A 144,179-nucleotide genomic window follows, 5' to 3' on the forward strand; every position below is an offset into this window, starting at 1 on the left:
AAAAGAGGCTGGCCCAAAGTTTCCCTCCTAGGTGCCTCCGGAAGCTGGGACTGAAACCATCAAGCCACCCACTCCTGGTCCCGGATTCAGGACCTTGCTCCTTAAAATTCCGCTTTGTAGGCTGATGCCCTGACCTCTGTGAACAGTGGGACTGGGGCTCCCCCTCCCATCCCCGGGGCCGTTCAGGAGGCCCGGCACCGCCTGCAGGGCACAGCCAGGTGGGACAGAGGGGCCTTCCCATGGGCTCCACGAGCATGCCTGGAAGCAGGGCAGCTGCCTGCCGCAGGCAGGGCCGTGGCACAGGTGGTCCCATTGCTGGGTGGGGGCTCTGAGTGGAGAAAACGAACAACGGAGGCCATGGGGGAGGACGGGCTTGGAATCTAACAGCCCGAGTTCCAATCCAGGCTCTGCTCTTTTGTGTGACCCGGGACAAGTCTCTTACCTCTCTGAGCTTCAGATTCCTAATTCACAGAAGGAGGATTATAGCCACCTATTCCTTTTGGGGTCACGGTGAGGGTGACCTAACAGAATAATGGATGGACCACCCCTAGAACAGGGCCCAACACACAGTAGGGCTTCACCTTATGCTAATTTCTTTGTCTTCCTCTTTCCACCTCCCCTGATGTCTTCTGGTACAGATGGCAGAGACTGTAATTTTTAGAAAGCTGTTACTAAATAGCAAACAGGACACAAAGCACATAATCACAGAGAAGCCAAAATGGGGACATTATTGATTTAATTCTTTAATGTTAAAAAATTAAGCCTCTAAAAGAGCTTTTCAATCAAGCGTATTGTGCGGTTCCAAAGCCCCAGCAGGGCGAGCGTGGCGCCTGCTGCTCCATCCCACGTCACAAACCTGCTTCCGCTGGGCTGTTCCCAGGACAATGGTGGCGAGGAGCTCAGGAGCTCAGGAGCTCAGGAGAACCCAGCTGGGCATCTCCAGGCTCCCTGGGCCCCGCCCCCCCCCTCCCCACCCCCGGGCTCTTTCCTCCTTGCCTTCCTCAGGGTATGACAGCTGAGCTTTCTGCAGCCTTCTTGGTGCCCCGGTGTCCAGCGGAAGGCCTCAGTGTAGCTGACCTAGAAAATAAGATGATCCAAGGAATGAATGAAGGAGGGAATGAGTGTTTGCCAGGTCCTGGAGCCACAGGAGAGTTTCCTCGCCCTCCGGCTTCCTGAGCACGGGACAGGCGGGTTTGCTGAGGGTTGACGTGTTCCACGTGGGACAGAAAGGGCGGTGCCTCTCAGCCAGGCTGTGCAAACAGCAGCTGCTCTCGAGCCATGCCGCCCCAGGTGCCTCCTGATTCCTCCAGGCTGCCCTCATCTGCCTGGAGCTCTGTCTGGTCCTCAGGTGTGGGCACCCTCGGTCCCTACATTATCATTTTAGCCCCACACCCATCCCAAACTTCAGCGGTTCCCTGATGCTCACCCAGCTTCTCTCCAGGACATGCCTTCTAGCCTCTCTGTGCCGGTCGCATGTCCCACTCAGGGGCTGGTCTTCTCCAGCTAGCTGAGCTGGATGACCTTGACTTCAGTCCTGATTCCAGCACTCACTATGCACACTTAGGCTTGTTGCTTTGTCTCCCTGACCTCGGGTGAAAGAGTGTCAGAGGGGGAAGCCCGTCACCCATGGGCACACATTGGACACTGCTGAGTGACAGCCAGAACTGCAGACCCCAGGCCCCAAAGCCCCCTCGGGCTCCAGTTTCCCCGATGAGAATGTTTCTTCCCTCTCAAGTTGGAGTGTTTTCTGTCACCCCTTCTCCCTCCCCCTTGAGGCTCTGCCTCCTCTGCCTCCTTCACGAGAGAAGGATGAGCCATTTCCACGGCTGGCTTTCAGCAAATGATGAAATTTCTGGCTGCATGACCTTGGGCAAATCACTTTCTCTCTGTATTTCAGTTTCGTTTTCTATAAAATGAGGAATCCACTGGGACCCACCTCACCCCATGTCAGGTTCATTCCCCGGTTCTGGTGGTTAGGGTGTGGACATCTCTGTGGGGACCACCAGGTTCTATCTGGGCACCGTATTGGCAAGGTATGTGGTTGGCTGGTTCTTCGTGCCCACCTGGAGAATCTGGGGTCTCCCGGGGGTGGAGAGCCTGCTGGGGGACACTGGTATTAACAACGGAACAAAAACAAGGACAGAGTTCGCTCCTTCCTCCGGAAAGGGTATCCTGGGGGTGTAGGGGGATTGGCTGGAGGCAAGGCAAAAGTTGCAACTGGGCTCTGGTTGGCAGCTGGGCTGAGGAACAATTTCGTGAAGGACTCAGAATAGTGTCTATTTAAAACGTTCTCACTTCCTCCCTGGCAACCCACCCGAGTTCTTCGGCATAGAGGGCTAAACAGAAGGAGCCTCGTCACTCCTCTGGGTGGGGATAAATCGTTGCTAACATATGGAGGATGACGTCCACCTCCCCCTAAAGGTAGCTTGTCCTGTGGGAAAACGGCAATTGCTGACGATGGCCACCAGATGGCAGAATGCAGAGCAGAGCTAATCATAGTTGGGGTGGAATTTATCTGTGGGAGGGAGGCAGGAGGTGCTTGAGCTTCCAGGGATGCTCCTCCAAGCACCAAGCTGGCAGGTCCTGGCCGAGTGTGAGCTGCTCAAGGCGAGAGTGGCAGTCAGTCGTTCCTATGTCGCTAGCTTAGGCACTGGCCTCAGAGTGCACTGGGCTAGATGCTGGATTTCATGGTGCCTGACTTTTCTCTGCACCCTGTCCCCCCTCCCCCCAACTTCCATCAGATGAGAACAGAGGAGCAATTTCTCCTTGCATATGTGTGTCCTCACTGCTTGGGCCCAAAGCTGTGCCTCCTGTACTGGCAGAGACCTGCAGGCCCAGCTCCCCCTCCTTAGCCTGCCGCACTAGTGCGTCCCCGCAGGGGGGCCCAAGCAGCCACTCCCTGATCCCTGAGAAGGGGCTCTGCAGCTCTTTGGAGACCAGAGCAACGTGACTGTTTGCTTTTGTGAATTCGTCAGACGAAAGGGTAAGGCATACACCCCAACAAAGTTCGCTCCCTGCTCCATTCTCAGAATGAGGTGTCTGGAAGTGAATTAGAAGCCAATCTGACAAGGATCTTCAGTGAAAAGGTCAGAAGTGTTGCAACTCAAAACATTCCTTTCTGTTTAGTCAGGCCTGACGGCCTGGGACAAGGGCCCCCCAGCGAGAGAGGAGAACAGACACCCGTGCTCCTGGCCAGGCCAGGAAGCTGGCGAAAGCTGGCAGGGGCTTTCGCCTAGCCTCTCTGTGCCGTGGGCATTATGGCGATCACTCCTGGCTCACAGGTGAGGAGAGCGAGGCTCAGAGACTGTGTCAGTTACCTACTGCTGCAAAACAAATGACTCCAGAACTTAGCGGCTTAAAATAACAACATTTGTTATCTCATGCAATTTCTGAGGGGCTCACTTAGGTGGCTCTACCTCAGGGGCCCTCATAATGTTGCAGTTAAGATGCTGGCGAGGGCTGCAATCATCTGAATGTTTGACGGGGAGCTGGCTAGTGTGCTTTCCAGATATGGCTCCCGTGGGTGTGGTCAGGAGGCTCGGGTTCCCCCGTCCTGCAGTACTGGGGAGGTCTCCATAGGAGGCCTGAGAGTCAGTTTAATACCGCAGTTGGTTTCCACCAGGGCTGGTAATAGGATGGAGAAAGAGGGAAGCCACGTGCCTTTTTATGAACTAGCGTCAGCAACCCCATGCCCTCACTTCTGCCACACTCTATTGGTCACGCAGGGAAACTGTGATATAGGGAGGAAGGGGACTTCACAAGGACGTGCATGCCAACAGACAGGGATCACTGGGGGCCGCTTGGAGTCTGGCCGTCGCAGAGAGCTCAGGTCACGTGGTCATCAAACAGAGACGGAACTTCATCCGGGGCACCCACAGCTCCTATGGAGTGTGGGCAGTGGCCTGGGAGGGACGTTCGGACAGGCTGATGGTTCAGTGATTTAAGTTTTTTCCCACAACATTGGAAAAAATGGAAAAATGCTGATCATTATTATTTTACTTTTTTTCAGGCTATGGGGAAATGGTCACTTTTATTTGCTGTTGGTGAAAGTATGACCAAAATTTAAACTTTTCTTAAACTGTGACTCCATCTGCCTTCTAATGCTCGATTAAATATTATATTATCTATATTCTATATCCACACATGCTCAAACACAAGCTGTTATAGCAGTATCATTTATAATAGGAAAAATAGGAGAAAAATCTGAGACTGGTTAGATAAATAGTTATCATTATTGTGGAATATTAGACAGCCATGAAAAATAGCACAATCTAGTCCAAGATGTATTGTTGAGTGAATATATCGTGCCATAGAAATATATATATCTACACATAAGGATTCTGTTCTATATACATGCATATAAAACATGTAAATATATGTATTTATTTTGTTGTTTTATATAAACAATCCCCCCTATTAAATTTTTAACTGTGGCTATCCTGTTGGGGGTAGGACTTGGGGAGAAGCATTTCTACCCTACACTCTTCTGTATTGTCTAAATTGTTTCCATGTTCTTGCATAACTAAAGAACTCAATGAAAGCAACATTGATGTATGATTACTTACTCTAAAGAACTCACTGGAATTTCACTAGTTTTTCCCTTTTTTTGGGGGGGTCCAGGATCCAATCTAATACTCCCCATTGCATTTAGTCGTCACGTTTTCTTAATTTCTCACGTGTGAAAGTTCTCAGTGTTTCTCTTCCTTTTTTTGCCTTTCATAACCTTGACACTTTGGAAGAGTACTGGCCAATCCTTTTGTAGAAAGACCCTTAAAGTGAGTTTGCCTGGTGTTTTCTCACGGTTCAATTGAGGGTTTGCATTTTTGGCAGGAACAGCGTGGAAGTGAGGTGCTGCCCGTCTCACGGGCGTTGTACTGCTCACGTGGATTCGTCTCACTACCCATGAGGTTAATGTGGGCCTGCTGGGTTTCTTCACTCTGAGTTTACTCTTCTGTTTGGATTTAATAAGTGCCTTGTAGGGGAGCTACTTGGGGGTTGTGCAAATACCCTGTTTCTCATTGCACTTTCACTGGTACTCGCTTGCGACAGTTATTACCATGGAGTTGGCCTGCTGCCGATTTTCTGTTTGCATCCTTTCTTCTACATTTGTTACCTGGTGTTCTTCTGTAAGGAAGAACTGTCTCATTCCTCAGATCTGTTTGTTCCATGATGTATTTATGGCAGGATGGACAATAGAGATGTTTAAAAAATTGACTCTTTACAACGTTAGTACAAATTAAAAATCTTGAATTTTGATTTTTTTCAGAAACAAAGAACCAGTAATATTTGGTAAAATGGTTCCCAATCGTACAGGGCAAGAGAGAGCGGGGCTTTCTGGGGTGGGAGTCCAGCCTCGGGGGCCAGAGTGGAGCCTGAGCCTCCTAGCAGCACAGAGATTCTCAATTTCATGTCATAGGGGATGGACTGGCTCAGAGAGGTTGGCTCGACGAACCCTGTGGAGCTGGGGTGAGTCCCTGTCTGCCTGATGCCAAGGCTTGCTTGCTTCCCACCACCCTCCTTCAGTCAGAAGGAAGTGAGCTTGAAGGTCCCCGGGTTTCTGTGCCTGTGGAGTCTCCCAGCTGTGCTAAGTGTAACCTCATGTTCCCTTCCATGGGGCACTCAGGCTGGAGAGTGCCCGCCCCGGGGCAGCCTCCGCCGCTGTTCCACAGACGCACCCTGAGCCTCGGAGATCAGGTTGTCCTGGAAAGACCCTTTCCTCTCTTCCCCACCTGAGCACGACTCCACCTGACTGCAGTCCTCGCCTGCAGGTAATTCAGTTCCTGTGCAACACCGAGAGGTGAGAAGTCAATCATGTATGTGTATGTGTGTGAATGTGTGTGCACACATGTGCAGATGTGTGTACACGTGTGTGTGTTGCATGGTTGCTTTGGGGGCGGTGAACTGGAGCTGGACAGAACACCCTCAGAACTGGGGGTGTTTTTAAATCCCAGGGTCCCAGGAGTCGTCTCCCACTGGGCTTGTCGCTTAGATGCATCGAAAGCTCACGTCCTCTCGGGATTTCCTGGGAGACAGTTGGGGCTTGTACCTCCTGGCACCGCAGGCAAAGCCTCACTGGACCTCCCGGACTGCATCCCACTGCCGGCCCCATCGCACTGGCTCATGCATGGTCCCTGGGTCCCCCTTCTCAGCCCTTTCCCTGGGGCGCTGTCATTCTAGCAGTTATTTGACTTGTGCCCAGCACCCTAGCACACAGCAGACGACGACCACACTTCCTGTCACGAGCCAGGAAGGTGTGCCTCCACAGGTGGGAGTGGAAGCCTTGGGAAGTGTAGTCCTTCTCCAAGTTGCTCCTGGGTATTGCATGACAGTTCGCTAGGCAAATGGGGATTTACTGGAGGAAGCTCTGAGTTTTCTGAAGACACAAAGGTTACATGTTCTTGAATCTGGACTGATTTGGGGACTGCTTTTATGTCTTTAAGTGTCTATAAAGGGTTATCAGTGGAGCAGATTGTTAAACAGCAGGGCAGATGTCCTTATTAAGATATCCAAAGTTGTGACTTTTCCGAAAGTGTGTGCGGTACACACCCAGGCAGGTGAAGGGGCCGAAATAGCGCCATGATGTTCTCAAGGACGCCACAAGATGGCGCTGCTGCTGCTTCCCAGGCCCGACCACAGGGACCCGGCAAGTAGCGGCTGCAATCATTACTGTAAAAACTGCTTTGCAAGTTAGAAGTGATTGCCTAACGAAAACCCTGCTTGACTGGCCTTTGAATTCTGGCTAATTATGGAGACTTCCTCACAATGAAGACTTTTTGAGAAGATTAGGGCAAGGCTCGTCTTCTCGACTGTGTTTGCCTGAGTCTCCCCTCAGAGGAGGAGAAATGGCTGGATCCTGAAAGGTCAGCCTCTTCCCCACAACTGCCAGCAGCCTCGAGCTGTCTAGGTTGTTCTCTCCAGCTCAGTCCTGCCCAAAATGGGTTTGTCCATCCTGGCTCCTGGCTGCTTCTCCACGGATCCAACCTGTGGGCTAGCAGTTATTCCACTGAGCTGGGTCCCATTGGTGGCGCGAGGGTCTGTGCCTGCTGCTTAAGGTGTGGTGTGTAGTTGTGATGCCTCAGCCATGTGTGCATCCGTTCATGCGATGTGCATTGAGCTCTTGCTCTGTGCCAGGAGCTGGGGTTTACAACAGCAAGGAGACAGCCCGGGATTTGGGCTGGAGTTACACCTTGGGCCCCTGGCCTGCTCTGATCCAGCCTGATTCTGGCCAGCCCGTGTGCCTGGTGGGGGCTCCTTTTCCTCTGCCCCAGATTGGACCCTGGAAAAGGGCCAGTGGAGGCCCCGTGAGTGTCCCAGACTGTTGTGGAGCCCCCATGCCTCCCCGAACTGCAGGTTCTCTACACCACGTGAGCTCTGAGCATGTGCCTTGTGGAGCATTGCTCCTGAACCCTGGACCCCCTCTCCCCTACTTCTGAGTCCTGCTCTTCCAAGTTCTTGATGCTGATCCAGTCCCCTGGGGGCAGGCCTGGGGACTGAGGTGGGCAGAGGGCAGTCCCGGCCTTGGGAAGGGGCGTGGGCACATCCAGGTACCGTGACACTCCACATGGGGTCAGAGTTACACTCTGTCCCTGGCCCCCCCCCCCCGACTGTTGGCACCAAATCCTGGCTCTGCTGCCCTTTCAGCGGACTCTCCCATGCATCCTGCACCCGATGTCCCCCACCCCCAAGCTTCAATGAGATCCGTGGCCTGTGCTCAGCCTCCGCCTGCTCTCACCTGGTTCTGTTCCTTCCCCTGCCTCTTCGTTCCCATTACCCTGATGTCAGTGCGGACCAGGGGTTTACACTCGCTGCCCTTGACATTTGGACCCACAGGTTCTGACTTCTTTTCTCCTGCTGTCTTGGGTAGAGTTTGCTGCCCAAGGTCTGTCCCTGCTGATCTCCATTCCTGGCACCTGGTGGTCATCCAGGACAGCTAGCCTCTCATGTGGGGTGTGTGCATGTGTGTGGAGTGGGGGTTGGGGTGGCCACCACAGGACCTGGTAGAAACAGAGTCAAAGTGGGGCCAGGTTAGGGTGAGGGGTCCTGGTGTGGGGCCAAGCTATTCCTGACGGCTGAGCGCCAGCCCAGGGGTGCACTGGGAGCTGGGGTTGGGGGGTCCACTGCTCCCAGGGCAGCCAGAACCCCAAGTTTAGGGTGAAGCCAAGTGGGGAACCAGAGAGGGGGCTGGCCGTCAAAAGCGAGAGCAGGTGGCTTGTTGAAAGCGACACCGGGGAATTTTGTCAGATGTTTTATTGGCTGGGCAGCATCTTTTTCCTAGGACCTGCTGCTGGAGGCACAGTGGACGGTGCCAGCCGACCCCGAAGGCTGCCTGACCTGCCTGCAGGGAGCAGCAATCCAAAGCCCTTCCTCCGCACCCTGACAAGCCAGCCAGCCGTGGTCTCAGGGAGCGGCGGTCCCACTGCAGCTGCCAAACCACGACGTGGCAGCCGAGTGAGGCCCTGGCAGGGACGGCAGGGGCAGCACCGCACTGACGTGAGCCCAGGGATGACCACCAAGGACTGACAGCATGGGAAATGCCGCCAGGGCTCTGCCAAGCGAAAAGGGAGGGGTCCAGGGGCCGCTAGCTGCTGAAGGAAGGAAAATGAAGAACCACAAAGAGAGGAGGCAGGGCTTGCTCTTCACGGAGAAGTGCCACCAGCTGGCCAGGCCGCCTGGGCGAGCAGCTGCAGGCACGTTTCTGCTGAGCCCCAGCTCCGCCCTTTCAGACACTGAGTGGTGTGCGTCACTGCGAGAGGACGGGGAGTCTGCGGGGGTCCCTCGGAGTCCCACCGAGGTGGCTGATTAACCTCTGAAAGCCTCATGCTTTCTCACCTGTAACCTCTATTTAAAAAAAAAAAAGATGTTCTTGCAAGTTTGCTTGGAGGACTAACTGAGATAAACCGGTCTGGCACAGTGTCCGGCTCACAGTGAGCACCTTAATTCCAGACCTACAGTGCTCACAACCCCCAGATTTGTTTCACAAACCTTGGCCTTTCTTCCAGGCTCCAAGGTCACGCTGGCAGTCGCCTGCTGGGCCAGCTGTCCCTCCACCCACCCTGCACCGCGCCGCAAGCTCCATCTCTGAATGCACAGGTGTTCACGAAGGTGTCAGTGCCAGTAATAAATGGTAATGTCTCACATTTGTGGGGCCTTTCACAGTGTTGCCACATCTGTCGCCTTAATTTAAGCAGCGTTAAGTCGTTTCTGGGACAAAGATGAGGGTAAGTTAACTTTAAACCCAACCCACTTGTAGCACCTTTTCGATAGGCTGATTCGTTACTACCCTCGTCGCGTAGAAGAGGAACATTCAGGCAGCTGCAACGCTGCGTGTGATCGGGTTCTCTGAGAATCGGGCCCTCTGCCCCCCGCGCTGCTGTCGGTCGGTCCGTGCCCCTCGCTCAAAGCAGTGGTCTCGTCTCTGTTTCTGGGCCTCCAGTTTCCCTCGGTCCGTCCTGACGTCCACAGCGATGGCTCTAAGAGTAGAGTCATCACACTACCCCCCTGTTTAGGAAGGGATGCACGACTCAGGTGCCGGAGTCCCCTCTTTTCTGTGGTGGTGTCCCCTTCCCCCACCCCCACTCCCTCAACCAGCGTTCCAGTGTTGAATACTTCTCCTGACCAAGTGCCCCCTGGGGACAGTCCACTTCCTTTGGTGGACACCCCAGCCTCCCCACGGCCTGGCCGCCGTCGGCCTTCCCAGCAGGTGTTTCGGCACGTCCGGCCTGGCCCCCGCCTGGCACTCCTTCTCTGCCAGGGTGGACTCTGCTGGGCCTGATGGGGTCCTGGTGCATCCAGTTCATCATCAGGTTGGTTTAAGAGGCGGGGAAAGGGAGGGAGAGAGAGAGAGAAAGAAACACTGCTGTGAAAGAAACATCGCGGGGTTGCCTCTCCTAAGCGCCCTGAGTGGGGGACCCGGCCCCAACCCAGGCACGTGCCCGGACCCGGAATCAAACTGGCCACCTTTGGCTTTGCCGGACGCCGCCCAACCAACTGAGCCACACAGGTCGGGGCTATAAATACTTTTCTGAGAGATGAGCTTTTAAAAAATAACGAGGTAAGTTTAGCTTTTTTTTTTCTATTTTCAAACGAATTAATTCCTGTTATTTTAGTTATTCCTCTTGTCTGCTCTTGCTAGGATTTCTGGGCCGCGTTGGCTCCGTGTTCTGGCCCCGGCTCCAGGTGGGCCCAGCCTCCCCTGGCAACAGCGGCGCGGGAGGAACCTCTGCGCACAAGCCTCCTTCGCTCGTTGCATCCCAGAATCGGCGGCTCCGGCTCCGGCGCTCGGTTCCTCCCACCGCGCAGACCAGACGGGAGAAGAGCCAGGGCGCTCGGCGTGCGCGTGGGGTTTCACCTGGGAGCAGGCAGTCTGTCTTGCCCCCGAAATCTTGACACGACGAACTTGGTTCCACACATTTATAAAGCCTGAAATCCTCTAACTGCCCGGCTCCATTCAGATCCCTATCTGTGTCTCTCCCGGGGGAGGTTTCTGTCCCGGAATCGTGTTGGGCAGGCACCTCCTGAGGTTTCTTCTTCAGTCGTGCTGCTTCGGAATGGGGTTTGGGGTCCGAGGCAACCTTGTTCCGTGCTTGTGGGAAAATAATAGCGAGGGAACTACAAACCCTGGAGCGGTGACAGCGTACAAACGTGCAGAGATTTGCGCGGGCGAGGGCGTTCCTTGCCGCGGTGGGTGTGATGTCCAAACAGCAGAGAGGCAGTCGCGGACGCGTCAAATCCACGTGGTTATACCCATAAAAGTGAATGCTCTGTCTCCATTGAGAGAAGCCTGCATACACTAAGGTGGAAAGTTGCCACGTATATGGTTAATGAAAGTCACTAATTTTATGTAAAGTATGAACATATGATTTAATTTCAGTTAAGACATATATATAAATTCATATATATGATATATATATGTGAACCAGAAAAACCTGGAATTTATTAATAAAAATTGTGCATGTATTCTTACACATTTAAACTTCAGCCACCTTCAATGTACTCCCCATTGGATTCAGTATACCTACTGAGATGTTTTTTCCACTGCTCAGAACAGTGTTTGAAGTCCTGATTTTGATGCTTTTTAGTGCTTCTGCTGTTTTTGTTTCACTTCTTCCACGTCAACCAAAATGTTTCCCTTTGAGGACTTTTTTTCATCCCGGGTAACAAAAAAAAGTCACTCGGGGTGAAATACAGAGGTCATATCGTTTTTGGTCAAAAACTGCTGAACACTCGGCGCGGTGCGGGCAGGTGCGCCTGATAGTCACTCATCATGAAATCGGCAAACAAACACATTGACGGAGTCTCCAAAAAAGTTCACTGAAGTCTAATGCAGCCTCTTGCAATGCCAGTTGGTGCACTGGTGCAGATGGGTTCCTACAACCCCCACCTAGTGGCGGAAAGCCTGTACTACAAGGGGCCCAGTCTCCAGAAGATGATTCTGGTTTTTGGGGGCGTCCCCCTCATATACTCTTAGTGACAGAATAGAAACATTTTGAAGGAATATCCGGGCTGTACCATCAGTGAAGGGAGTTGGAGGTGTGGGAGGGGGTGGGCAGAATCACAGGAGACAAAGGACATTCTCATCTACGGCACACATTACTGAGTGTTTATTTTTCATTTATACAAACAATGTGCTACTTTTATATTCAGAAGAAAAGTTTTAAATGTTCGTCTTTTGGGATGCCATCAAAGGTATTATTGGTGGAAAATTCATTACCTTTGATACCAAAGTTACTAAACAGAAAGAAGGAAAACAATTTCGAGATAAATACATGTAACAAGTAGATTTCACAGTAGTTTAGGAATAAATGTGCATAAATAAAAAGGAATTAAAAAAAGCAGAGTTAGACGTCCAAGGACAAATTGAAAGGGCACGGGTCAGTTTTAACACCGACTGGAGCCAGCAACATAATGTGGTACGAAAATCTGGCATCTGCATCCGGTTATGCTTCTGTGGGAAAATGTTGTTTGCAAAACACTGCAAAGGAGCCACTGGGTCTCAGAATTTGTGGAGCACAGAGTCCAGCACAGATTTAGTTTTGATTTCTTCAAGCGCAGTTAGTTTCTTGGTAATTTGGCTGTCTCTTTCTGTTTGTTTGTGTCAACTTTCCTGTTAGGTTTTTACTATTAGATTCCATTGTGCTATGTTTGAAACATGTGCTTGTTTCTATGTTTGTGGATTTACGGAGGCTTTCTTTAGGGTTAACCTCTACAAATGGTCCACGGCTACTTAAAAAGAATATACTTCTCCGGAGGGCGTAGAGTTTGAAGCATCTATTTGGTCTGTATTATCAATTTTATTAATCAGGTTCTCTGTAGTCCTGCTTAGTTTTAGTTCTCTTGATTTGTCACAGGCTAAGAACTATGTCTTAAATTTTTTTTCCCTTGTATTTACAGTAGTTTTGGTATTACATATTTTGATGACATAGGCTACTTAGTTCTTGAAGGTTCGAGGTGTCCACATTTTCATTGTGGAATAAAACTTTCATTATAATTGGTCCTGTTCTTCCAATTTGATACCCTTATACTTTGAATTAAATTTTGATCTTATTATAAAGAACATTGTGTTTTCATATAACGGTGTTACTGAGATATAATTTACATGCTATGCAACCCACCCATTTAAAGCACACAGTGTGGTGAGATTTGCTGTATTCAGAATGTGTAACCCTCACCACATTCAGTTTTAGAATGTTTTCATTACTTTCCAAACAAACCCTGCTCCCTAACTAGTGGTCACTCTTCGTTTCCCCCATCCTCTGAGCCTCACGCTATCACCAGTCTACTTTCTGTCCCTGCAGATTTGCCAATTCTGGACATTTCATATGAATGGAATGATACAGATGTGGTCTTCTGTGATTGGCTTCTTCTACTTGGTATGCTTTCGAGGTTCATTCATGTTGCATCTGTGAAGGAACAGTACTTTATTCCACTTACTGCCAAACGGTATTTCAACGGGCCTTTGAGTTTGGTTTGCTTTCACTTTTGGGCTATTACAAATAATCCTGCTAGAAGAGCAGTCCCCACCCAGCCTCTTTGGCACCAGGGCCCGGTTTCATGGAAGACCATTTTTCCGAGGACCGGGGTGGGGAGATGGTCTTGGGATGATTCAGGTGCATCACAGTTCCTGTGCACTTTATTTCTATTATTACTGCATTGTAATATATAATGAAATAACTACACAGCTCACCATGATGCAGAGGCAGCGGGAACCCTGAGCTTGTGTCCCCGCAACTACACGGTCCCATGTGGGGGTGACGGGAGACGGTGACACCTGAAGGGTGTTGCTTATGGCCAGTCTGGTCCATCATCTCGTTCTGGTTCCTGTCACTGCAGAAAACCTCCTTCACAAAGAGAGGACGTTGGAAATGGCAGCAGGCTTTTTGGTGCCTTTGTGGCCATCTCATCTCAGGAAATCCCGCCTTGACTTTAGTCCAGGACGTATGGGGATTTGTGACTGTCTCAGACATACTTTCAAGGCCACTGTCATTTGCGATCTCAAGCAGTCGGTCCTCTTCTAGCACGGACCAAGTCGGTTCACCTGGCTTGTTCACAGGGTCTCGGGTCCATTCCTTCTCAGCTCGGGGGTCTTTGTGGTTGAGAAGTAAATGCTCAAACTCGTTTGAAGCTGAGACAGGTGATTGGGCACCAGCTGGGAGAGAGAAGGCCCTGGCTCAGTCTCTTCCAAAATCTCTGCTAATGTTTGGAACGTGTCAAAAATCCCGATGTTCACTCATCACCCCCATGATTCCAGTGTGGCTTCGAATGCAGCCACGTTATCTTCCGACTTGAACACAGTTGTCATTCTCCCCTGAAGTGACAGATTGAGTTCCTTGAGCTGGTTGAATACGTCACACAAGTAAGCAAGACTTGTGACCCATTCTGTGCCACTGAAATGTGCTGTCGGTGGAGACAGTTTTTCTGAAGAAACTCTGGAGTGGCTCTCGTAACGTGAAAACCGGCCAGTGACCTCCCCTTAGAAAGCCGCCCCCCTTCTGTGTGTGAGAGAGGACGTGTGTGCTCTGTGTCCATCTCCTCACAGAGCGGTGTCAACAGACGCGAGTTACGGGCATGTGCTTCAATGTGGTTGATCATTTTAATCACTTCCTGCAAAACGTCATTAGGTCCAGGTGACATTTTTCGGCTAGCCAGCATTTCTCTGTGGATGACACAGTACATAGACTCCCATTCAGAAGCGACCTCTTTGACCCGAGCAGTGAAACCAGAAAGCCGTCCAGTCATGGCAGCTGCTCTGTCCGTACACACACCGACACAAAATGACCAATTCGGTTTACCTGACCAATTCAAAGACTTGAGCCCTGGCTGGTGTGGCTCAGTGGATTGAGTGCAGACTGTGAACCAAAGGGTTCCTAGTTGGAATCCCAGTCAGGGCACTTGCCTGGGTTGTGGGCCAGGTCCCCAGTGGGGGCAACATGAGAGGCATCCACACATTGATGTTTCTCTCCCTCTCTTTCTCCCTCCCTTCCCCACTCTCTAAAAATAAAAATAAATAACATCTTTAAAACATACACACACAAAGACGTGAAAAGTTCTGCAGCTGTGGTGTTGGTTGGCAACAAAAGTGCACATACCACATCCTCCTGAAAACTATATCGCACAAACACAGTGTTCTCCCTCGTTGTCAACATCGGTAGACTCGTCATACTGCCATGACTCATCAGTGCTCTCTGACGATTGTGCCTCGATATCCTCCGCCATTTCATTAATTTGTCTAGTTATGGTTCTGGCTGAAAAAGGGCCATGTGCCACCTTTTGAACTGCAGCCTCTTCTAAAAGTTCATGACAATTGTCCTTAGCAGGAGGCAGGATCGGCTCTCCACCGACAGGAAAGGGCTGCTGAGCCTGAGCGATGCGGTCAGCCACTAAGAGTGATGCTCTCAGCGCAGATACAATTGATGAAGTGCTGGCCTTCGATACTTGCTTCTGTTTTTTGTGTTCATGTTTATTTTATTTCCTTTTGAAAAGCTCCAAAGGCTTGTCTTTTGACGCAGCCTGCTTGGTCTCTATGAGGTGAAGCAGTTTCGAAGGTTTCATGGCTTTGTTGGGTAGCTGGTCGCTGCATATTATACAAAGCCAGCTTGGAGAATGTGAATCACCCGTTGCCATGAACCCATAATTCAAGTAGGACTCTTGGTATTTTCTTTCAAATGCAGCTTTGTTTTTGTTGCCGGTCTTCCGAGTCTTCTGCTGTCTCATCAAGGGGTCTTCCCCCTTTTCAAAGAAGCTCTCCAGCAACACTTGTTTTTACTCCTTTTGGCTAGGGTTGCCCTGTGGGCTTACCAGGCCTGTGACTGAGACGTGAGCACAGTGCGGGAAAGAGGTACGGGCGGAAGCGGTAGGTAAAATATGGGCGGGCCAGGCGTGGACTAAAGTAAGTGTCGGATTCCGGCTTACAGCCTGCCCCCAGATGCGGCTGTACGATTGGAGTACATCAACGCGCTTGCCACTATAAAGCCTGCCACCAGACACAGCCTCATTGTCACTTGCCACACACTGATAGGGTTTTGATATGAGAGTGCAGGCAATTCATCTGTTATGGTCTCCGTGCAGTCACACCTCTCTGCTAATGATGACCTCTGTTTGCAGCTGCCCCCAGTGCTAGCATCACCACCTGAGCTCCACCTCCAACCATCAGGCGTTAGACTCTCATGAGGATCCCACCACCTAGGTCCCTTGCCTGTGCAGTCCACTGTAGGGTTCGCGCGCCTGTGAGAATCTAGTGCTGCCACTGATCCGACGGGAGGCAGAGCTCAGGCAGTAATGTGGGCGATGGGGAGTGCCTGTAAATACAGATGGTGCTTCCCTTGCCCACCACTCGCCCCCTGCTGTGTGGCCTGGTTCCCAACTGCCCGTGACCCTGGGGTTGGGGACCCCTAAGCTGCAGCATTCATGTACGAGTTTTTACGTGGACATGGGTTTTCATTTCTCTTGGACATATATACTTAAGAACGGAATTGCTAGGTCATACGGTAACTTCATTTTCTTTTGGTGGAGTTCATTTTTTTCCCCTTTACTTTTTGGTAAGAGCCTTCTGTTTCTGTGAATAATGGCAATCTTTTGTCGATAACGCATGTTGAGGATGGTTTTCCAGGTTGATTTCTTGGTTAAACAGGAGGTTGCCTTTTTTATGTTGAGCGACCTGCCCGTCTTTCCTGTTTGGTTTCTCTTCTGGACTTGATGTTTGAAATAACGCCTTTCCCATCCTGGAATCGAAAAATTATTTACCTACATGTCCTCATGGCGTTCTTCCGCACCCCGTGTTTATGTGTGCACCTGCGAGTGCCTGGATTCTGTTTTGGTGGTGAGGCGTGAGACAGGCATCCGGTGGAATTGTTTCCCCCAAGGGAAACCAATCTCCCCAGCAGTCCTCTGGGGAGATCCAGCGAGGCTCGTTTCCTTCCTGTTTCCTGCGTCTCTGTTGTCTGGTGGCTGCAGCTTCAGCTCATTCCTGGGTGCTCCGTCCTGCATCCGGGGACCCGAGCACCCACCCAGATGCAGACTGGTGTGCCCCAGAAGTCCACACTCCCACGGGTCTCTGCTTGGGTTACCAGGTAGGGGAACACCCTGAGGTACTTGGGGTTCATGGGGCAAGGGTCAGGGGCCCATCAGCATCCTGCTTCCTCTGCACTTGCATCAAGATGAGGTGAGGCTAGGGGTCACTTGTATTTCTTTGGGTAATTGTCAGAGGGGTTTGTCAGCACCCCACTTTTTAATTTCTTTTTGATATCAGTATTTCCCCCTGCCTCTCACCATGCTGCAGATCCCAGCATCCCCTTCTTCCCCCCACATCCTTTCTGACCTCCAGCAAGGCTCGCAGAGCCCGATAACCCCATCTCTATGCCTCAGACCACAGGAGTGCGATACTCTTTAATACAGGCGGCTGGGTGACACCCGGGGAGGGGAAGTGACGTACCCTCGGCCACACAGGAAGTATGTGGCAGAGCCGTGAATATAGTTCAGGTGCTTTAGCTCCTGTCAGAGCTAGGGCAAATGTGTGAGTGCGTTAACTCCTAAATCAAGGGTTCCTTTTACTGTGTTATACATCTTTGTGGTTATGAACACACACCCTAGAACAAGAGTGGCCGGGTCCATACCCCAGCCCTGCTGCTTGCTGGCTGCATGTACTTAAGTTACTTCTCTTTCCTGAGCCCCATGTCCTTCACTGTCAAACCAGGACAAAATAGCATTTATCTCATAGTGTTGATTGAGGATGATGGCAGAAGTGATGTGTGAGGCCCTAGTACACTGCCTGTGCATGATGTGTTAGCTGTTTTTCTGTGCTTCTGGACACAATGCACACAGTGTCATGAATGCCTGTCTTCCTCCTGCCTATTGCTATGAAGTTTTGATGGTTCAAAGAGTTCCCTAATTAAAAATTGATAGCTGTACAACTTTGAATACCCTCAAACCAACCAACCAACCACCACCACCACCACCACCACCAACAACAACAACAGCAACAGACTCTGGCTACTCCGCATGCCCATCTGGAAACATGGGGAACAAAAGATGTGTGTGGATCAGCACTGTTTCTTTGACGACAAGTTGCAAAAGCCAGGAGAACTCACGAACTGGTCCGGTCCACACCACTCCTTGCTCAGTCTGGAATGCTGAGATGGGAACTGGGTTGAACACCCTCAACCACATACTCAGGCACCTTCCCAAGTGTGTTTTCAGTCTCGATTCTAGAGAACAGAGCTTGGGCAGGAGAGTAAGTACCTGTCCAGGGGTGGGGGTGGGGTGTGGAATGAAGGTTTGTCTTTAGGGATTAGAGGTATCTCTGTTTCCTCTTTTGCACACGCTTGACTTCTTGACTCTTTAATAATCAATTCTCCAACACTGCCTATTGGCTTCCTTTCATGTATAAGTGTTCCTAAATCAGCGTGTGAACATATGCTTTCCACCTTAAAGAGCTGAATCTGTCCCGGTCCATGTTAGCATCACACTGACATTCATACAGAGTCCCTGCTTCCCACCACGGAGCCAGTCATCTCAGGGAGAAGGTGTGGACCTCACGCTACCTTACAGGGCAATCCCAAGGCAGGAATCAGGTGTCCCCCAGTTTGGCAGGAGCGGAGATTATGCAGTGGGGCCTGGAGCTGGAGGCGCCTCTTGTAAATGAGTGGGGGCTGGCATTCTCTTGCTGGTGTGTGTTGTGGCTGGATAACTTCTGATACACACCGTTAGTCCCTATGTGAAGACGCTGTAAAGAAGTGTGATGTGAGCTGGAGGCTGGAAGGACATGTGGTTGGTGCACAAATAAATAGAAAAGTTGGTAAAAAAGGAAATGAAACAAGAAAGAGTAAGACTAATAGCAAGTAGGAAGCCACGGTTCTAGCCATCAGGGTAAGGTGCTGTTTTCAAGTTGAGGCGGAGTACTTGGGTAACGAGGCTCAGGGGAAGCCTGGGTCAAAGGTGCTGACTTGGGCAGCTCTACATTTTTTTGTTTTTAAGACTTTTTAATTTATTTTTGGAGAGAGGGGAAAGGAGGGAGAAAGAAAGGGAGAGAAACATCAATGTGTGGGAGAGAAACATCGATCTGTTGCCTCTCGTAAGGGCCCTGATGGGGCAGGATCCCACAGCCCAGGCCTATGTTCCGACCAGGAATCGAACTGGTGACCCTTTGCTTTGCAGGATGGCACCCAACCAACTGAGCCACACCGGTCTGCGCAGGAAGCTTCTTTGCTTCCTTTTTTAAGACCAGAAGGGCATGGGTAGGGGTTTGATCTAGGATTAGAGCAGATTCTTAACTTGGGGTCCACAGAGGGTCTTGGATAGAATTCTGGGAGCCCTATGAACTTCAACAGGAAAATATCACATTTTCGGTTTCACCCACATCTAGTTGAAATTTGCCATTTCTTTCAGTTATCGAATGTAGGCCACAGACTGCAGTAGTGTGAGCAGTACCTGTGACTTTGTTGCCAATAAAAATCACCATTATTTTTATTTTATTTCCCATTGCAGTATTGCAGATATCTCAAACATCACCCATGCTCATCACTACCGTGAAATTATGGACGTTATTAGATCCTCTGATAGATCTCATTGTTTTATGCTTTCATAAAGAAGCTCATATATTTCTATATCACATTAAAAACATTTTGATAAGTGTTTTATTATCTTTGGTCTCCTTCCTAGTTCACTGTGTTTTATTTTATGCATTTAGAAATACCCTGAGAAGCAATGTATAGGCTTCAACAAACTGCCAAAGTGGTCCCTGGACAAAAAGGTCAAAAACGCTGGGTGAGATGGCGTGGAAGGGGACAGGTGGCTGGGGAGACTCTTACCCTCCGAGCCTAGGGGGAGGGTTTGGCCCAAAAGTGACAGGATGTTCTGGGAGATGCTAGGACCCATGTGTCTGGACTCTTGACCACTCAGTGCTACTTCAATCTGTTCTGAGTGGTCCCCAGGTTCGCCTTGGACCCCAGGGCAAAAGATGGAGCTGGAAGGACCTGGGTCCCAGGAGCTGCTGTGTCCAGGCTGGTAGACCTGGGTCTGGGAGGATGGTCTGGGGCAGGGATGCTGGTTGCCTCATTGGTCCCAGATTCTCCATCTGATCATCGGGTTGGCAGATCTGAGATGGAGTGCCAGGCTTTGCCTTGGACTGACCACATCAGCTTGGACTGGCTGTGGAACTTCTGAGCCTCAGCTTCCTCATCTGTGAATTGCCATTCATTCAACGACTAGTGATTAAGCTCCAAGCACTGAGCAGGAGAATAATACTGCTACAGCCATTCAGTGGATTAAGTGAGATGTTGTGTCTGAAAGCACTCTGAAAATGGATCTGTCATTCAAACAGTTTTTTTTAAAAAAAGTATCCATCTTTTTATGCTCCTGGGCCAAGTTGCCCTTTGAGGAGAAGAGACTTCAGTCTTTGCAAAAAGGGTGCAGCCGTGGGGGTTTGCAGCTCCATTGGGCCGACCCTTCCAATCACCCTGACAACGCAGCGTTGAGTGTCAGGGCCAGATTCCAGTGGTTTCTACCAGATGAGACCAGACTGCGGGATTCAATTAGAGCTGTCAGCCTGGCTAACAGGGTGCACGCGGTTATTTATGCACTGAAGTACCCTGACAATTAAACTCATTCAAAGTCACGATGATTGGTTACTTAAGAGGCCTGAATAATCATAAGTGAGGACCATAATTTGAAAGTACGTCGCACTGTTTGGTTTAGAAGTACAGCACAGTTTGTTGCAAGAAGGACAAAGGAAAAAAATGGTCATGCGTCCACACAAAGCATGAACGTTAAGGCATGCACGTTAAGGCATGCAGGGTGAACCCTGCTGTGGTCCAGAATGTACCCCGAGTCTTAACAATGGCTGTTCTCTTGGTAGAACAAAGCAGGTACACTGACTCTTAAGAGCTAACACAGCGCCACCTCCCCCAGGTGGAGGCCTCCTGCAGACAAGATGCTAGGCCATCAGTGAGGGCGACACCTCTGCTGGACCACGGCCCTTACATCGTCTACCTTCAAGCCACCAGCCCCACTAGATGCACAGACCACTGAATACGATGCTGAAAAGTTACGGCTCTGGAACCCGACTCCTCAAATGCCATTCTTCCATGGACTGGCCGGGTCACCCTTCGTTCACTGCTTAGCCTCTCTGAGTCTCTGTTTCTTTATCTGCAAAGATGGGGATGACGGCAACTGTCCGTACTGGGTTTTCCGGAGATTAAGTGAGAGAATGATTACCATGCATTGGCTTGGTCCCGACCTACAGTAGGAGCCAAATAAACGTTCGTTGTCATTATTGTCATTATTATCGCAGGGTTGCCGCGGGAGGAGGCCAGCTCCTTAGACCCTCCCTGGTTGTGCTGCTGTCCCCTGTCCTCTGGCACCCTGTCTTTTGCACTTGTTGGTTCCCTCTCTGTTCACGGTAAAACTGTAGCACGCCCTCTCTGGGCCCTTCAGTTCCAAAACTTGGCTTGCATCCCCCCAAGAGCAGAACAAGTGAGCCTCTGCTCATAGGGGCTCTAGGATTCTGATAGGAAAGTTTTTTAGAATCTTGGGCAAGGTCAGGAAGTGTCACCGTCTGACCTCAGTGCTTGGGAAATTAGCATGAGAGCAGTGGAGGGGGAACACTTGGCCACTTCTTAAACTGAAGGGACAGTTGTGACATGTGTGAGTGGCATGTTCTTGGGTAAATGGCTTAACCTTTCCGAGCCCAGAGCTGTTGTGGCTGAGATAGCGGTTTGCCCACCATAGACTCATTCTCCCCCGCCCACCCCGTGGGTGGTGTTGTCATTGAGAGGTGCCTGTCTAGCCAGACACTTCCTATCTCAGCTGCCTGTGCGTTGACATGGGGCCACATGACGAGTTCTCCCCAAAGGGATGTGAGTGGCAGTGACCTGTGCCACTTCCGAACTGAGGTGTTTAAGAAGCTGGTGGGACTTCCCCAGGCTTTCCTTCTGTTTCCTTTGGCTGGAAACAAAGGACTTCGAGCCCCAGGGGGATGAAGGGACCACAAAGTAGAACGTACCTGGGTCCCTATTCAACGTGCAGAAGAAAGCCATCTGTCAACCAGAAACACTTGTGTTGGACATGTGAGTGAGAAATAAATTTCTGTTGGGTAAGGAGAGTGAAACTGTTGGGTTTGTTTGTTATAGCAGCTGCTGTTGTTCTAACTAACAAAGCCGTCATAGGTACATGGTGCACTGATTCAAGTACTCCACAAACCCAGGTTGCAACTCTTCCATTCTTTGATTTCTGCATCTGTTCAATTTTAAAAACAAATGTTTATTGAGTACCTGTTCCAAGAGCTGCGGATACATGACAAGGGCCCTACTCTTATGAGGAATTTATGTTTTGTTGGAGAGAATGCAAACAAATAAATGGATAATTAAGGCAACTTCAGAGAATGTTAAGTGCTATGAAGAGAGCAAAACACAGGGTGAAGTGATAGGAATGACAATATTTTGGTCAGATGGTCAGGAAAGGCCTATTTGAGGAGGTGACGTTCGAGCTGCGGTCTGGCTGATAACAATCATCACCTTCCTCTCTTCCCACACCGGGGATGCTTCAGCCACAGCAAATTACTTGCCCTCCCAGACCGGGCACCTCGCTGCCCTATGCTACTAGGGCACCTACCTCCCAGCTCCCTTGTGGACCCAGCAGCTCCTTGTCAGCAGCCCCAGGGGGATGGGCTTCTCAGGCAGAAAGCACGCTCCCTTCGACCTGCGTGCCCGCCTCGGCCACAGCCAGCTGTGCTGTGCTCTGTCTGCTTTCTTATGCTTCAGTTTCCCCCAGCAGCCTGTGACCTCGTTCACTTGTGTTTGTATTCTAGGCTTGCACAGTGCTGGGCACACTGAGTATGTGTGGACTTAATTTGAATATAAAACCAGAAATGATTCTTTGGTTCAGTCAGGAGCCCGCATAATACATCCTGTTTTGCAAATAGCTTTTGTTTTGTCTCAGTGTCTAGAACACCAGCCCCTTTAACCGTGTGCATGTGGTGACGGAGCCAATTTCAGTCAGGGCGTGCATAAATATGCGTATTTCTCAGAGAGGCTGAATCTGTGTTTTTTTTCCCTTCCTCCCTCCCTCCCTCCTCCCTCCGTTCCCCCTCCCTCCCTCTCTCTTTTACCTGTTGGCAAAACACATCCCCTCTAGCTCCTGGTGAGCCTGACACTACCGGCTCAGGTTGATGAAACAGCTCATCAGATGCTCTCTAAGGGGGACTGTGAGGGTTTGGGTGAGGGTCAGATGAGATGAGTTTCCATCTCTGGAGGCCCAGACTTTGATCTCCCTTTGTCACGCTCTTGTCAGACTGGCAGCCAGTGATGTGTGGGTGAAGATTAGACCATATTTGAGAAATCTTCTCTGTTTATGACAAAGGTCATTTGCTTGTCATCCCTGGGGAACCTGCTGCAGGAAGGTGAAGAGCAAGGGAAGAGATCTCCTGTTTGGTGAGAAGGGCTGTCTGTGAAAGGCCCCAGGAGGCACACAAAATGTCAGCCCCTGGCCGTGGGGCAGGTCAACACTGAGGTGTAGTTTGTGCCCCAGAGCCCCCCGTGGCCCAGGTCAAGGCTACACTTTTCCCCAAACCTTGTCCTTCCTGGGCTCCTTTCCTTCCCTCTTCTTCCTTCTCTCCCTGGCAGGTTCTCCTGAGAGCACTCCCGCAATGCATCATGGGCATCCGGACCTCTGCTTCAGGCTCTGTTTCCAGGGAACTCACCCCGAGACCCCGCTCTGTGCCACGTGCCACAGCAGGCCCTCACAGCCAAGCCCCAAGGAGGGAATGCCCCACCCTGCTTCCCCGGCCACAGAGGGGACTTCAAGACTTCTCCAAGCCTCCTTGGTGGTTGGCAGCCCAATCGGCCAGAGCTTAATGTTAACTGGGCCACATCTTGCTGGTGAGTAAAGTCACTGCGTGTCAGTGAGCCAGGCTCTGCTCTGTTGGCCTCTGGGAAGCAGGGACTGGTTATCCTGACCCGCATGGCTGGTGGGGTCCACGGGCTCTGGGTTTGCTCTGAAGACCTGGTCACGTAGCTTTGTTCCCATAGGTGAGCATGTCCATCTGAAGATTTAGATTTTGGGGTGGGAGGTAGGAGGCCACACTTAGACTTCAGAGCTTGTGTTTGCACTCTGACGTCCATTTTCCCAGAGGCCTTTGTGTTTGGACATTGTCCATGCACTGGCCATTGATAAAGCCAGGACTCTGTTTCCAGTCTGTCTATGGATCCACCCCTGACTGGTGCCTGAGCAGAAACCCAGGGGGCGAAGAGGAGCGAGTGGTGGATTTTAAGCACCAAAGCCCTGCCCTGAACCCCTGGCAAATCCTATGAAGTAAATGTTGTGATTCTCATTTGATTAATGAGGAGCTTCGTTATGAGGGAACTTGGTAGGCTCAGGAAGTTTACATGCCCCAAGGACACAGCAGTGTCCGAGCTGGGATCTGGACCTTGGATCGTCTGGCTCCGAAGGTCAGCCTTTCTCGCCCACACCAGAGGCTGGCAAACGGCAGGTCCGATCCTGCTGGCTGCCTGTTTTTGTCAATGAAGTTTGATTAGAACCCAGCCGTGCTCATCATTACTTTACATTATGGCTGCTTGTGTGCCACAGCGGTAGAGCTGAGCAGGTCTGAGACCGCAGAGCTCACAAAGCCGAAACTGTTTGCTATCTGGGCTCTTACAACAAACACATACTGGCCCCTGGACTGCACTCTACTCCCGTAGAGAGGGCTCTTTTATAGTCCAGGCGCCCCAAGACCCTGAGGAGTGGAAAATGCCTGGTCTTAAAATCAGAAGATCCAGGAACAAATGCTGGCTGTCAAACCCTAGTGAAGCAAGCCATCCACCCTCTCTTTTCTTTGGTTTATTCATCTATAAAATGCAGATAAGGACAGCCACAGTATAGTTTTGTTTTGAAGATCAAATAAAGTAACAGTGATAATTAATGATTGTAGTTAAAGTTTATTGAGTGCTTACTATGTGCCACGTGTATGTGGACACACATTATTTCTTTTGACCCTGACATGTGTCTGGCACATGGTAGACATTCAGAAATCAGTGGGTATTGTTACTCCCATTTCTCAGATGAGGAAACTGAGGCTCAGAGAAGTAGAGTAACCTAGGGCTTGGCTGCCTATGACAGTGGACACAGTTGGGTTTAGGGCAGGCCTGAGGGCCAAGGGTTACGGAGCGCAATGTTCTGCTGGGAAGATCTGTGGCATTTGGGGCTGGTGTCCCACTGAACGTAGTGATGATTGCTTCCTCTCTGCTTCTCCTCCTTGGTGGACACCCCACGATTTAATCAGACCCTATTCTGTTCTTTCAGTTGCCCCTGCACTACCTGGTGACTGGAGTTGTCGCCAGACCCGTCACCATCTGGCTGGTGTGTGCCGGTAAAACAAAGACAAGCTGCCGGGAAAGGCGAGCACTCGGGAGTCATAATTATGGGAATCGCTTGTGGTTCGGGTCCGTGTGAGTGAGTCTGAGCCGCACACAAGCCCGACGGCATGTCTGAAAACTCCCTTAGCTGTGGTACTGGTTGTTTGGTCACTCAGGGAGACACGGATTGGCCACTCTGCCCGCCTTGGGCAGACAAAGCCACCTCCACCCGTCGGCTGCTCCTCACCTATGTGCCCAGTTACAGACAGAATGAATCGAGTTCCTGAAAACTGCTCAGGAATTTTATAGCTTCAACGAGGGAAGAATTTCGATTCCAGGAGGAAGGAAATAAACTGAAGTGATTGGGGCAAAGGTCATCGTCTGAGTTTGGGTTTTCCTGGAAGCCAACACTGAGGAGCAGATCGGAAAGCAAGTCCTCTGTGTGTGGGATCGGATCCCAGGAAACGCTGGTGGGAAACACTGGGGAGTGAGCCAGAGAGGGGAAGGGAAGCCGTATAGGACGTGTTCTCAAGAGGATTTCCATGTAGGCAGATGGGGGTTAATTCCACCGGGAAACTCGGGGGGTCAGAACAATACACACACTTTGGAATTACGTCCCTCAAAGGGCGAGGGAGCTGGGGCGTTGGTGCACCAATCCTGGCAGCCGCCAGCAGAGGCCCGGCACTTTCTGTTGGCTTTGCCGGCAGACCGCACACATGCAGCTTGGGGGTGCGCCTGGAAATGGGGAGGCACAGGAGACCTGGGTGGGGCACCTACACTATCCGTCACGGGCTCCGGCTCTGGAATCACACTGCCTGGGCCTGGACCTCAGGTTCTCCGTCCTCTTTGCTCTGTGACCCTGGGCAGGTCACTGAACCTCTCTCGTCTTAGCTGATGGAGAAGAAATACGATAGTGCAGAACTTCCCAGGTGACTGTGCAGATGAAAGAGACCGCATGCAGGACACTCACAGACCACCTGCCAGGAGGTGGACATTCAAGATATTTTAGCTGTTTTTACTAATAACTAGTGTACCCATTCCTCTGAGACGGAATGTGGAACTTTCAGGCATAGAAGGTGACATGGGGGAAGGGGGAGGGACCAGAAAAAGTGACCCAAGGTTGCATCTAGGAACTATGTGATATAGGATAAAATAATTAATCAATAAAGCCTTCGGGGCCAGTCCTTGCAGAAAGGGGGTGTTTTGAGAATGGCGGACAGGAAGCAGCCACGGAAGAAAGGGCACTGGAGTCAGGCTGTATATTTAACTCAAATATATTCATTTTTCCACCTAAACCATGGAGAGCTGGCAACACTCTTGTGCTGACAGGGACTGTAGTCCCGTTGCAGAACGCCATCTCATCTCCAGGATCTTCTGTGTGGCGCGGAGCCACCGTGGTAATCAGGGACAGACTTTGCAGTGGTGATTGGAGCACAGAAGCTACTCAAGAACTTCAGGGATATTAAGCTGAACTTCAAAGAAAGCCATCTGTCAGCAGCCGACAGCATGGTTTATGCAGTGTCGCTTGGGGCCGGTACAAACCTGTGGACTCTTGAGCTGTCTTTCAGCCCCGAGCTGGTTGGTAGAAGAACCTGCACGGTTGCTGATGCCCAGGCAGCTGGACTTGTGGGAGCAGCAGATTGGCCAGTGTGCTTGAGCAGCATGCCCAAGATGATAGGAACCAGCTGGGATGCAGGTCAGAACCCTGATAGCCACGGGTATCCTTGAATGAGATCTTTCTCTGTGCCAAGCCGTGTGCTAAACACTTCACAAGATTACGCCGTTTCTGTATCCCAATAGTCAAAGGCAGTGTCTCTGCCATGGCAGCCTGCCTACCCTCCTTCCACAGTGCACGATAAAAGAAGCTCCCTTCCAACCAGTGGCTTTCCCGGCAGTTAGTTCTAGGGTCTGGCCTTTCATCACCAGCCCCCAGGTGCCTTCTGAGCTGCTGGGCTGGAGATGGGGTTCTGTCCCCTCTCGGTGGGCCCTGCTCTCTTTCCCGAAGAGCAAACATGTTGCACCGGGGTGAGCATCACCGGCTCATTGTTGCTGGCAAAGCCGAGGGTGGGGGAGGGCCGTTTTGTCTCTCTGGGTCCAGCCGTGGTTAGCAGACAGCAGCCCAACGGCCAGCCAGTGTGAAACTGTGCAAATTGCCTCATAAATAACTCGTAATGCACAGGCACCAGGGAGAGGCCATAGCTCATGGATAAATGACTCCCTGCCATTTCGGGGTATTAAACCAGGGCTAATCTGGACCTCTCCGTGGGGATTCATTAGCTGCTATGGGTTTCCCGCATGCGGGCCTGCTGGGACCTGGGCCCCTCACTTGGCACTTCCCTCGGCACTGGGGTGGGGCCGTTAGGAGGGGAGAGTGAGTACCTTTAGCAAACAAACCTGGCGAGCCCTGTGGAAACAATGTGTTTTCTCTGGAGAACTCTCTGGGAGGAAGTCTCTTTGTGGGGCAGTGAAAAACGTAATAGTAATAAAGCTAACATTTATTGGGTGCTTAGTCTGTGCCAGGCACTGTACTAAGTCTTCTCACGCATTAGCTCAGGTACTTCCCATAAAAGTCCCGCTAAGTAGATACTGTTATTATTGGCCCCATTTTTATAGAGAAAGAAACCAAGGCTTGCAGAGGCTTAGCTCCTCGCTTTAGGTAATATAGCCCATATGTGGCGAGTGTATTCGTTACCTTTTGTTATGTTGTGGTAACAAACAAGCCTGAAGTCTCAGTGGTTTAAAATAATTAAGGTTTTTTTTTTTCCCCTCACTCCTACCTTAGGCTACTCATGGCTCAGCTGCCCTACTCCGTCTGTCTCTATGCCAGCACCCAGGCTGCAAGGTACCCTCATTGGGGACGTGCTATTATCGTGGCAGAAGCAAAGCAAAGCGAGAAAACTGGTAAAGTGGCTGTGGCTATTCAGGGTGATGCTCAGACTTGGCAGATATCACTTCTGCTCACATTTCATTGGCCAAAGGAGGTCACATGGCCGAGCCTTCTTTCAATGGGGTGAGGCAGTTTATGCTTCCCACAGGGAATTACGGTAATTAATAACAACAGGGAAAATTATTTCATTTTCTCATAGGGAGGGCAGAAAATGGAGAATAATAATACAGGTGACCCTTGAACAACGTAGGGGCCCGGTGCAAATCTGCGTGTGGCTTTTGACTCCTTCCAAACTACTAACAACCCATGGTTGACCGGAAGTCTTACCAATAATGCACACCGTTGAGGAACACATATTTTGTACGTTATGTGCGTTATAGACTGTATTCTTCCAATGCAGCAAGCTGGAGAAAAGTAAAATGTTGTTAAGAAAGTCATAAAGAGAAAAGTACGTTCACAGTATTTGTTGAAGAAAATTCGTGATTCAGTGGACCTGTGCAGCTGAAACCCACGTTGTTCAAGGATCAACCGCAAAATCCACACGGGCGTTTGAACCCAGGTCCCGGTGATTACTCACGCTGCGCCTTTCTTCCCTGCCTTCACGGATTTGGAGCTGGGAGACCCGAGTTCGGGCTGTGGCTCTGCACTGAGGAGCTGTGTGACTAAGGGCGAATTTCTCCCCTTCTCTGGCCCCCCAGTGTCCCCTGCTTAGTTCAATACCCCCAGAAGCCGACCCTGAGACAAAGGTTTGAATGCAGGGAGTGCATGTGGGAGGAGATTCCAGGAAGCCTTTCCTGGTGAGGACCGGGCAAGTGAGACAGGGAAAGGAAGGAAGTCAATAAAGCGTGTGTGTTCTCAAACGGGATACCCTCAGAGCCACTGGGGCACCATTCTGCTGAGAAACTGGGGGATACCCACCTGAGTTATCTCACCTGAGGGGTGAGGAAGCTGGGGTATCTGTTCCCCAACTCCCAGGCCATTGCTGGTTGAGGGCTATTTCTGGGGCATTGGGTCTCCTGGAAAAAGCCAGGAAAAGCCCCTGGGCAGAGTCACAGGTTTGCAACGAGCATCCTTGGTGAGCTGAAGCTCCCGTCTACCCAGTGACCGGTCTTGACTAGAAAGTCTTTAAGGGCTCTTCTGCTTTTTGTCACCCACGCCTGCAGTGCTGTGTGGCACTGGACCAGCGTGTCCGTATCTGGCTGAGGGTGGGAATAATAAGCACTTGCATCTCCCCGCACCCTCCTATGAAGCATCATGGCCCATGTCTTCCCTCTTTGCTCTGCAGGATGCTCTGTCTGTCCCTTGCCCTTTACAACCCTGGCTCTGCCCCAGGGTGCTGCCTGCTTGCGTGGAAGGTGCTCTTTCTCCCAAAGACCATGCTATGAATGGTCACAAGGAGGCAACATCAATGATACACTTGTTTCCCACGGCCACCTGCAAACCAGGCTCTCCCATCCTACGCAAAATGCCCTTGTTGCTTTGAAGCCCATCCACAGCACTCTGCCACCCCCTTTTCTCATCCTCCTTTAAACATCCCCCCTTCACCCCCTGCGGCCCCCTCCAAGCTCCATCCACCTAAGGCTGTCTGCCTGCCTGACTTTCCTCCCTGAGTCACCATATATTCTGCACCCAAGGTTCTTGTGCTGATGTCCTGTCTAGTTCAGGCCACCCACATCTCATCCAGGACAACTACAACAGACTCTTTAACAGGCTTCTTCTACATTACCCACCTGCCCCGACCCAATTTGTGCCTTCCTGTTCACATATACTTTGGCTAAAGCAACTTCTGTTATAAACAAGTGGGCAGAGAAATAGCAAAGCACAGTGGTTCAGAATGGGGACTCTGGAGACTGGCTGTTTGGGTTTAAATCCTGTATCTGCCACTATTAACTATGGAAATGTGGGGAAGCCACTCCCTCCCTCTGTGCCTCGGTTTCCTCATCTGCTAGATGGACCTACCCTGTAGTGTTGCTGCAATGATTAAATGAGCTAGCATCTGTAATGTGCTTAGAACACCACCTGGCACAGAGTGCGTACTGCATTTGTTAAATGAATTGAATCTGATAATGACATCTCCCCCTTACTTCAAAGCCTTTATCCCTCCCAGCCACCCACAGGGAAGCGTCTGAGCTGGCCAGCCTCCAGGGCACTGGAGGCCCTGAGTGATTGGCCTCCACCTCTCGTTTCAAAATCAACCTCTCAGAGCCTTTTCACACCACATTTTATGGCTCAGCTGTTCCATCTGTGAGTCTTGGCCCATGCTGTTCCTTCCACCTGGCATGCTGAGCCCTGCCTTTCCATGTGCCCATTTCCTACTGACCTCTCAGGGACCACCTCGAGCTTTGCCTTCCCTACGGAGCATCTGGGCCTAATCAGAGGGAGATAATTGCCTTCCTCCGGGTGGCGCCTGGGCAGTGCTCCTGTTTTAGGGCTGGGACTAGGGTAGGGGGTGCGAGGCACTTGCTTCAGGGGCTAAATTTAAGGGGGTGTCAAAAAATTCAGTAGTTCGGGTAGAGAATATTTGAAAGACTCAAAACGAATGTAATACATCTATGTTGAACAAAACATCAAATTTAAAACAAAAATGGAATCTAACCTTGCACTTGTGACTCACCCACTTGTCTCACTTTAATTCTGGTCCTGCTGGGTCTGGGCTGGCATGGCAGGGCCATGTGGAAGAGAGCCCCATTCTCCCAGCTGAGGTCATCCTAGACTGGTCTACAGCCAGCCGACCCCCACTTGTTGGAGCATCCAATCATGATCAGAAGAGCCACCTACATGACCCACGGCTGACAGCAGACACTTGTGCAAGTCCAACTGACCCACAGACCTGTGAGCATATCAATGCTTATGCTTTTCAACTTCTGTCTTTTGGGGTGGTTTGTTACACAGTGGTAGCTGACGAATACACTCCCTCTAGCCATAGAGCCTTTGAGCATGCTTTACCTCTGCCTGGTTAGATCTTTCTCCTCTGGCCTCCCCCTTTTATTTTGTCTTTAGACCTTGACATAAGTCACTGCTTCTGAGAGGTCTTCCCTTACTCCTCTAACTAGATTAGCCCTCTCACAGGCTCTCATTCTACTGTGTGACCCTCCATCTTTGCCCCTAACCCCAGTGATGATTCTGCATTTATTCAGATGACTGTCAGGTGCCAGTCTCACTTGCTGCACAGCAAGCTCCATGAGGGCAAGAACTGTGCTGTTTAGTGCTCTGTTGTATCTCAGCACACAGTAGGTGCCTGGTAAATGTGTTGGCTGAACGAATAGATGAACGAATGCTATTTTTATACAATGTTTGAGAGTGTCAGCCAAGCCCATGACTTTTCTGCTTCTTGTCCAGTGGTATAACAGGTCAAATGAACCTCTGATGCAAAGGCTAACAGGCCCCTCCTGCGGTCCCTTCCAACTCTATGCATCATAAAGAGCTCTCTGTCCTTCTTCTGAGCAGCGCTGACTGGCACAACATACACTACGACGTGAGTGGTGCCCCCTGGAGTTGGGCAGTGTATAGGCTGTGGGGCCATTGACAGCAGCCCTGCCCTGAGGGTGAAGGACAGAAGGCTGGCTAAGCCAGGGTCAAGGCAGAGCGGAGGAGGGGGATATACTTGAGGACAGAAGCACTGTAAATGGGCCACAGGGAGGTACTGGGGGCCCTATCCGGGGTCCTTAGCTCACCCTCCAAGCCTCCTCAGCCTTTCTTCTCCAGCAGCTACCCCCTCTGGCATTTGAAGTCCTGCCCCAGGCCCCACCTGTGGCGCTGGAGGCCTTGGGGGTCTCTCACTGAGCATGGGACCTGGTACCTGGTTTCCTCACGTCCTCACGCCACGATTCCTAACTCACTGTTGTTTCTCAGGGAAGACAGTGTAGGCTGGGGCAGTTGGCCTTCCAAGCTGTGCTGCCTCTTACTAATAGTATCGCTTTGAGCCAGCGACTAACCCTCTCTGTGCTTCAGTTTCCTGCCTGCAGACTGGGCTCGTGCCTGCAATGTGGGCTGTTACAGGGATCAGACTGAGTGGGGTGTGTGGCGGCACAATGGTACCTGCTATGTGGTAAGAAGGATGTCAGGGTTTTTCTCCCCCTTCAGTCTGGCCCCGAGGTGAGGCTGGCGGTGCCAGGCATCTCTGCAGGCTGGGGTCCTGTTTCTCGTGGAGGGGTGCGGTGCTGCCGCGCCTCCCCGTGAGCGCCGGTCTCTGCTGCGCGGAGGGCCTGCTCTCTGGGAGCAGTGTCCTTGGGCAGGACGCGGGTCTGCCAGTGCCACCCCCCAGACACGCCCTCCCTGCCCACCCTCTCCGAGACTCTCCCCCTGCCCTTCACTCCTTATTCAGCCTCATCAACGCTTTATTAGAAAACCCTTTCCCAGCGCTTTCTCCAAAGGTCATTATAATTATAATCACTTCACAATCATGTCCAACTTCTTAGCCCCCTGCTGAGGAGTGCGAGAGCCTTGTCCCTGGCCTAAGAGGCCCAGTTCTGTGAGGCCCGTCTGTCCCACCCCTCCCCCCAGGCTGCACCCCACCGGGGTGGTGCGCGGGGTCCGGTGGTCGGGCCATCGTGCTTGCTGGGCACCCTCAGCGACGCCTCCTCTGTGCCACCCCCCTCCGTCCTAAACCCGCTGCTCCCTGGAGCGCTCCCTGCGCGGAGGAATGTAGCTGAGGAATGCGGCCGGTGTCACATCAGTGACGGGGTGACAGTTTTTCTCCCATCCTTCTGTGATTCTCTGTAGGCGCTTCTCCTGCTGCTTCTGCCACAAGTGCTGATTGCGACGCGAGAGACGAGACAGGGCTGTTGACAGGGAGGGCCTCCCTCGGAGGCAGCGTGGAGGCGCCATCCCGGTGGCAGGGCGAGCGTGTTCTGCGCTCTCGGGGCGGCGGAGAGCCTGCCAGCATTTCACAGCGGCGCGTGGCAGACAGCACTGTGGTCTCCCGGCGCCCCGCCCCTCGAAGGGCTCTGCTCATTGTTTGGGGCTGGACTGTGTCTCCTCCAAGTTCCTTTGCTGAAGTACTGACTCCCAGGACCTCAGAAGGTGCCTGCACGTGGAGATAAGGCCTTTAAAGCGGAGATGGAGTTAAAATGTGCTTCAGGAGGATGGGCCCCAGTCCAATGCCTGGTGCGTCTTTATAAGAAGAAGCGATGAAGACACAGGCGTGCACAGAGGGAAGGCCGTGCGGAGACGCGTCCGCAAGCCAGGGAGAGGGACCTCAGAAGAAACCAAACCTGCCAACACCTTGATCTCGGACTTCTGGTGTCCACAGCTGGTCAAAAACGACTTTCTTTTGTTTAAGCTTCTCAGTCTGTGGCGCTTCCTTAGACTAATGCACCCCCCTTTGTTTATTTCCCGTGGGCAGGCGAGTCAGTGCCCTCAAAGGCTCATCCCGGCGCCAGGGGCCACCGGGTTGGGTTTTGGTTGGCGGAGAATGTTTCCAGGGGCCAGAACCCCAGGGCCCTCATTCAGGACGCCCTCTTGTGGTGGAGTGTATCAGGAGGCCCAGCAAGCGATTTCTGGCTTGTGTGGCCGGTTAGTAGTTGCTCATTAAGTATTTTCTCTGTGCAGGGCGCTGTGCCCAGCTCTTCACGAGCATTGCTTATTTCATCTTCGGAGCAACCCAGCGAGGCAGGCTCTGTTCAGAGCCCCGCTCTGTGGGGGAGGAAGTTCAAGCTCAGATAGGGTAAGTGGCCTGCCCGAGAGCACGAAGCCAGGGGGTGGCAGGGCAGGTGTTGGAACGTAGCCTCATCTGAGGCTACGGTCTCAGCTGATCAGGAGCTCTGTCATCCGAACTCCGAGGAGTCTGAGAGGGCACCCCTGTTGCCCACAAAAAGTCCTTTCAGATATCCTGTCTGTGTGACTTTGTTTTATTTAAATTTAAATTTTTAAAATTTTATTGTTCAAGTACAGTTTTCTGCCCCTTCCTCCCATCTCTCCCCCCACCCCAGCCACCCTCACCTCTCTCCCCTGATTCCATCCCCCCTACGGTTTTGTCCATGTGTCCTTTATGGCTGTTCCTGTGGCTTTGCTTTTCTTTCATGAGGCTACCTGGAGAAAGCCTCCTATTGGCTCAGATTTCCTGGTCCCTTTGCAGACCACCCCTGTTGGGGGCAGCCCAAGATGGACCCCGAGGATCTTTGCCTCCTGGTATTCAAGCCCAGATATTTCTCTGCCCTTGAGGGTGGGCAGGACCTACTGACCTAGTGACTTGCTTCTAACAAATAGAACACGGCTAGAGTGACGGTTGTGTCTTCTGATATTGGGTTATAAAAAGACTGTGCGTAGGGAGATAGACTTTAGGGTTGACAGCGTCCAGCTGTTTTTCCTAGAGTTGCACTTACTGGCCAGGCCTCTTGCATCTAGGGAAGAGGGGATTGAGTTAACCCTTATTAAGCATCCATGAAATGCTAAGCCCTTCATTTAAGTGACCTGGTTTATTTCTCACACACAACTCTGTGGAGTAGGCATTATTACCACCTATTGCATGTGTGAACAGTAAAAGGAAAAAAACCATTAAACTTGTATGCGTTAAAAATAAAAAGACTGTGGCTTGTCTTGGACACTTGCTCTCTCCTGCTTGCTCTGAGAGGAGCCTGTTACCATGTCCTGCCTTATGGAGAAATCCAGGTTCAAGGCACTGAGAGAGGCCTTCAGCCAGTGGCCAGTGAGTTGCTGAATCCTGCCAATGACCAGGTGAGCGAGCTTGGAAATGGGTCTTCCTCCACTTGAGCCTGCAGATGAGACCATGACCAGGGGATGGTGTGAGTGAAGCCTTGTGAGGGGACCTGAAAGGGGTGCCCAGCTCAGCCAGGTCTGGGTTCCTGGCACATGGGACGGTCAGATAATAAGGCTGTGTTATTTTGAGATGCGAGGTGTTAAGGTAATCTGTCATGCAGCAATAGATAACCAATCCACATGCTTTCTTTCAAACCTCCTAATGGGACTGAGGAAGCTGAAGTTTGCTTATTTTCTAAACGCCTTTTAGGTTTGAGCAACCTTTCATGGGAGTGGCCTGTGAGGGTTGCAGGGGGTCCTCTGCTTTGCCCACCAAGTCTGCCCAGAGCCAGGGGTTCAGGGTACCTGGGAAGGGAGTCAACACTGACCTTTGGTGGTGATCCGTTCTAGCCCTGGCTCCCAGCTCTCCTTCCCCCCCACATTCTGCAGCGCCTCCCCCTGGCTGTCTGTGCTGCTGACACGAGACCCATGTCTCCGTGGGGCGCCACACTGGCAGGGAGTCAGCAGCACCTAACAGAGGTAGGGGTGGAGGAGTAAACGGACCATGGGCAAGCGGCCTGAAGCAAGCCTCCCCTGAGCCCTGGGAGATGCTGGGAGTAAGAGGTGAGGCCTCAAGGGTCTGAGTGTTGGCACGTGGCCCAGCGGCCAGGGTACAGGAGCCTTCCCCATCTGTGGAAAGTGCTATGCCGGTGGCTTTAGTCCTGCAGAGCACCTCCCATACTCTGGCTCCGACACAGTGTGCTTCTAAGCCAAGGGTAGAGGCCAGTGTCAGGACCTTTGCCAGCCTTGGAAGTCTATACGGCAGACTCCACCCTGCAGCTAGAGACAGCTGAGGGAGGAGGTAGCTGAGACGACTGGGTGTAATTTCCAAGGACACCTCCAATACAGAGGCGACTTTGAGGGCTGAGAAATCCTTCAGCAGTGCAAAGACTCAGAGCAAGAGAAACACCCCAGGTGGTGGGATTGCTACTCATTTTTACTCCCAGACTGGTGTGGCCTGGAATTTTGGCAAGTATAATAATGGTTGCAAAAAACAGCTCACTGAACATTTGCTATGTACTTAGCATGCCCCAGGCCATGTGTTACTGTTTCCCATGCACTAAGACTTTTAATCCTCATAACAAGCCGACAGGGAGGGTTATTACCAGCCTCCTTTTATGGAGGCTTAGAGGGGCTTAAGTAACTTGTACGGGGCCACTGACCCAGGGAGTGAGGGAGTGTCCCAGTCAAGCCAGAATCTGGCTCCGAAGTCCATGTGTGCAGCTGCTTTGCTGCCTCCACCTGTCGCTACGAAGCCTGCGAGCTGGATTCAGTGTGTGCTGGACCCACGGGCTCTAATGAGAGCAATGCACCTACTATGTGCCGGCATCATGCAGTTCACATAGTTTGTTTCATCATTACACCTAGGCTCAGAGGAAGGTAGAAATAGCCTTACACTGCAGATGAGGAAACTGAGGCTCAGAGAGCTTGTCACTTGCTCATAGTCACTTGATAGTGAACTTGATAGTTGGGATTGAGACTCAGCCTGCTGGACACGAAAGGCCCCTCTCTTTCAGCCCCATCTTAGTGGAAACAGCGGGGAACCCACGGGGAGGTTTGGCACGGCCCCAGATCACCCGACTGATTTCAGCTGCTTTGGTGGTGTGAGATCCCAGGCAGGGCCCCCGGCATCCTGCCTGTGCTGTGGGCAGAGGGCTTCCCACGGCAGCCCTGAGGGCGCACGCCCAGCTCACTCGCCCGAGGGCTGAGCTGGCTGCCTCTCTGCTTTATTCATGTCGAGTGAGTTGAAGGTTATTGCAATGAATAATAAATGAGCTATCATAGCGGAGCCGATTATTCCGAAGTGTTACCGATGTTTGTGTTGATAAAAATGAATAAGCGGCTAAATGTTTGCCGGGAATGGAAGAGAAAAGGCATAAAGAGGAAATTCGTATGTGCCTCCGATAGTTAGAAACAACAACTCTTGAAACAGAGGCAATCAAGGAAAGGGATAAAGCAGCTTTGTGATTTGTCATGGAGGGAAAATGACAGAATCTTTCATCTTTGGCCATGTTGGCTGCAAGTGGCAGTAGATGTTGGCTTTGAACAGAGGAGATAAGAGACAAAGAGAAAAATACGGTTCAGAACAGTGAGTATGAGAGCCAAATTGTGGCCTGGCTTTTCTCGCGCAGGAGACACATCGAGGAAGGACACGATACAGCCATTTCAGGCTTCTGTGCAGAGAGACGAGAGGGTTTTGCTGGCCCCGGGTATGACAGAGGGGCTACTCCCAGGAGTGGGAACCAAGGTCAGACGCAGGAGGATTATCAGAAGCTGAGTTCCGTGGAAGGGGTCCATCACCCCCGGGGTAGCTCCTTTATACCGATGACCCTTTGCAACTTTTTTTCTTCCCCGTGCTGAGATGCATTCCCCGGTTCAATTCTTGTGAAGCCGGCCATGACATTCCTCTTTTTTTTCCTACTCAAAAATGCATACCAGCACCCAAGAGAGGGAGAGTGGGTCGGTCCGTGGTTCCCACACTGTGTCAGGATGCCATAGAGAGCACCACAGTAAACTCAGAGGGGCCCCTTGGGATATTTATTTATTTATTTAAAACAAGATTTTATTTATTTACTTTTAGAGAGAGGAGAAGGGAGGGAGAAAGAAAGGGAGAGAAACACCAGTCTGTTCCCTTTTATAAGTGCCCGGACTGGGGACCAAACCCACAACCCAGATGTATGCCTGAGCGGGAATCGAACTGGCCACCTTCTGCTTTGTGGACCATCCAACCAACTCAGCTACACTGGTCAGGGCCTCTGGGGATATTTTAAACCTTTGCAGGGAAATTTGACATCCTCTGGACATGGTGCTAACTACTAGCTCAAGGTAATTCATAGTCTCAGCTTTAGATTGTGCTCCATTCCTTTCGATGCTGTCATGTCTGTGCAAGGCTGCCTTTCAGTCAGTGCTGTGGTAACAGCCAAGTAGGGTCTGTAACTCAGTGTGGAGCAGGCAGTGAGGGTGGTGGGGTCCAATCTGCTCCCACAGTTCGAGAAGGTGAGCCCCATTACCACGTAACTGCAGTTACTTGAGAAGGAAATAAAAATGTTATTTTTCTTTCAATTGATGTGCATTATTTTTAAAAACCAACTGCTATGTTAGGTCATAAATAGTTATTAAATCATTTGGATTTAACTGCTCCATAAATATAATCATTAGGTATTTCTGTTGGCCTGGTACTTCTATGAAAAAATTATGGAGTCACTAAGGATTCTGTAGACAAAAAGTTTGGGAATGTCTGTGTTACGTATCAGTCAGATCCTAGCGGGAAACCAATGACACTCTCAAACTGGGTTATTTGAAGAGAGTCCAGGAAAAGAATGCTTTCTAAAGGTGTGGGCAGAGTCTAGAGAAATCACAAGGGATAGGCAATATTCTGGGGTTAGTAATGGGGAGGCAGGCAGGGGAGTGGAGGGAAAGGAGAGAGGGAGTGATTTCCACAGCCTGTAGGTAGAGAGAGCTGCGGGGACAGGAATTGGCAGTGGATATGAACTGTGGATCAGCACCACGGAGGGACCTGTCAAGGTCGTACATCCCACAGAACTCAACCTGTAATGGCCCGGCATAGCCACACTATGCAGGTGGTTCTCAAACTATGCCCACAGGGACCCCTGAGCTCCCTGAGCTGCTCAGATTCTTATGCCACAAAATCACATCAGAGTGGCCTTTTGCAAGCTCATCAATAATGTTCAAATCTCACGATACAACTTTCTCAATTGTAGGTTTTTTCAACTTGGATGGAGAAGAGCATCAGGTGGTAAAGGTATTGCTTCCTTATGGCCGCCGTTCTTAAGCTCTTAGGCGTGTCAGAGTCACGTGAAGAACTTGCTAGAAACAAATTATTGGGCCACGTGCTCATTGTTTTAGATTCAGCAAGTCTGGGATGGGTCCAAAAAGTTGAGCTTCTAACAAGTACCCCGGGACTGCTGATCCTGCTGGTCTAGAAGCCACACTTTGAGGACCGCTCTCCTACGGGTTCAGCAATTTTACAAATATCTGGTGTATTGTTGAAAAAGCTTCAGGCTGGGAGACAGGAGGTCTGAGTCCTTGCTACTTGCTACTCCGTCTAGCTGACAGTCTCTGGGCACGTGACCCGCTCTCTCGGGGCCTCGCTCTCCTTATCCCTAAGAGAAGGCACGTTAAACCAGGGGATCGGTGTTCATCTTTCCAATCAACTTCCCTTTCTTTGCGGTCACCACACTTGGAGAGATTATTTTCCACTTAGAAATATAATGTGTAATTAAACAACAGCCTAGTTAGCCTTTTTTTGGGCACATATCTGACTTTTTTTTGGTCTTTTTGACCCAAGAGTACAATTCTTGGGCACTAGCTCAGGGATCTTTGGGTCTATAGCCACTGAATTAAGTGCTATTTGGGGTTTCTCCTCATAGCTCAAAGAGCTGACATTCTAGGACATTTGGGACACAGTGCCAACCTGAGATGCCTTTTGGGAAGGTTCCTACGGCCGGCCTGCCGCTGTCGAGGATGTAGCTGGGGCGCCCTCACGCGTCCATGGGGAGTTTGAGCAGATGGCTTCCAAGGCCTCTTCCTTGGTTCTCAGACTGTGATTGTGGGCCCCACGGTCTCTCACAAGCCACCTCATGGGGCCCCACACCTGAGAGTTGGGGCTGGTTCTGATTCCTGGATTTCAGGGTGCCTGACCCAGGTATGTTCTCTAGTAGAGCCACTAGTTTTCCAGAATTAATGAATTCAGTGGGCTCGGATGTTTCCGGTTGGAGTTGATTTGATGTTCACCAAGCGGACTGTGTGCAGATGTGTTCCCATGTTGGCATATGTATCACCTGTGCCTCACACGTCCAGGAGGGACGGCTGCTGAAAACGGGGGCTTCTGCGGGCAGCTGCGAACCCTGCCTCTAGGGCTTGGCAACAACACCTCTATACCCACGTCGTTTCCAGCCGAGTGAACTGCTCGCTTCTGCTAGAAACACGCGTGAGCGCGATCATTTGCATACAGTGCCTGGAACAGAACTGCTACCCTTTGTTGGGGGGGGCTTGCTGTTTTGGATATCTTTGTCTCTTTGGGGACAGGTAAAAATCAAATGTGTTTGTTAATCGGACTTTCCCCTTATGCTCAGGTACATAAGGTTCTTCTCCGCGCAGGTGTTCTGTAAGCACTGACTCCCTCCCCGGCCCCGTGCGAGGTCCCGAGAGGACCCTGTTCGGGGCCCCGTCCCTCACAATTGAGCGGGGCAGCTAGTCTGTAGACAGACATTAAGGGAACACGGAAAGCTGAGTAGGGACAGATAAGGAAGAAAATGGCCTCCTCGGGGCCCTCAGGAAGGGCTGCTGTTGAGACCAGCTGAATGGCTGACTTGGAGGGAGATGCAAACAAGGTCTAGGGTAGGTCTTTCAAATGGGAAAATAAACTGATGCTTTTTTCCCCCCCTGCAAAAAGCTTTATTGTTTCCATCTGGTCCTATGCCTGGGCGAGGGCTCCAGGTGGTTAAAAGGATGTCTAGTGGTTTCAAAGAGAGGCTCAGGCAAAAGCCAGGATACAGTGGGATGTGGAGGTGCCCCTGGAAGGCCTCTGGGCTCCAAAGGCTTCTAGTTGTGCTCGGGGGTGAACCTTTTGAAGGATAACTCGCCCAGCCCAGCCTGGGTGCGGGGCCAGCCTGCAGGTGTGTCAGGTGGTGGCCCATCTTCTTGATGCGCTTCACCTGCTCATCCAGGATGTGGTTTTCCAGGAAGTCACAGAGATGAGGGTCGGGGTGGGTAGAAGCCAGGGCATGCAGACCCACAAGGGCCTGGTTCAGGTTCTTCTCCAAGGCTCTGGGGGTTCCCACGGCACCCTGAGTTTTACCCCACTCATCTTGGGAAGGCCTCAGCTTCTCCTAGACAGAATGTGGCCACTGCACTGGTTTTGCATCTTTAAGAGACATTTGGTGCACTCCCGCTTCTTCTAGGCCAACTCGTGGAAGAAGTGGCCCATGCCCTCCAGAGCCACAGGGTTGCGGTGGAAGTAGGAGGCCTGCAGATGCAGGGTGGCCGGTGCTCGACGGGGCCTCCACCTCGGTGGAATAACGCTGATGAATTGGGGAGCTCATGGTTGTTCAGCAATAAGGAGTTAAAGTCAAAAAATGGTGTGGGCTGGTCTTGGAGGCTGAGGACGGCTGAGCTGGTTCTGAAGGAGGTGACCGGAAAAGAGGCTGGAAGGTGGTCGGAGGCTGGAAGAAGGGGCATGCCAGAGTCGGTTCTGTCCAAACAGTGTTGAAGCGAGAGACAGATCTGGGGGACTGCCGAGGGCACTGCCTAAAATTGATATTCAGATGCTGGATCTTGGAAGGGTGTGGTGCTCACCAAGCCAAAGGGGGAGACTTCCCAGCAGAGGGAGCAGCAGGAGCAAACACGCAGTCTCTCTGGATGGATCAAAAGGCTGTGTGGTTGGGGACAGGTGGAAGGTGAGGTGGGTGGGAGTGGAGGTAGGAAATCAGGAAGATTAAGGCCGGACTGCAACATTATTTTTGTGCCATGCTATAGAGCAGTGGTTTGCAAACTGGAGTGTGCGTCAGAATCAGCTAGAAGGCTGTTAAAACTCAGAAGGCTGGGTGGGCCCCTCTTTGAGTTTCTGATTTCCTGGGTGGGGCCCAGCAAATTGCATTTCTAACAAGTGCCCTGGGGATGCTACTGGTCCAGGGGCCACATTTTGAGAACCACTGCTACAGAGTTTGGACCTTTGAGCAATAGAGAGTGTTTGTAAATGTTCTAAGGAGCGTGACAAAATCGGACTCGCCCATTGGAAGGAGCATTCTGACAGAAGTCACGAGGACTGTGCTGGAGTGGGCAGTTAGGGGACACGGAGGTCAGTAAGATGGTCACAGAAGTAGGCGAACAGACGATAGGTGAGGCCTGAACTCGGTGGGTATAAGGGAGTGGGCCTGCGGGAGGCGGGAGGTGGTGTTGGCCTTTCAGCCTGGACCACGGGCTCCATGTCATCAGCCTCCTGCTGGCAGCCAGCTTCGCCCCCTTTCACTGAGGCTGGTGCACCAGGTCCATCCAGGTCTGCAGAAGGGCACCGCGCTTCCGCTCAGTGACAGCACATAGATGCTATTTTTAGCCACATTCTGCAGGATGATCTATGGCCGTTTTCATTTTCTCAGCACATTTTATTCAATTTTATTAGGTCATTTGGCAAATAATTTTAATTTTCTGCTTAGATCAGAATTTCGGAAAGTAATGTACTGTTGTATTGTTAATGAGTCCCCTAATAATCTCCAGGAGAATGCAATTTGCAAATCATTCCCGAACATAACTGTCACTCAGCCGTTCTCCCTGAGAGGGCCTGGAGATTTCTGGAAGATTCCTGTACCTGGTCGGGCCTCCCACGAAGCCTCTGTGGGAAGGGAAACAGACAGGGAGTCAGAGCTCATTTTGGTGCCATGCTGTGGCTGCTGTATTCTTGTTTCCCTCCATGGGGGCTGGTTCATAATCTCAAACCGAACAGCGCCCTGGACGGCGTGCATGCAGTCCTTGTAGCAACGTGGCAGGTCAGGCGCGGAGCAGTGGTGATCTGGCAGGGGACAGAGAAGGGGAGGGCACACAGCATTTCCTGGACACTTCTTTATGCTGGACGCTGGATGAGGACACTCTTTCTACTAGTATTATTTTTAACACAAATAATACTAATTTTTAATACAAATAATATTAAAGGTTTTTTTTGTAAACTATTTGAACCATAAACAGTTCACTACTATGCTAACGGTTTAGAACTAGAGTTGGCACACTACAACCCAAGGGCCAAATCTATCCCGTAGATTGTTTTTACAAATAAAGTTTTATTGAAACACAGCCATGCCCTTTCGGTTACACATTGTCTATGACAGACTTTGCCATGACGAAGACTGGATATCCCACAAAGCTGAAAATAGTTGCTGTCTGGCCTTATAGAAGTTTGCTGATCCCTGGTTTAAAATATGGACTCTTGGGCCCTTTTCTATTTCTCTATATAGTAGGCGTGTTCATAGACCCTGTTTCATTTTGCCCATAATTGAGACTGTAGTATGTGCATTGTTCTGGGACTTGACTTTTTTTCCTCTCTTGATATGTCTTGGGGATAGTTCCACAGAAATATTATTTTACTTATATTTTGTGGCTACATAGTAACCTGTAATAAAAATACCCTGTAATTTGCTTATGCTTTCTTTTTTTTTCTGTAGCCCAGTCAAGTACCTTCACTAGTTTTTCTAAACCAACTTTATTTTGGTGTAATTTTATGTTTATGGAAGAGTTACAAAGAAAATAGAGAGGCCCTGTGTACTTGCCACCCGGTTTTCCCTCACATCACCATCTTACCGTCCCCATGGGCATGAGACATCAACACTGGCACTATTAACTAACTTTAAATTATACCAGTAATGCATTAAAAAACCTTCTTATACAAATAAAACAGCAGCCATCAGGTTGAAGTTCCCTTTGACCTTCTATCCTAATCTGTCTCTGGTATCCATCCTTCAAGGCTTCTCCGCATGTGCTCATAGTCCCTGCGAACACACAGGTTATATCGAAAGGGTAATACTGTTTTGTGGTTTAAAAATATTAATAGTATGATACCGTGCCTCTCGTTCTTCAACATTTCTTTCCTCTCTAAGGTCCTGGACATCTGTCACGGTCACGTACAAGGACGGGTCTCATGTCTTTACTGGCTGTGTTGCTTCTTCCCCATAATGTGAATACGACATAGACTGTTGAGTCATTTCCCTCTTGATGGCCATTTAGGTTGTTTCTATTTTTGCGCTGTTGTGAACAATGCTGCAATCAGCATCCTTGCACATTCAGTATATTTTTTTGCACGTGTATGATTATTTTTTCGAGGGATAGATTCCTGTAATTAGAATCGCCGGATCAATGGGCCAGTCCGTACATTTTTCAGTAGATACTACCAAATTGTCATCTGGAAAGTTTTATCATCATATATCTTCACCACAGTGTGTGAGCATGCCCTTTCCTCGTAATTGTTACCAATGACAGTTTGATTTTTTTTCCCAGGTTGAGAAATGCTATATTACGATCAGATAAATTAGACTTCAGGGTACAGAAAATTACCAGAAACCAGAGAGGGACTTGGAGAGTGATAGAAGAACCCCTTGAGAGGGCATAGCAGAGGGCGCAGTCACATTGTATCTGCATGGCTATAAAGACCAAAAGTGCAACAGCAAAACTGTGTTTACTAAAGCGAAACATGGCGCCTGCCCTGTCAGCCAGCAAAGTCCCGGGCACACACCCGAGAGAAATGTGCACATCGGTCCACCACACACCAATGGCAAAGTCAAGTATGAGTGTGTTCATAGCAGCGCTATTCCCCAATAGCCAGAAACTAGAAGACCACCCACATGCCCACCAAGCAAGAGTAGATATATGGACTAGAGAGTACTCATGCTTTGGAATCTGCGGAGCAAGGAAAAAGAACGAACTACTGTTATTTGCAATGACAGGGATGAATATCAGATGCTACGCTGAGTGAAAAAAGTCTAGCACGGAAGAGCGCATAGATAAATATTCATCAGCCCTTAAGATCTGTGCCCTTTATGTGTGTTATATCTTAATAAAAATTGTAAAAAAATACATGACAGATTATGACTTGAGCAACACTGTTAATGGCTTACAGTATGCCAGACACTGTTACCTGCTGAGCCGCAGCCCTCCCTGTGCACAGCCCTGGGCGCCTGCCGCATTCCCCTCCTGCACCGTGATTCCTTCCTGGACCTGGCTGTCTGCATGGTCGGGCTCAGACACCCAGCCCCTGCTAGTGCCGCCTCCTGGGGAGGCTCTTTACACCTGCCCATCCGGTTGTTTGTGGGGCTTCACTCCTGGTCAGTGCTTCATGGATGTCCTGTTTGCTCCTGTTTGGCCAGGAGTACTTTTTTCTTCTGTTTGAAAATCCTGCTGCCAATGCCAGCCCCAGGAGGCGGCTCCTTAGCCGTCCCTGGCTTGCACAGGCCACCTGTGGGACTTGAGCTCTTTGCTGAGGGTCCCCAACCCAGCCTACTCGTCCTACCCTCTCTGTTCTTCATCTCTGCTTCCAGACCCTCCCAGCCTAGTCTTGTTCACAAACCAGGGCAGGGTGACTATAAACACCTCCTTATGGCACTTTGCAGAGCTGCCGTCTCCGTCACAGGTTTCAGCCAAGAGCCGAGACAGTGCCTCTCATGTCCCCTACAACTTCCCCTCTAATGAGCCGCTCTGATTTAAAGGTGCTGTTTCCTGGTGCCACAAGGAAGATGAGATTTTCATCAGGGGATGTGCTTGAGCGTGATTGGTGCCAGTGAATCCACCCAGGTGTTTCTGCTGCAAAAGTGCCTGTTTGTCATTTCACACTTTGCTTGGAGCACCGACTTTGCTGCCAGAAATGATCAAATCTTTTCTTACAAAGCCACCCCTGGAACAGAAGGCTGGGGAGATGACCCACTGACAGCCCATTACTATACGAATTCAAGAATGAATCAGCGGTTCGGAGACAGGAGCTCCGTGTGCGTACAAAGCATTCGCAGGCTTCGCCATGGGGTGGGATGAGAGCCGTGGTCGTTGGCAGGTCCTTTGTTCCCGAAGCAGGTGTGCCCATGTGCCAGCTGACTGTGACAAAGTGCTAGCTGGATCCATTTGTAGGCTCGCCCAGCAGTCTCTGGACTGGCGGGCCGGGTTCCTTGTTCTTAATTGCTTTTCCTTTTATATGGAAAGAGATTAAGGAGTGGCTGATTAGCTGGTTCCCTTTGACCAGTTTCCATTTCTTCACCAACCTGCAAAAATTTTCAGTGTTTCTGGAACAAAAGCAGCAGAGGGCCCCCCTGGAGTTAACACTGGTGAATCAAGTGCCCAAGACAGAATGGTTATCGGTTATGCAGGGTACGAATTAAACCTTAAGTTTAATTCCTTAAGTTTAATGCAGGAAGCTGGCTGTGCGTAGCTGTTCCTTCTTGGGGGTGAGGTCCATGAATGACTGTCTCCAGGCAGTAGTCTCTTCCCTGTCACCAAGACACCAGGGTGCTGCATCTGGCTGGAGGACACCTGGGTTCCAGACCCAGCTTTGCTTCTTTCTAGCCTTTCAGCCTTGACAAGTTGGAGAAAGACACATTCATAGAGTGGGCACAGCTCATCTGTGGCTCCCCCCTCGCTCATCAGCTCCGCATCAGCTTTGTCTGCCCATCCCATGGCTGCGTGGGTGTTTCCGAGGCAGGAGCACTCCCTCCCTTTTGGGAGGAGCCTACGTCAATGGCCAGGAAGTCTGACTATCAAACATAAAACGGAGTCCACTCATTCCTTGGTCTGTTGGGTGTTGGCTGTATCTGTCAGCACATCTCCGGTTTCACCTTGCCCATTGCAGGAACACAGTTGTAGTGTCTTCCTGGGATGGCAACATGTTCCCAAATGATAGCCAATCAGGGCCTGCCAAGCTGGAACTTTGTCTCTGCACATTGGAGCGGGCGAAGTAAGACCTCTGCCCTGCCCTCCCCCAAACTGCCGTGGGGTGCTGTGTTGCGTGTAGGAGATGGGGAGAGTGGCCTTCTTCCCGCAGCGGTGCTGCGCTCTATTGTCTGGGTCTTAAAGAGGCACCGCCTGTGCCCAGTCTCACAGTGTCTTTGATGGGAGCATCTCCTTTGACTTCGGCCTTGATCCTTCTCTCCATGGTGCTTCTGGCCCATAATCAACCCGTCTTCCTCCATCTCTTCCGTTTGCTCCAACTAAACAGAACTCTTCCCTTTGGTCAAAACAAAGCCACTGTGCACGGGACTTGGTCAAATGGAGTCTTGGAGAGGATGGAACGCTGTCTAAGCCTCACTCACAAGAAGCAAATGAGTGCCAGCCCTGGCTTGGACTAGACACTGTGCCACTACGTAGAGCACTTACTATAGTGCTTAACATAGTAGGTACTCGGTAAGTCATAGCCAACATGGTAGCCTTAGTCCCATGTGCCAGGTCCACTGTCAGATATTCAAGATGCTGGGATATGGACAGAATGAGGGGTGGAAGGATGCCCGAATACAAGAGGTGGGCACGAGATTGGAGCAGCATGGAGGAGGGGGTGGGCTCACACTCTTGGTAGCTCCAGATTACCTTGTTCCCAGCACAAGCAGGGTGGAGCAATGGGCAAAGATCAGTTTACCATCTCCCTGTGCATATCTTCCCTCCAGAAACTATGACAATTTCCAAACCTGAGTCCAGCAAGAATGATGCTCAGAATTGGGCCAGGATCATCCCTAGAGATGAAGAGATTGGCTTCATGGAATACTGGCACTGGACCATGCCATGGGCATGGGTGTACCATTTTGGGGCTTGTTGACTCCAGGCAAGGAGGCTGATGGTCTCCTGCCCAGTTCCACTCCATCTCATTCTATCCCTGTTCACGTTCCTCTCGAAGTGCCAGGCCAAGGCTCCTAGAGGCACTGGTGCTGGGTTGGAAGGCTGTGGGCTTTTTCAGGAGGTTTCCAAGGCAGGGAGGCCAGAGGGGGTATTTGAAAGCTACACAGAGAGGAAGCAGAGCCTGTGGCTGGTAGATGGGGTGCAGAGAAGGTGGCAAGAAGTTGGCAGAATTGAGAGCAGGTTGCGCAGGGCAAGTAGTTAGCACTAAGACAGTGAGGGGGGCCAGGGTCATGTGGAAGCCTCCCTTCACGCTCTGGGCAGGGGTCTGGGTCAGCCTGAATGGTTATTGGAGCCATGTAGGGATGGGCACTTTCATTATATTCTGTGCCAATCATCTGGGTTCCATTCTGTGTGTTTCCAAAGATCTGCCGGACATCCCATATGCATATCCCATTGTACTTCAATCTTATATCCCTAAACCCCAGGAGAATTCGTTATTTCCTTCCTCACATTTCCTGTCCTGGGAATGGCATGGCCATTCACCTAGTCCCTTCCTTACCTCTTGTGATCTTTTGGTTTCTCTCCCAAATATCTTTTGAAATCTGTCTCTTTGTTCTAGTGTTTCTCCCCTGGGGCACATGCCCCACCTCCAAGATCCTGCTTCCGCTCTTTCTCTTGCAAATCTGTCTTCCCTGTGGTCACCTTTCTGTTCTCAAACCTTAAACAGGTCCCTTTCTCACCAAGAATGAATCCTTCCTTCCTTCAGGGTGATGTTCAGACATTGCCAGACTCAGGAGACCCGCTGCGAGTTGCTGGTGTATCTGACTCTATCTTTCCCACAAGCACTCCTCCTCCACATCATTGCTAAAATTTATTGAGCACTTATTATGTGTTGAGTCCTGTGCTGGGAGCTCTACATACATGCCTCACCTATACCACCTATAGGCCTGCCTCTGCTTTGACCACCACGTGGAACCACGTCCCTCCGCTCCAGCAGTGAGTCCCACCCACAACCCATGGCTCTGGAAAGCAACACATTTACACAGACTTGGTAATGGACTTCCTGGGTTTGAATACTAACTTTTCCACTTAGAAGCGGGTTACCTTGGGCATATTCTTTAACCTTTCAATGCCTCAGTTTCCTCATCTGTGTAATAGGAGTCATGATAGTTCCTACCTGGCAATCGAGCATGGTGTCATTGTGAGTTTTGAATGTGATAGTACTTGTGAAGCGCCTAGCATAGCGAGTGCAATGCCAGGCGTGACTCCGCATGCTCTTTGTACATGCTCTTCCTCTGGAAGCGCCCTGTGCCAACTGGATAGTCTGGCTCACTGCTCTTCCCTCAAGATCTTCTCCCCCTGACCGGCCCCCCACCCCAAGGCCTTGCATGACCCTCTCAGGCTGGGGGAGAGGTTCCTTCCACGTTGGTCTCAGAGTGTCCTATTCTTACCCCCAACACAGCACCTATCTTGTCGGAGTAAGTGTGGTTGTCTCGTGTCCCTGATGTTGAATTCCTAAAGGGCAGGACCCGTCCTTGGTCATCTGTGTGCCTAGGGGCCGAGCACAGGGTCTGATACAGAACAGACTCCTGGTGAGGGCTGTCCAGGCAGATCCCTGGACAGAGGAGAAATACCTTCTGTGTGAGCTGTTTCACTGAGTGGCCTGTCCTACAACCTGAGGCGTGACAACACTTAAGAGGCCTGCCACACACCTCTGACCTCCTAACAAATTTAATGTGGGTTTGAGGCTGCCTTTATCTTAGATCCCTCCCAAGCCAGAGCAGTACAGCCACATTTGCATACTGCAGCCCGTGATCCAGTTAAAAGAATAGTGGAGATAAAAGGAACCGAAAACCAGGTCTCCTGGGCAATTTCCCTGACAATGCAACAACAGAATTATCCAAGGAGTGATTGACAAATTAGAAGCACTTTGCACCTAATTTTAATGCACTTGGCTCCTGAGAGGAGGAATATGTTAAACTTAAAATTATTCACCTTGCAGTAGCTTCTGTCTTTCAAATCAAAATCAATCTTCACGTGCGGTACTAAATCTTAAGGAAACAAATTGCTTTCTATGGTACATTGCGCTCTTTAAATGGCTTTATTTGGAGGGCCAGCTGAGCAAGTTAATTTCAACGGCACAGCTGGCCGGCAATTGTGGAGTGGGCACTCTTACACGGAGTTGAAGGGAGCCTGGCCTGGTGCTCATTAACCACCCTCGGACTAAAGAAACAGTGAGAGTAATTGGCACATGCACTGGACCATGGGGTGGAAATTAAAAAGGAGTTTCAAGACCTTAGTTGGGGTGTTGACTTACAAGATTGTGAACTTGGTCCTTGGAACATCCTTTCTTAACTCCTTCTTAGTGACTCCCAAGTATGGCTGTGTTTATCTATATCGTCCCTCTTGTCAACCAACACGACAATCTATTTTGGGGAAAGGACCATATAGACTTAGTCACATGGAGGTCATCATAACTGGTAACAGTTTAAAGTATAGTTTTTAATCTCACATGGTATTTTAATATCAAAAAGAAGGTGAAGCCAAAGGAATTAGGGGGGGTTTTGGCAAGAACTGGTGAGTAGGGACTTACTGCCGTCCCCCATGGGGCTGCTGATCCTAGCGTTAAAACATTTTTAAGCTGGGAAAAAACAGATTTTCTCGTTTAATTTCCCACAGAATGCAGGAATTCTGAAATACTGTAATAGTTACTCATTCTTTGCTTAAGTGTCTTCAGTGATGAAGAACTCACTGCATTACAAGGCATCCTGTCCTATTTTTGGGGAGTTATGATAAAAAAAAATCCATGCCTGGGTTGCAGGCCATGACCCCCAGCAACCACACATTGATGTTTCTCTCTCTCTCTCTTTCTCCCTCCCTTCCCTCTCTAAAAATAAATAAATAAAATCTTTTTAAAAATCCTCCTTATTTTCAACTAAAATGGGTCTCCCTACCTGAAAATTCCAGCCATTAGCTCTCGTTCTGCATTCTAGATAGAATGTCTCCTGAAAGACAGACCTTCCTGTGTTTGAGGGTAACTCCCATGTCGCCTTCTTCATCCCCCACTTGTCATCTCCTCTCTGTGTTAAACCCTTCCTCTTCCTTCAGCTGTCTCTCTCACTGCACGTCTTCAAGCTGTCTCAGGGTCCTGGCCGCCCCACCCCCCTTTCTAAGGACATACTCCAGTTTGTTTGGGTTCCTCTTAAAATGCAGTTAATGTAATTTCTCTAAATGTAGCCTGGCTTGAGGGGAGAGTGTCTCTTATCCACAAAGCTTTGAAGCTGAGCCCGTCCATTCTGGACTTCGTCCTTAGACCTGTTAAATTTGATTTTGCCTGCCCCGTCATCCTTCTCTGCCATCCTACGTGTCTGCTTTCCCTCCCAGCAACTTGCTGTCCTCTCCTTTCCTGAGCTTTCTTCCCACCAGTCTCTTTGATGAGATATGAAAGGCCATTAAAGATAATTTTCTCGGTAGCAAGAGGTGGCGGCAGTAGCAACAGCTATTTAAAAAAATAGCTCCTTCTTTTAGAAATCATATATATTAATTTAAAAGAAACACAAACAAAATGATTATATCTCAAAATAATTTTTGTATGTCCTTTCATAACACATTTATCCAATGGGTTCACATTTTTTTTTGCTTTTTCACTTATGAATATTTCCCATATTGTTAAGCAATTATCTACAAGGCCATTTTTAAGGCCCCTTCATATGGGAGTACTACAATTTAATTAATCCCCTGTTGTTGGACATGTAGGTTGTTTTCTAAGTTTTCTTTCTTCTGACTGTGCTCATTCATGATAAAGTCCTAAAAACAGAATTGCTGAGAGCAATGGGTAGGCAAAACTTTTGATATGTTTCCAAGTATCACTTCAGAAAGACTGTAGCATTTTAATTGTACTATTTTATATTTCAAAAAGCAGAGGTTAAATGCCTAGTTTGAAACTCTTGCTTTAAATATGTATTTGTTTTTTTCACTTTAATTGTTATACAATATCTTTATTATTTTAGGTTGCCATTTTAGTAAAGTTTATTTTTAAAAATTTTTTATGTATTTTATTTTTTTAATCATTTTTAAAATTTTTGTTCAAATACAGTTGTCTAAAGTTTATTTCTTTAAAGGGAAAAAGCCTGTGGAAGCTTCAGAAAATGAACACTTAAATTACATATGTAATTTGCAATGATATGTACTTCAAACTTACACCCTAGATCCTAGGGGCTTTGAGGAAGTAACCTAAAGATGCACCTTGTCTAAGGCAGTCTAAAATATCTGGTCAATTTTACTCAAAACAGGTATTAATTTCTGTATTTATAATAGAACCAGCCTGGATAGTTTTTGGATTCTTGAGACTGGATTCTCTAGACTGGAATCTGATTCTTTTATTACTTTTGCAAAAATACAGAATAACACTGATTCCAACTAAATATAGTGGGTCCAATCTCTCAAAAAATGAATATAAGGCAATCAGACAGCTGCTGACTGCCAAAGGAACTGACACTTCTAAAATCCCACTGCAAGTTGCTAAAATGTAAATCACTTCCTCACACACACACAAAACTACAGAATTCTATGGGGAAACAAATCTTTGTTTTAGCAATAAAACTCAGATGTTTCTAAGTTCTTGTCCACCTGACCACTTATGGGTTGTATAGCAGCTGGGATTGCAGTTGGTTGCATGTAGCAGAACTTTGACTATAGTGGTTTAACCAAGCCAGAGTTGGTTTCTCTCACATAATAATGAGCCTAGAACTGGTGCAGCTGTTTGAAGAGGTTACCAGGATTCCAAACACTGATCTAACTGCTTTGTCCACCATCTTTGTTATGAAATTTTTATCCTCTGGGTTGCAAGATGTCAAAAAGATGGAGAAAAGTGAAAGCTGTGTGCAAGCTAATTATGTTCCTTTTGATTAGAAAAATAATAATCTGTTTCTATCTTACTACCTGAAACAGGGTCTACATGGTCACACCCTAGCTGCAAGGGAGTCTGGAAATATGCAATGCACTTTAAAATCAAGGTTATTAATAAGGACAAAAGGGGTGAATTGCTGGAAAAACCTTAGCTTTAGGACTTGAAGTTTTTATTTACTGGGTTTTGGTTTCAGATCTGCCACTTGCAGGCTCTGCAAATGTGAACAAGACACCTTTCCTCTTTGGCTTTAATTGTATCATCTCAATGAGGTTGGAGACAATGATTTCTGAGGGTAATAGTGTCCTGGGAGTGGTTTGTACTGACTCATGAGAACTGATGGTGTCTTCTTAGCTCTGGGTTCAGATATCATATCATTATCCTGAAATTGGCCTCAAGGGGAGTATTTACACCACAGAAACTGGCAAATGCTGTGAATCAGGACCTTCCCACTCACCTCCTCCCCAGGCAGGTTGTTAAGCATTTACCACTGTCTGAGATGCCTTTTGGTGTTAAAAGCCTCTAAAACTATCATTTCACTTCTACGAACCAAAGTTTCAAAGGGCAGTCAGACCTCACCTCAGAGGCCCTGAGCCAGCCTCATTCATTTTTTTGCTGTTTCTGTGGGCCTTTGTCATATCATCTCCTTCTCCGCTTTCTTCAGTCCTTCCTTTCTGACCTTTTCCCTTCTGCTCAGCTCTTTCCTTCAGAGACCATGTTATGAAATTTAGAAACAAATGTATTTATTATGGTTATACACCAGACTTTTGTGTTTCTGATTGTAAAATGAGATGGACATGTTTTAAAGTCTAAATATTTAATAAACAAATCTATTCCTTTCTCCTGTTATGCATAAGGTTGATTTTTACTTAAGTATAACTCTAAATCATTTTTTATTCCTAGTATTTTTTAATCACCAAAAACTATTTTTAATAATCTGCTAATCACAACTCTATTAAGTGCTCCTTCAATTCTGTTGAAAGCACAGAATTGAAAACTGTGGCTTACCAAAGGACTGGTTACCATCTCATTAGAATCATTTACTTTTTTATTGTAGATTTTTAAACTTAAACTTTTAATTTTGAGATAATTGTAGATTCACATTCAGTTTAAGAAATAATAAAGGAGGATATAGTTTAAGAATAATATAGAAGTATCATAGTACAATATCCTAACAAAGATATTGAAGTTGATTCATTTTCATGCATTTTACATTTTCAACCAAATATTTAAGATTTCATGGTTTTGGGCATGAAGGGAGGGGTATGCCTTTCACTATCGTGGTTGATAAAATTATTGGGCCCAGAGCAAATCCCAGGACCCCAGCCAGTTCCTGTTTCTCTTTAAACCTGTCCCTACCTCTTCTCTTCCTATCACTTCCACAGTTGAGTCTTTTCTTCTTTGACTAGAATAAAAAACAAACAAACAAAAAACAAAAAAATGAGGAGGGCCTAAATCTTGCTCCTCAAAAACATGGTTTTTGAACTAGTAGCACGGGCATCACTGGGGAGCTTGTTAAAAAAGCCAAATCCTGAGCTCCACCCAGCCCTACTGAATCAGAAATTGCGTTGTAATAAGCTCCCAATTGATTCACATGCACTTTAAAGTTAGAGAAGTTCTAGTGTAACAGATCGTTGGACACCTTCTAAGCCAGAAACATTCTTCCCTTGGGCCTCTCTGTAGAGGTCTACCTACAGTTCTGACCATCTCCTTGGCACAAGGAGTGCTGACTGGCTATGGGGTGGGGCACAGAGTCAGTGAACCATGAGTACCACTAATTTCCTCCTGACCTCTGTCCCATCATTGAGTCCAGGGAATATGAGGGTGAAGAATTGCCTCCTTGGGATGGATCCATATGCCACTAAGCTCAGGGTTCTCTCTCTGAAGGGGAAGGAATTGTCCTCATTGTTGCTATTTCTTTCATGACTTGATCGAGCTTTCCCAACCCCTCTCAACTGCAAACATAACAACAACAAAATAGAAAAAGAACAATGTGTCAGAGTCAATTGTCCAAACCAGGGATCCTCTGTCTAGGCCCTGCACCCCTTTCAACGCTCCCCATCAAGCTATTAGGTCAGCGGCTCCCACTCCAGGCCCAGCATCCCTGGCCAGGTGCATCGGAGATTCTGGAGTGGGACCTGGGCATCGGTAGATTTTAAAGCTCCCAGGTGATTCCCAACACGCAGCCATATTTTGGACAGAGAAACTTTTCTCAAGCTTGGCTCCACGGGCTCTCGGAATCAGAATTCCACGTGGCTCTGTTCAGAGGCTGCAATCTACGTGGAATCTAAAATATCTGGCATGAAATTTTGATCAAAGCAATTACCTATATGCTTTTCAGTGGAGGTTGTCTGAGGCGTAGCCGTCAGAGAAATTGAACTGTCAGAAACTAATATAAGAATAATAAGGGAATATTTCTTCTTCATTAGGCACCCAAGATGAATAGCAGGTAAAATAAAATTTTAAATTAAATTGAATACGTATATGGCTTTACTTTTTTGTTAAAGGACTATAACATGAATAATGAACATATTAAAAGGAGACAAACAGACCCTCAATTTCTTCCAATAATGTTAGTGTTGTATATCCTAGCTCGAGTAAAATGCATTTCATAAAACACCTACACAGCTCTGCAATGCATTATGGATGGGCTCTCTGGAGAAATCTTACACGCCTTTCAATTTTGACATAGCGATACGGTAATAATAGAGATCTTTGGCATATAGTTCTACAGGCATTTTTATAATTTTTAGCTTCACGGAGTGAAAGCCAGGGCTTACCTCACCTGGGTACTCACCGGAATTATATCAGGAGACATGGATGGGGTAGAAAGGACCTTCTCTGCTCCCCATAGTGGTGGGGCTGTAGAGTCAAAAGCTAGATGAAAATGTATTGAAATTGTATTAGTCGGGATGGAGTTTCAGCTGCTCTAAGAGGTGACTTAATAAAGACAAAGCCTATTTCTCTCTCACAGAAGAGTCGAAGATGGTGTGCCTGCTCTGTCCTTCGCTGGCACTCAGGGACTCTGGCTGCTTCAATACTTGCTGCTCCTGCGTGCCTAGGATGTCACCTCTCTCCATGTGATTTGACAGGCACCCCCTCACCCCCAACATCTGCTGTGAGAAGAGAGAAAGGAAGGGGCACAGCTTGACCCTTCCTTCTAAGACCAGGAACTGGAGGTGCACACATCACTTCTTTTCACATCCTGTTGTCCAGAATTTAACATTCTTAACCATATGACTGCATTCAGCTATCAAGGAGGCTAGAAACTGTGATATTTATTTTGGTGGCCAAATGCCCAAGTAAGAGTCTGGTAGTCAAGTACATATGTATGCCCTATGAATGAATACATTTTCCATTCACAAAATTAAAGTGATAATAGCATCCTGAGTAAAAATGATGTCAACAACATTTTTCAATCTTTAATTAGTAAAATAGCCACAAAGGGTTCTCCACTATTGACTTACACTTTCCATGGCTCCCTGAAACTTTTTGCCATTGTCCTGCAGTTTCAATGGAATCTGTGTGCATTCGTTTTTCTCTGTTGAAGGTAATAACCATATTCAGAGGCATTTTCTACTAGTGCCCAATCCTCCATCCCAATCAACGCTTTATGCCTTTCTGATTGTGTGATTTGGGCTGCCTTCATCACCCTATCTGAGTCAAGGCTCAAAAATAACTACCAATTCTCATGTAAACTTGACTCAAACTTCTCACAGCTGTAGGAGAGGCGTAGAGGAAGAAGTCCAGCCACACACACCAGAATTTTGAGTACAGGGAGGTGGCTGCCGCAGAGGGGTGGGCACATTTTAAATCCAGTTGGGAGTACCCTGGACTGTGCAGGTAGGAGGCAACCTTCAGCTCCCCTCTGGTTCCTTGCATTTTATGCATGTGTTCTGTCCACTGGACTCCAGCTGCGGGCTCAGCCTTGGTGCGGTCCTTCAACGCGGTCCCACTGAGATGGATGGGGGCGGGGAGAGGCAGCTTGAGCCCCACTCTCAGGGTCTCAGCTTCAAATCCTATGATGCTCCTATGATCCTATGATCCTGAGCTGGCCTCGCTCTTAACGTCTGAGCTCTGATAATGGCCTTGTTCCTGAGAAGCAGATCTGCCTAAAGGAAAGAGAAGAGCTCAAGTGCTGCCAGTTGCTGACTGCGTGACCCTAGGTGAGTTCAGCTGGGTAGTCTCAGTTTTCAGGGGCTAGCAGGACAGCCATAGCTGTAGGATTGCTATGTAAAAGTTGCATAGGGATGAATTCTGTTGGGAACTATGGCGGGTGGGGGGAGCTTGTCTTGGAGTTGCATTGATATGGCAAACTCTCCATTTTCAGTTTCCTTATATGCATAGCTCAGATAAAACCACTGAAGTTTTCTAAAGGTGTGTTTATTCACAGTGCCTATAAGATTAAGGAAAATTCACTTGTCTGTACCAAAGAATGAGAAAGATGGTCCTATGAAGTTAAAGCAATAGACGATCCATCAACATCACAATGTTCATCTTGGCTTTATAATGGGATGACACATGGCGATAAGTACACCACATCCATCCTACCTTCAAGAGGCCCACAGAGGCCGGAGAGCTGCAGTCGTGTGATTCTTCGGTCATGGTCGGAAGCAAACACTTCAATGATCTCAGTGTAATTTATAACTAAATCAGTTCTGACACCACCACTGCGGCTCTTCAAGGGAGTTTTTGTTAGTCGCATGCAGGAAAAAGCACATTTCACTTACTATAGAAATAATTGGCAAGACCATGTGTTTGCAGCAGGACAGAAAGGAGAAGAGGGCGGGGGGGGGGGGTGGGAGCGTGAATGCTCCCCAGCCCAGAGGGCTGGTGGGAGGATTAAATGAGATGATGTGTGTGAAATGTCTAACATCGCACATAGTAGTGGCTCAGGAAATGATACCTAGGATTAGAATTAAATTTTCAAGACCCATTCCTCACTTCATTCCCCAATTCAATATTTACTCTTGTCTCTCTTGTTGATGGAAATAGACATAGCCAGGATCCCAGATCTGACCTTCTGGGCCAGTTTTCCAGGGAAGTGTAATCTAGCTCTGCTTCTGAAGATTGGCAACGCGTATCTGAATAACACAGGCTCTGAGGAGTCCCGAGAGAAAGAAACCCATTGGCTTTTGTTTCACCCACCGCTTTCCAATCTTTCTGGACCACACATCAATCCATGATGACTTATTATTTTTTTTGTGGGACACCTGACTACAAAGTGACAATGTCCTGATCAGCAGCAGTTCATCCAGCTGGGGAATCCTAGGGAAGGAGTCGCTGCAAACTTTTTAGGAGAAAAACTAAGTTTTCTCTTCCTCATGAAACAAAGAAAGGTCACTTGATTTTGAGAGTAGCATTTTAGGACAGATGAAGTGACATAGTCTGACTTGACTGATGCTCCTAATTCCCAGCCCCAGAGGTCAAGGGGGAGGCAGGGTGGTGAGACACCAGGTTACACATTGGCCTTGACACTGCTTGGCTGTTATCCTTACATCATTCCTCACACCCGAAGACAGAGCCAAAGTTCACAGTCCCATTTCCTCAAACTCATCTTCTTTGACCTTAACAATGGCCTCAGTAGGTAAGCAGGTGTTAAGGGCTGAATGTTTGTGTGCTCTCAAAATCCATATTGTGAAGCCTTAACCTCCAGTGTAGTGGTATTCAGAAGTGGGGCTTTTGGCAAGTGACTAGACTGAGATGATGTCATCAGGGTGGGGCCCTGGTGATGGGATCGGTGCCTGTACAGGAAAAAAAAGGCAGATCTTGCTGTCTACACGTGCATGCACTAAGGAAAAGCCATGTGAACAGACAATGAGAAGATGATTGTGTACAGGCTAGGAAGAGAGCTCTTACCAGGAACTCAATGTGCTGATACCTTTAATCCTGGACTTCCCAGCCTGCAGAGCTGTGAGATATAAGTGTTTGTTTAAGCTGTGAAGTCTCTGGCATGGCTAGCCTGAGCTAAAGCAGCAGGGTCGAAAATGCTCTCATCTTATACCCAAGCAGACTGAGATGTGAGGAGGTGAAACTATATAAAGCTAAAGAACTGGAATTAGAATCTAAGCCTTCTGATTTGGTTTGATTCAACAAGCTTTTATTTAGTACCTACTATGTGCCAGGTATCATGCTAGGTTCTTGGGGGATACAGGGTGACAAATCAGAGACTACAGAGTTTAGGAGATACAGATGTGAATAAAAGTTACAACAGATTCATGAGGATCGAAATGGTTAGGGAAAAGCATTTAAAAAAAGTGGTTAATGAATTGGGTTTTGAAGGGTAAATAAGAGTTTTTCAAGGGAAATACAAAGGGCATTTCTATACTTTTGTTGTAGTCCCCCCCCACATCACCCCTCATAGCTGGTGGCCAGGACTTAGGGGATGTTGGTTGTGTGCGTGTTTTGTGTTTAGGCTCTGAGAGAGCAAAAATCAGAGGATTGCCCCTTCATTCCTTTCCACTTATTTTTGAACCAAGTTGGAACATAAGTGCTTTGTAAGCACCACATCACATTAAAGCAAAATGATGGATGGGTGAAATTTATCAGTGTTGGCTGAGAAATTCATCTACGAGGTTAAAGTTTAAAAACTTTAATAAATCAAATCTCTTAAACCTGTGGTTGAAAATCCAGGGGAAAGGATGGCATTTGGCTTCGGGCTGCACACGGTTCCGTTTCACTTGCTGTGGTGGCGGGGGAAGGCTCTTCCCCGGGGCCTGCTTTGCTGTGACTCCTCCAGCATTTCAGTCCAAAGTTCCCTTGCCTTGATTAATGTGATTTTTCTGTGTTTTCTTGGTAATGCAGAACCAATGAGAGGCAATGATCTGGGAAGCCACCCCCTGCAGGGCCTTTTGATAGGGTCCTCAGCAGAATAGAACAACTCATTATGGTTGGCACCCGGGGAGGTGGCTGAGAAACAGCAGCAGTGCCAGCAGCCACGACAGCCTGATATCACCTCTACCTGTGCCTTCCTGCAACGTGGGAGGCAGTGTGGTCTCGGGGTCATGGGACCCAGACAGACCAAGATTGCCCTGCATCGGACTGGCGCTGCTTCTGCAGATATGTGTGAACAGAGTCCGATTTTACAGAGGCCTCTGGGAAGAAATTAGGAGGTCAAGGTCATGGGAAAATGATACATGTGTCTGGGATTATTAAAGGGTGATGGACCAGGTGGCAGCAGCTGTGCTTTGTTTCTCTGTGGGTGGAAGGTGTTCTGTGACTCAGGGAGGCGGCCAGGGACCAGAGGGCTGTTTGAAGCAGGGCAGCAGCGTGGGGAGACGGCTCTTAATTAAAGCTCCCTCTGCTCGGTTGGCGTGGCTAAGAAAGGCCGGCTTCTGAGAATTCTGTCCTCTAACTTCTTAGGAGTCTCAGCCTGCCTGGATTTGAGAAATGTTTCCTTGGAAGCACGTCTTCCCTCACACACTTTGAACGGGGGATTTATTCAGCCTTTGAAGGAAATTGGCTGAAATTCAGTCAGACTATTCCAGGTTTAGCAGCCAGGCTGGGTGTCCTGGTTGTTCCGAGTGGGGCTCACCCCTCCCCCCCCCGATCCATTTTGCACACATTTCCATCCTGCTTTGCACCATGTCAGGTGGGATGTCTGTGGATTATACTACCTGGCTCCCCTACCCTGTGGCTTCTGCTTGGGTTTGGCCAATCAGAGGAGATCGGAGGGAGGGAGGGACTTGGGGCTTTGTTCCCTATTTCTTGCTTCCCTGTGTGGGTGCCACGTTCTGGCCTGAGCCGCGTCCTTCCGTGTCTGCTGCTGGCCAGGGCGTCCCGCCTCCACGGTTCCATTCTGGGCTTGACTGTTCCTACCCCTGTACCCTCCCCTTGTTCTCCGGGCCCAGGGCAGCAACAGTTCCTCTTATCGCTCATGCCTGGGTGTCTTTCCAGCCTTTTTTCTCCTCCTAAACCTTTTTTTTTTTTAAATTGAAACAAAAGCTATACAAGGTACAATGAACCATTCTAAAGTGTATAGTTCCCTGGCACTTAGAGCTCTCATAGTGTTGTGCAAACCTCACCTCGTCCTAGTTTCTAAACAGTTTCATCACTCAGAACACCCTGTACCTGTTAGGTAATCGCTCCCCATTTAGTTTCTTCCCATTTCCCGGTAACCACTAATCTGCTTTCTGTCGCTATGGATTTTCCTTTTCCGGAGAGTTCATATTAAAGGAATTATACAATCTGCGTCCTTTAGTATCTGGTGTCTTTCCTTTAGTGTAATGTTTTCAGGTTCATCTATGCCTTCTACTCGAGCAATATCAGAATCACCCAGAGAACTAGTTAAAAAACGGCTTGCTGGGGCTTCCCTGACAGGGCGGGCAGGCCTGAGAACTTGCATTTCCAAGTTCCCAGGACTGCTGCAGCTGCTGGTTCGGAGACCACATTTTGACAACCACCTGCTTACAAAGCAAAGAATTAAGGGGCTCGTGGTATATCGGTACAATGGAGTATTATTCAGCCACAGCAATGAATGAACTAGTGATGTCAGTAGTCTATTAGGTTCCTTCATCTGGACCATCTGGGGTGATTCATTTCCTGTCGGGGCTCTGCTCCAGCCAGGGTCACTGACATCATCGTTTCTTATGTGTCTTGTTCTGGGTGCATCCCGAGCAGGGCAATGGGTCTCAACAGCCTCAGTCTTGGAGGTGAGATGAGTTACCTGGATTTCCTCTTCCTGCCTGGTGTACTCAGGGGGTGGAGCCTGGGGGCCTGTAGTCGCCCAGGACCAGCCCTTCCACGTAGTAAGTTGTAGACTTGGCCCTACTGATCGCCGTATTTTGCCATGTATAATGCGCACCCAGGTTTTTGTGCACAGTAAACATGGGATTATTATATCCATGATTATACCCATGATTATGCCCATGATATGTAATCATTATGCCCATGTATAATGTGCATCTTCCCCACCAAAAAAAATTTGGGCCAAAATAGTGCAGATTATACACTGCAAAATACGGTAGCTCATGTTCAGGGTTCAGAAGCCCGAGGCAGAGCTAGCCATTTGACCAGGGGCTGGACTTGAAGCCCAGAGAGGAAAGACCCTCATTTCCCAGAGACCGAGAGGAAGCTGGGTGGCAAGATGAAGGTCAGCTGAATGCTAGCCTGGAGAAAAATGCTCTGTTTAATGGATGACAATGTATAGAAAAACAACCGCATGTGATCCGTACACTTTGGGTGCCTGTGGTCCCAGCTGGGTCAGAGCTGGGGTGAAACATACTTGGCTTACAGAAATAGGTTCATGAGACTGTTCCTCCCCCTCGCTTCTTTGTATTCCCACCCACTGACTTCATAAATGCGAGGAGTCTCCAGCAAAAGAAATTGAACCTGGTTCACAGTTGGGGTTAAATACATACCATGACCCCTAGGCAGGCTCAAAAGAAGCTGGAGGTTTTAGGTAAGGGCATCTGGGTGCCTGGGGGAAGTTTCATCGTGGGAGAAGGCATGTGGCCTATTTGTTGGTTCCTGCCATAGGGCTGGGGAGTGGGGGGTTCCAGGGACAACATCACTCATCCCCTCTCCTCATCCAATGATCCTAGGAGCGTGCATGTTTTCTATAAGAGGAGAGGGCTATGTATGTAAAACACACTCATAAGAATGCTAACCCTTAGGAGTGCAGCCTACTCCGCTGTGAGATACTTCTACCAGAGGAGAGAGGAAAGGAAGGGAAGTGCTCCCCTGTTGGCTGGGGAATGAGGGGCCCCGGACATCAAGGAAGTCCAGAGTACCGTCAGCAGCAGGTCCTATGTGACCTGAGGGATGTCCAGGTCAGCCACCTAGATTAGAGGCATAGCAGAGGGTCGGATAGGGACCTTAGATGACATCGGCCCTTCTGTGAGGTAGTCCTTGGGGAGTCTCAGGGAGGAGGAGTGGCAAGGTGTGTGTGTGTTTATTGGGAGTTATGTGGGGTGAGGATGACAGCCTGATAGGTGAGAATGGTGGAACTGAAGTCACTGACGCGGTGACCCTACCTACACCCTCCAAAAGAAGAGGACAGCAGGACACTGAAGTTATATACATGGCCATCAACAAGGTTCAAGTTAAAGCAAGACTGAGATGTTCCCATTCTGATTGGCACACATTAAAAGAGTAATGTATTCATGAAAGGATTCTACTTGCTACAACAAACATACTGAAAATGTATAATGGCTCAGAGACTAGTTAGTTCTCTTTCCGAAGAGACATTCCCAAAAGGGACATTCCCAACTGATGGGGAGTTGTCCAAGTGATGATTCCTCTTGGGTTCCTTCTTCTTCAACTCGTGGCTTCTGTGCTGCCCAGAGCTGCTTCCACTGCAGCCACCCAGAAAGAGGAACGTGTAAGGAGAGCGGGGCGTGTGAGGATCCCGTGTGCTGGGCGTGGAAGTGCAGCGCATCACTCCCGCTCCCATTTCGTTGGCTGGAAAGCACCAGGGAATGAACGCCTCCCAGGAGCAGCCTTCGACCACGACAGATGGTAGAAATGTTGCAGCTGCCTCTCACCTTGGGCGGAATAACTCTGAAGCACACTTTCTAAACCAGCTCCCAGAGTTCCCCAGTGGGACAATGTATTCGTTACTCAGAATGGAAAGTTGCTTCAAGACACACCCTTTAATAGCTCCCTTTTCTGTTTTACTTCTCCATTTCCCTGCTGGTACTTCCTGGGGTCACACCCTCCTCCCTCCCTGAATAAACTACGTGCACTTAAATCTTTACTGCAGAGGCAGCTTATGAGGGGGGACCCCAACCCACACCCCACCTGAATGGCCGTCCTGAAAGAATATCCAGTGCAAACATGGGTAACCAGTCTTAGGACTCAGATAACACTTGTTCCATTACAGTGCAGAACTAGTTAAAGAGGAAGACTGTCTTTGGGTTAAAGTTGGTTAACAATGGAATTTAATTCTATTAAATAGTTGGCAGCTCCCAGCTACTTGATGACGAAGCCCTTGACCCTGTTTGGGATTCATTTTGAATGTGTGTCTAACTGGGCTTGTTCTGGGTTGCTACCATAGTAACAAGAGTAATTAACTTTAATGACTACATCCCTCTCTTTGCTCACTGCCTCCCTTCACTCCAGTTCATTGTGAACTTGCTTTGCAGGATGTTAGTGAAACCGTCAAAACTCCTATCCGCTTTCCTCTGCACGTTGATAATATCCTCTTTCTCATTTTACTGGGCTACTTGTTCCTGTTCTCTGTGCATTCGTTTCTTTGATGATAAAGCACGTGCATGTTATAGTCCAGGCCTTTAAACAGGGTTCAGCAATTAGAATACATAGAAGCGATAACAATGAGGGCAGTGTTTGGTCCCCCTCTGTCAACTCAGAACATCTGTTCGGCCTATGGGGACACCTTGGTTGATTGCTGTCATTAGGAGCTGTCAGTCCGAGGGGCTGAAACCTGCATCTCCCACTGAGGTGCTGCATATTAAAAATGTGCGTCACTTACCGAGACCTCAGTCCTGTTTCACGTATGTTTGTTTGAAGAAGGAAGTTCTCAGTTTATGTTCATACATGTGTATTCATTTCTAGGAGTCATTCAAAAGGAAATTGGTCTTTTTTTTGGTAGAAATCCCTCACAAGAAAGAAAGAAAGAAAGAAAGGAAGGAAGAAAGAAAGAAAGGATCAAAGAAGGGGTTCTTGTGATAGTCCATGCAACATCCCCTCAGTCTGCCTGGTTTCAGACCTGCTGGGGTGTACGTCTCCAAGCTGGTGCATCCATAAAATAGAATACTATGCAACTTAAAAGAAAATGGCTCATCCACTCAATAGCATCTGGTCATGTGATAGGTTCATGGAAATAAAAAGGAGTCAGACATGATCCCTGACACAGTGGAGTAGTTCACAGTCTCGTAAGGGTTGATGAGCACAGAAAAAGATAATTAAAATATACCCTGACAAGTTCACGGAAATACAGGGACTGAGACAGGTTGAGGCGATGGGCCTCTTTTGGGCAGAGAGCCCAGATCATGGTCTGGAAGCTGTGGCAGACACGGCCGGGGACCAGACGTGGAGTGTCTCAGAGGAGACAAAGGAACTAACTGCCCGTTGTTCACAGGACTGTTAGCGTGGTGGCACCTTGGATGTCAGCTGCTCCAACCTTTACTTGCTCCTTTCCGCAGAATCCGATATCCGCTTGGCGCTTCTTGGTGCTACTTCTGGTGGTGGTCTGTCCCCTGCTGGGGAGCGCAAACAGGAGAAAGCACTTCTTTGTGACTTGGCCCCTTGACTCTGGTCTTATCCAATCGTTTCTGCTTCTGGGCTGGCTTTGCATACTCCTTTCCAGAAAGAGCGAAGTCTGATTTCATGACCTGTTCATCACATAACATCTTGGGGTTCTATCAAGCCTTCCTCTTAAATATCTCTTGAGTCTGGTTCCTTCCCTTCACCTCTGTGGTTAATCTGCATAGAAAACAAGGCAGGATGCCATGCGGTCGCTGCTGTAATTTACTCTGTTTTGGACCTCCCTCTTCTCTGGTTTAGACAAATGCAGCAGCCGGCTCCCTGGCCTCCCAGGTTCCGTTTTGCCTTTTCGACTTCAGTTTTACTGTAGGCAGAGCAATTCTTCTAAAGTGAAAACATGACTATGCCTTTCCCTGGTGGAAGCCTGCCGATGGATTCCCCACGGCCTCCACGTGAAGGGCAGAAGTTCTTAATACACCCATTCAGATGTACAAGGTCTGGTCCAATCACAGCCCTCAGCACTTCCCTTGGCAGGGGTACATGCCTTCCAGAAAGTGTTTTAACACCTTGATTGTGCCATGACACCTGTGGTCCCCCAGTATTCATGGAGATGTGTCCCCCATCCTGCAGTGTGTCCCTCTGATTCTCCTGAGTACTTCTGCTCATTTTTCAGGTTGGAGTTTATAAGTAACTTCCTCTGGCAAGCCATCACTGAGCGGACCCACCTCTCCAGCTTACGGGTCTATATAGGGTACAGATTTTTTCTTTTAAATGAAGATAACGTATATGTACTTAAGAAGACCCATTTTAAGTATACAGCCACTCTAGTAAAGATATAGAACATCTCCAGCACCCCAAATCCTCCCTCATATTTCCATTAGTAGATACATCTCAGAAGTAACTGCTGTTCTGACCTCTATCTCTGTAGATTAATTAGTGTTGCCTTCTTTTAAACTTCATATAGATGCCGTACTCCCATTTTGTATTTGGCTCCTTGCACTCACCTGTGTTGTCCCACGTGGCATAGCTCACTGTTTTTTCTTTCCCATGTGTTATTCCATGGCATGACCCATTGCATGAATGAATTGTTTTTGGTCCATTGTGCTCTCAATGGGCATTTCAGCTGTTTCTAGTTTTCGTCTATTATGCACAGTGCTGCCACGAGCGTTAGTGTCTTTTGCCGAACATATGCATTTATTTTTTCTCATACTGTTGATAAGAATATAAATACTGATGGATTTCACTTCTTTTCCAAATTATTTGTTGCCTCTTTTTTTTCCCCTGAGCTTTTCCCTGTGGACCCATCCTTGCAAGAAAACTTTTACTTTCCACCCAATTGCTGCAAGAGCTGCCCTTCTGGCCTGCTCTGTCCAATGAAATGTGATGGAAACAATGTATGTCACTTCTGATCAGAAGCTTTAAGAACCATTGCATGGTTCTGCCATTGTGCTTTGCACTCTGACGTGAGATTGGCACAGAGCCTGGTCCTCCACTCTGGGTCCTAGAGTAAGAGCAGGTGGAGCAGAACCATTGTTGACCCATAATGAACACCAACAAGAGCAAGAACTAAACATCTGTGACTGTAAGCAGGTGGAATCTAGGGATTGTTTGTTACTATAGCAAAAATTTAGTCTAATCTGACTGATACAATGCCTCTCCTTCTGCTCCCACAGCACCTTATCAATTCTTCTGTCATGAAAAGGCACACACTCCAATGGACTGTTGTGTAATTATCTCCCCAATTGCCCCCTTGCACTACACCCCAACCTCTGGGGGGGGAGACTGCACGTGTCTTGATCATCATTGTTTACAATGCATGTTCATTCAGTGGGAATGGCTTTAACCTTTTGTTGATGGGAAAGTCAATTTTCCTGGGGGTCCTCCCCATGGTGGGGGTCCTGGAAGGGGACACATTTCCAAGTGCAGTCTGATTACTGAGGAGAGATGATAGCTCTGACTTCTGTTCCTGTGGATATGCTTTTCCTAATGATGTGGCTCCAAGTGCTTTGAGCCTGATGGTGATACCCCACTTTCGGTCCACACCGACTTCACTGTTAACTCAAACTCTGGGATTTCTCCTATGGCACTACTGCTAAGCCAGTGTCCCCATCCTGGCTCTGTGTAGGGATGCCCCTGATGAACTTACTGATTCTCATGTGCCCTGTCAGTGAGCCCACTCTCTCGTCTTCCTCTGGAGTCTGGGTTTACTTGTCTGTTTATTTTTTTTTAATTTTAACCAGGCCTTCCTTACTGCTTTCTCGTTTCACATATCTGCTTGTTCTATCTCACCCTGTCCTCCAGCAATACCAAATTACTGCATTTCAAATCTTATCACAAACCTCTGTCCACTTCTGATTGATGTGGGCATTTATCAGCTTCCAGCAAATTGAGCTTCATTGTGCTGGAGTATAAAGGTGCCGGAGTAAGAAATAGCTTGGTCAAAAATTAGCACCTGCAATTTGGGACTCCTGCTATTGTAGCTTTTGAATTAGGGATCAAATTTGAAGCCTCTTTATTTTCTTATTGATTTGTAGGTGTTCTTTACATGCTCTGGGAATTAATTCCTGGTTGTCTACGTGCATTATAAACAGCTGTACCCAATTTCCCCAGTCTTTTCACTTTCTTTATAAGATTCTTTCTTATAGAGAAGGTTTTAATTTGTCAGTCTTTGTGGTTGGTGCTTTTTCTCTCTTGTTTAAGAACATTTTCTCCACCACGAGTTTACAAAGGAAGCATACATTTTCTTCCAAAAATTATTTTCACATCTAGGTCTCGAATCCATCTACAATTTTAAAAATTATATGTGGTATAAGGCATTTGACACAGAAGTCGACTTGCCAAACTATGGAATGGCTAGAGAGGTATATAATGCTCTCACCTACTCCATTCATTCATATAGGTAGATCTTTCATGCTCTCTCTTGTGTTCCAGGGGACGATGGTTATATTCCTGCACCAATACCTTGCTATCCCATTTCTATAACTTAATCCTATTTTTCCTTTCTTTTTTTAAAGTCTCTTTTGGTCCTTCACCTATTTTTTTAAATTATTTATTTATTTTTAGAGAGGGATGGGAGGGAGAAAAAGAGAGAGAGAGAGAGAGAGAGAGAGAGAGAGGGAGAGAAACATCAATGTGCAGTTGCTGGGGGCTGTGGCCTGCAATCCAGGCATGTGTCCTGACTGGGAATCGAACCTGGGATGCTTTGGTTAGCAGCCCACACTCAATCCACTGAGCTATGCCAGCCAGAGCTTTCCTTTCTTTTAAGGTAAACCAGTCCCCCCTTGTTCTTCTTTTTCAGAATTGCCTTGGCTATACTTGGATTTTTGCTTTTGCACATAAATTTTGGCATCAGCACAAGTTCCATGAAAAGCTCTATTTGGATTTTGACTAGAATCATATGGGATTTATAAATTAACTTGTGGAAAATTGGCATCCTTATGTCTTTCTTCCTATACATAGTAAAACTTGCCATTTATTCAGGCTTCCAAAAAGTGTTTTAATATGTTTTGTAATCTTCTCCATAAAGTCTCACCCTTTTTGGAGTTAGATTTATTCCCACTTATTTTTTGACTAATGTGAATACAGTTCTCTTTCAACTTCTCTATACATTTTTAATTGTCTATATTTGGTATATAAATTAACTGGGTTTTAAATTTTTTGAACTTAAATTAAGCAAGTGAACCAAAATATCTCACTTATTCTAGTAGTTTTTAGATTCTCTGAGATTTCCAGGGTAGCAATCAAATTGTAGGCAAATAATGACAACTTTGCCTTTTACTTTTCAATGCCTCATGTCAATCCTTGTATTCTTCTTCTTTTTTGCTGATTGAATCGACTAAGACCTTCAGAGGGACAGAAAGCGAAATAACAGGTGTTTGTATGTTGTTTTAAATTTTAATGGACATTCTCTTGAAATTTAACCAAAAGTATTATGTTTATTATAGCTTTTATTATTATTATTTTAGATAATTTTTTAGGTTAAAAAACCTAATTCTCAGTGCTGATTGGGTTGTTTGTTCCGAAATGCCTTTGAACAAACAACCCAGTTATGGGCAAAAGACCTGAATAGATACTTCTCCAAAGAGGATATACAGATGGCTAATAGACATGAAAAGATGCTCAATGTCACTAATCATCAGAGAAATGCAAATTAAAACCACAATGGACTACCATCTCACACCTGTCAGAATGGCCATCATTAATAAATCAATAAAGAACAAGTGCTGGTGAGGATGTGGAGAAAGGGGAACCCTTTTGCACAGTTGGTGGGAATGCAGACTGGTGCAGCCACTGTGGAAAGCAGTATGGAGAGACCTCAAAAAATTAAAAATGGATCTGCCTTTTGACCCAGCGATCCCACTTCTGGGATTATATTCAAAGGAACCCAAAACACTAATTCAAAAGAACATAAGCACCCCTACGTTCATTGTAGCATTATTCACAATTGCCAAGATGGAAGCAGCCCAAGTGTCCATCAGTAGATGAGTGGGCAAGGCAACTATGCGACATTTACACAATGGAATACAACTCGGCTACAAAAAAGGAGAAAATTTTACCCTTTGTGACAGTATGGATGGACCTGGAGAACATCGTACTAAGTGAAATAAACCAGTCAGAGAAAGACAAATACCATATAATTTCACTCATGTGTGGACTCTAATGAACAAACTGAACTAACAAGCAAAACAGAGACAGACTCATAGATGGAGAGCAGATGACAGCTAGTGACGGGGGAGGGGAGGACAGGTGGTGGAGGGATTGAGCAAAAAGGAAAAAGGACTCATGGACACCGACAACAGTGTGGTGATTGCTGGGGGGAGGGGGATGTAAAGGGGCTAAAAGGTAATGGAAAAAATATAATAAAGATTAAATAAAAACAGAAATAAAAATAAAATATTTACATTAGAAAAAAATGGCATTGAGTTTTATTAAATACTTTTTCCTGCAACTATGGAGATAAACTGTTTTTATATGTTAAGATGCCAGCATGGTGCATCACATTGCCAAATTTTCTGACTTCTAAACATCCTTGCATGAATTCATAGCATAAGTTCTATTTGACTATATTTTATAATTTTTTAAAAATTGGATTCAATTGACGATTTTGTTTAGGGTATTCATATTAATATTTGTAAGTGACACTGGTCTATACTTTTCTATAGGAGAACCTATCCGTGGGCGTGGGTCCTGTGTGCTGGACCTCACTCCCCACTGGCCTTTCCTAGTGGGGGCTGGACTACATTTCCCACGCCACGTGGAATGGTCCCCTATATTTGGAGCCATCGACGAAGAGGGTGAAGCCATATCAGAATAGGTTTCCCTGGCAGTGACCCACCTCCGCCCCATTGGATTCTTTGGATCCAGGATTCTCCAAGCTGTACACTCCCCACCCTGAAGTGCAATTCCATCCAGGACTCCTGGAGCGATGTTCAACATCACCTAGGGGGACTTTTTCTACCAATTTAAAAGGACAAATTGATAAATTGCAACTAGAATTACATCAGCAGCTGCAGGACATTTAACACTTAACTAAGCAAGAGGTTTTTCAAACCCTCCCTGATAATCTCATTGGCTAAATCCAAAAAACTAGTTTGATGAACTTAACCAGAGTGTGAGTCTTTGGAGCCACTGGTTGCTTACTGATTATAATAATGCTCTGTGTACTTCGATGCATTTGCAAATTATTTTCCCAGGGTCATGTGAGAGACCAGCAAGTAGCACAATTTATGGGATCTATAGCAGTCCTAACTGATAATAAGGGGGGGGGATATGAGGGACCATTCCACATGGAGTGGGAAATGTAGCCCAGCCCCCACTTGGACAGGCCAGTGGGGAGCAGGTCAGCACACAGGACCCACGCCCACAGATAGGTTCTCCCATTGGGGAATCAGGCCTGCATTGTACCAAGGCTGTTATGAGACTTGCTTTTGCTAAAACTCCCTCACCCTGGATTGAGGCACAAATGTTTACTGTAAATCTCTAAAGTAACTCCCTAAAATCTGTGCTAAACCTCCCAAATATGGACTGTAACCAGTTCAACCACTTTTCCCCTGGATCTGTAACATCCTTCTCTTTGAAGTAATTAGCAACATTCTTTCCTTTGTTATCTGTAAGAGGCAATCACCTACAGTGAACCTGTGCATAGTAAATGAGGACCATTCTCAATGTAATGTACCCAGAAAAGCAATAAAAGCCTGTCCAGGCAGGGGTGGGGCCCGCTCTCTCACTTAGAGAGCGACCATGCTGTCCCTTTTTCTCCACAGGACTTCTGCAGTCCCTGTGAACCTGTTTATCACAGCCACAACACGTGGACCCTGCCGGCCAGGGTCTGCATCACTTTTCTTATATCATCTGTGGAGCGTTGATTATTGTTAGCAACTATTTAATTTAACTTTGCCTGTAAGAGACTTACATGCTGCCAGGAGGAGTAGGGCATGCGCTGCACCCCTGCAGCTGTAGCAGACGTCCATGCCCCTAGTCAAGTTGGATCACGTGACAGGCTTGAACCAATGAGTGTAGGAGCGACTCTGTGTCAGTTCCAAGCTAGAACCAAGAGACTTTAAGAGGCATTATAGCTATTTTACCACCTCTCCTCTGTCCCCACCCCCAAAATGGGCCTGTTGCACATAGAGGATGTTTCTGAGGTCTGGGTTCCCAGATGCAAAAGCACGCGGGGCAGAGATGCCGTCCGGGGCCGGGCCTCAGCTGACCTGCAGCCACAGGTAACACGCACAAGGAACAGTTTTCATTTTTGTAAGCCACAGAGATTTGTTGGGTCGTCTCCACAGTAAAGCTGACTCATTAATTATCCACATCTGGGTTTAGAGTCAAGGGTAATCTGGCCCCATAAAATGGGCTGGGACCTTTCTTTTCTCTTCCCTGAAAGAAGTTACATAACATAGAAATACTCTGTTCCTTAAGTGTTTGGCAACATTTGCATATCAAGCTGTTTGGATCTGGTTATATATTTTGGGGTATAGAAGAATTTTGACAAATGATTCAGTTTAAAAAATACTTTTTTCTACATTCAGGATTTTTATCTTATTCCTTGTGTCATTATGGTAATTTATAATTTTATAAAAAACTATTTTTGTATCTATGTTTAAAAAAATAAGTTTATTGATTTTAGAGAGGGAGGGAGAGAGAAACATTGATGCGAGAGAGAAACATCGTTTGGTTGCCTCACGTATTCACCCAGACTGGGGATTGAACCCACAACCTAGGTATGTGTCCTGACTGAGAATTGAACTCTCAACCTTTTGCTGTAGGGGCCAATGCTCTGACCAACTGAGCCACATGGCAAAGTCTGTATTCATGTTTTATGCCAACCTAAAGTTTTTTTTAATAACAATCTCTTATGAAAAAACAAACTAAAAAAAAATAAAAAAATTAAAAAAAACAAAAAAACCCAAACTTTTGGCTGTATTTTAATTATGATCTAATAATGAAGCTCGTAGTAAGTCTATCTACATTATTAGCATTTTCAAAGAACCAGCCTATCCTTTGTCAAAATTCTGAAGTCTTTCTAAAAAAAATTCCTGTCAAAAGTTCTACTTTTTCCTATTTGAGTTATTTCTGGCCTTATTTTTACTTCTGTTTTCCTGAGTGTTTGCTCCAGCTTTAAAAAGTGAATGCATAATGTATTTATTCTCAATATTTCTTATATTATTTAGCATGATAAGAGTTGGCTGTGTATAGCAGAGACTGATAATAATAGGAGCTTGAATAAGATGAAAGTTTATTTTCTCACGCATGAAAATGTAGAAGGTAGAAAAATCCAGGGCTGGCATGGTAATTGCTCTTTGCCAAAGCCTTAGGGAGCCAGGAGCCTCCTGTTCCGCGGTTTGCAGAGCATTGCTCTCCTCTGCCTGATGCAAGATCATTTCTCTCCGTGCCTGTGTTCCAACCAGCATGCAGGAGGAAGGCGGTAGGGAAGGATTCCCTCTTTTGAAGACAGGACCTGGCAAAAACTCAGCCTTACGGCCACACAAGAGAGGCTGGCAAATGTGGTTTTGATTCTGAGAAGCCACATGTCTAGCTAAAAATCAGGGGATCTATTACTCTAGGAACAAAGGATCATCAATACTGGGAACAAAGCCATCTGTGCCCCAGTCCTTACTCAACCCTCCCCACAGCAAAGGAGACAACACCGAAGCTCCTTGTAGTTATTAAGTCCAACTCAAAGTCTAGGGTCTCTGGGTAATCCGCAGTTCTATCCATCAGGTCTGCGTGTGGCTCCTCATGGCGCAGTAACTTAAAAACTACAAGATAAATGATCTGCCTTCGTGGAGTCAATATGCAGTGATGAAGTAGGAGCCGGAAAACAATAAAAATATCTCATGTGGACAGAGAAGGTGAAAGGCACAGCGGAAACTGCTCCCCGTTGCCCATCCAGCATCTCTGATTCTCCCTCTCTCTTTACTCCATCATTCTTCATATCTCCTGGCATCACTTTTGGGGATGTTTTTTTCTTGTCCGTTATCCTTCTTTTTTCCTGGCCACGTCTGAGGTGGGCCTTGCGGGGCAGCTGCTTTTTGTGAACTAAAATGCTTTTGGAGCTTACTTCTTGCTGGTCCCTGCAAAGTCAGCTCCTGGTCAAACATCCACAGCCGGCTCTCTTGTTTAGAAATAGATTTTTTAAAAGATTTTATTTATTTATTTTTAGAGAGGGGAGGGGAGAGAGAGAGGAGAGAGAGAGAGAGAGAGACATCAATGTGCGGTTGCTGGGGGCCATGGCCTGCAACCCAGGCATGTGCCCTGACTGGGAATCAAACCTGCGATGCTTTGGTTCGCAGCCTGCGCTCAATCCACTGAGCTATGCCAACCAGGGCTAGAAATAGATTTTGAAGCCTGAAGATTCTTGTGTGACTTTCAAAAATTTGCTTCTGTGCCTTGCTCATTGCGTTGTCTCTCAACTTGGTGGCAGCTGACTAGTGGCACCTGAAAACTGGGATGGGAACAACAGCTCTGTGAATTTTATTGTTTCCTTCAAGCTGCCAGAAGTTTTCTGGCAGAAAATATCTTTTAGAAGAAGGTGTTGATAAAGTTTTGGGGTCAGGGTATTATCTCCTGCGAAGTCTGGCACGACAGAGCTATCATGGCTGGCAGCTGCATTTTGGGGGGGATAGAGGCAGTTTCCGACTCTGAAGAGCCCTGAACGCCCAGATTCCGGTTCAACCTGGACCGCAGACCGCAGGCAGAGAGAGCTTCGGTGCTGTGTTTTCCTCCATTTCTGCGAGCACTGGCTGGCTGCATTTTGGATTTCTATCTCTTCTTTAGGATTTTGTCAAAAGCCACAGAAGCTGTAACTCAGGCCAACATTCTTAATATATTACATAGTTGACTTGTGAGCAACATGGGTTTAAACCTGGTGGGTCCATTTATACACAATAAATGCACAGTTAGTCCTCCCTGTCTCCGTGTTTCAGATCCATGGATTCAACCAATCACAGATCAAAATTCGGATGTTTGATCCATCGTTGGGAATCCATGCATGTGGAGGGTTGGCTGTATACATTGTTCACGCCATTCTATATAACGGACTTGAGCATCTACGGATTTTGGTATCCAAGTGGGTGTGGGGAGGTCCTGGAAGCAATCCTCCATGGATCCTGAGGGACAACTGTAGTTAGATTTTTGGGGGAGTCAGAAGTTGTATGCAGATGTTTTACTGTATGGGAGCTGGTGATGCTGACCCTGGCGTTGTTTGAGGGTCACTGTGTGTGTGTGTGTGTGTGTGTGTGTGCGTGCGTGCGAGTGTGTGTGTGTATAAATAACTCTAGCCTTGGTGAACATGTAATCTGTCTTCGAAGAAGAGAATTACCATTGTGCCGAATACTTAGCCCCTGCATAATGAAGGTTACTAACTTTCCAACCTGCAGTGTCTGAGTCAGCACTGCCCATGCCCGGCCGGTCTCCCAGTGCTCTGTGAACGTTTGTCTCTGTGACATTTGGCACTCCACTTTCAGGTGCCCTAATTAGGCATCTTTGTATTTAACAGAAACTGTGGCTTTTAACACGATAAATGTTTATTTCTTGTACAAAATACTGGAGGTAGGAGTCCAGGCCTGCGAGGAGGAGGTTCTGCTCTTTGCAATCCCTAGAGACTCAGGATCTGTCTGTGTTTTTGCTCTACCAGTCCTCGAGGTGTTTCCCTTGTCCCTAGGACTCCAAAGGACCATTCCATAGGGTGATTTGTCCTGGCTTTAGCACTGGAAGTCCCACGTCTGGGAAGTCCTTCAGCGTTGGGCAGGACTGGTTGTTCACCACTTTATTTCCACCCAGTTGGGTGATCTGCAATACAATTCCGATGCTCACCACCCAGAGTGAGCATCGGGCCCCACAAGTTAAGGGCTCATTCTTTTACGAGACTGTCTGTCTGCACTTCAGGCACCAGTTGCAAGTGGGGGCCCTAGGCCACTTGAGTTTCTGACCAATTTGGCTACCAATCCAGGAGGTTCCCACATCCCCCTTAGGTTTGATAATTTGCTACAGTGATCCACAGAGCTCATGGAAAGTGCTAAAGTTAGAATTATTGTTTTATCATAAAGGATACACGTAGGGAGGGACCTCGGAGGGGTCCAGATGCAGAGCTTCCATGCTCTCTGCCTGTGCAGTCAGGATGCATCGCCCAATCAGCACAGAAGCTCTTCTGAGCTTGTTGTCTTGATTTTCCTGCTGTTTCTTTATATAGGCACAATGGGTTAAATTACGGCCCATGAATAAACTCAGTATCAAGCCTGCCTCCACGCTCATGGGAGTTGGGCAGTTGAAAGTCTTAGCCCTCTCATCACACACTTGGTCCTTCTGGTGACCAGCCCCCACAAGGAAGTTATCTGGGGTCCCCCTGTGAGTCATTTCATCAGCATAATAGAGATGCTCCTGTAACTCAGGACGCTCCTAGGGTTTTCGAAGCTCTGTGCCAGGAGCCTGGGATGCAGACCAGACAATAATTATTATACCTCAGACAACCACTGCCACCCTGTCTATATTTCTTGTCAGCAGGAAGGTGAAAAGTGACAAGAAGTCACGTTGAGAACATGATCAGAAAACTGCACATATTACTTCTGTTCACAGTCCATTGGCCAGAACTTCAATGCTGGCCATTCTCCCTGTGAGAGAGGCTGGAAAATGCGGTCTTCATCCTTAGCAGCCACGCATCTACCCAGAAATCAGAGGCTTTATATTATAGGAGAGAGGGAGAGTAAATGTTGAGATGCAGTTGCTACTGTAAGCCACATTTCTTTCTCTGATAATTTATGAAGGCTATCCATTTTTTTGATGCCCTGTTTTAGCTCTACCCTCACAGGATTGGTATGCAGTATTTCGATTGTTTCTCAGTTCTAAATATTTCGGAATTCCCCTTGTGATTTTTCTCTATATCCCGTGGGTCATGTAAAAGTGTCCTTCATTCGCCAAATGATGTTTTCCTCTTTAGTAGGCATTTTGGGGGCTTCCAGTGAATTCTATTGCTCTTCCATCATTTAGGCCTGATATAATTCTTTGAAATTTATTAAGATTGCCTTTGGGATCTACAACATGATTGGTTTTTGCACATGCTGATGTGTGCTGAGAAAAGAGTCTCGTCTCTGTCACCTGATGCAGGTTCAAAGTATGAACGCTCGCCACCGTGTTGACCAAAAGTCTGTATCTTTTTCCAAAAAAAATAGGGTTATATTATATTATATGTATATCTTGCAAATGTCTTTTAAAACATAACAATGTGCTATGGAAAGTATTCCATGTAAATATGTATGACTTGATACGCACCCTTAACTATTTTATCACGGTAAATGTCTTGTGTGGGATTGGGCCTTCAAAGGATGTGATATTTAAAATGGCTCATGAATTGTTGTCACGAATATGCATTTGCCACTTCACTCCCTTCAGTCCCATAGAACATTTCTGGTCCCTTCCTGAGCATTGCATGTCGTGTTTTTATCCTCCCTGATGGCCCAACTGCCCCCTTCACCAGGGGGAGTGGGCACTCAGAGATGTACAGCAGTTTCCAGAACACGGCAGAAGGAGCTGGGTGTGGGTCCCCGCCTCCCGCCTCCTGCCCAAGAGAGAGGTTGGACGAATGACAAAAACCCAGCTGTGAATTCGAGATTGTTTTACCCCGTCCAGCACCAACCGGGCTGCCATTGTGTGAAGGAGAGGCCCTTCTCCTGAGGGGTGAGTCAGGCCTGCCAACGCCCGTGCCTCATCCAGGACACAGAGCCTGACGGATTTTCTCAGCCAAGTGCATTTTCTTAGCGGGAAGCTGGAGAGCGATCACGTACCCGTGGAGCTCGGCTGGGTCCTGCTAGCTCTGGTCTCTTGCCACATGGTTTTTAGGACTGTCCCTTCAGAGGCCGGCGCACTGGGGGCCACCCACCTGTCTCCATCAGGGTTATTGGTCCTTCGGAAGCAAACAGATGTAGCCACTCGAATGCAGAAACCGAAATAACAATGGGACCTTATACCCCTGATCTCATTTGAGCCTCACACCACCCTGTGAGCTGAGAATGATTACTTGCTTCCCCTTTCAGAGATGAGGGTTAACAAAGGCTAGTTAACTTTCCTGGTTCACACGACTAGGAAGAGCCCTTCCGTGACCACCTTCACTGCCGTCCCCTTCCAGGTCCCTATCACATTTACTATTTTCTTTTTTAGAAAAAGATTTTACTTATTTAATTTAGAGAGAGGGGGAGGGAGGGAGAAAGATGGAGAGAAAACATCAATGTGAGAGAAATACGTTGATAGGTTGCCTCTTGCACGCCTCCAACTGGGGACCTGGCCTGGAACCCAGGTGTGTGCTCCAACTGGGAAGTGAGCGAGTGGCCTTTCAGTTTGCAGGCCGGTACTCAATCCACTGAGCCACACCAGCCAGGGCAACATTTACTCTTTTCTTAACATCACTGGTCACAGTGCATAATTATTGCCTTCGCTATTTGTTTATTTAAGGTGTTCGTCTCCAAGACGACACCCAATGATCCTTACCCTCCCAGTGTTCCCATCTTTGGGTAATCTTCCCGTTTTGAATCATGCTGGTCTGAGTGTAGCAGAAATGACGGTATATGACTTTCAAGGCTAGCTCATAAAAGACACAGCTCTAACCCTGTTTAGGAAGGCCAGCCGCTTTGCCACAGGACACTCCAGCATCCCGTAGAGTGGTCCATGTGAATGCTAGCGTTCCGTAGAGAGGTCCATGTGGACATCCCCTGGCCAGCCCTGTGCATGAGACACCTGGGAGGTGGGTCTATCAGCCCGACCAAGCCTTCAGGTGACGGCAGCCTGGGTGACTCTAGCTGCAATGTCACAGAGACCTCTAGCAGAACTGCCCAGCCCAGCCACTCCCGTGGTCCTGATCCACGGGTGATCCCATTGGAGAGACTGGAGTTGGAGATCGTGAGAGAGAACGTCTACCGTTGTTTGGAGCCAGGGTTGGGTACTGTGTCATTCAGCAAGAGGCAGCTGAGACATCGCTTGCCTGTTTCCCCAGCATATTGTCAGCTCTGTGAGGGCAGAGCCCGGGCTCTCACTCCCACTCCCACAACAATACCAAGCACCCAGCAGCGACTTAGTAAACATTTCGTGAATCAGTGACCACGGCAAGTGGAGGTGAGGGGCCTGGGACCCCGTGCCCTCAGCCTCACCTCCTGGCCCTCCCCCACAGTGCCCTGCTGCTTCTCTGTCTCACAGGGTCAATCCTCACAACCACGGGGCGAGAGTGGGGGGAGCTTTTCTGTTGCCTACACAGCAATTCATAGTTAATTAAACCTTTGCATAAACAGAACAAGGGAGGATGTAAAAGTAATGAGCTGATAGCCCAGTGTGTATTATGTGGGGCTGAGAAGAGATTTTAATTTAGAGAGAATTATGCACAGGACGGAAGAGCAGTCCATTAAAACAAGCTGACTGTCTACAAAGAGATAAAACAAAAATGGATTCTGCAGCCTGTGAAACAAATAGTGACGCCATGCGTTCGGGGGCGCTTTGGAATCTTGAGTGCGGAGGCCCGTGGTGAGTGGGCAAGGCAGACACTGGGCATGCTGGCGAGAGGGCAGGAGGTGCCCTCCAGGTCTCCTGCGTGGACTGCGAGATGTGTCTTGCTGGAGCACCGTTCTTGTCTCAGGGTGGCTTTGCTTACAGCCCGTCTGTCTTAGTGTGAGTCCCTCCCCCTGCCTCACCAAAGCAGACTCTGGGCCAAGGGTTCCAGTGCGAGCATTTTCTTGGGACATTCCAGGAATGTGAGCGAACGAGGAGGGAGGCACCCTAAGGAAGGAAAGGCAGCAAATCAAGGGGTGAATTATTCATCCGATCACCACAGTGGGCAACCAGAGATTAATTCCATGGGGGGGAACTTCGAGAGACCCCCAAAACACACACCTCAGACCTGTCTGAAAGGGTGAGGGAGCTGGGGTAGTTACACTCCCACACCAAGGGGGATGTTCACTCTCAGGCACCAGGTGGAGGTAAGTGGAGTGGCTAAGCCTGAGGTTAGACCTCTGGCAAAGGTACAGACTTGGGCTCTGGAAGTGGAGCTGGTGGGACAGAGCTGGTGGCGGGGATCTGGGAAGTTACGGCCAGAGCATGGGTGGGACTTGGCAGCCCCGTTCCTGACCCCTGAGGGAGGCTGCCCATTAGGCTCCGGGGCTCCCAGATCCCAGAGACCCCGGAAACTCCTCTTTGACTTCCTCATTACCCACCCCGCCCCGGACCAGGTCAGTTCCCAAGTTTTGGCATTGCCCTCTGTCATGCTTCGTATTTTCTCTATCCTCATTATCTTAACTCATCCTACCTGGATGATGCACTCACTCCGTCGAGGTTTAGGACAGTGACTTAATAAACTGGGAGGTGGAAGCTACAGTGTGGCCTTTTCTTTTCTTTCTTTTTTTTAAAGATTTTATTTATTTATTTTTAGAGAGGGAAGAGAGGGAGAACGAGGAGAGAGAGAAACATCAATGTGCAGTTGCTGGGGCCCGTGGCCTGCAACCCAGGCATGTGCCCTGACTGGGAATCGAACCTATGATGCTTTGGTTCGCAGCCCAGGCTCAATCCACTGAGCTATGCCAGCCAGGCAGTGTGGCCTTTTCAAATCCGTGGTAACTCTTGAACGTGCTCCCAGGAGCAACGCACAGGAGGGCAGGGCTTCCCCAACCTGCCCAACGGTGCAAGGCTCCCCAGGTTCATGCCGTAGGCCCAGAACATCCCAGAAAGAAACCAGCTCCTGCACCACGCACCCTGTTAGAGGGCAGCACAACAACCAGGTTTGGGGGAATCGGGTCTCTCCTTTTCCCTGTTGGTCTGCAGCCTGAGTTGTCCCTCTTCTCTTAGCCTCAGTGTGTATTTCACGGAGGCACCCCCCTGCTATTTCCTGTCCAGGAACTTTATGGGGCAGGTGTCGAATTAGCATCTTAAAATAAAGCTTCATTCCTAATGACATTTGCTGCTACAATGGCTTCAACATTTTTAAAGTTTTTAGACTTCATGGGGGATGTATATAGAAGCATCTATAATAGATCCTGAGACCAAAAAGAAGCTAAAAAAAAAAGCAACCATGTTGAATTTTTTAGAGACAAGTTAACTCCCGATTATTCAGCACGTACCAAAGGAAGAAGACCATGTTACATTCATTTATTCATTCCGCGAAGAAATATTCGTTGAACACTTGCTGTGTGGGAGGCTCCGTGCGAAGCCCCCAAAACGAGCAGTCTACAAAGTGAGACGGCATTCTGGGGTCGACAGGGCCAGAGCACGCAAGCTGTGGTGAGGGATTTTATTCTGTGTGGGAAGTTGCGGTGGGTGGATTGTATAAATGACCCCAATTCTTCACTGCTTATTATAGACATGACTTTTTGCCGTGAAATTTAGCACGGCCATTCTGTCCGATTCTGGGCGTGGGCCACGTTCCTTCCTTTGACCAATGGCGTGTTAGCAAATGGGATTCCAATGGACACTCCAGAAACCCTTGCAGGAACTGGGCTCATCTCACCCTCGCACCTCTCCCTTGGCCGCGGAACTGGGCCGGGGCTAGCCTGCTGCAGTGTGAGACCCGTAGCAAAGGGCCGAGGCAATCCAGTTAACGCAACGGAGGCCGTCCTGGGTCACACCGCGTGCAGCTGGCCCCCAGTACCTAGAGGGAGCCCAACGGAGATCAGCGGAGCCCAGCACAGGTCAGCAGGAGCCCACATACTGCTGGTTATATGCCACTGGGGTTTTGTGGTTGTTTGCTCTCCAGCATCAGTGAGGCAGCAGATAATAGGTTCGGAGGGGAAGGGTTTCAGCAGAGAGCGCTGTGGCCTTGACAGTTTTCAAAAAGAACTCTCTGGTTCCACATAAATAATGTTACGATGTGGCAGGATAGAATCCTTTAAATTAGTCAAAAATCAATAGCAATCTTTGGGTGGGCTCACACACACATCGACAATTCCTCAACATCTTCACAAGAAGATAATCATCTATTTAGGGGAGGTCCAGGACCTTGAAAATATCATGATAGGATATTGAACACTTAAACACTTCCATTTCAATGGCAATCTCTGTCTTTTACCTGGGATAACTTTAACTGTTAAATACCATTTCTCGGGAGAAACCCTCCGTAGTTTCTCCCAGAAGAGATGAGCTTAGATTATCTTGCTGAGCGCTTACTATAATTTTAATTAAAATTATGTCATTTGTTTAATATCTACACATCTCACTGGAAGCTCCGTGAGCGCAGGGATCAGGCCTGTCTTCTTTGGTCTTCGATCCTGGCCTGGTGCCCGGCACTCACAGGGCTCGCAGTAAATATTTGTTATGTTCGTGATACATTCGCTTACTTAGCAAAAAACGGTTACATCCTCTATTAGTCAGGGTAGGCTAGGCTGCAGTAACAAATAGAATCAGATATGCAGTGGAGCACAATAGAATGTCATTTACAATTTTAACATAATTTTAAATTTACAGAAACATTGTAAGAATTGAAAAAAAGGATTCCTGTATACTCTTAACTCAGATTCTCCAATTGTTAACATTTTAAATCACGTTTACTTTATTTTTCTCCTTCTCTCCTTTTCTGAATCATTGGACAGTGTGGTGCAGCTTGGCTAATTACTTCTAAATAGTGCAGTGTGCCCTTTCCCAAAGCAGAGGCCCTTGTGTAAGCAGCACGGCTGTAAAAGTAAAGGCATTGACGTTGGTACAGTGATACTATTCAATCCACAGATCATTCAGATCTTGCCAATTACCTCAATAAACATTCTTTGTAAGAGCCCCTACTTTTCTGGGGCAGGATTTAGCCAGTATTCTGCATCGCATTAGGTTGTCATCATCACTTTAATCCTCGCCCATCTGGAATAGCCCCTCAGGTTTTACATTCTTTCACGGCTTTGACGTTTTTGAGGAGTGCAGCCCAGATACCTTCGGAATGTTTCTCAGAGTTTCTCATTTGTCTGCCGTTTTCCTTTCTTCCGTGATTAAACTCTGTGGTTAGGCACTCATTTGTGTATATTAAAAAGCGTGTGTTCACACTGATATCTCGAGTCACAGCCTCCCTCCTTTCCTCGTTGTATCTCCCTCTCTGACAGCTTCCATTGGGCACAGTCTAGGACTTCCTTCCTCAATTCTGCATGTAACCAGTCTCCTGATTATGCAGCCTGGCTCCTTCGCCTTGACCCCTGCACACGTGTCAGCCCCTTGGGGGCCAGTCCTCCCCCTTTCACTCTGGCCTCACTGGACAAGCTCCTCTGCCCCTGACGCCCACAGGTCCCCAGGCACGGTGGGCCCAGACCCCACTATCTCTGTGGTCGTGCAGGCCAAGCGAGCACTAACCTGACTCCAGGCCCCATTTCTGGCACTATTAGAGGTGTATTGTATTTTTGCTGATGAAATCACAGCCACAGGCAGATGAAGAGTTCTGTGGTGTTGCAGGAGGTCAGGAAGATGATGTGACTGCTGGCTGACCCGTGAGGTGGCCCCAGGCGATTGGAGGCCCCTCCCAGCTCCCCTGTCCTTGGGATGTATACTCTGCCCCCTACCGTCTTTCCCATAGCCAGAGCTGCTTCAAGGATGCAGCCATGAGAGAGTAAGGTGCTGTGGGGACCGTCTGGACAGTGAGCATGACTGGACCCCCATTAAGGCCTCTATATAAACTTTTAAGGTTCTGGCAGGTGGCTGTGGAGGTCTGCTTGCCTTGTGACTGCCCAAGACAAGCCTCATACATGAGTCCCCTTGCTTATGAACCCTGCCACCCCAACCTAACCCAGGTTTTAATGCGGAGTGGCCTGCCTCTGCCTCCCCAGTTTGCAAACCAGCAGTCAGGCTGAGGGCTGTTGGGACATCAAATCCCTGGGTTGGGCTGTGTTCATCAACTTCAGTGACCGTCAGAAGCACTTGGTGGCGATGCAGAGTGTGTGTAAAAGTGCAGATTCAGGCCTCCGAGTTGGAAGAGCCTAACTTGTAGGCGTGAGGGGGCCTGGAAATCTGTATTTCTGAGAAGCCCTTGCCTTTTCCTGCAGGTGATTCTGATGGCCCCTCTTTAAGACAGAGGGTTCACTTCTCTAGAGTTCTCCCTCACTTTGTCTAGAGCAGGGTTGGCAAATGTTCCCTGTAAAGGAACAGGGAGTAAAGGCTTTTAGCTCTGTGGGCCGTGTGGTCTCTGTTTCCATGACTCAAGTCTGCTGGTTGTAAGAAAGCGGCCATAGACAATGTGGTAAAACCAACAGTGCGGCTGAGCGGCAATAAAACTTTATTTGAAAACAGCGGGCAGACCGGTTGGGGCCCATGAGCCATGGTGGTTCGTCCACTCTTGTCTGCAGGAGAGAACATGGACTTCAGAATTAGACTCAAGTTTGCCTCCTGGCTTGGCTGCTGATCAGTGGTGTGAATTCTAGATGAGTCACTGCGTCTCTAACCCTCTTCCCCTCCTCCTCTGGATAATGCATACAGTAGTTTCCATCTCTCAGGTTGTTTCGAGGATAAACAGAAGATACATAGTTCCTGTCACATGGAGGGGCTACCCACTCACTAATTTCTCTTTGCCTCTCCCTGTCTTCCATGCCTGGAAGCCCATGGCTGATTTGCTTTGGCAGTAGACTCACCTGCTGAACGGGGCTGAATTTATAAACTTAGGCCCAGGTGACAACTCACAGGCCTGCCAGGCTCCATGGGCAGGCTTGAAGATCCCCTGGTCCAGGCTCTCAGCTCAGCCCTGGGATGCACGGCAGGCGGCGAAGCTGCAGTGAGAAGGGCCCCTCCTGGAGGCTGTGGTGATGCCTAGGTCTGAGCCACAGACTGCTCTACTGGTGTCTCAACTGCTCAGGTTTGGCTCTGAGCTGCCCGGGCGAGTGGGAAGGCATGCCAGTGACATGATTCACGGGGCCATGTGGGATACATCAACTGGCTGCTTAGGAGAGTTTACACTGCTGTTCTGATAATCAGGAACACACACACACACACACTTCTCCTATAGGCTTTCATGGTGATAAGAATCAGCCTTATCACCAGAGCAAAGACGATATTGGGCTTCATGGGCTTCTTAAGTCCTATAAGACAGGGAAGTGGCTGAATGGCAAGCACAGTTCAATAAAAGCTATTCCATGAGGGCCAGAACCATGTGGTCCTTTTGTTCTCTGATGATGTGGCCCAACTCAAGGACAGCACTTAGAGTGCTTGGAGGGACAGAAGAGTGACATGGCTTCCAGACACTGCTCCACAGATACGGAGCTCTTGATAAGGACTGAGTGGCGGTGAGCTGGAGGTCAATTATCTGGGGAGCAGCTCTTCTAAGAAGCTCATTAAAGGCGGAGCTGTGTTCTTTTGAGTGTCTGCTGGGCTGGGGCAGCAGAGACGACCTCTAATGAACGTGGAGATCTTATCAAGGACCTAGCCTGACTACAAGGCCATCCCACAGCCCTAATGAGGACAGCCTAGCACATACCTATGAGCAGGATCAAGGGTTTATACCCCTTATAAATTTTAGCCTAGATGATTTAAATAATGATCCATATTAAATGTCAAACTCAACGTAAAAGGTTTCCAAACATCTCACTTGAAACAAAAATAACTGTCTGGGGAAGGTTCTAAGATAAATTGGCTTCAAACTATGTAAATGTACTGGCTCGTATCAGTTAGCCTTTACTATAGAACACACCTGCTAACACTCAGTGTCTACAGCCATCAGCCTTTCCCTTAGCTCCCTGTTTGCTGGTATGCAGGGCCCGGCTGGGCATTTCATCTCATCTCTGCTGGGCTCCGTCGTGTGTCTGCATTTCACTGCCAGGTTCGCGGGGGGCGGCTCGTCTAGGATCGCTTCAGCTGGGACGGGTTGCCTTGTTTCATACGGCCCCTCCTCCTGCCGCAGCAGGCCCACGGAGGCTCGTCACAGGCTGTGCTGGGTCGGATTCAAATAGGGAACTGTGAAGGTTTCTGGCTTGATATCTGTACGATACCACTTCTACCACCTTCTTTTATTGTACTTTTTAAAATTAAATATTTCATTTTGAGATAATTGTAGATTTATATACACTTGCAAGAAATAATACAGAGAGATCCTGTGTGCCAGTTTCCACCAACGGTAATACCTTCTTACGAAACTGTGGTATAAACACTACAACCCGGATGCTGATGTCGATACGGTGGACATGTAGAACACGCGCATCGTGGCAAAAATCCACCTGTTTTAGAACCTCATCCACTTTCCTCTTTTCCTTACCCCCATCTTATCCCTGAAAACCACTCCTCTGTTCCTTCCGTTTCTGTGATTGTTGTTACTTTAACAATGGAGCTGTAAATTAATGTAACCCTTTTGGATTGGGTTTTTTTTTTTTCACTCAGCACAATTCCCTGAAGATTCTTCCGGGTCATTGCATGAATTAAAAGTTTGTTCTTGTCTTATAACTGTTGCAATTTCTTCCGCCAAGTTGCTTTTGTGCTCTGTCCAATGCCGGTTGGGCACATTTGTGTGGGTGTGATTGTGGGTCCTTGGTTCGACTTTCGGTCTGTTGTTGCCTGCCCCTTGCCAACACCACACAGTCGTGACGACCGACTGGATAATAAGCCTTATAGCCCACCTTAGTCTTCTTTTTAAAACTGTTTTAGTTATTACAACATTGCATTTCCATATACATTTTAGAATAATCTTGTCTATATGTACAAAAATTCTTGCTGGGATTTGGATGGAAATTACATTAAACCTTGGTATCAATCTGGGGATAATTAACATCTTTAACTGTTGAGTCTTCCAACCCAATGTGATGTGTCTTTTCATTTACTTAGGTCCCTTGGATTTCCTGCATCAGGGGTTCATAGTTTTTGTCATACAAGTCTTGTTCTTGTTTGTTAGAATTTGTCCTTCAACCATCAAACATAATTGGAAAACTCAAGAGGAGAAGGAAAGTCCATTGTAATTGCCCACATTATTTCTTCCTTGTTACTGTTGCAAGACTTCCTTTTTCATCATTTCGTTTCTATTTATAGAACTCCCTTTAGCTCTTCTTTTTTGGATAGGTCTGCCGGTGAGAAATTTGTAGTTTCCCTTCATGTGAGAAGTCTTGACATTTCCTTCATTCTTGAAGTATATTTTCACCAGATAAAAATCTCTCAGTGCTTGAAACATGTGCCACTCCTCTGGCTTCCATTGTTAACGAGAAACCATTAGACTTCAGATTGTCACTCAAATTGTTTGCGGATTACTCAGCCTCTTGAATCCGTGGGTTTATGTGTTTTGCCCGCTCCTTCCCCTTCTTTCCTGGACGCAGATAATGTGAATGTCAGATCGTTTGTGACAGTCCCCCAGGCTCCGAGGCTCCATCTCTCCCACTTTATTTGTCTCTCTCAGGCCTATATTGGGTAATTTCTGTTTTTATATGTTTTGGTTCATAATTCTCACCCCCCTTCTCTTCCATGGTGGAGCGCATCTACTGGGCTTTAACATTTTCAGTTATTGTGGTTTTCAGGTTTAAAAATCCCCATTTGCTTCTTTATTTGCTTTGCTTTTTGCTAAGACTTCTGTTTTTTTTTTTTCATTTGTTTTAAGCATGTTCCCAATTTCTTCACTGAAGCATTAATGCTGGTTGTTTTAACATTCTATCAGATAATTCTAATGCCTCTGTCATCTCGTTGTTGGCATCGATTGCCTGTCATTTTTTTCAGCTAGAGAGCATCCTGAGTTTTGGTGTGAGAAGTTATTTTCTATTGAAACTGGGACACTGTGGGTACTATGACTCGGGATCTTGTTGAACTGTGTTTTAGCTGACTTTACCTGATACCACTTCATCGGGGCAGGGAGATGCATCCTTATTAACAATTCAGGTAGAAGTCAGGGTTCTCATGGAGACTCACTGACACCCCGGACTCCCCTCCCTCATTCTTTTGATCGGTGCAAATTCTGAGGCCAACAGGCTGACAGCTCCTGAAAGCAGGCAGGGGTGGGGGGGTAGGGGTCTGGATGAAAGGTGGTGAGGGGATTAACCAAAGAACATCCATGCACAACCTGTGGACAAGGAGGACGATATGGGGATTGGCTTGGGGAAGGGAGAGGGTGGGGCTGGGTGGAGGTGGGGAAAGGGAGAAAAAGCGGGAGCAACTGTAACAGCATAAACAATGCAAATAAAGTTTAATAAAATGTTTTTGACATCATGGACTCTACCTCTTGACGGTAGAGCTTTTAAAATGCACATTGAAAAGGACATGGGCACCGGGAGGGAAATACCGTGGGCACTTGCATTAACGAGTGTGACTGTGAGTAGATAATGTTGGGAAGCAGCTGCCAAGAGAGAAGCTTTGGCTTGGGAATCGTTGGTCTTAAGTTATTTCTTCAATCAGTGACTTCCTAACAGGGACGGTTGTACTATAAGGACTGTTCTAGTATGTGACAACAAAACCGTGTTATCAGTTTCAAAGAGAACGTTATCTTTTTTCTCTCCCTCTAGCTGGTAGATATGTCTATCTCAACCCAAAGCGGATTTGAATGTCTGAAATACAAGTTACAAAGAAAGAGGGCTAGAACATATCCTGTTTGATCCCACACCAAAAATCATCTTACCTGTCAAGATACCTACCCGTGATGCCGACACGCACATTGGTTTTGGGGACTGACTACAGGTGAGCACAGATAACCAGGCTGAATGCTGATCTCACGGAGCCCATCGCTGATTTCTCTCCACAGAGGAAAAGGCAGTGAACACGGCAAACAATCGTATGTTGTATTGCTAGATTTCTCTAAAAGGTTGGCTCATCAGATCTCTGTACAGACGTTACAGATTCTGCAAGGAGCCATGTAACAACAGTCAGGATAAATGGGGCTCGGTGATGACATCTCGTGGAGAAAACTGGTCTGAGATGGGGCCTCCATCTGCGGGGATGATGGAAGTCATACGATTGCCAAGAGTGAGCGTTTTCTAATAGAGCAGTCTCAAATGGTCCTGGAAGCAAGAGTATTCCACATGTAGTTTCAGAGTTTGAGTTTTTGAATGCATTTTATTTTATGAAGAGAGGTCATGTGGGGACAGGCAGAAAGAAGACCTGGGTCAAAAGTTCAAGGCCCTTGACTTCATTTTTAAAGGAACGTGTGAGCCACTGCTTTGGCTTCCGAATCTCCTTGTGCTGGAGTCGCCCCTGGGTCATGGAGATCCAGGCTCTTCTCTGGGGCTCACAAGGACCCTCGTGATCTTACGATGCTCTGCTCTGCAAAGGTGCCTCTCCTCTTGTCCATCCCTACACGCTTCTGTGAATGCTTTCTTATACCTTTGAATGTCCCTCCCCCACTCGTCTTCTTTGCTAAATCCTACCCATGGTTGAGACTTGGTTCACGAGTCACACCCTGACTCGCTATGTGGACTTAACCCCCTTGTTCCCTGCCTCCACCCACCTAGACTTTCCATGGTTACTCTTCTAACCTACTGCATGCTTTTCCGTTTCATTGCCGTGTCCCCTTTGATAAAGCACCATCTCTAGAGCCAGGGTGCAGTCTTCTCCGTGGTCCTAACACAGAGATGGCCAGCGTTTATTGACTAGCCTAGGACCTCTTGGCCTTGCTGTGGTTTTCTCTGCAGCAGGTCCGACCACAGCGCCTCCACAGCGCCCCGCCCCACTGAGCTTCACAGCCAGCCTGCCTTCTGTCTCAGTCTGTGTCAGGACAGGAAGGGGCATGTGCCTTTTAATTTGTAGCAAAGCCTTGTGCACACTCTCAATTACATTTTCCAGGTCAATGTCTAGAAGTAGAATAACTGGTGCAAAGCGTATGATGAATTGTCCAGCTTTTGAAGTGTGCTGTCAGTTGCCCTCCGGAAAAGTTATTCACGCCTTCCAGTTCCTTGAACACTTGCCATCACTCAAAATATTGTCATTAAAGAAGCCTTTTCCAATTCGTTGGGCAAAACAATGCTCTCTTGCTGTTTTCTTACTATTTCCATATAGGTTTTAATCCAGGTGCTTATTTTTATGCCCTAAACTTCCATTTGTAGGATTCCTAGAGAATCAATAGACATTTATGTCAATGCCTTCACCCCTCCTGACTTTTTCCGGACATCTCAGAATTCCAGGGGCAGGTATGAAGTTTGGGCTTCACACCAGGTTCAGTCCGCGCGTCCAGTTTGGTTTCAATCTTCCGCTCAGTCCTGTGTTGCCAGGTGGTGCTGGGGGATCTCTTCCCGCTGTGCTCTGGCTTTTCTGGAAATGAGTACTGGGGATTCCCAGCCGTCGTGCTCGAGTCTGCCCTGGGCCGCGCTCTCTTGTCTTGTCTGGTATTAGGAGGAGATTAGGAGTGGCCTCCACAGGTGGTGACAGAGCAATAACTGGGAAAACAAGTGAGATCAATATCTAATCCTGTGCAGCCAGCCAACCTTTTCAAAGCCGCATCTGTATTGATTTCTGTGGGCGACGCTTCCCTTTCTTGGGCAATCAGTCCCTTTGCTCAGCAGGGGAACAAGTAAGCGGTACTTCTTCCCTCCCGCCTTGGTAGGAGCAAGGACGGCTGCTTAACTCTGGCCGCTGGAGGGGAGGGAGGAAGGCCCAGAGTGACTAAATTCTCTGGGCAGTGGCCTGGGTGATGTGGGTATCTTTCTGGTCTCGTCCTTGTTCTAGATTGAAAGCTCACAGTTCTGGGGGTGGGTGGGGGGTGGGCAGAGGAATGTGGTTCAGCAGTCCCATGGTGGACCAAGGTCGGGAAGTTCAATGAAAGAGAATAAACTGTATTAAGTGCCCATGGTAGCTTCCAGTGAGATAAGCATTATGATGTTCACTTTATAGGGAAGCGAGTATGGTTCAGGGAAAACAAATTCCTTACCCTCAAATCACAGAACAGGTAATGTCAAAGTGTGAACACGGAACTGGAGGACACCAGAAGTTACTACAGAATATCGTGTCCTAGACCCTTGTCTGAGAACCCAAGCCTAATGTCACCTGGATGAACCTCTTAGGTCTGGGCATTCACGAGAGACCAGGGGATGCATGCGTGTGGGAAAAGGGGCCATGTTATCAAGTACCTGAAGGCTCATGACATGAAAGGGAATTTTTGTTTGTTTGTTGTAAAGGGAGAAAGTAGGACCAGAGAGTGGAAGTTACAAGAAGGCAGTTTATGCCTCCAGAGGAGGAGCTGTAGATCCTAGCAGCTGTAGATTTTAAACAAAGTAATGCGTTGCCCTGAGAGTGTTCTGACACAGAGGCATATTTTTGCATAATGTTGTACTTTTGAGTTTGCTCTTTCTTTATCTTGGAGGGTCCAGTGAACTCCTACTCATTCTTTGAGACTCTGTGCAAATGCCATCCATCCATGCATCCATGCATCCATCCATCCATGCACTGCCCATCTATCCTTGCATTCATGCATCCATCCATGCATCCATGTATCCATCCATCCATGCATCTTTCCATGCATCCACCCACACATCCATCCAGGCAATCCCAAAGTATTTATTGAATGCTTACTACATGCCAGGAAATGTGTTAAGAATGGGGATCTTTGATAAAAAAGGCAGACATGGCCCCTGGCCTCCCACTGTGGAGTGAATCTCCTCTCTGTCTTTGTGACATGAACCTACTCAAGAGCTCTCAGTTGAGCCTCCTTTCTGCCCCCACCTCTAACTGCCTGAGGCTTCCTCTGGCAGCCAGGGCCCGCTCTGCTGGCGAAGGTCAGCAGGCCAGAAGAGCCGGATAACTAGCAGCCTGTGGAAACAACCTTCGACCAGTGCCTAGTGGGAGTTGGTGTATTAAATACTCAGGACTCCTCATCTCTCAGCTGGGATCTTTCTAAGGTGTCTGTTCTCCACGGACTCAGAGCTTCCAGAACGATTAAGATCCACTTGCTCACAGTGATACTCAGTGGATAACACACCCTACATTGGTTATCTTCTCTTCCCTGTCTCACTTTCCCACTTCCCTGTTGGAGTTTCCCGAGTTCACCTTCCAAATGAACTCCTTGCCCTTGAATTCTCTCAGTGTCTGCTTCTGGGAACACAAACAGGAACACAGTGGATGGGTAATAGTGGTTAGGAGGAAAAAGAATAAACATATTTAGAATAAACATATTTGTAGGCAAGGGCGGAGATGATCACATACAAGGCATGGGTGTGGTGCAAGATTCTGTAGAGGCGATGGTGTCGTTTGTATACTAGTTTAGTTAGTAATGAAATGTGTGTACACTGATGGTTTTCCTTTTCCCCTGATGCCACAAGAAAGATCAAGCCCAGCCAAAGAGATGAAGTGAGGCAGAGCAGGGCATCAGATTTCCTTTGGCGTCTGGCTGTCCCCCCTAGAATGTAAGCTCTGTGGGGGTGGTGATCATATTGTCTTCACCGCTATAATTCAGGGACCCGCAAAGACCTTGATTCCGAACAGACAGCAGCATTGTGGCACTGACTCGTAAATTCAAGCATTCTCCCTATGAGTTGCAATTTTTACCACCATATTTAACAAGAAAAATCACTGCAGTCACCACCCCAAAAATTTATGGGGGAGTTTTCATGGACCAGGCACTGTGGGCGGGGCTCTATATACGAGTACATTTTCTCATTTAATACTCCCGACTTCTTTGTGAGGTGGTCCTATGGTATGGGGGTTGTTCTTGTAGTAGATTCTGGTGATGCCCCGCCTAGTCTTACCCTGACCCCCCTGAATTCACCTGCAGTTGTGATTTCTATCCATACAACGGTTCTCTACTTCAACTGCCTCCCTATCTCTCTAGAGGGCTTTATCTGGCACCTGGAAACTTGCTCTACTGCACATAGACAGAACCTGAAAGTAGAATTAAAGACCTCTGAGGTAGCCCTTAACCACTGAGAGAACGGAGTCAGGTAACCTGTCCAGCCTCTGGCCTGTGCGAAGATTCTGGGGGCGTGTTTTCCATCATTTCTCAGAGCTCCCCCCGTGGGACTGTGCTCCGGTCACCCACAGCAGTAAGCTGCTCATGAGCACATACTTGTCTGGACCGCTTCCTCTGCTTCCTCGTCCACCACAGAGAACCACCTTGTAGGGCAAGTCTCGCCCAGGTGTCTGCATCACTAAGGGAAGCAGTGTTCCCATAGCCTGGAAGGGGCCTGACAACTAGTGTTCTCATAGCCTTGAGACTGGGTCTGGTAAACTCTTCCCATAACATGAAGTAGGCTTGTGTACGCAGAATTATACTATGTTATATATTTTTCTGGCATTTCGCCGGCTTTGTTCTAGTATTTAAAAAGGGGCTGGGGGTCCCTGCTAGGTGCCACACTGGGGAGCAAGGGCCACGACATGTGCCACGCAGAGACATGCAGGGGGACACGAGGCTTGCAGCGTGCGTGGCTCGCCCACCTGTGAATAAAGGCATGGCAGACACCCCAACGGCTCCGTGAGTATTCTTCTGTGTGTGCAAATACCATGAACCTGTCCGCCCTTGAACTGTCACAACACACACCTGCATCCAAGTCCTTATCTCAAGGATCACTTCGAGTGATCGAAACTAAGATCACCATCATTTTACAATTAAGAACACTGGTATTCAGAAGAGGTCAAGTGGCTTGATCTTGGTTGCTCAGTTCATGAGTGGTAGACCCAAGATGTGAACTCATTTATCTTTCTGAATATGATCATTCAGTTCTGTTTTGTATCCCCCAAATAAAGACAAACATTGTGTTCAACCACAAGGTAGGCTCCTTTATTTGTTCATAAGCACTTGGCATGCACCAGACTCTTCCCTAAGTCCTAGAAATAAAGAGTGAATAATGGCAGTGTCCAATTCCCAAGGATTGCAGAGTCTAGCAGGGGAATGTCTTATTCACTCAGGCTGCTATAACAAGGTACCATGGCCTGGGTGGTTTAACCAACAGACATTTATTTCTCATAGTCCTAGAGGCTGGAAGTCCAAGATCAAGGTGCTGGCAGATTTGGTGCCTGTTGAGGGGTCTCTTCCTGGCTTGTGGATGGCTGCCTTCTCCCTGTGAGCTTGTGTGGATTTTCCTTGGTGCATGTTTATAGAGGGAGGTAGACAGGCAGACAGGTAGGGAGTGAGGGCTAGCTCTCACAGCCCTTCTGTGGAGGGCATGGAACCCATCGTGAGGGCTGGCTCTACCCTCATGACCTTATCTAAACCCACCACTTCCAGAGGCTCCACCTCCAAATACCATCACGTGGGGATTAGGGCTTCGATCTACGAAAACTGGGGGACACAAACATTCAGTTCCTAACAAGGAAGCAGGTAGGTAGTAATCACAAATACTACAAAAGTGCAAAAAAAGTCACAGAGAAGAGAACCCATCAGAAACAGTCTGGTTCAATAACTGAAGCGCGCAGTGGAAAAGTCAATGGTATGGTTATTAATCACCTTTGCAAGAGCACTAACTTGGTAATATATTTTCATACATTCATTAAGCCTTTAAACCTAATTCTTATACACAATGGGGTTATAACGAGGCAGTGCTAGTTGGTTCATTTCGTATTCAGTTTCCAAAGATGTTAACTGACATTTAATAGTTTGGTAACTGATCTAATGCCACCTTAAATTATTGGTGCAACCTTCAATGGAGGAAGGGAAAGTATTTCTGAAGCCCAATGTACCTTCGATGTTCTAATTCCTGTCACTTGTAGGTAAGAATCAGGTTACTCTGAGTTGTTACAGATAGAGCAGGGAGATGCACTTTTTCATGAAGCGGTGTCAGAAGTCTCCAGGGCTAGCTCGCTTCGCTAGTCCTTCACAATGGCCCTTTTGATTGGCACATGGTATGTGTCATTTTCATCCTTTCCTGTCCCTGCTCATTGTGCCATCTTCCATCTCTGATGATGCCCGAACTGCATAGACCTCATGGCATCAAAGCTCTGGAGGCTGATGCTTAAACTGATGCTTAAACCAGGTGCCTCCTCCTCTGGCTGCCAAAGGGGCTGACCATTGGTGTCCTCCAAGTCCCTGTCTCTTGAAGGAGTCTTGTCTGCATGTTCCTGACCAGCATGCTTCCAAGGGGGCAATTCCGGGCAGTGTTTTCTACTTGAAGAGTGAACCCCACGTGTCTCCTCAGTTGTCAAGTGGGTTAGGATCTACTGTCAGGGCTTCAGTAGACACTTTTTGTGTTCCACCCCATGCCTCTTTGGATCTTACTATTTCTGTGCATGGCGACTTAACTTTTTATTGCCAGCACCTGCATTTCTTTTCCTGGCGGCTCTTCAGGCTGCCAAAGACCGTGCTGCTCACGAGCATGGCAGCCGGAAATGAGAGCAGGGACTAAAGGGAGTTGTATAAATGTCCCAGCTCCTTCCCTCCTTGAACGGGTGATTGAAGTGCATAATCTGCACAGTATCTCAGAGCTCCCTGGTGGTATGAGATCCAATTTCCCATGGCGGTAACTGCTTGTGATAATACACCTTTTCTGATTCCTTCTTTTCTCTGTCTCGCTTCCCCTACCAGTGTCTCTTGCAATCTCCTCTCAAATAAACACTTGCACTCAAATTTTTGTCTCAAATTGTGGTTCTGCGAGAACCCAAACTAAGACACAGGGCTGTGGCAAAGATTAAATAACACCTGCACCCATACCTCTTAGCACAGTGCGTGAGCGTATTTGTCACCCAGTAAATATTTTGTTAAATAAACAAATTGACATAGTCAACTCCTTGAAATCATAACAGCTTTATCTGTTACTATTTTATGGAGGCCTCAGTTCTGTATATTTTGTGGTTCCTGCATTCAGCATCCCCACTTATCTCAATTTACAAAGAACGATTTCTACAGTTAAGTGATTTAGAACTATTTGTTACTTCTTTTCTTTGGATAACATTAGATTATTAAAGGTGATGATTTCCAGAAGGCAAAGTCCTCTGGCTTGTGAGGGGCCTGTAGCAGGAACATCCACACACTCGAAATAGCATGAACCCCCATAATGCGGAGCCCATGCACCCCAGTAACAGCAGCTGCACCTCTGCCCTGAAGAAAACGCCTCTGGACCCTCTCCCCAGGTCTGCGCCCCACTCATGCTTGCATAGGAACCCATGGGCCGGGTCCTGACTGTGTCATCCGGGGGGTCACCACCACATTGCCGTGGCCCTTGAAAGGCCTCACACAACTAGATTTTTACCTTGAAGTATAGCAGAGTACGAACTAGTGACCCATGGGCTAACTCTGGATGACAGATATGTTTTCTTGGATATAAAGAGTGCAATAGAAAACATTGGCCAGCCTTTAGCCCTGGCTGGTGTAGCTCAGTGGATTGAGCTTGGGCTGTGAACCAAAGTGTCGCAGGTTCGATTCCCAGCCAAGGTACATGCCTGGGTTGCAGGCTATAACCCCCAGCAACCACACATTGATGTTTCTCTCTCTCTCTCTCTATCTCCCTCCCTTCCCTCTCTAAAAATAAATAAAATCTTTAAAAAAATTGGCCAGCCTTTCAATATTGGGATGGTTTACTGAATATCTGGATTTGTGGCTTCTCTTGAAAACATCGGAAGGTCTAGTAGCCCTGGGCCTGAATGTCCACATGGCAGCATTCGGCAGGTGCTGACCAGGTACTGCCTCCTCTCAGTGGGGCATCAGCGTGGGCTCTTCCCCGCTACAGGCCCCACCACTCCCTGTCCTCACCCATCCCACGTCGTTCTATTACACCAACTGGCTTAGTTGTTATCTCGGTTGGTGGCCATGGCTTTTCAGAGAAGGAAAGAGAACAGAACTCTATTTTTTCTCTTTTCTCTTCTCTATATTTTAAGGCTCAAAACAAAACTGAACAAACAAACAAAAACCCAAAAACCTACCTGCTCAAACAGGGTACAGATTTATAGATCTTCAAAGAGGATTACATTAAATAAATTAACACTTTAGCACCCAAAGAATAAAACATAATTACGATCTTCACCACCTAATTGATTACAGGATTAACTCATGGTGCATTGCAGGTGGTGAGGCCTGCTAATGCAACAAAAGATTAAACCGTATCATCCCCATTTGTCCCTTTGCTTTGCGACTGGATACATCACCAGTCAGTTAGAGATAATAATGCAAAATTCTGTTGGAGGTTATTTGGCAATGAGATGGGGGGGGCCTGGAAAAATGGCCCTTTTGTCCTGCCCAAGAGTGGTTCTTTCTAATTTTTTATTAATCAAACATTTTTTCAATTACAGTTTACACTCACTATTATTTGGTGTTAGTGTCAGATGTACCGCAAAGTGGTTAGAAAACCGTGTACTTTACAGAGCAGCCCCACCCCAACCCCACCTCGCTCCGTCAGGTGCCCACCTGGGCCCGTGCCTGTGTACCTCGATATTATGGACTATATTCCCTACGCTGTAATCTACGTCTCTGCAGCTATTCTGTAACTACCAATCCGTGCGGCTTAATCCCTTCACCTTTTCTCACCCAGCCCCCCAATCCTCCTCCCCTCTGACAGCTGTCATCTGTTCTCTGCATCTACGGGTCTGTTCTTATTTGGTTTATTTTGCCCATTACATTCCACACGTGAGTGAAACCATACGCCCTTTGTCTTTCTCTGTCTGAGTAGTGCTCGTTTTAAACACCTTCCGCCGATTTGCAATCACCAATTTAACGTCATTGTTCTTTGCCTTCAGTTCTGAGATGTCGCCTGCGGTCCTTGGTTTTCCGGACAAATCCAGTGTAAAAACTCTTTGGATGGACTTACTGCTAACAAAATAAAAGAGGGGTGGCGCCGTTGAGTGTGTCTGGAAGATCGCATGTCCCTGCTCTTTGGGCGGAAAGATGTTGCATGTAATTTTCCCTCCGAGCAGCTGCATCCTGAATAATGCACAAAGGTTTGGTCTAGCTGGGAATGTTAAACACTTGTTTATCTGTTTCTCTGTTCCCACACCCACGGGGGATTGAGACAAGAACAAAAACTCTGCTTTAGGAAATCAAATCCACTCAGATTAGTGTAAAAGTCTCTACCGCCCGGTAGTCTCAAAACTCTGTTCTCCCAATTTCTCTAGACTCTTCAGAGGAAACATGATCCTCGGATATACAGCATTGATGATCTTTAAACACGGTCATTCTCGACACATGCCATGGTGCTCTCTGGGCGAAGGTGATTTGATCCCCCACACTGATGAGGGATGCTGTGCCTCTCCTCTTCTTACGCTCTGTGGTGATTTGGCTCCCACATCATGAGCACACTCTCAGATTTAGTGACCTCGTTTCTCACCCATGACAGCTTTAGCGACACTCAGATATGTCAATTAATTTCCCCCCTTCCCAAATATACCAACATCGTATGCCATCATTCACCCATCTTGACGTGTAGCCTGGTTTTTCGTTTTTTATCATCTCATTCTGTCTAGACAAGGTTGGTAATTTGACTGGAGCTTATACCCATGGTATTCAATAATTATCAAATTTGGAGGGAAAATTAATTCCCAACTTGGTGTTTTCCTATTTTAATGCTGGTCTGTTTTTCTGAAATCTGTCTGTGACTTTTTTTTTTAAACATAGAACAGACTTTAGACCCAATTTAACTTTCAATTTATCAGCATACTGTTCCAAGGAAATGAATGTAATTTCCACGTTTGAATTAATTCCTGATACACCAGAGTACGGATTTAAACAGTAGGCAAACACAGCGCTAATAAAAACAACAATTTCCCTCAGCTCTGTGCCAGCTCTTTAGCTCTGGAAGGGACCACAGATGTCACCACTCTTTGCCTCATGCTGTGTTTGCTTCCCCAAGAACAGGGGGTGCAGGACGGGGTCCTGCGGCTCCGAGCAGGTCTCCCAGGAAACTTCTTTTCTTCCCCTGCTTTCTCGGGTCTCTCTCTGAACCTGGCTCCTGCACCTTCATTCTCTGTCCTGAGTGGGGAGCTTTTCAGCTCCTTCCCACACCTTGTAAAAGCACCAAGCAGGACACAAAAATATACACAAGGACAGAAACGGCAAATTCAAACTGACAGTGATGGGGGAGGAGGGGCGGGGGAGGGGGGCGGGAGTTAAGACGGAAAAGAAGGGGAAGGGGCAAGCAAAGCAACACTAACAGAGGACTTATGGGCACGGACAAGGGTGGGGATTGACTGTGGGAGTTGGGGGGATGGTGTTGGGGTGAGCAAGGGGGAGCAAGGTGGGACAACTGTAGCTGAACAACAATAAATTAAAAACAAAATAAAATGAAAAAAAAAAACCCCACCCCTGGCTGGCGTAGCTCAGTGGATTGAGTGTGGGCTGCGAACCAAGCATTGCAGGTTCGATTCCCAGTCAGGGCACATGCCTGGGTTGCAGGCCACAGCCCCTAGCAACCGCACATTGATGTTTCTCTCTCTCTCTCTCTCTTTCTCCCTTCTTCCCTCTCTAAAAATAAATAAATAAAATCTAAAAAAAGAAGATGCCATTTAAAAAAATGAAAAAAAAAAACCCATCCATTACCTTTCACACACTATCTCTCCTACGCCCACTTTTCTCCCTGGAGGAAACCATGGCTAATAACTTTATATGTAAATTTCCCGGCGCAGGACAAATCCCCTTTCTTTCATGTTCCATTTAGATGCTGTGAATTCTTAGCAAGGTGGAAACTGCTGCAGGCGTAAGTGTCAAAGGATCAGTTATTTGGTGTGTGGGTATCCAGTCCGTGACTGACTTGTTTTGAGATGATGTAGACCCAGCTTAAGGGCAGAGTGTACATTGTCTTATCTTGAGGGACCCTGATTCCCGCCACCACTGCTCCAAAGGTATACTCTCCTTTTGGGGGCTGTCACAATGCTACATGCCTCTTGAATCCAGAAATGGGATGCAATCCACCGTCATTGAGAGCTCTCTTCTGTGACTGATGCCGGAAAAATGATGCTGGGAAAAAATGATGCAGGAAAAAAGACGCTTTCTTTTAGACTGTGGACCACAGGGGGGTAAATGAGGCTGCAGTGGCCAGGGGTCGTTTTGCCCACCACGAAGAAAGCGCCTGCCTGGAGAAGAAGGCAAAGCCCCAGTGATCTGGTGCCTGAGCCACTGTCGGGCTTTCTGAGTCTCAAGAACCAATGTATGTATTTTATTTTAACATAAGCCTGTTTGAGCTGGCTTTCTGTCACTTGCAATTTAAATTGTCCCGATGCATATGCTGAGTGTGTCATGTTTCTTGCAAACATCTAAATGCAAAAGTCTTCCCAGATCTGTGAATGAGACTGAAGCATCTACACAGAAAATCTGGCTTTGTGTGTACAGCTTCTGTGTAACAGGAAGGTAACTGCTCAAATAGATAATACCCTGGCAAATCCAGTCCATGGCATGCTGCCAGCACATAGGAGAATCCCTGACCCAGAGGTATCCTACAAAGACGCCCTAGAGGTGGGGGAAATGGAAGCTCCCCAGAGAAGGGAAAGAGGGGCCGCAGGTGAGGGCTAGGCTTGCTTCAGTGCAGAGCAGGAGAGTCTGAGGACATGGCTGTGTTTTTTGTGATTCAGAGGGCTCTGACTTATGGGGGGAAGGTTTGGGTAGGGTGAGAGCACTGTGGGGTCAGGGCAGGGAAGAGGAAGCACAGAGCAGCATGGGACTGTTAGTATGGGAGAAGGCAGCTAAGAGGGAAGACTGACCAAGGTAACCAGGAATGTGAGATAGGGAGAGGGTTAACTAGACATGAGGCTTCACCAATATTTAGTTTGGGGGGATGAAGTGGTGGCTGGCTCAGTCCATAGGCATTAAGGGTACCTATGTGATTTGGGGACAGTCAAGTGCTCATGTTTAAAGTAGTGATCTGTTGATCCCTTGAATCCCTGTCTATCCACTCAGCCAATCATCTGTTCATCCATCCACCCATCCATCCATCCTTCCATCCACCTATCCATCCATCCATCCATCCATCCATCCATCCTTCCATCCATCTATCCTTCCATCCATCCATCCACCCATCCTTCCATCCATCCATCCATCTATCCTTCCATCCTTCCATCCATCTATCCTTCCAACCATCCATCCTTCCATCCATCCATCCTTCCATCCACCTATCCATCCATCCATCCATCCATCCTTCCATCCATCTATCCTTCCATCCATCCATCCATCCATCCATCCATCCTTCCATCCTTCCAACCATCCATCCTTCCATCCTTCCTTCCTCCCAACCATCCATCCTTCCAACTATCCATCCTTCCTTCCTTCCAACCATCCATCCATCCATCCATCCATCCTTCCAACCATCCATCCTTCCATCCTTCCGACCATCCATCCTGCCAGTCATTATCCACACATTCCCAAGCATTTATTGAACTTCTGTCATGTACCATGTCCTATGTTGTCAGGGAGAAGGATGAAAAGGCATGATTCTTATCTTTGGGGTAATTCAGTCTAGGGTGGGAAAAAGATATATAAACAGATCATTGCAACACAGTTTGCTAAGTGCAATAATAAAAGCTTTTGCAAAGTGCCAAGAGAAGGCATGTTGGTTATGAAGATTAAACGAGATTACATGTGTGAAAAGCACTTTGTGAGCTATTCAAATATTAGTCATTATTATAATCTTCAAAACAACTCTCGATTATTATCCCCTTAATTTTTTTTTGTGTGTGTGTGTGTTATAAAACTTATCTAAGTACTCTATTACAAATTTCAAAATAGAGAATATAAGAACTCGTGATTCAACTGCTGTAACATTGGTATTGTTTTATATTTTGCTAAGTTTCATTAGTGTCTTTATTCTTGGATTTAAAAAAGTTTATATAATGCCACATATATCATGATATGGATTTTTCCTCTTTAAGTTAAATTAGCTACATTTTCCCATGTGTACACCCATTTCTTGGGTCACATCCATGAGTGAGGGGAGTTACCATAGTTAGAGTTTAGATGTTTCTGCTCAGCTGTGGCCCAAACCCACACTGCTCATTCCTTATGAACTCCTGGGACCCTTCCGATGAGTGGCCACATAGGTTCCTTGTCTCTGCCATGGACCCCCCGCCAGTCTGGCATGAAGCTGTGCGTGGTGCGCATGTCACTTTCCTCTCTGCGCTCTTGATGATGCTGAAAAACTCTCTGTCTACTGATGAGAAGCTATCCCTCTGTCCTGAGCTTTATCCCGACAGCGAAGGGGAAAGTGGCCTCTGTGCCCAGCTGGGTCACATCAGCGAACCGGTTTGTGCCCATAGACGATGCCTGGGATTGAGGGATAGCCACGCTCACCCCACGTCCTCTCCTCCTATTCTCTGTTAATGCTGATCCCATTAAGCTCTCATTGCCATCATCCCACCGAGACAGCTCTTGTCAAGGTCACCAGTGACCTCCCTGTTTCCAAGTCCAATGGCCAGTTCTCAGCCATCCTCTTACTTATCAGCAGCATTTGACACATCTGATCATCTTTTCCTCCTTTGCTATCTTCTTCAGCCATCCTCCAGGACACCACATTCCTGGTAGCTGCTTCTTAGTCCCCTTCGCTGTTTCTTCCTCATCCATCTCCTCACCTCTAATGATTGGCCTGCCCCAGTAGACACTCTCTCTACTTACACTCACTACTTAGGTGACCTCACCCAGTCTCCTGGCTTTAAATGTAGGTGGAAGACACCAAAAGTTAGCAGCCCAACTTGGATCTCTTCTCTGAGCTGCAGTTCCATATATTTGACTGACTGTTCAACATTTCCATATAGATGCCTACCAGGCTTCTCAAACACTATGCGGATCAAAATCCAACTCACGGTTTCTTCCTCCCCCAGTCTGCTCCTCCCAGTTTCCTCCATTTCAGTAAGTGACATGTCTATTCTTCCAATTGCTTTGGCTGAAAACCTTGGAGTTGTCTTGACTGTCTTTCTTCTATATTCTGCATCCAATCAACAGATCCTGTTATTTCTCTTTCAAAATATGTCCTGAATCCTACCACTTCTCACTACTTCTATTGCTGTTATCCCAATCTAAGCCGCTAGCGTCTGTCACTGGATTACTGAAATAGTCTCTTCCCTGGTCTCCTTGCATCAGCCCTTGCTCCCTTGCAGTCTAGTCTTAACATGACAGCCAGAGAGATTTTTTTTTTAAAATTCAAGTTACAGTCATGTCACTTCTCTGCCCCAAACCTTTCATTTGGTTCTCATATCATTCATAGTAAAAGCCAAAACCTTCCTGTGGCCTAAAAAAGCCTCTACATGTGGGCCACTGACCTCACCTCCTGTTGTTCTTCTAGGTTACTGCATCTCAGTGCTGCTGGCATTCTTGCCGTTCCTCAAATACACTCACACACTCCTAACCCAGGGCCTCAGCATTCGCTGCTCTTCTGTGCCTGAAATGTTCTTTTTTCAGTTTGCAAGGCTCATTCCTTCATTCCCAGTGGGTCTCTGCTCAAAAGTCTGCCGATCAAACAAGCCATCTCTGATCACCCTTGTAGTGTAGCAACTTGGGCCCATGTCTAACAGGCTCATTCCTTTCTGGTTGTCTTTCTTTTATTGCACTGATCACCTGCCGACCATAAATATACATGAAGTCTGTCCAGTAGAAGTCCAGCCATTGTTAATACAACGAAAATGGTTTCATGACATCGACGTAACCTGGCAGCCAAGGAGAGTGGACTGGAATGCACACGTGGGAACCATGACAACTTCACTGTACTAGTCAGTGGGGGCAGTAGATGTGGTTGAGTGAGCATGTGTACTGTGTGGTCAGCACATTCAAAATGACTGAGGGAGTAGCAATGAATCTGCATCAAATTTTGCATTAAGCTCGAACATCTCTTCGTGGAAACTATTTGGATGATTCAGAGGCTTTTGGGAAGGATGCAATGAGTGCAGTACAGATAAAAGTGTGGCACAAACACTTTGAAGATGGTTGAGAATCTGTAGAAAGTGATTCATGTTCTGGAAGGCCTGCGACAAGCAGAACCCCTGAGAATGTTGAACGTGTACGGGCTGCAGTCAGCAAAGATTGAAGACTAGCAGTGTGAGAACTAGAAGCTCATCTGGGGATTCCAAACACTATTGTGTCCAAGATTTTGATGCAGGATCTTGAAATGTGTTGTGGCAAAATTTGTTCCGCAACTTCTGCCACCAGAGCAGAAGGAACATCGTGCTGCACTTGCTAATGACTTGATTCAAACCACTACCAATGAACCGGATTTCCTCAAGAAGGCCATAACGAGAGATGAGTGGTGGGCCTATGGCTACAATCTAGAAATGAAGGCCCAGTTGTATCTTGTACCTTCTTCAAAAAATATCTCTCTTTTTCTCAGCACATGGCTGCATACTTTCTGGGCAGAACTTGTATAAGTATAACGCATGTATGTATGTATGTATGTTTGTTTATTACTTATCCTCTGGCTAGCCTCTAAGTCCCACGTCATGAGATAAAGAGTTATGTCTCTGCTCCCACAGCAATTAGCAGAGTGGTATCTAGCTCACTAGTTCATGTTTAATAAATATATAGTCTGTTTGCCAGCCCTTATGCTCTCTTCCTCCTATGACACAGGAGTATTTTCTGTTCAGATCTTTTCTCCAATGAGGTAGAATAACGTAGTGCCCAAATGACTCTCTGAACCTTAGTTGCCTCGTCCACAAAATAGATCTGACATAATAGTGCACACCTTCTAGGGTTGTTAGAAATAAAGTATTGCAGCTCAAGTCCATGGTCACAGTGCGTGACCCACAGAGTTGTTTTCAATGCAATCCTGAGCACTGTGGAGTCAGGCAAACTGGGATTTAAGTGATGTATTACACGAAAAGCACTCCGAATAGTTTCTAGCACATACTGTGTAAGTGTGAGGCCTAATAATAATAATTACAATTTGATTCACTGTCAAGAGTTATGCAGTCTAGGGCAAATGACTTAACCTCTGTTAGTCCAATTCCTCATCTCTACCATGGGGATATGGTGGCTATTGTTGCAATTAAATAAAATATAGTGGTAACATGTCTGACGCTCAAGATGCTATTAACTATTTCTCTGTTGTAGGACAATTGGGTTATTTCATTAAAAAATCCTCACCTGTCAATAATATAATATGTTAATTGATTTTAGAGAGAGACAAAGGAAGAGAGAGAGGGAGGGAGAGAGAGAAACATCAATCAATTACCTCCTGTACGTACCCTGACCGGGGATTGAGCCCACAACCTAGATATGTGCCCTGGCTCGCTCCCCTCTCTTCCTGTCTGGGCCTTTGCCACATTCATAGTTCTGTGGGGCAGAAATCTGGGAGTGGCTTCGCTGGGTGGTTTTGGCTCAGAGGCTCTCAAGAGCCTGCAATTATCTTGAGGCTGGACTGGGGCTGAGGCTGGGCTAGGGCTGGAGAACCCTCTTCCAAACTTGTTCATGTGATTCTTGGCAGGGACGCTAGTGGCTCACCATGCAGACCTGTCCACAGGCTGCCTGGTCATCTCCATACACAGCAGCCGGCTTCTCTCGGTGCAAGTGATCCAAGGGAGGGAGAGAGCCTGAAGCACAAAACATGGTTTTCCACAACCCCATCTCGGAAGTATCACACCATCATTCCTGCGTTCTACTGGTCACACAGCCCAACCCCAGTAAACGTGTGAGGGCGGGATCAGTGCGGGTGCAGGAGCTCTGGGACGCCGGCTGACGCAACAGTGGACTGTCGGATCACAACTATATCTTCTTCATGTCTCTCCCTCCCCTCTTATGCCTCAGTCACATTCTGCCTTTCTTCATAACTGCTTTCTGACGCGGTCAGACATTTAGGCACCCGCCATGTGTCCGATGCTTTCACAGATCCATTTTACCCTCACAGCGACTGATGCAAGGTCAGCACGATGCTCCATCTCACAGAGAGGTAGAGTTCGGTTCCCAAAAGATCACGTGGTGAGCAAGAAACAGAGTGGAGATTCACACTCAAGACTGTGACTGCAGGGACCTGCCCTTTCTACCACACGGGGGGACCTTGTTGGCACGTGCTCTATCCGTCTCTCTGACTGCCATGTTAGCTCCCGGGGGCACCAAGAGCTGGCATTCAGGGAACCACTGCCAGCTGCCCCAACCCTCTTGCCTGGAAACCTCTAACACCTGGCCAGGGAGCACACAGCGAGGAGGGCAGACAGCGGAGGACAGACGGTGGAGTCATCCCCTGTGTGATGTTCAACACCAAAGCTGAACGGTTCCCGCTTTTGATCTGTGCTTTATTGGTCTCTGAAATCTCTCGATTCCTGCCTTTTGCGGGGGGGTGGTGGCTTTATTACCCGTGATGACTGATGTGGAAGGTTATCTGCACAGCTGCTCAGGTTCAGCGATCTGTCTTAGTCATTTCAGAGTCAGGCAGGGTTCGGTGGGACTTCCTCATTTGCCTCTCCCAGCTTTGTAAGGGTTTTCTTTTATCAATACATTTCTATAGCCTTCTGAAGGAGCTGTGAAATGGAGGGGTTATGATTATTATCCTTTGTTAATTTAAAAAAAGCCCAGGAGAGTGGGTGGCCATGGGCATGCATCTTTCAGTCCTGACACAGTCCTGTTTCGGGGGGTGCAAGTGACTGAAGCCTCCAGCTGCTCCATCGCGTCCACGGCTGTGTATGCGCTAAGGCTGCCCTCCCCATGGGCCGCTTTCTGCAGAAAATTAAGGAAGTTTACAGGAAACCACAAATTAAGTAACTTGCCATAGTCGTTCAATGGTAAATAGAGCAGGTGAACTAAAATTCACTTCTGAGATGTTCAGAGCAGGCTGGGCGCTCAGAACCAACTTATCGGAGAAACAGTGGGAGAAAGTAGACATGCCAGACTCACGGGAGACATGAGGACTCTTTTAAAATACTTCAGAAACTGTCACGTGGGTGAGGGAATAAACTTACTCCAAATGGCTCCAGAGGGAGGAGCTTGATGACTCTCAGATGGTTCTCTCCTGCCAAGATTTTCCTTCTGCGCTTCAGTGTCGTAAATTTAACTACATTCTGGACTCATCCATTTGCATGTCTCAGAGGCATTTTATACTGAACGCGGCCAAAGCTCATTTTGGTTTCTTTTCTTCAACTCTCGTTCCACCACCTGGGCTCCCAGACTCCATCCGTGGCAGTGACATTGGTATAATTTCTCATGACAAGAACACGGGCTCCATCATGGACTCCTCTCTGCCCTTCACCATGAGCCTCTGATGGATGGGTCACTCCAGTCTCCTGGTGTATTGAGAAGCCAGAGTTTGCTCATTTCTCTGTATCAGTTCTCTATGTCTGGGTAATAAAACTCAGCAGCTTAAAACAACAAACATTTATTAGCTCAGTTTCTTTGGGAGAAGCATCCAGGAGCAGCTTAGCTGGGTCCCCTGGCTCAGTGTCTCTGACAATACTGCAGAATGTCAGTGGCGGCTGCAGGTAGCTCTAGACTCAACTGGAGGAAAATCCACTTCCAAGTTCACTCACACGGTTGTTGCTAGGATTCAGTTCCGTGCTGAGTGTTGACCTGAGGTCTCTCTGCATTCCTTGCCACGTGGGCCTCTCTGTGAGAGCGGCTGATATGCCACCTTCCCTCAGGGTGAGCGGGAAAGAAAGAGAAGGCAAGGGGCATGGAGGACGGGGTCTTTATCACCGAATCTCGAAAGCTACGGCCCAGAACTTTTGCTGTGTTTTATTTGTCAGAAACTAGTCACTAGGTCCAGCCCACATTTAAGTGGGGGTGTGGCATGAACACCAAATGCGTGATCACCAGGCTGCTAGGGTCACTGGGAGCATCTTTAAGAAGCTGCCTGCAACCGTGTCCCAACTACGGCTGTGACCTATAAGCTGCTGTCACTGCAGGCCACTCTCACAGTCACACTATCTTGCCATTCCTTCCTCTCCAGCCTATTGGTCTCTTTTCTGGTTCCTCTCACCTTTATTTGGACACGTGCAAAAGCCCCTCAGCTGGTTTCCCTGCCTCTCTCTTCTCCCATCCATGTCCTGTTTCTGGCCTTGTGGATGAAGCAAGAATTGGTGATGGCGGCGTGTGGCTGCTTAGGAAGAGGTGAGGGGTTTAAGCTGGTGAGAGTGGGTACCCAAGCTCAGAATGCCATTTACGTGTGGTTGTGGCCTGGAACCAGGATTGGGCACCAGCTGTCACCCTGGACCTGCTTCCAGGCAGGATGCCAGGGGCCGCTGAGTGACCACTTGATTCACTGCAGCCTCGTGTGCTCTCGGCTTCAGCATCACCGCCATGTTTCCTAAATGCAGAGGCAGAAAACATGTGCCTTCTCCCCTGTGAGAAATTTGCTTTTCTGGTAGGACACGTCCTGCCACATCCACCTATGCCTTCACGATGTAAAGGCCTCCCCCCATTTGTTTTTAGAAAGCACAGGATAGTGGAGGGAATGCAGGTATCTCCAAGATGGAATTCGAGTTCTGTTATGGATTAGTTGTATATCCTTACCTCTTTGAGCCTCAGTTTCTTGGTCTGTAAAATGGGGATAGCAAGGCTTAGCTAATAAATATGAAATAAATATGAGAAAATATTCAGACATTTACAGCACAATGCCCATCCCATGAAAGGAACTTGAACAAAATTGTCTGGGGTGAGAAGGAGAGAGGACACATGGGGGACCCCAGGGGGACCCCCCATGGAGGTGGTTTGGTCACCCACACAGGTGTGGTGGGTCTGCCCCAGGTGTTTGGTGACGGGAGCAGGAATCTGGCAGGGAAAGCCACTGGCTCTTCTTTCACAGGTGTCTCTGGAGCAGTTCATGGTGTGAAAATGATGACAGCTGATATTCCAAGCACCTTTCTTAACTCAGCCCTCACAGCAACCCCGGGAGGTCGGGATTATCATCCCCACCCCGAGTTACACACGAGGAAACCCGGATCCAGGGGTGTTGAGGAACTTGCTGTGGCTCGGCTATTGAGGGATGCCAGCCTCTACATTAGCCGAGACAGCACCACCTCTCAACAGCATGGCCTCTGTTCAGCTCTTATCCCACCCTGGGTTTAGCTGCTCAGCAAACCCCTCTGTCATCTTTATAGCATCAGGCAGCCCCTCCTGGCCTTCTGGGACAAGGTGGGGCATTTGCTATAGGAGCCGAGAGTCTGAACTTTGGCTGAGCACAGCCAGGCAGGGTGTCATCATGCCAGATTCTGTATCACCAGGACTTGTTCCCATCTGAGGGTGCCGCGTGATTCCAGCGCAATGCGTGGCCCTGGCTAGATACTCAGTAACTGTTGACTGCATTTGTTAATGCATTTAACATTTATTGAGCACCTACTGTGTGCCAGATAACGTGGCGATGTTCCGTGGTGGATAAAGAGATCCCTGCCCTTCGTAGGTGCTGGGATAGCCTAGGGGCTGAGGGTCTAGTTGCAAGACAGAAATTTCGGGAATGCAGGTTTTAATTCCACACGTCGAAGTTTTGCCTCTCTCACGGCTTTCCTGAGGGACAGGAGCTTTCCTATGCAGGGGTGAGTGTCCTATCCCTGAGGTGTTCGAGCAAAGCCAGAATGGCCACTTGGTGGGGATGTTGTAGAGGAGATAAAAATATCAGTGAGGTGCTTGCAAGGGAAGATTAAGGTCCTTTGCAGTCGCTAGGAATTAATGTTTAAGAGAAACCTGGATGCAACAAACATGATATAAACACAAGATAGCACCTTCTCAAAGCCCGTGGCTGCAAGTCCGCATGAGGAAGAGGGGGCAGTCACCGGAGTTCCCAAGGTAGGAGTTCGAAGGCCGAGCTGACTTAGGGTGGAGGTGGAATTGCAGCTCACAGTTGAAGAGACCTCCTGCGGCTATAGAAATCGTTCTCTGGAATAGACAAAGGACACGTCGCAGACACCCCGCGGTGCCCGGCACAGGCTGGGGAAATCAGCAACCCAGGAATGGTTGTTACCCGCCACTTGGACAGGAAATGTCTCAGACAAAGTCTTGTTTTTCTGCTGCAGGAATTAAAGTTCAGAGGCAGCTGCAAGAAAATCAATACCGAGCTGCTAAACCCTTAATGAACAACAGCAAAAGGCTGATCGTGTTGCCTAAAACAGCTTTTTTCAAAGCTGCTTGTCTGGGGTGGGAGCGTGAACAAGAATTGATTGAGTTCCTACCGGGTGTGGCTGCGGAGCACAGCTCCACGGTGCAGGGAAAAGCAGAAAAGCTGTTTCCACAGGTTCAAGTCCTACTTGGCAGCTGAGTTAGCCAGTCCATTGTTAGTGGCTTGGCGGGGTCTTGTGGTTAAGCCTGTCTGACACCACTCATCTCTCTTGCCCTGCTCCTGGTGCCTCTGCCCAAGGATCAATCACTAAATGAGAAACAAAGTCTCGGCTTTAAAGAAGATTGAGCGAGGGCTTGGAATTTCAATGTGAAGCCCTCCGGGGAAAATGCAGATGGAGAAGGTTGCTCAGGCCACCCGGCTTAACTGGATTTCTTAGTCACTTTTTCTTAAACCTGAGTTTGTTTTCACCAAACCAACCTATAACTCTATTGAGAGAATGAACGCCTTGGCACGTGGGAGGGCGCATGGCACAGCAGCCGTCAGTGAGACTTGGCCCAGTCAAAGTCACACTCCCATCCATCCCACCAGTCAGTGCTCCTGCCTTGGGAGCCGGAGCGTAGGTAGCAATTTCCTTTTTTAGGGCCTGGGCAGCTATGGGAAGGGTTGTAGAAATGGATGTTTCCCACTGAGCTGTTTAACGCGTGTGACTTTCCATTTCCCCGTCTACCAATGGGCACAAAATTTCTACCCTATTTCCCATGCAAGATTCTTGTGAGAAGCAAATGAAGTCACACTCATGGAAGTGCCTGGTGAGCTGAATTGTTTCCCCTGGCCAAATGGGACGTGAGGCTTTTATGTGCCATCTGGGGGCTGAAACCTGAGTAGCAGAGGGGGAAAAACCCAGGGAACTGGCATTTGGGGAGCACTATGTTTCTGATACGGCAGGGGAGTCTGCAAAACTTCCTCACATTCTCACAGCACCCCAGTTGGCAGGCATGAACACTCTTATTTTACAAACGAGGGAATGACATAGGATGATCAACCATCAGGTTTGCCCTTGATAAAGGATTTCCTGGGGCCCAGGACTTTCTAACCCCTGGAAAGTTCTGGGCAAACCAGAATGGGCTGCCACCCGACACTCAAGTCCAGGAAAGCTGACCGGCTTTCCCAAACCTCCACCACTGGCCTGCGACAGGGTCAGATGGGAACGTGGGTCGGTGACTCTGAGGCTCCTGTTCTTTCCTTACCTGTTTCTGCTTGAGCACTCGCCGGGCTGACAATAGGGGCCATCCGAGTGGACTGCATATCCAGGGGCTGCAGTAGCCACTGCGATGGGGCTGGACAGGAAACCGAAGGCTTTGCTGCAAAGGTTTCAGTCTTGGGTGGTTCTCTTTTAAGGGTTTTCTTAAGAGTGTATGTAATTTGGACATAGACGTGAACAAAGTCCCGATTGTAAGCCAAGTGGAACACTGGCTGGTATCTTTAGAGCAGTTGTTAATTCCTGTTCGGTGGATCTGAAGAACAGGGGCGGCTTTGAGTAAAGGCAGTTTTCGGGGCGTGCCGTCAGAAGTCCTGATTGTGTGTGTCCTAGGAGGATCCCAACAATTGCGCCCGGTGATCCGGTTAGGTCCTCCCTTCCCTCAGCCACGGACTGACCTCCCTCTCTGCATAACATTCCTCAGCGACTTTCCCTCGGCTCCTGAATCAACTCGGGCTCTTTAGCTCGGCTGACGAGGCCCCCAGGGGCTGGCCCCAGCGTGTTCCAGTTTCATCCCGGTCCTCACTTGGCCCGGACCCCAGCAGTTGCCACCTGTGTGGAGTTTCTAGCTTACTGTGCTGTCGCTGGCCTCCAGCATCCCCAGCCTCCCCCAACCCGTGTCCCCATGCGTCCTTGTCCCACACCTGTAGGTACTCCCTTCTTGCTTTTTCTTCAAGATTCAATTCAGGCAGCCAGGAAGATGCCCCTGGCTTGCCCCCTATGCCCCACCCACTTCAGGTGGCCTCCGTCAGTACTGTTTAGCACCCCCACCAGGCCTGTCCTTCCAACCGGACTCGGAGTCCCTGGGGGGCAGAGGCCGATTCTATTCCAGCGTAAGGACTCCGAGGGGGCTGTTGAAACAGACTGGAGCAGGGCAGCGACAGAAGCTGTTGTTTACTCGGCACTGGCTCGGCGAGCTCCCGCACGCCGCGGTGACAGTGATTGCCCCCACTCCGAGCACAATAGATTGTGGAACAAGGAACTCAGCAATATTGCAATCATCAGTTTCAATTGCTGTGCTGAGATGGGATTAGGGAATAGCAAACTGACAGCCTGGCTTACTCTAAGGGCTAAATTAGGAACAAGATTGGCATGCTGGCGAGGAAAAGCTCGGGTCTGAGAGGGGCGTACGTGAGAGGGAAATTTGGGAGTGCCGCTAAAAGCTCCAGGCAGAAGGTCCTCAGGTGGGTTCAGGGATTAATTCTTGCCAGAGAGGCCACTTGACAGAATTAAACTCTCGTTTATAGCTCTTCTCTCAGTGTTTAAGTAAAATAAATTGGTAAATTCATAATGGAATTTGTCTATAGACAATAACTTGTCTATTGCCATTGTATCGTTTGTGCCTGGCACGTAGTAGCAGCTCAAGAAGTATTTGTTGAATGAATAAATGACCACTCTAAACACTGCCATATGCTTCTTCTTTACCCAGCTGCTTTCTGTCTACCCCTCCCTAATCCTTTAGACCAGTTTGCTACTCTCCATCCCACATCCTTGCTGGTCCAGGGAAGTGAGCCCCAGTCTCTGTCCACCCCAGTGTCCGTCTCTTTATTCGGTATAGAACTGCTTGGGCTCTGGTCCACTTCTGGGGCAAAGACCTGTGGCCTGCCTTGCCCCCTGCTCTGGGGCTTTCTGTATTGCTTGGCATCTAGACCTTGGCTTACCTGTGTCCATGGGCTTGGTCTGCCCCTCTGCTCCGAGTGCTCAGCGTTATCTTGGGTCCAGCTGAGGTATTAGAATTGGAAACTGTCAGCTGTTTGGGCTTCTTGGTGGGCTGCTGGGCAGTTCAGCCCCAGCCCTGGTCAGAAGAGGATGGTGCACGTTTGCAGAGGCTGGCCAGTGCCTTTCCTCAGCACGCCGGTCATCTCTGGCTGCTGTCCCCACCATGCCCACCACCACCTTTATGAAGTCAGAGTAGGTTTCCTCTTTTTTTCAAAGAATTTATTTATTGTTTTGAGAGAGAGAAGAAGGGAGAGACAGAGAAAGAAATCTTGATTTGTTGTTCTGCTTATTCAAGCATTCATTGGTTGATTCTTTTTAAAAAGATTTTTATATATTTATCGTTAGAAAGAGGGGAAGGGAGTTAGAGCGAGAGGGAGAGAAACATGGATGCATGAGAGAACTATCAATCGGATGCCTCATGCCCAACCAGGGACATGGCCTGCAACCCTGGCGTGTAGCCTATTCAGGAATTGAACCAGAGACCTTTTGCTCTGTGGGATGATGCCCAAGCCACTGAGCCACACCGGTCAGGGCTCATTGGTAGATTCTTGTATGTGCCCTGACTGGGGAATGAACCTACAACCCTGGCACATTGAGATGATGCTCCAACCAACTGAGCTCCCTGGCCAGGGTGCTCCTCTTTACCCGAGAGTTGAGAAGTCCCACATTTATACAAGTCTTGGGTTTTATGGTATGATTTTGGCATCAAAAAACACACTTAGAACAACAAACCCATGCATGTAATTTTTGATAAAGTTGCTAAGGATACACAATGGGAAAGGGCAGTCTCTTCAACAAACAGAGCTGGGAAAACTGCATCTTCATATGCAAAAGAACGAAAGGGACCCCATCTTACAATCTTTACAAAATCAACTGAAAATGGATTAAAGACCTAAACATAAGATCTAAAACTGTAAAACCCCTAGAAGAAAACATGGGGAAAAAGTCCTTGACATTGGTCATGGCATTGCTTTTTTTGGATCTGACACCAAAATTAAAGACAACCAAAGCAAAAACCAACCAGTGGGATGACATCATATTAAAAAATTTCTGCATATCAAATGAGACATTAAAAAAACAAAGGCAACCTGTGGAATGGCAAAAAATTTTCAAACCGTGAACTTGTTAAGGCATTATCTTACAACTCACTATCAGAAAACTAAATAACCCCAACTATGGGAAAAGGACATCAAAACACGTTTTTCCAAAGAAGTCATACAAATGGCCAATAAGTATGTGAAAAAGTGTTCACTAGCATTAATCACCAGGGAAGTGCAAATCAGAATGACAATGAGATATCACCTCACACCTGTCAGAATGTTTATCAGCAAAAAGAGAAGAGATAGCGAGTGTTGGTGAGGGTGTGAAGAAAAGGGAACTCTTGTGCACTGTTAGTGGGAACGTACATTGGTGTAGCTGCTGGGAAAGACGGTACACAGCTTCCTCAAATTTAAAATAAATTTGAAAAAACTTTAAAATAGAACTATCTTATTATCCAGAAATTGTGCCTCTGGGTGCGCATGCAAAGGAAGGAGATGAGCTCACTCTCTGGTAGAGATAGCTGCTCTCCCATGGTCATTGCATTATTGTTTGCAACAGCTGAGACACGGAGAAAACAGCCCACACTTCTGTGGATGAATGAATGAATGAATGAAGAAGGTGTGGTATGTATGCCCACTGGGATACTACTCAGTCATAAACAGGAAATCCTTCCATCTGAGGCAACATGGATAAACCTGCAGGACATTATGCTAAGTGAGGCCAGCCAGAGAGAGAAAGCCAGACACAATGGAGTACCACTTCTATGTGGAGTGAAATAAAAGTCAAAGGCACAGAAACAGAGGGTAGAATGGTGGTTGCCCGGGGCTGGAGGGTGGGGGAAATGCGGAGGTGTTGGTCAAAGAACATGAACTTTCAGGTATGAGATGGGCAAGTTCTGAGGATCTGGCGTCCAGCATGGTGGCTAGAGTTAGAATACTGCATTGTATTCCTGAAATTTGCTAGGAGAATGTTCTCACTGAAAAAAGGGAACCGTGTGAGGTGATAGATATATGAATTAACTTGATTATGGTATTCATTTCATAGTGAATACATATATCAAATCATCATACTGTGTATTTAATTATATTATAATTTTATTTGTCAATTATACTTCAATAGAGCTGGAAAAAAAGCCTTGGGTTTTATTTTAAAGAGATGGTTTGGTTTTGGGTGGTGGGCACGCAGTGCAGGGTGCGGGTCTCGGGTCATGGAGGCGTGCCCTTGAGACCTGTGTGATCCTGTTGACCAGCGCCACCCCAATACAGTCACTTATTTTATTTTATTTCTCAGGAACACAAATCACTTTTATTTATTTATTTATGGTTTACTTTAAAAAAATTTTTATTGTTTTTTTTGTTGTTCAATTACAGTTGTCTCCATTTTTCTGCCATCACTCTCCCCTGCCCTATCCACCCCCCAACTCCCACATTCAATCCTGTCCCCCCCCCATTGGCTTTGTCCCTGTGTCCTTTACACGTGTCCTTGACTTGACCCTTCCCCCTCCTTCCCCCATTATCCCCTCCCCCCTCCTCTCTGGTCACTGTCAGTTTGTTCTTTATTTCCAGGTCACTGGTTCTATTTTGCTAGCTTATTTGTTTTGTTGATTAGGTTCCACTTACAAATGAGATCATATGATATTTGTCTTCCACTGACTGGCTTATTTCACTTAGCATAATGCTCTCCAGTTCCATCTATGCTGTCGTGAAAGGTAGGAGCTCCTTCTTTCTTTCTGCTGCATAGAATTCCATTGTGTAAATGTACCACAATTTTTTGATCCACTCATTTACTGATGGGCACTTAGGCTGTTTCCAGCACTTGGTTGTTGTAAATCACTCCAATAAATTTAATAAAAATGTTTTTAAAAGAGCCACAGAAATTAGAAATTAGGTTTCTAGAGGACTTCCGAGGCAACAGTCACCTCTGGTTGGACTGAATCATAACTGGTCACTCTGGAGAAATTATAGTCACATTGAATGCTGTGTGTGTGCATGTGTGTGTGAGTGCACATATGTGTGGCATACACATGTCAACCTTTGTGGGAGTATAGACACACACACACGTGACACGGATGAATGGAGAATAATGAGATGTATATGTGCATGACATATGTGAGCAGCACACAAGACACCACACATGTGTGGGCAACAAACATGTGCATATATATACATGCTCATGGCACACGTGCACATTTATACATATATGTGACATATATTTGCAGAGCAACGATGGTATATATGTGTGCATGTAAACATTGTTTAGTGTATTTGTGCATAGGTATGCATAGTATGTGTGTGTGTGCGTGTGTGTGTGTGTGTTATGTATAGTGTATGTGTGTGTAGACATTTATGGTGCATGTGGGTGCCCATGGTATGTACACGCTTGTATGGGGTGTGTATGAGGGGAATACATGGTGCATATACATGTGTGTGGTGTCTGTGTGGGGGCTGAGGTCCAGGGAGGGCCTCAGAGTCCTCAGGGGCTGCTCAGGGCAGTGTGGGCAGGAAATGGCCTGAAGGATGCACGTGAGCCAAGGTGCATAGTTGAGGAGCTGCGTGGAGTCTCAAAACTCCAGGAGCTTGAGGTAACGCTGTAGTTCGAGGTCAGGCAAGAGAGCAGGAGGCCTGTTGAGACATGGTGGGGCACAGGGCCATGGATGAGGGGGTGCTGGCATCTGCCTTCTCATAGCTGTGCAGGTTGGCTCCGCTGGCTTACAGGGCAGCCTCTGGGGAGGGAACGTGGTGGTGCGTGCCTCCGTTGGCCATCAGGGACAAGGTTTATCAGCATTCACGCAGTGGCAGGCCCTGCATGAGGTGCTGAGGATGCTGACACAGATCAGATGTAGTTCCTGGCTCTCAGAAAACAAGCATGAGGACTGAGATGCCAGGGTGCCAGGGTGCCAGGGATCTGGGGAAAGGAAGGGAGGAACAGAGCAGTGGAGGGGAAAGGCACGAGGCAGAAGGAGGTGTTCCTGGGACCCGGATGGCGCACAGTGAGCAGAGGCTTCCGCTCTGCTTGGAGCGAGGAAGAGGGCTGGCTGGAATTACAAGGCCGCCTGCAGTTTCTGCTAACTCCCGCTTCAGAATATACAGTGGGTATTTGTGTGGTTATTAAATAAAGTGAAGCTGGAGCCCCCTCCTGGTTCTGCTGGCTTCCCAACCTTCTTCCTACCCATCTTCCCCACCGCACCCCGGAGACCCGGGCCACTAAATCTGGTTCCTCCAGCTCCTGATATTCAGCCCACCTCCAAATCCCAGACTTCTGGGGGAGCTTTATCAGGTCATTTGGGAGACAAGAGCCTGAATTTTTGCCGTGTTAGCAGAAATGATGAATGGTGGCAAACGCTTGAGGATAAAATATTGTAATCAGGAGAGTGTCCCCTCCCGTCCTCCCTCCTCCTCTGTCCCTGGATCTGGTGCTCACTGATTTCTGTGGAGTCAGCAGATGGATGGATGGTTTTTGCTAATGCTTTGCTAGAGTGATAGAATGTGCGGCAGGAAGAGCCCCGCAGGCTCCCCAGAAGAAGAGGAACAGGAATAGCTCAGGGACCTGGAGGAACTGAGAGGCGAAATGGGGTGGCATATGGCAGAGCAAACAGGACATTCCTGCTGCGGCCCTGCCTGCAGAGCAAGACACCAAGAATTTGCCAACATGCTCAGTGGTCTAACCCCTGTTACTTGACCTCCAAAGCTGGACAGTTGCAGCTGACTTGTACCTGGTATCCTCAGCTCCAGTCTAGAACCTCTCAATCCTCCCACCCAGCGTTCAGCCATAGTGATTTCCTAAGGCATAGCCCCCTCACAGTGCTCCCCCACTCTCACAGCTTCCAAGGCTCCCCATTGCCCATCAACTCCTGTGCACACCCTGCAGTCTAGCATTGAAGGCTCTCCATGACTTCATTTCCTCTCCTGGCACTCCATTTGGATACTGTTGGCCGGCTGTGTAAATAGATACTTCAAAACATGGCTTTCTGGTCTCTTCCTCCTAGTCTTCCATCTTGGCCTTTGGAAAATCCCATCTCATGTGTAAGGCCCACTGCCAGCGTCATCTTTACCACGCTGACTTTGTAAGGCCTACTGCCAGATGCTGTTTTGTCCCATTATGGGATTTATTTCTCAGGCCTGTGGTTACTATTACTCATGTTTATGTCAGTCAACACCATTAGACTGTGAACTTGTGAGGACAGTGTCATTTTTCTTCTTCTGTCTGTTCTGTTGCATGTTTAACATCTATTCAATCAAGGTGATGAGTTGAAATTTGTTGGATTAAAGGAATTGCCAAATATTCTATGCAATGCGGCAAAATTAACGTTTTGGCAGTTCGAGACAGGGTCCATCTTTGCAAAAACCTGTTGTCTTTATGGAGAAGAGATGAGGCGCTGTTCTGTGCAGGATTTCGGGGCACTCCATCTGAAGGCTTTTTTCTCACTGTTTTGTGGTGTACCCATGAGGTTTTGTGCATGACAACTAACCTCAAAAATCTCAGGGGCTTATAACAACAGTTTATTTTATTGCTTCTAGGTCTGCAGGCCAGGTAGGCCTGGCTCCAGGAGAATGGATTGGTACAGTGAATTGAATAGTAGGGAGGGCAGGGCCACTGACGTAGAAGCAGAAGTTGGGGCGTAGCCAGTGACTCTTTGACGCCTTCCATTTTTTCCCCGTGGGATTGTCTTTTCTGTGCCTGTCCCCACATTGTACTTCGGAAGCAGATAGCATGCGGATTTAGTTTCGCAGGCCCACAGACGGAGAGGGATTTTGCCCCAGGGTGGACCACCTCCAGACTCCCACTGATACCTGATTTAGATGATGAGATTTGGGACTTCTTGTCCCAACTTCTTGAGGTGATGATATTTAGATGAGATTTTGGGTTTAGAGTTGGATTTAGAGTTGGAATGAGTTAAGACTTTTGGGAATGCTGGGCTGGGATGAAAGTGTTTTGTATGTGGGGTGAATGTGAATTTTGGGAGACAGAGGGCCAACTACAGTGGGATTGAATAGTATTCTCTCAAATTCATGTCTACCTAGAACCTCAGAATGCGACCTTCTTTGACTATAGGGTCTTTTCAGATGCACGGAAGGTAAGGATTAGCAAGAGATCATATTGGGCCTAAGTCCAATGAGAGTGTCCTTGTAAGGAACAGAGGAGGATGCACAGAGACACAGAGGAGAAGACGGTGTGAAGATGGAGGCAGAGGTTGGAGTGAAGCCTCTATAAGCCAGGAAACTAGAAAAGGCAAGAAGAATTCTCCCCCAGAGCCTTTGGGAGGAGTGCAGTCCTTCCCACGCCTTGATTTTGGACGTCAGACATCCAGAACTGGGAGAAAATAAATTTCCGTTTATGGTGATGTGTTATGGCAGCCGCGGGAAACTAATACAGTTTGGTTCAGGTCTATGCCTTGCATCTCCCTCTTCTCCTTGGAGAGGTAGCTGCCTGGGGCCTGCTGGTCTCATGGAGGATCCCAGGTGCCAGCAGCCAAGCCAAACACTACAGGCATATTCGTAGCTTCCTGTTGGGTTGTTTCCACCATGCCACTGGCTGAGATAGATCACACGGCTAAGTCCATTGTCAATGGAATGAGGAAATATACTCTGCTTGTATATGGCAGGAATGGCAGAGGGCTTGGGTGTGATCCCAGTACAGGGAGGGAGTGAAGAGCAGGAGATAGCAGGGCAATCTATCTTTGCTTCCGAGAATAAAACACTCCACAGAGTAGGAGCAAGAGCACACGGTTTAGAATGAAAAGACCTGTATTCATGTGTTCTACCAGACTGGAACTTCTTAACCACGTGCTTGTGATTAAACCCCTTAAAAAAGTCTCTGAACTTCATTTTCCTGAGCCACGAAATGGAGACAAAAGTACAATTACTTATTGGGAGGATCAATAGCAATCGAGCAGCTTAAAATGCTCGACTAGCTTTTTAATGTGAGATGAGTGTCAAAAGCCCAAGCTGGGAAGATGCTAATAGGAGCAGCTGTCCTTGGTGGTCAGCAGGCGGGGAAGGTGAGAGAGGACCTGGCTGCAGAACCCGGGAGTCTGCTCCTCACTCCAGCCGGCCTGCCTGGGGGTTGTCAACGCTCCGTCCCCAGCCAGGCTGGGGCTCGGCTCCAGGTTCCACGTCAGCCCACACTCTTCTGGGCTTGGCCCCATCCAGGTGCCACCCCTGATTCAGGGCCTGCTGTCACTCAGACCCACGTGATCAGTGGGGAGAGCTGTCACTCAGACCCACGTGATCAGTAGGGAGCCGATCTTGGAGTGTGGCTGCGAGGAGCAGCACTAGGAGGCGCCAGCATAACGCTGGGCACACGGCGCAGGCTCAGTGCGCATCAACAGTGCTGAAGCACAAATTGGGATGCTCACCAAAAGAGCAGGGGCTTATGCACCCATCTGTTTCAGAGGTTTCCTCACGCAGCAGAATTTACAGAAATGCCACCCGTTCATCTCTCGCAGGCATCCACCAGGATGTGGAAATGGCTTAGATTAACTTGTTAAACCCATCAAAATGGTATCTGTTAAAATGGGATTTTATGTGTTGATCACATAAATATTCATAACTCCATGGCCATGCCCAAGCACATAACATTTTCTTCCGCTTGCCTGCCCCTCTGTCGGCAGAAAACATCACATGACAACAAAATGGGGCCTGTGTTATTTACTCGATACTGTGTTGGGACACCCCGGAGCAGGACGGAGCAGGACGCTGCCAAGAAAGGGTTTTTCTCACAGACAGCGCGCAGCTGCTACCGCTGTCCTGGCGTCCTCCGCACAGCTCGCTCTGGGCCTCCCCTCCCCGCTGTGCCCAAGCGCACTGGGCTCTGGCTTTTATCCGTCAAACTCTCGTCCTTTCTTGAGGAGAAGGCAATCGATAGAAATTGATTTGAAAATGTCAAACCTTATCAACTGCCAGCTGTCACTCCAAGACAGATACTTGATGGACGGTGTAAATGTTTGATCCCACCCAGGCTCTTCTCCTGGCTCCGGCAGTGTGGTGTCACCAGCCAGCCCATAAACATCCTGGGTTTAAGTCCTGGCCCCGGTATTTAATTGCTATGTCACCTTGGGGAAGTTATTTAACTTCTCAGAGCCTCAGAGGTCTCATATTGCTCCTCAGAATAAGAGGATATATGTCAAAGGGTCATGAGAATGAAGTAATAACCTGTGTAAGCCACTTATAAAATGTGGAGAACACTATAAGACCATGACAAACATTAACCACTGTTTATTATTCTTGTGCCACTTGAGTAGGCCGTGAAGGTCACGATAAGGCACAGCAGGCACGTGGGGCAGCTGACACGTGGGGCAATCAGAGAGGCTGGAGTCCAAAGTCCTGGGTTGGAATCTCTACTCAGTCACCTGTTGGGCTCAGCAACTTTGAGCAATTTCTCTGGAACCTGGTTTTACCTGTAACATGGGGATAAATCACGTGAGTGATTGGGAAGCAAGCTTGTTATGCGCTCCTGGTTACAAAACCACTTTGAGAGTGGAAATGTACAGGGCCCAGGTCAGTCATTTTAGGATACCCATGCAAAGGTCATTCCGTGGTGGCGTGAGGGGTCAATGCTAAGTGCTGAATGTGTGGCACAAAGACACGTTCCAGGTCAAGAGACATCTCGGGCAGGGCTTGCCCTACAAGGCCTGCCCGCAGGGGTAGGATGGGGCCGGGCTCTGGGAGGGAGTGGGCTTCGGAAATCCCGCAGAGGACTGCCCATGCAAACCAGGCCTGACTCACAGCAAACTTAGGGTAAGCATCTGGGTTATTAAGGACAGGTGTGTTACCTGTTCTCGGGCAGAGTGATTACCTGGCTCCTGCAAAGGGTGTGGCTCCAAGGGGGCAAGGGTGGAGGTCAGTCCTGACTGGTGTGGTTGAGTTGGTTGGGCATCGTTTTGGAAAGCGAAGAGTTGCCGGTCTGACCCCCAGTTAGGGCCTATGCCTGGGTGGTGGGTTCGTTCCCCAGCTGGGGCATGTATGAAAAACAACCAATGGGTGTTTCTCACATCGATGTTTCTCTCCCTCTCTTTCTCCCTCTTGTTCCCTCTCTCTAAACATAAATTTTAAAAAATCTTTAAAATAGGGTTGAGCCTGGAACACAAGGCAGGGGCTCATACAGCTGGTCCAAAATGGTGAGGACCCGGGCGAGGGTGTTGGCAGAGACAATGGAGAAACGTGGACAGATGTGAGGTCTTCTTTGGGGGTAAGGCTGTCAAGACTTGCTGATTTATTCATTCAGTTCATTAACTCGACTGTTTCAGGCTCTGTGGATGCAGCAGCACACAAAACAGGCAAAAATGTGCTTATCTAGCGCAGGGGAAAGAGAGGCGTCAGGAGGATGACTGTCTGCCCGAGGGGATGTCGTGTGCTGTTTGCTTCCTGACGCAGGTTTGCAGGCCCTAGTCACAGCTCGCCGACGTGCTTGGCTTGTCCTGACTGCTCCAGTTCCTCTTCTCCTTGCTGAGGGTCTGGAGCCCTGTCTGGGTGGCTTGTGCATTCTGTGTCCCACCGATGTCACCCACCATCTCCATCCTAGTGCCAGGGTTGCATGGGGCTAAAGGGAGAGGCTCCTCACCGTCTGTGCTCATGTGCGGAAGGGTTACCCTTACAGAGTCTCTCTACTCAGCTTGCACGGTTCTGTCCGTGACGCAGGTCCCCATGCTGGTGTGATGCCCTGCACGGCGCTGTCTGTGATCAACTCACCCCCACACTCCTTTGAAGCCACGGGAGGCCTCCTCTTCTTCCCTGCATTCAGTAGCATACAGCAGCTTCCTGGCTGAATCTGGCCTTCCAGAGGTCCCACCTGGACAGGTGCTCCAGCTTCCACTGCACTTCCCATATGCCATAGTCAAAACACTTACTTCTACGTTTTACTATGTCACCATGTCTTGCTGGCCAAGCAACGTTGGATGCATTGAACCAAGAGGAGGTGACATACTAGAAGTCAGGCACAGCAGGAATAAAGGTGTAGAGGCCGGAAGTTTCAGGCAGAGTTTGGGGGCCCCTCTGACGAAGACAGTCCCTCCAAAGTCTATGCTTGGGATGTCCTGTGGGAGATGGCTAGTGTTTCTTTGAGTGTTCAAGGCCAGCTGATACACCACCTTGGCCTCCCTGCTGGGGGAATAGGTGGAAGAGGCCTCTGGCTTAGAATGAAAAAAACGATCCTAGTGAACATAATTTCAGCAATTACCGATGTTCGGTAATTATGCTAATGCTGATTCACGAAAGGCTGTTATTTGCTCAGCATGCTCTGTGCACATCAGCGCCTTACCTGACTAGCAGCGTCTGCGCTGCACACACGGCTTGCCTGTCACGTTAAGTGATGTTTGCATTTGAGCTCGTCAAGACACTAGCACGAGCACTGAAGTTCTGTTCCCACCCACAGCCAGGATTTTCTGATGGGCTTTTTCTTTTCTTTTTAAGATGTTATTTATTTATTTTTAGAGAGAGGCCTAGGGAGGGAGCAGGAGAGGGAAAGAAACATCGATGTGAGAGAGCAACATCGATTGGTGGCTTCTCGGACGTGCCCTGTCCAGGGAACTGAACCCACAACCCAGGCATGTGACCCGACCAGCACTCGAGCTGGTGACCTTTCGCTTTGTGGGACGACACCCAACCAAGTGAGCCGCACTGGCCGGGGTCTGAGAGGCTTCTTGATCTGTAAGGGAAGGAAAGGGGAAAAAGGAAAAAGGAAGCGGAAAAAAGAAGCCCATTGACTGAGGGGGACATTACAGCCCAGGGGTGAGGTGAGTCGCATCGGGATGGTGAGAGCTAGGATGTGTGACCCTGACCTTCTGATGCCAGATATGACCTGTGGCGGTCAGGAAAGTCGAGAGCTTGCCTCATAGATGGCCTCCTCATTTTCTCGCATGACAACAGTGCTTTGCTTGGCTTGCAATGGTCAAGTACTATTTCTAGCCTTTGCTTCGATTTGTAAGAGTGCTCACAGGCCATGTAGGACATTAATTCTCAAAGCGTGGTCTCTGGACCAGCATCATCAGCACCACCTGAGAACTTGTTAGAAATACAAATTCTTGGGCCCCACCCAGACCTATGGAGTCAGAACCCCTTGACATTTTCGTGTTTTGATGCAGGAATGTGTTTGAACAGGCCCTCCAGGTGATTCTGATGCAAGGTCAAGTTTGAGAATTAGGTTTATTCCAGGGTCTTGGATACTCAAAAGCATGGACCCAAGCACAGCAGCATCAGCAGCACCTGGGACATTGTTACCGAGGCAACATCTCAGGCCACGCCCAGGCCCTGCTGTTACAGAGGAGCATACTAGCCCTGAGCATCCTGTGCTGTGGGTCCCTATCGGCGTGTCTTACACAGGAAACAGAGAATGAAGGTTCAGTGGCAAACTGTTGAGCTCTTAACCTGATGTTATTATTCTCTCTATGAGGTTTAGAAAGGTTAAGCACTGTCCTCAAAGTCTCGCTGCTAGAAGCTGCCATGCAGACCCAGGCAGGCTGAACAAACTGCGAGCCCCTATGGCATTCTTCTGATGGTCTCTCTTTTTGGTAAAAAAAAAGTATATAATCAGCCATTTTACCTCAACAAATTGTAAGTGCCCTTCTCCTTTATATATAATTATAAATACTTCTCCAAACACACTCTTCTTCCTGCACTCCCTCTGCTCCGGCACTTGCTTTGGCAAGAGAACTTGCTGTCCCTGACAGATGACGAGGTGACTGAAATGGATGCATTAATTGATTCAAATGTCTAAGCATCAATGTTCCCTGACAAAACATTGTCACTGTACTATCTCATGGCAGAGGGCCAGTTAATGGGGAAAACAATGGCAGGGGGGGAATCAGTGAGGCTGAAATTTTAGCTGAACCCCTTGAAAAAGTATCCATGGGAAGCATGTGTTTCCTTCCCCGCTTTCCCCCTCAAGCCACAGCCCCACAGCAACCCACACATACTTCTTATGTAAAGTGTTATACATCTGGTGAAATGCTATACCCTGTGGTCTTGGTTCGTGTATTATTTTTCTGCCTCGTATCTTTCTATGTGACTTGTTGCAAGTTACTGGATTTCTATGCGCAATCTGTACAATGGGGATAAGAACAGTATTTGTCTACCTACTAGGGCTGCAGAGAGGTGTGAAAAGGAAATGCTCCATCTAATACTGGCATTTGTATATTTCTAGTAAGTGGCAGTTATTGTTGTTTCTCCAGTCTACCTTCTCCGGGGAAACTGTAAAAGGCTTACTTAGATATAGCTAAGGGCAAACATGCTGCTTTCGCCCTTTTGACCTTGTGATGCTAGCCCAGTGCTGAGAATGCAGCGAGTGCTGGAAACGTATCGGTGGGAAGTTGAAGAAATGAATCTTGGGTCTGTGGCTGTCACTCCTTTGCTTCTGTGTCTCACGATGGTCTGTGTGATGAGGACTGTGACCTTGTATCGGTGCCTTTCACACTCTCGTAGTTTTCAAAGAATTCTCCCTCTGCAATTGCTCATAGTCTTCGTAGTTTCAAGTACAGACTTTCTCTGAACTACATTTTAAAGGGATCCCGTGTTCCTCTAATATCCTTAGCAAAATGCCTGCCGACAGTTGCTGGTAGCAATGGCACATGGTGCACGTGGTTTACTGCTCTGTTTCGTTTCCTGGATCTGGGTGCCCTGAGATCTGAGAATTGTGTCTCTCGGCTGTCTCTAAATCCCACTGCGCTTTGACAGCCCCTGGATTTGGGGCAGAAACAGTAACTTCTAGGTTTGTTCTCAACTCAAGAACTCTCAATTCTCAGTGCAGGAGTCCTCGAGCTGGAGTAGAAGCTTGGGAAAGGTAAAAGTCACGGAGATGACAACGCGGAAGCAGGTGCTTTGCAAAACAGTGCTGGGACAGGCGAAGGCAGCCGAGGCGCAGTGCCTGAGAGCACTGGCAGTGTGTGCTTGTGTCTTGGTGCAGCTCTGACTCGGAGTCGACTGGGAGTTGACTCGGAGAGCACCTGGGTGATGGAGCGCGGGTTGGGTAAATATGTGGGCATTTGGGGATCACCTGCAGCTCTTATCTTAGGTACCTGTGCCAAGTGTCTTCCAACTGCCTCCCCACCCCTCTGATCGCCTCTCCATTCTTCTCCTCCTTGTGGTTTGCCCTGGGGGCTGACTCTCTAAGGGTCTGATCAGCAGGTTCCTGGGCCTGCTGGCTTCAGTAGGGAGGGAGGGAGAGAGGGAGGAGACCCCTGTCAGGGTATGATCCCTCCTGGAGACTTGCCTCAGGCTGATTGTGCCTCTCAACTGAAGGTCAGAGTTCCTCTCCAGGTGGCCCCTCTTCTGTGACTCTCCTCCCAGTCCTGGTACCTGCTCTCCTGTCAGCATTTGGAATCTAGAAAGGGTAATGACTGCACTGTTACTAATTCTGGGAAGCTGCACTATCCTTTGTAGCTTCCCTACAACCTGCCCACATCTAGGTAAACGGTTCCTTTATTCAACCCTCCTCTAATTATCCGGCAGGAGTGTCTACTGCGTTATGCCGGAGCCTGGCTGTTACCGTCTCACGTTGCTCTGCTTCTGTGGGAAGACGGTGGTACCTGGGAGGCAGGAGTCAGTAAGAGATAAAAATAGCACGGTTGGTATGTAAGAGAGGTGGTTTCATTTGCAAGCAATAGGAAACAATTGTGGCTAATTTAAGCAGAAAAGAAATTTAGTGGCGGGATAGTGGGGAGCTTCACAGAAAGAATTCGGAAGGCTGAGGGGCGGGCAGGCGGCGGGGTGTCAGGGACCACAGGGACGTTCAGGTTAGGACTTGGCTGCAGGTTCCTGCTGCGCTGGGCCCCCGATGAGCCTCTGGTGCTGTGGATGCATTCCCAACTGTATCTGCATCTTGGCATCACCCCCTCAGGCTGCGGAATCCCAGGGGAGAGCATCTTTTGGCTGATACGAGGGCAGGTGCAGCATCCTAGTTGCAGGAAGCGGGGAGAGAATTTCAGCTTCTCTCTTCTCCCTGTTTATTCCTGTTTCAGGTTAGAAACCCGCAGCAGACAAGAAGGTTGTCACGGCTGGCTTCTTCCCGTTTCCTCTCCCATCCCCGTAGCTACCCCTGGCTTCTCCAGCGCTGTAACTGAGGGACAGAGGGGAGAGAGATGGTGTAGAAAAGGCAAGGCCTGACTTGGCCGGTACTCGCATGACCTGGTGTTACTGCTCCCTGGGGGTTACTGTTGGTGGTCTCTGCCAATGCGGCAGGCTTGCAGGTGTTCAAAGCTGAATCTTACTCTCGTTGACCGAATCTCTCTTCCTTCTGGCTGGCCACCTGGTAGTCCATCCTTTCTGTTGGGGTCTCGTCCCCGCTCCAGGCATTGTTGGGAGAAATCCAAAATGACCCCAGTATTGTACCCCTCCCAGGGCTGCTTGAAACCTATTTTTTTTTCCCTTGGCTCCTGTGGAAGGCCAGTTCTGGTTGTTCCAAATGGAAGCAAGTCAGCTCACTGCTTTAAAGGCGCAAAGTGGCTGCGCCTAAATACTCGGAGTCTTTGCCCCCTTGGGCATCCCTACACAGTGGCCGGGCTTGGGTTCCTGGAGACTATGCCAGAATCATCTTTCCAAGCTCCTGGAGGAGAGCCACAGTGGAGAGAACTCAGAAAAGGAAAGACATGGTTCTTTCAGGACAGGTTTTCTCAGATAAAGGATTCTTAGAAGAGAAGGATTTCTTCTAATTCTTACCTGCTTCTAAAAGAACAAAGCCTTCTCAAAATATCTCCTGATGTTTAACACTTCCAAGTTTCCACTTGGCCAAGACCAGCGGTGCCCCAGTGTGGCTAAACTGACTGCGTTTTATTTGATGGTTGGCAAAACTTCATTTTGTTTCAGGGGCCTCATTTGCCATTTTGAATATGCAAATTTTCTTTGCTGTGCAGGAGCCCATAGAGTCAGGACCATTAGTTAATCTCAGTTCCCTTTGTCAGTAAGAAACTTGGATAAATGTAAATAAGGTGAATGTCTACAGCTTACGTATCTGCTACATTCAACTGGAACCACAGAGTCTGGCATTTGGCTCCAGCTGGTCAGTAAGAGAAAAGAATCTATCCCACGTGATAGTTTTTTTTTACTCTTTTGCTTCCCTACCTCTCATCCCCCTGAACTGTAAAAGGGCAAGACACAGGAGTTGGGAGAAGGATGGAGGTAAGGAAGGCTCCCTTAGATCATTACTATCATCCCAAAGAAGAAAATCTCATTTTTCTGTGATGCTAAATTTTAGAAGAAATCTGTAAGATGTCAAAGGAGAATGAATACTTGAAGTATTGATTTTATTATGCACATGGAACCTGGAATCCTGTTGGTGTTGGAAACTTTAGGGGCCTCTGCTGATTGGGTAGGATTTGCATTTTCCATCTAAGTCATTTGGGGTCACAGATGATGTGGGTATAAGAAGTCAAAGAAATTCTTTGCTTTGAAACAAAAATTTGCATCTCGTCCCAAATCTTTATCTTCATCATCATGATCACCATCATCATCTATAATTTTTTCATGAATCTTTCTGTACATCCTTGATTATTTTCTTTGGATAATTTTGAGAAGCAAAATAGAAACTTTAAAAATATTTTTCATAAAATTTTAAAGAGATTACAAAAGTTGAGAGACAGAGTATGAAGATTTTAAAAGCTTCAAAAGGGCATTACTCTGTTGCCTTCTGGAAAGTGTCAGTGTGCACCCCCACCGGCAGTGTCCGAGTCTTGGCATTCTGTGTGTAATAGTGGACTTGAAAGTGTTCTTGTCCATTTGCTAAGTGAGGAATGGTGTCAAATTATTATTATTATTATTTTAAATTTCAGGTGTACAACTTTATTTTCAATATATTTATTTATTTATTTATTTTTAGAGAGGGAAGGGAGGGAGATAGAGAGAGAAACATCAATGTGCGGTTGCTGGGGGTTATGGCCTGCAACCCAGGCATGTACCCTGGCTGGGTCAATATATTTTATTGATTATGCTATTACAACTGTCCCAATTTTTCCCCCTTTGCCCCCCTCCACCCTGTACCCCCATCCTTTCCAGCAATCCCCTCCTTAGTTCATGCCCATTGGTTATGCATATAAGTTTTTTGGTTCCTCCATTTTCTATACAATTCTTAACATCCCCCTGTCTATTCTGTACTTACCAGTTTGTACTTCTTAATCTCTGCATTTTTCCCCCCATTCTCCCCCATTCCCCTCCCAACTGGTAACCATCCAAATGATCTCCATATCTATGATTCTGTTTCTGTTCTGCTTGTTTGGTTAGTTTCTTTTTTTTTAGATTCAGTTGTTGATAGTTGTGAATTTATTGCCATTTTTATGTTCAGAGTTTTAATCTTTTTTTTTTCAGTAAGTCCCTTTAACATTTCATATGATAATGGTTTGGTGATGCTGAACTCCTTTAGGTTTACCTTGTCTGGGAAGCATTTTAACTGCCTTTCAATTCCAAATGACAGCTTTGCTAGATAGAGTAATCTAGCTTGTAGGTCCTTGCTTTTCATCACTTTGAATACTTCTTGCCAATCTCTTATAGCCTACAAAGTTTCTTTTGAGAAATCAGCTGATAGCCTTATGGGAACTCCTTTGTAAGTAACTATTTTTCTTTTGCTGCTTTTAAGATTATTTCTTCATCTTTAACTTTTGGCATTTTAATTATGATGTGTCTTGTTGAGGTCTTCCTTGCATTCATCTTGTTTGGGACTCTCTGTGCTTCCTGGATTTGTATGTCTATTTCCTTCACCAAATTAGGGAAGTTTTCTTTCATTATTTTTTCAAATAGATTTTCAATTTCTTGCTCTTTCTCTTCTTCATTCAACACCCCTATGATTTGAATGTTGGTATATTTGAAGTTGTCCCAGAGGCTCCTTATGCTATCCTAATTTTTTGGGGGGGGGGATTCTTTTTTCTTCTTGCTGCCCTGATTGAACTATTTTTCTCCCTTGAGTTCCAAATTATTGATTTGATTCTAGCTTCATCTCCTCCACTGTTGGTTCCCTGTAACTTTTTCTTTTTTTAAAAAATATTTTTTTAAAAAGATTTTATTTGTCTCTAGAGAGGGGAAGGGAGGAAGGTAGAGAAGGAGAGAAACATCAATGTGTGGTTGCCTCTCATGCACCCCCAACTGGGGACCTGTCTGCAATCCAGGCATGTGCCCTGACTGGGAATTGAACTGGTGACCCTTTGGTTCACAGGCTGGTGTTCAATCCATTAAACCACACCAACCAGGGCTAAAATTTTCTTTATTTCACTTAGTATAACCTTCATTTCTGCCTGGGTCTTTATTGCTGCTGAAGTACACAGTAAGTTCCTTGAGCATCCTAATTACCAGTGTTTTGAACTCTGCATCTGATAGATTGTTCATCTCCATTTTGTTTGGTTCTTTTTTTCTGGAGTTTTGTTCTATTCTTTCATTTGGGCCATATTTATTTGTCTCCTCATTTTGGCAGTCTCTTTATGTTTGTTTCTGTGTATTAGGTAGAACTGCTTTGACTCTATGTCTTAGTAGCGTCATCTAATGTAGAAAAGCACACCCATAAGTTGGATGGGGCAGAGCCTTAGGTAATCGCCTGGGTGGGGCAACATGTGTGAACCAGGTTGACGGAGTCTCATATATGGTGCCGCTGCTTTGTGGCTCCGTGTGGGGGAGGGGTCAGAAAAGGGACAATGGCCACAATGTGGCCTTCAGAGTTTTGTCTGGGAGGAAGCTGTTCCCTGGTATTTGCCCAAATGCCAGACACTCGGGTTCCTCCCTGTATGCCACTGGTGCCCTCCAAGCTGGTGCCCTGCTGCTGGAGCCCAGACACAGTGAGTCTGCATCAGTTCTAAGTCTGTTGCCCACCCTTTAAGAGGAAACACCTGGTAATCCTTCAGTGTCTTCCACTGCCCCAACCCCCACGGGTTTTTATGGCAAGAAGTTATGGGGACTTATCTTTCTGGCACTGGAACCTTGGGCCGAGATCCTTCACTCCCAAGATATCCTTCCTGATTTTTACCCACCACACACAGGTGTGGGACTGCCCATTCCACACCTGCACATCTCCACCCCTCCCACCTGCCTGAATGAATGGGACTTTTTAAATTCCTTGCTTGTGGGTCTTCCATACAGCTTGGTTTTCTGATGATTTGGGGTGATAGTAGCTTTGTAGTTTAGTTACAAATTTTGTTGTGGTTGTGTGAGGAGGTGAGCTGTGTTTACGTATGCCTCTATCTTGATCAGAAGTCTGTGCCCGTGTCAAATTAATGTTTTAATTTTTATTGATTTGATTACTAGGGAAGTCAAACATTTTTTTCATATATTTAGTGGTAATTTGTCTTGTTTCATGCATTTTCTAGTCACGTACTGCATTCAACTTTATACTGCCCCATTCTTCTTCTTCATGCTAATTTATAAGAGGTTTTTAAATATTAAGGACATTAACCCTTTGTCTGGCATGCCCATTGCAGTTATTTTTCTCATTTGTCATTTGGCTTCCAATTTTCTTCGTGCTGTTTCTTGACATATTGAAATATGGCGTTTTTATATAGTTAGATCAATCAAGTTTTCACTGATGTTTTTCCTTTCTTAGGTTGCTTGCTTAGAACTCAAGCTGATATAAATCTTTACATATATATTATTTAACACCTCAGTAGTTTTATATCACACATTTAAAGTCTTCAGTACATCTGGGATTTATTTTGGCATGTGGAAGGTACAGATAGTACTTTTTTTTCCTTTTCAAATAAAATAATTTGAGCAACACATATATATTAAATACACTTTTTCCTATTGATTTAAAATACTAACATTATCATAATCTAAATATTTATACCTAAGGCTTTTTATTTAGTTCATTCATCTGTCTGTTTAATCTTATACTCCACCCAGATGATTTTACAATTGAAACTCTATATACAGTTGTACCTTTTGGTGATTTCTCCTGTCTCCCACTCTTCCAACCAGTATTTTCTCTTTTTGCAAAACATTTGGGCTTTTTTTTTTCAGATTTGTTGTCTAGCAGTTAGTCTTTGGAATAGTCATTAGAATTTTATCAATTGTTTGAAATTTATAGTTGATTTGGGATCATTTATATTTTTATGTGACTGAGTCTTACATGAGGAATATTCTATCATTCTCTCTTCTGTGGGGGGAAGGGTCCCCCCTTCGACCATGGCTTTGGTGAAGTTTTGATGTTTTCTTCACAAAAGTCTTATGTGTTGCTAATTAAATTTATTCTTAGATATTTCATGTTTTTGTTGCAATTGTGAATGGGATTACCTCCTCTCTATTTTCTTACCAGTTATTGCTTATTTATGGGAAACTACCAGTTTTTTTGCATTTGTTTTGTAACCACCAAATTTAATGAACTGTTTTGTTAGTTCTGATAATTGAAAGTTGATTCTCTTGGGTTTTCTAAGTAGAAACTGGCATTATCTGCAATAACTATAATTCTGTGTATTTTTCAATATTATCCTTTCTTTATTCTTTGTCCTGCCTCCCTTTCTTTCTCCCCCTTCCTTTTCTTTCTTTTTCCTTCCATTACTGGCACTTCTCGGCCAATGTTAAATAATAATGAGCATCTTTATTGCTCCTGAATAGAAATGTCTCTCTTGTTTCTCGCCTATTTTTAATTTCAATTATATTTGGTAATATTTCATTAGTTATTTTGCAACTATAGTAACATGTGAAATTGATGGGAGGCTTTCCTTTTTCCTTCTATTTTTGGTATTCAGTTCTGCTAACTGGAAACATATAGGAGGTGGTGTTTTGCTTTATTTTTTTTTCTGTGCTCTGGAAGAGTTTATTTATTATGATAAATATTTGCTATTAGAAAATTTAGAAGACCTACCTATAAAATGGCTTGGATTTTGCTCATTTCATGAGGGTTATTCATTGTTTTTCGCCCTAGTTTTATTGAGATGTAATTGACGCATAGCACTGTGTAAGTTTGAGGCGCACAGTGTAATTACTTGGCTTTCACGTATTGTGAAATGATTACCACAGTGAGTTTAGTTAACATTCACCATAATTCATTTTAACTGTATAGTAGCTTTCCTTTTTCCTGGGGTGATTCCAGTGTACGCTGACCGGCTTGTATGTCTCCCCGTGTTTATGGGAGTCTGCTCCCCTGCCTGTAGCTGAACGAGTCTTGTCTAGGACGTTTTGATTTGGAAGTCGGGTTCCTCTCCCTCTCTTCTTTTTTTCTGTGATTGATTCGAATTTTATTTTTCTCATATTCTTTGAGACCTATTTTTAATTATAGTTGACATACAATATTATATTCGTTTTAGGTGTATAACATAGTGATTCAATATTTATATACCTTATGATATGATCGCCATAAGTCTAGTAATCGTTTATTACTATATTGTTGACAACATTCCCTAGGCTGTACATTGCATCCCTGTGACTTCTTTTATAACTGAAAGTTTGTACTTTTTAATCCTCTTCCCTTTTTCCACCATCTCCCCTCCCCCTCCTCCAGGGCAACTGTCAGTTTTGTTCTCTGTATCTATGAATCTGTTCTTGTTTCCTTTGTTCATTTGTTTTGTTTTTTGAGTCCACATATAAGTGAAATCATGCAGTATTTGTCTTTCTCTGTCTGACTTATTTCACTTAGCAAGAACCCTCTATCCACATTGTTGCAAGTGGCAAGATTTTATCCTTTTTTATGCTGAGTAATATTCCATTGCATATATGTACCACATCATCTTTATCCATTCCTCTGTCGATGGACACCTAGGTTGCTTCTGTATCTTGGTTACTGTAAATAATGCTGCAGTGATTCAGGGGTGCATATATCTTTTTGAGTTATAATTTTAATTTTCTTAAGGTAAAGGCCAGAAGTAGAATTGCTGGATTATAGAGTAGTTCTATTTTTAATTTTTTGAGGAATTTCCACAGTGGCTGTACCAGTGTACAATCCCACCAACAGTGCATGAGGGTTTCCTTTTCTCAGTATTTGCCAACATTTGTTATTTGTTGTCTTTTTGATGATAGCCATTCTGAGGGCTGTGAGGTGATATTTTATCATGGTTTTGATTTGCATTTCCCTGATAATTAGTGATGTTGAGCATTTTTTCATGTGTCTGTTGGCCATCTGTATGTCCTCTTTGGAGAATGGTCTGTTTAGATCCTCTGCCCATTTTTAATTGGATTGCTTGGTTTTTTTTTTGGTGAGTTGATGAGTTCTTTATATATTTTGCATATTGACACTTTATCAGATATATTACTTGCAAATATCTTTGTCCACTCAGTAGGTTGCCTTTTTGTCTTGTTCATGGTTTCCTTTGCTGTTCAAGAGATTTTTATTTTGATGTAGTCCAGGGGAAATCCCTTTTTGATTGTGGGAGGCCCGGGATGAGGAATCAGGAATTAGAGCTAACCTGGATCCCGGCCACAGCAAGGACAGAGCAAGCTGAATACTCGGAGAAAAACGCTGGGGATGATCCAGAGAGCACCAATGACGCAATTTCTGGTTCCAGCTCTTCCCGTCACTCAGCTCTAGGGAGTGTCTCTCATTCCTGTGGTTACAAGGGACGCCCCATTGCCCTCTCAGTAAATCTCCTTGTGTCAAAGTGAACTTGAACTGGATTTCTTATACTTTTATTCATGAGAATATAGGCATTTTCTCTTCAAAATAGTTTTTACAAGTTTAACAGTTTGCTGGAGTTTTCCAATTTTCAGATATTCTTTAGGGAAATATAAATTACCCTCATTTATTTTATTCAGGATTTCAAATATATTAGCATAGAATGACACATAATGCTTTTTTTAAACAAGTAAAAAAGAATGTATTTGCCCTGACAATGTGGCTCTGTTGGTTGGAGTGTCATCACATACACCAAAAGGTTGTGGGTTCAATCCCAGCCAGGGCACATATGTAGGTTGCAGATTCAATTCCTTGTCTGCGTGTGTAAGGGAGTCAACCCATCAATGTTTCTCTCTCACATCGATGTTTCTCCTCCACCCCACCTCTCCCTTTGTCTCTCTCTAAAAAATCAATAAACATATTCTTGGGTGAAGATTAAAAAGAAAGATTTTACCCATTATTGTGAAAGATCCCATATACATTTCCCTATTTTTAAATAATCTTCTCTGGTATAAAATCATCATATTATTAGAAACACTGCATTTCAAAGATTGTATTAAGAAAAAAATGGCTTCAATGTGACAAAAAAAATTAACAGTTGGTTTCAAACCCACCATAAGCAATTTTCTTACAGAAATGTCAATAATAAAGGTTCAGTTATTTTTATTTCTGCAGGTATATTTTATTGCAAGCTAAAAATGAAAAATTGATTTATCAATACTTACAGAAACAAAGCCAATGTCTCCTTATTTTCACCTTAAATTTGTACAAGCAAGAGCCTCCCATTCTCCTTTTGCCTTTGGACTTGACCTTACACTTTTACAGTTTACAAGAGCCAACAGTAAAACAGAACCATAGAATATGAAGACAAATGAACACGTATTGGGTTGGCCAAAAAGTCTGTATGGTTTTTTCCATAAAATAAAAGACACATTTTTCATTTTCATCAATAACTTTATTGACTTGGATATTTTGAGTATGTCGGCTATCTCCTGTGCGGTATAATGTTGATTGTTCTTAGTGTCTCGATTTGATCGCTATCAACTTCCAAATGGTCTACCTGACCGTGGAGAATCATCCAGCAAGAAATCTCCAGCACGAAACTTTACAAACCACTTTTGACATGTTTGATTAGTTGCAGCACTTTCTCCATACACTGCGCAAATTGTTTTTTGTGCTTTGACCTTTCTTGAAATAATAAAGCATAACATGCCTGAATGTTGCATATTTTCTTCTATCTTAATATTAAAATGGCTACACAAAAATTCACCAGTTTTGGTAAGTTTTTTAATGACAGCTGTCACAATACAATCTAACAAAACTGTTTTGAATGAAGTTCAAGACAACTAAGCACTACTAAGAGGCATCTTATGGAAAAAACCAAATGAACTTTTTGGCCAACCCAGTACATTTCTAAGATAATATTCAATCACTCAAACAAGACTACTGGGCATTCCTCTGTTCAGGCTACAGCTTGTCTAATTCTGAACCCATATTTGTTCTCATAATGTGTATCAGCTAGCTTTTGCTGCATAACAGACAACTCCAAAATGTAATGCCTTAAAGCCCTAGCCAGTGTGGCTCAGTTGGTTGGAGCACCATTCTGTACACTGAAAGGTTTTGGGTTTGATTCCTGGTTAGTGCATGTACCTAGGTTGCAAATTTGCTCCCTGGTCCTGGCACATACGGGAGACAACCAATTGATGCCCCACCCCTCCCTCTCTCTCCCCTCTCCTTCATTTCTCTCTAAAAGCAATTAAAAGTCCTCAGGTGAGGATTTGAAAAATGTAGTGCCTTAAAAAATCAACATGATTTTTTTTTTGGTTTGGCAATTGGGGCTGGGTTCAGCTGCAAGGTTCTCCTGGTCTTGGGTGAGTGGTCAGCTGCCAGGGCAGCTGGGGACTGGTTACTCAAGGGGTGACCTCAGCCAGGATGGTTTGTCTCTGCTCCGTGTGCCCTCTTATTTCTTAGGAGGCTGGTCTGGATTGCTCTTGGGGTGGCGGTGGGGCTTCAGAGAGGAACAGGAAGGGTGTGAGATGTCTTGAAGTCTAGGCGCAGAATTGCACAAGGCACGCCAGAATTACCTTTGCGCTTCTTTCCAATTGCTACTCCTTTTTGTCCCCTAAAAGTAACTGCTATCCTGACTTTCAGGATAATTCCTTTCTTGCTTTTCCTTTTAATATTCCCACTTACACACATGTACCTAAACAGTATAGTCTGGCTTTGCCTGTTGTTTGAACTTTATATAAATGGAATAATGCAATTAATTCTTATTTGTCTGGCTTATTTGCCTCCATATTATCTTCGTGATATTTATTTTTGACGTGTAGCTGTAGTTCACTCATTTCAATTTCTGTTTATTTCACTGTATGACTATGCTGCAATTTATTTGTTTATTCTATTACATGAATATACCATCATTTATTTGTTCATTTCATTACTAATGGGTTGTTTTGGTTAATGGGTCTCTCCAGCTTTCCGGTTAATGAGTTGATAATGGATAAGTGATGAAAGGGGGTTAAATGGTTTGTTTCCAGTTTTTGTCTGTTATGAATCGTGCTGTTGTAAACATTCTTATATGTGTTTCTCCATGCGTGTCAGCGCGCATTGCTAGCAGTGACATTGCTGGGCAGGAGTGTCTGAGTGTCTTTAACTTGACAACCTTCCACAGTGGCCACACACCCACACACACTTTCACCGACAGAGGAGGGAGGTCTCCAGTGTGGCATCCTTGCCAGTACCTGGGCTTGGCCAAATTTTGATTTCAGTCATTCCGGTGGGTGCACAGTCGTATCTTGTCTGAATATGCGTTCTCTGATGACTAATAAGATTGAGTATCTTTCTACTTTTTTGAGACTGGGGCATTTTGATTTTCTCTTTTTGGGTAGTACCCAAAGTAGATCCATTCAAGTCTCCTGTACATTTTAATATTGGGTTGACTATCTTCTTATTAACTTATAGGAGTTCTTTAAATATTCTGGGTCTGAGCTCTTTGTTGGTTTTATTTTTATAATTTCTTCTTTAGACTTCCCTTTTTCATGATCTTAATGGTATTTTTAATACATATCATTGTTAATTATAATGCAGTCCAACTAACCATTCCTTTTCCTATTTAGGTCACAATTTCTGTGTGTGGTTTAAGAGAACTTCTCTACCTTGAGACACTACTCCATTCTACTTTTCAGTTTCATTAATTTTTGCTCATAACTTTGTTTCTTCTTTGTACTTTTTTTCAGGTTTAATTTGCTATTCCTTTTCCAAATCTTTAAGGTTGAATCCTTTGCTCATTGGCTTTTTTCCCCCCTAATTCTGCATGGTTTTAGTCATGTCTCTCAGATATTGATGTATTTTCATTATGGTTTAAATAAAAATATTTTCTCATTTTCTTAGTGGTGTCTTCTATGATCCCAGGGTTGTTCAGTAGTGTGTTTCTATTTTTACATTTTCAAACATACAGGAATTTTCTTGATATTATTTGTTTCTGATTTTAAGTTTAATTTCACTGTAGTCAGATATCTTACTTTGCATGATTAAAATCCTTTGAAATTTGCTAACTCCTGCTTGGGCCAGGGCGTGGTCAATTTCTGTAATGAACGTTCTGCTTGCCCTTGTATCAAGCCTTTGTCTCATGTTGCCCTGGGAGCACACAGGCTAAGACGTGAGGGTAGAATCTCATTAGGAAGCCTCGACTTCATCAACATGTGACAATCTTTACTGTCCTGCTTAATACGTTTTTGTGCCTTTAATTTACTTTATCTGATATGAATGTTGTACTTATGCTTTTAAAATTTGCAATTGCCTAATACACATTTGCCTTTTTTTAATGTTTAATATAAAAAGACACTTCATTTGTGTCTCTTGGAAACTCTATAATTGGATTTTGTCTTTGACTTAATTTGGGAATTTTTTTTCTTTTAATAGTGGAATTTAACACATTGGCATTTATTGTTCAAACCATTTGATATTACTTCTTTAGGTTTGTTTTATGCTTTTAATTTTTATGCCTCGTTGTTTTTCTTTATATTATCATTTATTGCAAAACTATATTTACTTTACATATTTAAAATGTTATTTTGGAAGATGTATTCTAATGAGAGTTGTAGTTTTTATTAAGTTTTCAAAAGCATTTTTTAACTGATGATTTTCTTATTATATTTTAAGAATATTTTTTAGTGTGTTCTACTTAATACACAACGTGAACATGTTTTTATTCTCCTATCCTCAACGTCTTGGGTTTTATGAACATAATCTGGCATCTTGCATCAGGTTACTCTTTTAACAGAGTAATTTGTGATGTATGTATTAGTTTATAAACAGATTTGCAAGTATCATTTAGAGGTTTCCCTTCTTAACTGGTGGCAAAACTCAGCATTGTCCTTTTGTTCTTTGATTTTCCCCAAGTTGAGCTGTTAACTTTGTATCATGTCTTAACTAGTTTCTGTTCATTTCGAGTTGTTTTTTAATTCCAGAAGGATTTTCTAAATCCTTTGTCCAGAATGTTCCTTTACTGCCTCTATACTGAAAAAGGACAGCTTCTCTGGGTCTAAAATTCCTGGGTCACAAACTTTTTCAAATTGTGTCTAGGTATTCATCTCAACTGATGTTTGAAGCCAGATATCTGAAATGTATGTATCTTTATAATCTTCTGATTTACATAGTTTGGAAAAGCATTCTGCTTTTTTTCTTATCATTGCTTCAGTTCTGCTATGTTGGAAATAAATTATCCGTGTGTTACATTGCCATTTGCTGTCCTCCATTTTCATTATCTTCTTTTTTATAATTTTTATTATCATCTTTCCCCCCTAAATCTTGGGAAAGTTTCTAGTATTTTTAAAAATCTGCATGTGAATATATTTTTTTCAGTAGAGATTTTGTCTTTTCCTCCATACATTAAAAAGTTTATTGTATTTTTATGTTTTCTTTGCTCACATTTGTAATATTTTTTTGCTTGTCTGTGCCAGGAAAAAGCTACATTATTTAAAATGAGCCAGGGGTAGGGTGCCTCCTAAGTCTTTAAACTTTTTTTTGAAATAAATATATTATTAAATTTACTGAAGTAACATTGGTTAATAAGGTTATATAAGTTTCAAGTGTACATTTCTGTTATATTTCTATAACACATCACTTGAAAGTTGCATTGCGTGCTCACCACCCACAGTCTAGTCTTCTCTGTCACTGTGTATTTGAACCCCTTTACCCTCTGCATCCTCCTCCCCCTTCTCCTCTGGCCACCACTATGCTATTGTCTGAGTCTATGAGTTTGTTGCTTTCTGTTTTGTATCCCACGAGTGAGTGAATCATATGGCTCTTGTCTTTTTCCACCTGACTTATTTCGCTGAGTTTGTCATCTGCAAGATCCATTCATGCTGTAGCAAATGGCAGTGTTTCACCCTCTCTTACAGCTGCGTAGCATTCTATTGTGTACCACATCTCCTTTATCCAATCAGCCATCACTTGGCTCGTTTTCATGTCTTGGCTACCATGAATAATGCTGCAATGAACACAGGGGTACACATGTATTTATAAATAAATGCTTTCAAAATTTTCAGGTAGATACCCAGAAGAGGGATTGCAGGGTCATACGGTAGTGCTATTCTTAACGGTTTGGAGAATCTCCATACTGTTTTGCATAGTGGTTGTACCAGTTACATTTCTACCAGCAGTGTATGAGGGTTCCTTTTTCTCCGCATCCTCTCCGACACTCATTATTTCTTGTCTTATTGATCATGGCCATTCTAACAAGTGTGAGGTGGCATCTCATTGTGGTTTTGATGTGTATTTCCCTCCTAGCTGATGAGGTTGAGCATCTTTATATATATCTGTCGGCCATTTGTATGTCTTCTTGGGAAAAGTGTCTGTTTAGGTCCTCTGACCATTTTTTGATAGGATATTTTTGACTGAGTTTTATGAGTTTTTTAAAAAATATTTTAGATATTAGCCTGTTATTGGAGGTATTTGTGAATATCTTCTCCTATCTGGTTGGTTGCCTTTTTGTTTTGTTGATGGTTTCTTTTGCTGTGCAGAGAGCAAAATGATACAATCCCATTTATTTATTTTTGCTTTTACTTCCTTTGGCTTTGGGGTCCTAAAGTCTTTTCAGAGTCTCACCCACTCTCTCCCCAGATGGGCCGCTCTTTGCTGGGAGAGATCACTTCACACTCTTTGCTTTCAGCCCAGTTGGTACCTATCAAAATGCCATGGAAGTTTCGGGCATGTTTTCACTGAGCAAATGGGCATTCATTGAGTGCCTGTGAGGTTCCAGGCACTGTTTCAGGCACTTGTGACCTATTGAAGAATGAGTAGATGAATACTCCTCCTCTTTTACAAAATTTTTATTTTTAAAAGTGGTAAAATATACGTAACATAAAGTTTACCAAGTGAACCGTTTAAGAGTCTGAGTGCCCCCCTCTGTCTCTGGTGCAGCTGCACTGCCTTTTGCTCTGCATCTCTGTGCCCTGCCCACCTGCACCTCTCTGCGGATGGGCTTTCTGCCTCGCAGCATCCTTCTGCTTCCACAGCTTCAGCTTGGACCAGTGTGGCCCAGGCTTGTGCTGTGAACTCCTACATTTCTCAACTGACCCAAACTCTGGTTTATCTAGCTCAGATTCTCAGTCGGGGGTGGGGAGCGTCCTCATCACCTCATTCCACCTGCGGCACTGAATCCTGCAAGCCAGGGGCCTGGGGGTGGGCAGCTGTGGCTGGAGAAGCGTGTGGGTACGGATTTCTACGTGGTAGCAAGGACATAGGCAGGGCTAGAATGCCTTAGAAGAAGGTAAAGCTTAGCATCTTGAGCTCCGTTTGGACAACTTCTTGAATATTTCTAAGCCTCGGTGGTCAAAATGGAAAGGTTTGATTACATGAAGGTGATTGAGCAGAGAAACTTAAATTAATTTCTGAGAGTTTTGATTATCAAATGAGCTCATCCGTGGATAAAATACCCAGCACACGGCAGGGCAGATGAGAGACAATCCATGGAGGTTAGCTTCTCCCTGCCCTCCGCCCCTCTTTCCTCCTCCCTGACAGAAAAAAAGCATAGGTCCCTTGTCGCAGCATTTTAAGTTGCAAGTCATCCAACCTTATGCTCCTCCAGCTCTCTGCTGAAACTTAGGCTCTGGCCAAACTCTTCTCTTAAACTAACTCAGAAAATGCTGAGCGATTTCTTGGGCTTTCCCCATAATAGCAGAAGTATTTTTATGTAGTACCTTCTAAATAAACATTTCTGGATGAATGGGCTATTGGCCAATCATCCAGAAGTCATACAAGTCACGGTCAGTCAGACCCAATCCCTCTTAAAGTCCTTCAACGGTCTCTCAGCACTGAGAGGATAAACCCACAGCCCTCCCTGGCTCTCCAAGGTGCTGTACGATGTTGAGTTCAGCGCCTCCCCAGCAGAGCCCATTAAGCACTAGCCAAGCCACCTCTCTATTGTTGATTACACCAGGCTTCTCCCTGCATAAGACCCTCCACACATGCCAGCCCCTATTTCTGAAGTATTCTTCCTCTTACCCCTTCACTAAGATAACTTCTACAGCTTAATCTAAAGACTGCTGCCTCAGGGAGACCTTTGTTGACCCTTCCTCCTACACCAGCCTGGGTCAGGTCCCTAGTTCTATCTTCTTATGGCACCTGCACCTTTTCTTCATTACATTCATTGCAGTGGCAGTCATGATGATATTTGTGGGATGGTTTATATAGTATTTATACTCTATTAGACTGTAAGAGTCTTCATCCGTTCAGGTGGCTAGAAGAAAAATAATCATAGATTGGATGGCTTAAATGACGGACAGCTATTTCTCACTTGTGGAGGCTGAGAAGTCCAAGATCAAGGTGCTGGCAGATTTGGTGTCTGATGAAGGCCCACTTCCTGGTTCATAGATGGCTGTCTTCTCATTGTGTCCTCACGTGGTAGAAGGGTGGGGGAAAGTTCTCGGAGTCTCTTTGATAAGGGCACTAACCCCATTCATGAAGGCTCCACCCTCATGACCTAGTGACCCCAAAGGCTCCACCTTCAGATGCCAGCACATTGAGGAGCAGGCTTCAACACATGAATCTGGGGGCGGGAGGACACAAGCATTCAGTCCCTAACAGTAAGCAACTCAAGGGCAATGACTGTGTCCATCTCATTCACAGTTGCACCTTTGATGTTTATGTGCTGGCGCTTTGGCTCACAGTAGGCACTGAGCCATTCCTGTGAATGAGAAGAAGCTGATAGCTACTACTTCTAGAGTGCTTGTAACCTGCCCGGCACATTATAATCTCAATGATGAGAATGCACGGATGAGTGCGTGTGCATAGTACAAACCATTTTCCTGATTTCAGACGGGGTCAATACAGTTTAATGCCTGCTCATACATACCGTTGCACACCTACTAGGTGCTCAGTAATGAATTGTTACGTGATCAACTTCCTTGAGTTTGCCAGCACTCTCTAAAAAACGAGCCGAGACCCTCGGCGTAGCGGAAGAAATCTCCTATCGCTGCCACTGCGATTCTGAGTGAAAGGTGGCAAGACTGGTTCAGCCTTTTCTTCATGTTTCGTTCCACGGTCTGCTCAGGTTTTCCCTGATAGAGATTCTCAGGGCCGGGTCATTTTCAGATGTTTATTTGCCTCTCTGCTCGCTAAGCTGTTCATGCCTATTTATCACCTGAACTAAAGATCAGGGCTGGCTCGCCAGTAAATAGCTGACAGATGAGGTTGTGTAATGGGAAAATTAGAACTTCACAGCTCCCGTGCAGGCCTCGAGTCCACTGTAATAGCTTGGAGCTTGCCGCAGCTTCGGACTGGAAGGGAGAGCTGATTCCAAGAAGAAATATGATAATTGGAGGCCTGGGGGAGGCCAGACGGCTTTGGCCAAATAGGAAATTACCTTCGGTTGCTCTGTTGCTATAATTCAGCAACTCCAATTATCACAAGGTGATAAAGTGTGCGACTGTGTTGTATAACACCTTTCCTTGTACATGTCCAAACCCATTAAAGGAGCTTTAATGAAATCATTATCCTTATGATACCTAATTACAGTTCATATTATTCCCATGATCAGTGCAGGGCTAGTGAAATATAAGGAATCAGAGCATGGGGCAATTAATACGACGTGTGAAAACTCCCCTAGGCTGCTTCAGGTATAGGTAGGGTAGGGTGGGTGTTTGCAGGGGTTGCAGACAGAAACATAAATCAGACCACCGCTTCTCTGAGAGAGAAGGAGAAGTAGGCGCTGCTGCTATGGGGCCTACTGGCTGGTTGTTACTCAAGCAATAAGTGGGATTCTAAGCTCTCTGGTTGCCATGGCAGATAAGGAAACAAAAAAGCATGTGGTGTCCGTTTCTCGACAATGGGCAGCACGCACATGCATTCCTCAGAACAGTGTTTCCCCCGCAGCTCAATCCAAGCAGGAATGGATCACGTGGATCCTGGTAGCTGCTTTTTCCTTTATCCCCTCTCTTTCCTGGGAGGCCTCTTGTCCTCCCTCCATCCTGTCCCTCCTTTAACCCACAGAAACAGGGCCGAGAGGTTGGAAATGGCTTTGACCTCAGCAAAGCCGTTTTTCTGTTTTCTCTTTGAGCCTCAGTTTCCATGTCTGCGAACCTGATGACCTCTCTCTGGCAGGGTTGCTTATTCAACCAATACGTGCCGAGTGCCGTCTCTGCAAAGCTGTGCGGTGGGCCGCATACCAAGCAGAACAGGACGGGTACCCTCCACTGTCCCTGGGGGAAGGGTGAGGAAGCGCTTCATTTGTTTGATAAATAGCCCTTGCTACCAGCTATATTGTTTTTACAAACAGGCCAGCTGATTTCAACCAGCCAATTTCCTAGACAATGCCACAAATGCTCACCCTGATGATATCCTTCCACGCTTTTAGGTCTTAGGGACGCTGTGCTATGCATTGTCACATGGAGGATGGCAAATCTGTGAGGCAGACATCATCATGTCCATTTGACAGATGAGAAAACTGAAGCCAGGGGAAGTTAATTGCCAGTAAACCTGATTTATCAGCAACCTGTAGGAAGTTCAGAATCTTCTGGTTTTCTCGAATAGGTGGATGCATATGATTTTCATAGTTATGATACAATTATTTGAGACGTAATGGTGGTTACCACATTTTTAAATGATTCAATTTTTTATAAAAGGTATTTTTAAAGAGCCGTTTTAATTGAGGGGAAGGTACTGAGACTTCCCGTGTACCCTGTCCCCACGTGCATAGATTCCTCCATCATTAACACCTGCCACTAGAGTGGGACTTGCGTTACAATTTTTGAACCTCTATTAAGGCATCATTATCACCCAAAGTCTATAGTTTATATTAAGGTTCACTTCAGAAGTCGTATTACTGACTTTTAAGTTGGATTTACATTTTTATATTCCAACCCCTTATTATTATTTTTAATTATAAAGTGTCATATGCTTATTGTAAAACAAATGGAACCAATGCAAAAGCTCATGTGAAAAGTAGAAGCCCCTTCTCCAATTCCTCTCCCACGCCCCACCTTCCAGAGGTGATTACGCTTCCCCAGGGAGGGTATCATTTCTGATCTTCCTCTAGGCTCAAGAGCCATTCCTGCCCTGGCTGGCGTAGCTCAGTGGATTGAGCGCAGGCTGCAAACCAAAGCATCGCAGGTTCGACTCCCAGTCAGGGCGCATGCCTGGGTTGCAGGCCACAGCCCCCAGCAACCGCACATTGATGTTTCTCTCTCTGTCTTTTTCTCCCTACCTTCCCTCTCTGAAAAGAAATAAATAAAAAATTTAAAAAACTGAAAAAAAAAAAAAGAGCCATTCCTAAGTTTCTTTTTACGTTTTCTGGGAACACACAGTCGGAAGCCTTTGCCAGGCTAGAGATTCTGCCAGAACCTTCAGACCATTTGATAGAATAGTGAACCCAGAAATGCTAATCACCTCCTGGGGGAGTTACGTGCTGGAAGCAGACATGCAATGCGAGATGCAGAACCGCTTTGTCAGGAGTGGAGACGGTGACGAACACCAACAGGTGCAGAAGTCCAGTGGCTGCTGGGTCTGAGCCCCCTTGGAAGCAGTAAGCAAAGAGCCCCACACCACACATGTTTCACCACAGGGACCCTGTCCCTTAGCGTCCTTGTTCAATCAGGGTCTTCGATTTTGGCCAGTTAGAGGCTGGCACCTCTGCCCTCTGGCAGAGTTAGGGAAGAGATAGGGGGGCGGCTTGTAGCACCTTTTCCCTGTGGGATGGTGAAAGCAGCCCTATCCCTGAGGAGCACACAGCCCACTCCTGCCCCCAGGCCCCCTCCCTGCATCCGCAGAGCCCTCTCTGGCCTGCACACCCAGGGGAGCCCAGCAGGGAGCGTTTGCACCAGCTCCGGCGGGCATCCAGGCTCCCTGCTTCTCTGGGAGGTTTCCCTCTGACCCTTCTCTGGCCAGGGGTCTGGCCTCTCACCCCTTAAAGACTGAAGATGCCCGGTGACGTGTGGTCCTTCTTGCACTGCCTCTTCTCTCGGCCTTCACCTTCCTTCTCAGGTTTGGGATTGGAAGCTTCGGACTCTGGTGCTGGAAGGCAGTCTGTCTTGCCATTTCCTCAAGCAGAAAGCATCTCAGCCATTCAGGAAGGCCTGCTTGAGCTGGCTCAGGTTGGGTCTGCATGCATCCA

The sequence above is a fragment of the Phyllostomus discolor genome, chromosome 9, assembly GCF_004126475.2.
Source record: "Phyllostomus discolor isolate MPI-MPIP mPhyDis1 chromosome 9, mPhyDis1.pri.v3, whole genome shotgun sequence".
Lineage (NCBI taxonomy): Eukaryota > Metazoa > Chordata > Mammalia > Chiroptera > Phyllostomidae > Phyllostomus > Phyllostomus discolor.